Genomic DNA, 144,179 nt, shown 5'->3' on the forward strand with positions numbered 1-144,179 from the left:
TTCCAGATGTACACCAGCAAAATGTTTCTTCCTTAGGTCTTACTGCGTTTAAGTGTATGTGACTATTTCACTGGCAGTATTTAATTCACTTGCTTGATTTAAAGGTAATTTCGTTGTTTTCCCCTGTTTACGTTCTTTACGATGGGCTTATTCACACTTTGTAAATGGTAGTATTAAATAAAAAAATTTGAATTAAAACTGCTTTCGAACAGTTGCGAGCGATTAAAATAGAAAGACAATAAAAAGAAACTCAACTGCCTCCGAAGGACCAATAACCTTTATCGAAAAAATTCTCACTACTCCAACAACAATGTGTCCTTTGTAACAGTAGCAGCAGCACACTCGGTCTTGCCGTATTGCGCATGCAAGCCGAAAACAAACGGTCTTTTATGCGGACGTGGCTCGGTCTATCGACCTGGCCCTCATTATCGACCAATTGTATCAGCGTCACGCGTGACCAAAGTCGTTTCCCTGAACTTTGTGCGTGCCGAATGTTCTGGAACTTGATCCTACCGTGAAACAGAATAGCGGAAAATTTTTGTTGGCAGTTTATTTAAGACCGTGGGCCACACCGTATGCTGCACATCATCTGTGTTACTGTAATTTATATTTCCTTTGCTATAAGAAAAAGAATAGCAACGTACTTGCTTTATGGAAATTAACTTCCCCCTCCGGCTTTTTGCTAAACGTCTGCTTTCCATTGGCTTACGACTTGTATATGCTGTTAGCAATTTTTATGTGTTTGTCGGTTTACCGGTGTGTCGTTGACCCCTTGTGTCTAAACGAAACAGGTGATAGTTCGAAGTGAGTATTTCAGCATAGGAAATTAATGTAAGTTTGTGACTTAAGATGAAGTTTCGGCGTGTTCACAGACGTGTGTGTGTGTGTGTGTGTGTGTGTGTGTGTGTGTGTGTGTGTTTGGGTGAATGTAGAGAGAGGAAAGGGATGGATCGTTGTGGCGTATAACTCGGCGAGACTAAGTAGTGTATGTTTATGGTGCGCTATGCTTTGAAAGGGAAGAGATGGAGCTACACGTATACTCAGACCAACGAAGAATTAAAACATATGCGTAGACATCTAATGTTCCCTTTTCAGTAGGGATAGAAAAGAATAAGATCGTGTTAATGGATTCTTTCGTCGCTGATAGGTGGAACAGCTTCATATTTGTAAAAGAAAAGCATAAAAACATGGATGTTCTGTTTATTTAGTTAACCGATTTTCGGCTCACAAGGCCATAATCAGAGTATAACTCACTATCATCACGAAAGAGGATACAGCAGTGGTGAACAAGTTGAAAAAAATGTTACACAAGGAGAGTAAGGTGCCACAATAGAATAAATGTCATCCAGGGCAGTGAAACTGTAACATAATTTAAGATATTTAAGCTAACCAGCAAATAATGTGAAGGGAACGTAACAGAAAACTTTGAGAATGAACATTAGGAAAAAAGTGAGTTACGTAAGGCGTAACATCCACCGATTCGAGATTTAAAAACGAGGCTTTCGGCGAACTATGCTATCAGTGGGCGATGTAATATTTTTCTGTGATTAGTTCTCTCAACTACTGTGTCAGCTGAGATACTGAAGCAAGTACTATTTTAATGGAACGAGATATGTCTGTAACGGCGTTCGAAAGCTCTTGAAAAGACAAGTACGGTGATATAATGTTTGTTAATCTTGACAGTGAGCCGCTTCGCAAAAATACAAGATAAATGTGCTGAAATTGGCGCCGGAATCGGCCATTGCGGTGTAAACACCGCCAAATGATGCTCTTGTTCCAGGCTTCGTCGCTGTATTGAACATCTCAACTGTTTCCTGGTTCCAAAAAAGTTGTTAATTTAAAAACGAATATGTACAAATATTTGAAATAATTATCCCGGGCCCCGTGTTATATACCAGAAGTTAGCATGTAGTTCCATTTACAACAATCTTAATGGACCCTGCATATATGTCGTATAAAACTAGGCCAAGAGGAATCATTATTTCTCAACCATGTTTTTCGTCGCTACGCCATATTCCCATATTACTTTATCAAAATTAGTGAGACGCTATTTTCAGGATTTCGCTCACACCTAATGACGAAAAATAAACATTTTAAAGTTACTGTTTCCGTTACAAAATTTTGTTTTATAAAAACGATGTAGAAGGTGCCATCTGTTGACAATCTGTTTAAGTAACATGCTTGCCAGCTCTTGCAGTTGTAAGTCAAGCGTAGTCTGTCCCGCGATTTCGGTCTTACACGTCGATGTAAAGAATTTAGAAGGTATCATCTATTGGCAATTTAATTTTACTATAATATATAACAGTGACTGGAATTTTTTACGTTCAAAGATGCGCAAAATAATGTTTATCATCTTTTAAGGGACATGAATAAAAATCACAATTATGGAGGCAAAATAATTCAGTATGGTGAACATTTCCGTCAAGTACTGCCCATCTTTAGGCATTCCAACAGAAGAGCCATTGTCGAAACTATACTTAAACGATCGTACTTGAGGTCTGACGTTAAAATTCATAAGTTGAGTCAAAATATCACATACAATAGTGATCCTTTCTTCAGTGAATGGTTACTTAAATTGGGTGACGGTGATTTATGAATCAAATAGACTACTTCAGTGAAGAGATAAAAATTCGTAAATAGTGTCATTGTAATTACGATAGTTTTATTACCACCATCTTCAAACCCAGAAAAATCAATGAACAACATTTTTCGCAATTCTATTGAATGCCTATTCTATGTCTGAAGAATGTTGATTGTAGAACAATTAATGCATATGCCATTTCCAATATCTTACCTGAAGAACCGAAAGTTTACCTCATTTCTGATGCTGTCCAATTTAAAGTAAACAGCGTTCAGTTGTCAAGCGGGCCCGGGTTCGAGATTTTGTCCGCTTGGGGAGTGAGTGTGTTTGCGTGGTAGAATAATGGTGGTGTACGTATTATACGTGGAGAACTTGCGCAGCAATCGCCGACATAGTGTAGCTGAGGCAGAATAAGGGGAACCAGCCCGCATTCGCCGAGGCAGATGGAAAACCACCTAAAAACCATCCACAGACTGGCCGGCTCACCGTACCTCGACACAAGTCCGCCGGGCGGATTCGTGCTGGGGACCAGAAGTTCCTTCCCGCTCCGAAAAGCCGTGCGTTAGACCGCTTTTTTTTAATCTCATTTTGTTCCCTTTTGTTCGTTGCATCTGCTCGGGGCGGACGTCGTAAGACATTCGTTTAAGTTCGTTGTTGATCGATTAACTCAGTTTTTTATTACAAAGGGCAGCTAATCCTCTGACCGAACACGCTGAGCTACCGTGCCGGCAATCCGCTCGGCTAACCCTGCGGACAGAATTAACAGTACTAACCATCCACCAAAATTATGTGCCCGCTGCGTACAATCATTTGCCAAAAAAAAATCGTTTCCGTATCTTGAAGCCGCTCACGAAATAAAAAAGGGTGTTACGTCTTACACGAACTATCGTAGGTATCAGAAAATGCCTGCGAAACATGGGAGGAGGGAGGCGGACGGAGGGAAGAACGTTTACCTTAGTTATGTGTTATTGCTGCCTTGCTTTGCCGAATGTCACAGGGTGGAGATTGTCTTCGGTCGGCATGAATTGTCTGACCTCTGATCGCAGACAGTTTCCTGGCGCCGCTGTCGCGTAACCTGTAATCATCCGTAATACAGAATGGCGCTTAATGATCTGGGTCGATAATCGGATACCTACAGAGCCGCCGATGCGACAGTCGTAATAGCTAGACGCTTAGGTAATACCTCGCGAGGCGGCGAAGACAACATGTCGCTGTGCCGTGGCGAATCGCCTCCCACTGCCCACGATATGCTCAGAAGTTCTCGGCACGCGCGCGCTGTGTGTGGCATTGACAGGGCGTTACTCGGCGCTTCGTGGTGCTCACAACAGCTGCTCAACCTGTCAAAAATAGGCGTCGCGTCGCCAGCAGGAGTACGATGCTCCCGCGTTGCATGGGTAACACGTTATTCTCTGACTGTCGGACGTAGCCGCACTTTGTCATCCACCTGGTTCAAAAACAGAACTTCGTTGCTATCTGCTATTAATGTCGGATTATTCCGTGGCGCCGCCCGGCTAGAAGCGCCATGTCACGTTTTGTGTCCCGCCTGGTAAACGGCGCGTGGGTCTGCTCCTGTAAACTGAAGGGTAGGCCGAATGTATGAGCGAGTAGGAGCAGGTGAGGTAAAAATTTCGGTACTGCAGTGTGAATTTAAATCACCTTTACTATAGGAAGAATTAGGATTACATTAGGCTCACTTAACTTTGGCTGAGAAACTTTGGCTGAGATGAGCACGTAGGTGCGAAGCTGTACACGTATCAACGCTAACAGCTACTAGTAGTTGGACAAACTATCATTGAAGTAACTGAAGTAACAAAGTCTGTAATGGTTAGCCCCCTATGAAGTAGAAACAATGTTGCTAGGTCGTCTCCTCGGAATCAAATGGGCTCGGTCTGCAGTGGCGCTGTTGGTGTCGGTGTCGTAGTGCCAACCTAGAAGAGCGCACCTACGTTGTGCCATCGTAACTATTGATACCATATCACGGATTTCGCGGTCCCTCTCGCCGGCGGTTCGAGTTCTACCTCGGGCATATGTGTGTGTGTGTGTGTGTGTGTGTGTTGTGGTTCTTAGCATAAGTTAGTTTGAGTAGTGTGTAAGTCTAGGGACCGACGACTTCAGCAGTTTGGTCCCTTAGGAATTCACACACATTTTTTATTCTGTTGCTTACTGATACAGTCGTTTCATACAAAACAGGAAATCCAAAACTACGAATGTTCTGAACCACCAGACCACTATTACACTGAGGGACAAAAGTCATTGGAGAGAGATATGTACATATACAGACGGCGTACACAAGATATAAAAGGGCAGTGCATTGACGGAGCTGACATTTGTTCTCAGGTGATTATGTGAAAAGGTTTTCGATATGATTATGGAGGCACGAGGGGAATTAACGGACTTTGAACGCTGGATGGAAGTTGTGGCTAGACGCATGGGATATTCCACTTCGGAAATCGTTAGGGAATTCAATATTTCGAGATCCATGCTGAGAGTACCAAATTTCAGGCATTACTTCTCAACACGGACAACGCAGTGAGCGACGGGCTGCACTTAACTACCGAAAGTGGGTGCTTTTGTATAGAGCTGTCAGTGCTAACAGAAAAGCAACACTGCGTGTATTAACCGTAGAAATCAACGTTGAACGTAGGACGAACTTGTCCGTTAGGACAGTGCGACGAAATCTAATGGGGTGTGGCACCAGATGGTCGAAGCTAGTACCTTTGCTAACAGAGCATCACCTCTGCACCCGTCCTGGCTCGTGACCATACCGGCTGAACGATAGACGACTGGAAAACCGTGAACTGGTCAGATAAGTCCTGATTTGAGTCTGTACGATCTGATGGTTGGGTTCGAGTGTAGCGCAGACCCAACGAAACTATGGACCCAGGTTTTTTTTGTTTTGGTTTTAGGGCGCAAAACTGCTATGGTCATTAGCGCCCAGCCCGTGACTTAGGAAACAGTAAAAAAACCGAAATTGAAAACCTGCAGCAATGGGAACAAAGCCATAAAATTGGAGAAACTAAAGGTAGAAGGAAGGCTTAAAAATCCACTATAGAAAGGGGTCGGTTGTCCCCAAAAATAGCTTCAAATGACTGACGTCATTTCACTGGCACTAATGAACTGGAGAACGCGGTCGGCTGAGCGCGTGTCATCTGCTAAAATCGACGATAGATCAGGCGATAGCTGTAGACGGGAGCGTAACGGAGTAAAATAGGGGCACTCAATTAAAAGGTGTCTTACCGTCCACAGCTGAGAGCAGTGGGGACAGAGTGGGGGAGGATCGCCGCTTAAAAGATGTCTATGGCTAAAAAGACAGTGCCCTATCCGGAGTCTAGTTAAAATTACCTCCTCCCGACGACGCGTTCGGGAGGAAGAGGTCCAAGCACAAGGAAGAGCTTTCACTTCCCGCAATTTATTATGGGGAAGTGTTGACCAATGCGCGTGCCATAAATGAACAACACGACGACATAAAACGCTCCGTAGATCGGCGAAAGGAATCGATGGAATAGCTGGCCGAGGAAGAGAGACTGCAGCCTTGGCTGCAATATCGGCCGCCTCATTTCCGCAGATACCAACGTGTCCCGGGAGCCAGAGGAACGCCACCGATACGCCCCCCAGGTGGAGCAAGTGCAGACAGTCCTGAATCCGGTGGACCAGAGGGTGCACAGGGTAAAGAGCTTGGAGACTGAGGAGAGAGCTGAGAGAATCTGAGCAGATTACGTACTGTATCCGCTGATGGCGGCGGATGTAGTGGACAGCCTGGAGAACAGCGTAAAGCTCTGCAGTATAAACCGAACACTGGTCGGGAAGCCGAAAGTGATTTGGGGTGTCGCCAACAATATAGGCACTCCCTACACCTAACGATGTTTTCGAGCCGTCGGTGTAAATAAATGTGGCATCCGTCATTTCTGCACATAGAGCAGCAAATGCCCGACGGTAAACAAGTGTAGGGGTACCATCCTTGGGAAATCGACAAAGGTCACGGAGCAGGCAGGTCCGGGGACGGAGCCAAGGCGGTGCTGTACCCCAAGTTGTCAAGAAGGTTTTAGGAAAGCGGAAGGAAAGAGAATGGAGCAGTTGACGGAAGCGGACTCCTGGGGGTAGTAGGGAGGAGGAGCGGCCTGCATACCCTACATCAAAGGAGGCGTCGAAAAAAAAGGTCATGGGCTGGATTAGCAGGCATGGAAGACAGATGGCTAGCGTAACCACTCAGAAGGACTGCTCGCCGATTGGACAGCGGAGGTTCAGCAGTCTCGGCATAAAGGCTTTCCACAGGGCTAGTGTAAAAAGCTCCAGACACTAAACGTAATCCACGGTGGTGGATAGAGTCGAGACGCCGAAGAATAGACGGCCGAGCAGAGGAGTAGACTATGCTTCCATAATCCAATTTTGAGCGCACTAAGGAGTGATAGAGGCGGAGAAGGACCACTCGGTCCGCTCCCCAGGAGGTACCATTCAGGACACGGAGGGTGTTAAGGGATCGCAGACAGCGAGCCGAAAGATAGGAAATGTGGGAGGACCAGCACAGTTTTCTGTCAAACATAAGACCCAAGAATTTAGCGTCGTCTGAAAACGGAAGGTTGACAGGACCTAGATGTAGGGAGGGCGGAAGAAACTCCTTACGTCGCCAAAAATTTACACAAACGGTCTTACTGGGAGAGAAACGGAAGCCGGCTGCGATGCTCCAAGAGTGGAGGCGATCGAGACATCCTTGAAGACGTCGTTCAAGAAGGCTGGTCCGTTGAGAGCTGTAGTAGACCGCAAAATCGTCCACAAAGAGGGAGCCCGAGACATCAGGAAGGAGACAATCCATAATTGGATTGATGGCAATGGCAAACAGTACAAGCACGGAGCCCTGGGGTACCCCGTTTTCTTGGGAGAAACTACGGGAGAGAGTAGTGTTCACCCGCACCCTAAATGTGCGCTCTGCCATAAATTCGCGAAGAAAAAGGGGTAGCCGACCTCGAAAGCCCCAAGAGAACAGTTTGCGGAGGATGCCTGTCCTCCAACAGGTATGCTCTCTCCAGATCAAAAAATATTGCTACTGTTTGGCGTTTCCGGAGAAAATTGTTCATGATATAACTGGAGAGAACAACAAGATGGTCAACGGCAGAACGATGCTTTCGGAATCCGCATTGGGCAGGTGTTAAAAGATTGCGGGATTCTAGCCACCACGCTAGACGGCAATTCACCATACGCTCCAAAACCTTACAGACACTACTCGTGAGAGAAATGGGGCGATAGCTAGAGGGGAGATGTTTGTCCTTTCCAGGTTTCGGAACGGGAACGACGATAGCTGCCCGCCATCGTCTGGGAAAAGTATTGTCAGTCCAAATTCGATTATAAAGGCGAAGGAGGTAATGCAAACTATGGGTTGATAAATGCAGCAACATTTGGACGTGGATACCATCCGGTCCTGGGGCGGAGGAGCGACAAGAAGAGAGTGCATGTTGGAGTTCCCGCATGGAGAAAACAGTATTATAGCTTTCGCGATTTTGAGAGGAGAAAGCAAGAGGTCGCACTTCCGCTGCACGTTTCTTCGGGAGAAACGCTATCGGGTAATTGGAAGAGCTCGAAATCTCAGCAAAGTGCTGACCCAACGAGTTAGAAATTGTGACGGGGTCCACGAATGTATTATGCGCGACAGTGAGCCCAGAGACCGGGGAGAAACTAGGCGCGCCTAAGAACCGTCGAAGCCGACTCCAAACTTCCGAGGAGGGAGTGAAGGTGTTAAATGAGCTAATAAAGAATTTCCAGCTTGCCTTCTTGCTATCGCGGATGACGCGACGGCATCGCGCACGGAACTCCTTATAGCGGATACAGTTAGCCAAAGTAGGATGGTGGCGGAAAACGCGGAGAGCACGTCGCCGCTCACGTATTGCATCACGGCATGCCTCGTTCCACCAAGGAACTGGGGGGCGCCGGGCCAATTCGGAGGTGCGTGGTATGGAATGTTCCGCAGCCGTAGGAATAACGTCGGTAATATGTGTGACCTCATCGTCGACGCTGGGAAAGTGACGGTCAGCGAATGTCCAATCAGCTTGGGCAAACTTCCACCGTCGCGGGCGCATGTATGGCAGATGAGGCTGCAGTCTAAGGACACATGAAAAGTGGTCACTCGAGTGTGTATCATCAAGGGCGAACCATTCAAAGCGCCGAGCTAGCGGAATAGTACCGACCGGAAGGTCCAAATGAGATAAATTTGTCGTGGAGGCAGACAAAAATGTGGGGACCCCAGTGTTGAGGCAAACTAGATCCGCTTGGTGGAAGACGTCTAGCAATAGTGAGCCACGTGGATAAGGATGTGGAGATCCCCAAAGCGGGTGGTGGGCATTGAAGTCCCCAACCAGCAAATAGGGGGGTGGAAGCTGACCAAGAAGATGAAGGAGATCAGCTCGTGCCATTGGTGTGGACGATGGAGTGTAGACAGTGCAAAGAGAGAACGTATATCCGGAAAGGGAAAGACGGACGGCGACAGCTTGGAAGGAAGTGTTTAAGTGGATTGGGTGATAGTGGAGAGTATCATGGAGAAGAATCATGAGTCCTCCATGGGCTGGAGTGCCTTCAACAGAGGGGAGGTCATATCGGATGGACTGAAAATGATGGAGAACAAAGCGGTCATGGGGACGCAGCTTTGTTTCCTGAAGACAGAAGATGACCGGCGAGTAGGATCGTAAGAGGACCGACAATTCATCCCGATTGGCTCGAATGCCGCGGATATTCCAGTGGATAATGGACATGGGGTGAACAGAAAATGGAGGAATGTGACCAAAGTTGCTGTCAACTTAAAGACTGCTCGGAGCTAGCGACCGACAGCATGGAATGGCATTCAGCCGAAGGCAGAAGATCCTGATCCATAGGTTGGTCAGGAGCAGCTCCTGCCACCAGCGATCGGCCTGTTGACCGGCCACCAGCAGTGCGCCTCTGCGACACAGAAGACGGCCGAGGACGATTTCCGCCAGGTGGTGCTGTAGCTGGGACACGCCTTGGCGGAGAAGGAGAGGAACTGGGTTTCTTTGTAGCCTTCTTAGAAGTATGATGTTTAGATGAAGGAGGAACCGATGGTTGGGAAGTTGCGGTACGTAAAAACTCTTCACGAGTATGCTCTTTTTTGGAAGGCTTGCTGTCTGACTTTTGGGCTCGAGATTTAGCAGTACCCGATGAAGGGTGAGCCATAGAGTGGGCAGGCGAAAGTGGTGAGGTTGAACCGTGGCACTAAAGGTGAGATCGCAAGTCTGCGTGGCCGCCTCCTTTGTTGGCCGAGGAGAAGCAAGGACAGTGCTGTATTTTCCTGTCTGAGGCACGGTGGGCTGGCGACTGGCGAATAATTTTCGAGCAGCAAAGGTCGACACCTTTTCCTTCACTCTTATTTCCTGGATGAGCTTTTCGTCCTTAAAAACGGGGCAATCTCGAGAGGAAGCAGCGTGGTCACCCATACAGTTGATGCAGCGAGGGGATGGAGGTGGACAAGCACCCTCATGGGCATCCTTGCCACACGTAACACATTTGGCCGGATTGGAACAGGACTGGCTGGTGTGATTGAACCGCTGACACCGATAACAACGCGTGGGGTTTGGGACGTAAGGGCGAACGGAAATGATCTCATAGCCTGCTTTGATTTTCGATGGAAGTTGAACTTTGTCAAATGTCAAGAAGACAGTGCGGGTTGGAATGATGTTCGTGTCAACCCTTTTCATAACTCTATGAACAGTCGTTACGCCCTGGTCAGACAGGTAGTGCTGAATTTCTTCGTCAGACAATCCATCGAGGGAGCGTGTATAAACGACTCCACACGAGGAATTTAAAGTACGGTGCACTTCAACCCGGACAGGGAAGGTGTGGAGCAGTGAAGTACGCAGCAATTTTTGTGCCTGGAGGGCACTGACTGTTTCTAACAACAAGGTGCCATTCCGTAATCTGGAACAAGACTTTACAAGACCAGCAATTGCATCGACACCTTTCTGAATAATGAAAGGGTTGACCGTGGAGAAGTCGTGACCTTCGTCAGACCGAGAAACAACAAGGAACTGTGGCAATGATGGAAGAACTGTCTGTGGCTGAGACTCAGTATTCTTACGCTTGTGAGCAGACATAGTGGAAGGTGAGGAAACCATTGCGGAAGAATCCCCCATGATTACCGGCGTCTCCGATGGCGTGCTCCTCCCTTGTGGGGGCCCTCTCGGAGGGCACTCCTGCCTTAGGTGATTGTTCACACCTCAGGTCACACCTTCCGACAAACGGACGGAGGGACCAATCGGCACTTTCGGAAGGTATCAGCTCGGGTAATCACCCCTCCCTGGGCCTGGCCATTACCAGGGGGTACGTACGTGTCCTACCTGTCTACCCGGGGCGGGGAATTACGCGTTACCCCGTCACCAGCTACGCACAAAAATGCGTGGGTCGGCCTTCAGACACGCACAGGGAGGAAGAAAGAGAAAGGAAAGGAAAGAAGAGAGGTCTCAAACGCCGCAGCGGAGAAAAGGGTAAAGAGAAGAGGTAAGGAAAAGAGAAGGACAAAGGAAGGAAGAAGACATACAAGCAAAGAAGGCGAAGAATGCGTTACATTTTCGAGCGTCCGTCTCCGGACGTAGGCACAAACCATACTCCCAGATGGGGAGAAAGGGAAGGAAAGAGCCAGAGGTGGGGGGAGGAGGGGCGAAGATGGGGGATGGGGAAGGATGCGGAAAGGGAAGGTATGCAGCCCGGAAGGGAAGGAAGGCCACATTAACTCGGGGTCCCGTGCTCGCTACGCACGTATCCACAAAAGAGTTGTGGACCCCCTGGGGGGTGGACCCAGGTTGTCAACGATGCACTGTGCAAGCTGGTGGTCGTTCTATAATGTGTGCTGTGTTCGGCTACTTTGGGACCAATTACAGTCCTTCATGTTACCAAACAATGGAATTTTATGGGTGGTAATGCGCCATGTCACCGGGCGACATTGCTTCACAGTTGGTTTGAAGAACAATCTGCACAATTCGAGAGAATGATTTGGTCACTCTTCGAACATTTATGGAACGTAATGGAGAGGTGAGTTTGTGCACAAAATTCATCATCTGCAACACTTTCGCAATTATGGACGGTTATAGATGCAGCAAGGCTCCGTATATCTGCAAGGGACCTCCAGCGACTTGTTGAGTACATGCCACTTCAGAGTTGCTTCGCTACGTCTGGCAAAAGGAGGTCCGAGACAGTGTTAGGAGGTAACCAATGCCTTTTATCGCCTCAGTGTAGATTACTGGTTCACAACATGAAGGGGAAGTGTTAGATCGTTTCGCTGATATAGTGGATCTGCTGGAAGCAGAAATGCTGTCAGTTTTATGCAGAAGCTTCGCGACTGTAGTAGTAAGATCCATGTCAATGGGACTTTAATCCCTAAACTTCCGCCTCGGAAAAATGAGAAGTAACAACCATATACACTGATCGGCCAGAATATTATGACCACTGACCTAGTATCGATATAAACCCGTCCAGTCGATAGCAGCGTCACCTGGCGAGGAATGACTTAATCAGGTACATGCATGGTGCATATAGTGTCAGTGAGCCTCCTGTCCATATGTGGAATGGGGAAGGCGCGCGTTCTATCTGAGGTTTTTACTGAGTGTAGATTTTGACGACCCGGAAGCTCGGTGCGAGCATTTTGGAAGCTACACGACTTGTCAGGTGTTCTAGAAGTGCTGTGGTGAATGTCTTCAACACGTGTCGAAACGTAGGTACAACTACATCCAGACGACGTGGGATTGGGTGGCCAGCCCCTCATTACAGATGAGGAACGTCGTAGGCTGGGCAAACTGCTGAAACAGGACAGGCGGCGAACTGCGGCGAACTGTGGCGGAACTAACATCAGACTTTGATGCTGGATAGGGTACAAGTGTGTCTCAACACACAGTGCACCATACACTCCTAACGATGGACATCTGCAGCCGATGATCCATGCATGTGCCAACTGCGACTTAAACGGGCACTTGACCACCGGCATTGGACGGTGGCGCAGTGGCAGAACGTATGGTCTGATGAATCCCGATACATTCTTCGTCATATCGATAGGAGGGCGCGAATCTGTCGTAATCCAACGTAACAGCTGTTTGATCCCTGTATGGCGAGAAGGAGACAAACTGGCGGCGGCTCCAGCACGCTCTGGAGAACAGTCACGTTGGGATCCATTGGTCAAGTGGACCTCGTGGAAGACACCATGACAGCCAAGAAGTACGGTACACACTTTGCAGACCACGTACATCCCTTCATGACGACCATGTTTCCCGATGACAGTGGCATTATTCAACAAGATAATACGCCACGTCACAAGGGCAGAAGTGTGATGGAGTGGTTTGAGGCACACAATGACGAGTTTCTGTTGACGTGCTGGCCCCTCAGTTCGCTGGATCTGAACCCGATCGAATATGTCTGGGGTGTGATTGAACGTGGCGTCAGCTCTAGTAGTCCCCGTCCCTAGAATTGAAGGGAATCAGGTGTCTTATGTGCAGATGTGGTGCAGCGACGTACGCCACGACCTGTGCAATGACGCGTTGCCGCTGTTGATCGTGCCAAAGGTGGACATATCAGCTATTAGATAGGTGGTCATAACGTCCTGCGCCGATCTGTGTATCAAATTCAGCTGGAAATAGATGTTCAGTTTTGCTGCTTTGGTAGTAAAGTAACTGAAGTGGTCGAAGTAGAGAGGAGATAAAACGTAGATTGGCTATAGCAAGAGGAGTATTAATGTAAAAGAGGTTTGTTAATATCTTGTATAAATTTAAGTGTTAAGAAGACTATTCCAAAGGTATTCGTCTGATGTGCTACACTCCACGGAAGTGAAATTGTAGAGAGAGGAATACGTCAAGGATATTCAAAACAATTTAGGTTAGCAACAGTTATTCGCACGTGAAGAGGCTTGCACAGGATACGCTACCGGGGAGAGATGCATCAGTTCAGTGTTCGGATTCAAGATCATAACAATAAGAACAAGTTGGACAGAGAGAAATACGATTATCCTCATCAGTATTTGCTTGTTAGTTTTTAGGCATGAAATGCCCTCCTCAAAATAATCTGCGTAACGTTAACAGTAACTGATTTCCAGTCATCTAATTGAGTGTTTAAGGTATTATAATCCCGCACTGCTATTTTGTGCGTTAATGATTATTTTTAAATTATTTTTTCTCAAGATTTTAGTGATCTATATCGATAGGGTACTAACTCAGTTGACACTAAAAAGTGTGAGGTGCTCCACGTGAGTACTTAGAGTAGTTCTTTGAATTTCGGCTACGCGATAAATTACACAAATCTGAAGGCTGTCGGTTCAACAAAATAGTTACGGATTACAGTTCCGAACAGGTTAAATCGGAACCATCGTACAGAAACTTTTGGGGAAGACAAACCGAAGACTGCGTTTAGTTGGCAAGTCACTTAGAGATGCAACAAAGCTAATAAAGAGACTGGCTACCCTTTTCCGTCCTCTTCTGGAATGTTGCTGCATGATACAGCATCCTTGCAAAATAGGGCTGATGGAGTACATACTTGTAGAAAGGTTCAAAGAAAATCATTTCGTTTCGAGTTATTGCGAAGTAGGGGAGGGGGTGCCACGGATGTGATTAGTGAGTGGCTAACAGTAATTAAAACTAAGAATTTTTTGTTGCAGCGAAATTCTCTTACGAAATTTCAGCAATTTTCCTCCTCCGCATCTATTTTATCCCAGACATTGGAAGGATTGACATTCGTCGTAAAGCAAGAGAAAACACGAAATTGATTCGCATTTGTGACTCTGGATTGACGTCAGCTGTTTGTGATACATGAAAATATGTACCCGACCGGGAGTCGAACCCGAATTTCCCGCTTATCGCGAGCGATTGCCTTCACTGATTCGGCTATCAGAACAGGCCTCCAGGCACGATCCAAACTTCCATATGTCATCGAGTCCACAACCTTTACGCTTGCACATTTCGTGATTCCCGCACACGGAGATGCAGATATTTTGATCGCCATTTTAGCCTGTCGAAGCATGGATGTATCATGATGTCTGTGTTTATACAGTTTGTGTATCTACACATTACAATGTCCTTCAGACGTGCATGCATGTACACTTGGTATTCGAGAGTGGGAGGAAAGTGGTTCTGTGTACCTTCTGACACATAATAAATGTGTCAATTGCATGGTAATCATGTAGATTTAGAAAATATGTATAGGTAAATCCTCGTTATATTGTTGAACTAGCTATCCTGGCCTTGGCAGAACTAACTTAATTCAGCTATAAGATTTGTTCGTGAGGATTTCTTAACGGATCGAAACCATGATCCAATCGTATATGGGTCCTCTGTTGTGAAGACTGTGCAGGTTAGATCACTGCATACAGATGCTGACGAAATGACTGTAGTTGTCAGCTCATGCCATAAATTTTCCAATCTCATTGTGAAAATATAGTGACGGAAGTGGAAAGTGTTATACCACGAAGCACTAATCCGATATTTGTGAAACTGTGGAGATGTTCAATACTCAGCGGTGTTAAATGACGCACTTTCGTTTCCTTTCTGGACTGATGTTCATCAGCATCAACATGATCTACGGCTTCCATGGACTCGAATGCACTGTTTTTTATGGCACGGAAGCAAAAGGCCTCCACATATCATCCTAAGTAACTTCTTGCTATGTCAAACACATACCGTGTCATTCACAAGGACTGCTGACTGGAGGCTGGCGTGAATGTATGTATCTTCTCCATCTCATCCCAAACATACTGTCTGGGTTAAAATGCAGCTGACCAGAAAGACCAGTCAAAGATTTGTACATCCCTTACGGCATATAAAATTAATCGTTGGTAAAGCAGATGCCAGACAGATTCATTAGAAGAATCCTAAAGAAATGCAGTCCGAAAACAAAGGAAGTAGGTTACAGTACACTTATTCGCCCACTGCTTGAATACTGCTCACCGATGTGGGATCCGTGCCAGATAGGTCGATAGAAGAGAGAGAGAAGATCCAACGGAGAGCAGCGCGCTTCGTTACTGGATCATTTAGTAATCGCGAAAGCCTTACGGAGATGACAGATAAACTCCAGTGGAAGACTCTGCAGGAGAGACGCTCAGTAGCTCGGTACGGGCTTTTGTTGAAGTTTCGAGAACATACGTTCACCGAGAAGTCGAGCAGTATATTGCTCCCTCCTACGTATATCTCGCGAAGAGACCATGAGTATGAAATCAGAAAAATTAGAGCCCACACAGAGGCATTCCGACAATCTTTCTTTCCACGAACAATACGAGACTGGAATAGAAGGGAGAACCGATAGAGGTACTCAAGGTACCCTCTGCCACCCACCGTCAGGTGGCTTGCGAAGTATGGATGTAGATGTACATTTGTGACATTGTCTTGCATTACCTTCTTCAGTACGCCATTTAGTACCTTGATCGTGAAGGGCATGACAACCCGATGCACCATTCTTGACACATACTGGCTCAGTCGTCGTTTTCTGTGTCATTTAATCAGGTCGTCTTCGGACGCGCTGACGTCTGTGTCAGGCGGAAGCGATACTCATCGCTGAATACTGTAAAATATTACTTAACATCCCAACCGAGTCTGCCTCTACATCATGGAAGTAGAGTTTTCTAGGGTATGGTGTCAGCGATAAACGATCTGTGACACCTTCAGACTTTGGTCCAGCTTCGGTAGATTGTTCCCGGTGCTTCGTGGTGGCGCTGTCTGTAACTCCTGGCCGGATTTTAGCTGTTGCCATTCATCTATTCGTCAGAGCAAATCGAAGAACCCTGTCATCTTCTGATAGTGTACACCTTCTGGAAGGACACGTGGCTAGTCTTTTGCAAAACTGTCGTCAAGGGGCCATCTCGTCACCGCTCATTCTTTGATCATTGCACTACCCTCAATTTTTTTGTGCGGCAGGGCAGTAAGGTGCCCTTACGTACCTCATGCCGATAATTCGACCTTTCTCAAAGTCTGAAATATGACGAAACGCAGATTTGCACGTTCTCTGAGCATACTGTGCTGCGATTTCCGTTCGAAAAGTTCCATTAACGTTAGATACACTCAACAGTTATCGTGCACTCACATCAGTATTCACCTGTACAATTTTTTATGTACTGAAAATAAGCTCGCGTAAGGATGAATTTCAATCCAGATCTCAGGCAGGCATGGAAACACTACACGCCATCAGTGTGCCATCGCATGCATATTTACATTCTTTCTCTTAGAAGCTGCACTGCAAATTGTTTGTTATACGAAGTCCGATTCTCCTTGCTGTACACTGCAATGTATGTCATCGCACTGGGCTGCACTTTACAAAGAGTTTGTTCAAATCTTATCTTAACCGCAAACTAAACATTATCATTTGCACCCCCGCTGAAGCTTTCGTGATTTATCTCAGCACAGAACAATTAGTATTATGAGGCACAATGCAATCTAGCATTTCATATTTATTTTGATGAGACTTAAGGCATAAGAAATCGCGCTCGACGTGTGATGAAAATTAATTTTCGAATTCTGTCTGAAAAACGGTGCTCCAAATTTATCAACATTTACATGTTGAATCCCTTTGTGTATTAAAACGCATTTCATTTGACTTGACTAAAACACAGCACGTCATTGCATGACTGACTGCCGGTACGTAACGATGACAGTGTCTTGGCATCAATTTCGATATTGTGCTCTTTCCCACGGCCGCTTAAAGTTTCGCTTGACCGGGACTTCAATTGTGTTTGTATTCTCAATCTTTCACCTCTGTGATGGATCACTCGGCCAGCCAGTCGAATACAAACCCAGAAACGGTACGCTAATAAAGCTGAACACTGTCTCCAACAAAACCCAAGCCGGCGGTCAGAATGCTACGCCACTAAATGTATGCTATTTTTAGCACATTTTTCGACATCCCATTATCAAACGCTATAAAACATGGAAACCAATCAGTAAATTGCATTACTGCACGTACAGACAACCGTATAAAATACTTATATTATCTGTGGTGTAAAATATATTAAAGCTTCTATGCCATTATGCATAAAAAAAATGGTTCTGAGCACTATGGGACTTCTGAGGTCATCAGTCCCCTAGAACTTAGAACTACTGAAACGTAACTAACCTAAGGAAACGCTTGAGTGCTGCAAGATCTCTTTAGTCCCTATCAAATGACTACCCTGTTCTGCTAGAGGAGATACCATTCCAAAACGGCTGCAGATGTTTGTGCATGATGGAGCACCAGCCCATTTACTCCGAAATGTCTGAGAACACATCACACAGGCATTTAATCGATTGGTTGGGGGTGCCTAGTACGTTGATGCGGCTCGTTGCCTCAACTTAATCGCTTGAATTTTCGGTTGTGGCGACACTTTAAATGTTTGGCGTATGCAAGCCCCAATAATGATGAATAAGCACTACAGGAATGCGTCATCAGTGCCTTCCAGCGCACCTGTGACCAACCGGCAGAATTTCACAGACTGTGATACCCTAAGACGTCGAACCGGAGTTACTGTGTACGGACAACGTATTTAGCGCCTCCTTTAACGATGTCTCACAAGCGCAGGTCGCATGTATAAGAGGGTAATCAAAAAGTTTCCGTATGTATAAGGGGGCAATCAAAAATTTTCCGTTTGACGGCATATGCCACACAGCGCAACTACGATGCGGGTATATCAGCACCGACTTGTAGGCAAGGGATCTGTGTGAAATTCGTGTCTTTCCCATGGGCGGGCGGTAAATACGAAAACGTGAACTATGGAGATGTTATTACCAAATGCGCGTGAAGGAGGACAACGCGCTGTTACTCTTTTCTTCGCTGCCAAAGGACATAGGTCGGAGGGAATGAAGAATGTCTGTGGGGCAGCGTATCAGTCGAAAAACAACTTTGTGGAATGGCGAGCCAAATTCCGTATCGCTGCTTCGTGATAAAACACCTCCCGCTATCACAGATGGAAGGCAAAAGTTACGGCAACTCAGTCCAGCAACTGCACTCTAGTACTGATTTCTCCCAGTATGCTTATCACGCCCTCGATCCCTTAAAAAAGGCTCTGAAGGGTCGACAGTCCCTGTCGGAAGACGACGTGCATAACGATGTTACGGGCTTCATGATCAAAAGGCAGAAGAACACAGTGTTTCGTCAAATAGATATCTTCAAGCTGGTACACCGGTGGGATGATTACCTCAGTGTTCACGGCGATTTTGTCCGATTAGCATAACGGTTCTGGATCGGACAGCCTTCCAACGGAAAGTTTTTATTGCTCCTTTTAATAGCAATCAGATTACATTAGAAAATCTGCTGTTTCATAGAGAAAATGTGTTCTCTTGTGTTTACTCATTTGTATGCGGCATGCTGTAGATCATTCGTAATAACAAATGAGTTTACAGTAGAAGAGATGTGTTTGACAGTACCTTAATATGCACCTACTTCACTGCGTTAGTTTTTTTTCTGTGTCTAACAGTCTCCCCGCAAACTTATCATAAATTAATATTTAATTTTTTCTGCACGCTCGCAAAGGCACCTCTAACGAGGAGAACACGTCAAGTGCCATAACCTCATTTCCCAGAAACTTCGTTCTGTGGAAGAGGGGTCAAAATAAGTGAACACTTGCCTCTGCTTATCCGTCGATACTCGACTGTTTCTGAAAAAACGACAGTTTTCAAGGTATTTTTCAGGTATTTTATGTGCCTTTTCCCGCGTGTTATCCTCAGCCGCAATACCGCCACAATGATTAACATCGTGGCTTCTTTATTTTGCGTCCTGTGTTCGAAACCCAATTATTACTGTAATTTTTGCTTTCTCATTCATATTCGTACGTCTATGGAAGATTACTGCTCACATGTTCTCCAGTGTATATTGGTATAGCATGGTCCTTACTCGTCTACTAACTGTGTCAGATTAAGAAGTTCAAAGAAAGTAATGACAAAATTATTTGAAATGGTTTTCTGTGAAATTCCTGTAGTGTATCTTTATCGTAATCAACTGAAGGCGCCAGTTTCTAGAAAAAGTGGTCCGTTATGAATAGTTTGCGGTAAAATTTTTGCCCATGTGCAAAATCTTCAGCACTGTTAGCGACTTTTCTGTCCTGAGTGATATTAATATGAGGAAATGTAATGTTGATGCATTAATTTGTTCTGAAAGCGGTGCTGATATTCAAGATAAATAAAGCGGGTTTAAAGCTGTGAGCCATCTGGGGAAGTTATCCTTGCATTACTGACCAACTGTTTCACCAGGTATCCAGTCTAGTTTACCAACTTCCCAACCAGACTAACATTAATTATAATCTTTTAATAGTCATGTTACGATGACCGGTGAATATATATATATATATATATATATATATATATATATATATATATATATATATATATATATATATATATATATATATATATATATATATATATATATATATATATATATATATATAAAGAGAATTTAAATAAAAAGAAATGGATCAGTTTATATTTAGACATTTATTTTAACATTGATAATTGTACCGTTAAAATTTCAGCATATTAAACCTGATTCATAACTAAACTGGTGCCTTATTTAGGACTGTGAAAATGTGAGTTTGTAATCTTACGGAACACATCAAATATGGAGCCAAGATTGGGAGACTGCATACAGCACTGCATTCATAAAATAACACACAAAGAACATTGAAACATGTGCAAGAGGAAATTAACCACAACCAACCGATTCAATTTTCACCCAAAGAAGTTACGGTCGTAGCGCAATCCTTTCCATCATGAAATTACCACACACAGGTATACTAAATTCATACTAACTCTCTGTGAAATCTTCCCGAAAGGAATATCTGAAGGCTACTTTGATGCTTACACCACATTCTTCACGTGGTCAACTTGGTTTACACAAAGAGTGTAACTCCACAATAATTTTGATAATTAAAATAAATTACATCGAAACGCAATTTACAAAAGAAAAACCTCGAACTGGTTGCTATCGCTTTAACATTAACCTGATGGGTCAAACAATTGTATAAGCACATGGTACTGGTCTCACGAAGTACACCCACGTGGGTTGAACATAAAAGTTGCTATATTGAAAAATATTGTCAAGACGAGACGTTATAATCTCACGCACATTTGCATTTAAGATTGATGATCTTAGAGTTACGGTTTATCAACACGTGGTTCCACTTTACTCACAAAGTAGTGACAAAGCAACTACTGGAAGGTATTCTGAACTTCACACTCGAATTACACTGAGTTGCAATTTAAGATAACATAAGATATTTTAGATCTAAATCTGAAATAAAGGTGATTAAATTTTCAGTTAGGCTGAACTTAAGAAATCCATTGTCCTACGGAGTTAGCAGAGATGCGCTTAGCCACAGATCTTACCACTTCAGACACTCGCTGCGGACAGACTGGCATGGGCCCCTACCGAGGGTGCTTCACAGATACAAACGGAAGTGACCAGAGAGGCAGCTTCCTATACCAACATGACAAGGGACAGACAGGACCAAACCAAGAATAGAAACCTCTTTGCTTTTAGAAAGCGTAGCTACCTGTTCCGATGGTGGTCCTACTGTTCTCTAGCAAACAGGCTTGTCTGCTACCATCAAGCATGCAACTAGAAATACATTGTTGATTCATCCTTTCACACAGAAGGGAAGGGGGATGACAGTCTTATCATATACAGTATATAAAAGAAAGCGGATGTATGTTCCATATTAGACTGTGTGACATGAATTACATATAAACTGTGTTTTAAAGTGTAGTAGTGTGACAGACCGTTCTTGTTTATGTGTAAAAGTAACACGTTTCACTGCTCATTCTCCTCCCAGATAGTCAGAAACACCACAGTAAATTTAGAAGAGGAATTTATGCCGTAAATGACAACAGATTTAAGAAATTAACATGAAAGGAATCCAACACAGACCTTTCAATGTGACACTGTCATACCTGCCTACGTGCAATGATCGGGGTGTTTGGAAAATCTGTTTCGAATGTCTCTACGATTGATATCATCCAAGCAAATGTGCCAAATCTTCCTGTAGGTTAAACATATTAATGAAATATAAGAATTAATGTAAGAGTTGAGATGAGAATGAAATATCAGAATATGAGTATTTAAAAAGATTGTAACCCCTCAACATACCATACACACACATATATTACGTAATAAATGTATGACACTTATTAGGAAATCCAGCTGTCACTTTACAATTAATGCGGCGCCCTTGTATCACGTAATTTGGTAAGAATCATTCGTGTAGTAACATTCTACAGACATGAGTAGATAAATAAAAAAAAGTAAAAGCAAGCAGTAATTGGCTTTCGCACACTGGACGGAAAATTAAGAGGCTGCGATGGTAACTACTGTCACCATTTCGTCTGATGCTACCGCCTGGTAAAAGCACATAAGGTATCTCGGAAATACCTCGAAGATATTGACCATCGGTTTTTTTTTCAGAAACAGTAGAATGTCTATGGGTAAGGGAAGAGAAATGTTCTCTTATTTTGACTCCTCCTCCACTCAGCGAAGTTCCTGGCAAATCGAGTGATGGCACTCGCCGTGTTCTCCCCGCAAGTGGACTGTGCCGCTCAGCATAGGCTAACTGCTTTGCGTCCATACTTCAGCATCTCGCCTGCTGCCCCGGGAGAAAATAAGTATTAATGGCTTGCTCTCGCCGCATGTACTAGGAGGTACTAACCAGCCTAAATACATACGACTTGAAATAGCAATAATTATTAGTCTGCAAACGAAATAAATACTGACGTAATGTTGTTCAGTACACTGTCTTCGGCCACCAATACAAATACCTGCACTTATACTCCCAACGCCCTTGATCTGCAAGGCTTTTCGTTCACGCTGTAATATATGAACACGCTTAGGTGGGCTGCGGACGTGTGGCTGTCCGCAACTCGGCAGGAGGGAGCTGGTGTCGCCGCAGGCGGCGAGTGATTCAGAGCGCCGCGCGCCGCGGGCACGTCGCGCTCGAAGAACGGCCGCCTACACACAATGGGAGGCCCACGGCCGACTGGTCGCGCGCCGCCAAATGAAATCTGCGGCGGCCGGCCCCGCCCCCACTGCCTGACAGCCGCCTCCGACGCTGACGCCCCCACACCGCCACCGCAGAGCGCGCTCCTCTGCCGCCTCCCGCTCCCGCCCCCGCAGACGCCACTAGTAATTGAAACCGTGTTTTCCCAGCGCGCCCTCCCCACCGTTAATGCACCGGCCGGCCTTCTATCTCCGTTCTATTTCCCCTTTTTTATGTTGTTTTGCTATAGAGCGGCCGTTCAGAGAGACTGCTTGCTGCATTATCCCCTTTTGAGATAAGCGAACTCCCTGACCTGTGGGTGTTTATCTCATCTGACTTTGTCGTTACCTCGTTTGCATTTCTGCTGGAGATGCTAACAATGTCAAACTTGCAATTCTGCCTGTAATTAATCACTGAGAAGAGAGGCATCCCAAGACGTGAAAGGAAGATGTTTAGAACGCAGTGTGTATCATCATCTCCCCGAATGATGCGTCGGATTGAGTACGAAGTGAACAGTCTTCCGCGTTGCAGGAACCCACTTCTCCGAGCATAAAAGTTGGGAGTTTTTTGCTGCAGTGATAAGTTTCCACCCTGCTTGTACAATTACACTGATGAACTAATACATTGTGACGAACTGCACAATAGCGTTTGGTCCACCTTTGCGACCCTATACAGCAGCGACTCTGTGTGGTAGGTTAACGTACGTACGTCGCACCAAATGTCTATGCACAGATAATGCAGTTCCCTGCCTGCTGCACGGAGATGACGCCGAATAGCATCCCAATGTTTTCCATCGTGTTCAGATAATGCAGAGCTTTTAGCCAAGACATCAACATCAGTTCGCTGTCATGTTCCTCAAACCAACGTAACATGATTTTGGTCTCTTCAGTCGGACGGTTATCATGCTGGAAAATGGTTTCATCGTCAGGGAAGATAAGTATGAATTGATATGGGTGATCCAGAAAAATATTAACATAGCTTGCAGTTATGATGCCTTGGATTACTAGCACAGGTCCCAACGGAAGTGAATGTCCCCACAGCATAATACTGCCCCCGCAAGCTACGTCCTCAACACGGTGCAAGTTTCGAGCAGTCATTCTACATCTACATCTACATACATAGTCCGCAATCCACCATACGGTGCGTGCCGGAGGCTACCTCGTACCACAACTAGCATCTTCTCTCCTGGTTCCACTCCCAGACAGAACGAGGGAAAAATGACTGCCTATATGCCTCTGTACGAGCCCTAATCTCTCTTATCTTTTTGGTCTTTCCGCGAAATATAGGTTGGCGGCAGTAAAATTGTACTGCAGTCAGCCTCAAATGCTGGTTCTCTAAATTTACTCAGTAGCGATTGACGAAAAGAACGTCTTCTTTCCTCCGTAGACTCCCATCCGAGTTCCTGAAGCATTTCCGTAACACTCGCGTGATGATCAAACCTACCAGTAACAAATATGGCAGCCCGCCTCTGAATTGCTTCTATGTCCTCCCCCAAACCGACCTGATAGGGATCCCAAACGCTCGAGCAGTACTCAAGAATAGGTCGTATTAGTGTTTTATAAGCGGTCTCCTTGCAGATGAACCACATCTTCCTAAAATCCTACAAATGAGCCGGAGCGACTACCCGCCTTCCCCACAACTGCCATTACATGCTTGTCCCACTTCATATCGCTCTGCAATGTTACGCCCAGATATTCAGTCGACGTGACTATGTCAAGCGCTACACTACTAACGGAGTGTTCAAACATTACGGGATTCTTTTTCCTATTCATCTGCATTAATTTACATTTATCTATATTTAGAGTTAGCTGCCATTCTTTACACCAATCATAAATCCTGTCCAAGTCATCTTGTATCCTCCTACAGTCACTCAACGACGACACCTTCCCGTACACCACGGCATCATCAGCAAACAGCCGCACATTGCTATCCACCCTATCCAAAAGATCATTTATGTAGATAGAAAACAACAGCGGGCCTACCACACTTCCCTGGGGCACTCCAGATGATACCCTCACCACCGATGAACACTCACCATCGAGGACAACGTACTGGGTTCTATTACATAAGAAGTCTTCGAGCCAATAACATATTTGGGAACCAATCCCATATGCTCGTACCTTCGTTAGGAGTCTGCAGTGGGGCACCGAGTCAAACGCTTTCCGGAAGTCAAGGAATAGGGCATCCGTCTGATACCCTTCATCCATGGTTCGCAAGATATATGAAAAAAAAGGGCGAGTTGCTACCCTGACGCGACCATCGAGGTGATAAGAAAAGTGATTCATCTGACCAGGCTAAAGGTTTCAATCGATCCGTGCTGCAGTCTCGATGATCCCGTGCCCACTACAAATGAAATGAAATGTCATGTGGCGAGAGCCTCCCTGCAGGCAGAGTCTTTTGAAGTGATGCCACTGCGGCGACCGCGTGGACGTGGATGAAGTGAGGATGATGACGACGCAAACACCCAACGCCTGAGCGGAGAAAATCTCCAACCCAGCCGGGGATCTAAGCTTTCGAGTGTTCAGAGGAGTTGTCAATTCCATTTTAAACACATAGACACAATATTTCAACCACCGACTCTGTCGTATTTTTCACGTGATGCGAGCTGAGTTGTTACGGATACATGGTGTCTTCACTGGGGCCCGATTGTTAACTGCTATGACATGTCTAGCATGGATCAGACCATTAGAACAGTCACGGTGAAGAATATCAGCGACAAATCCGACTAAGACAACCAAGCCTGCGACCACTGTATCGAGCGTAGTCATGAAATGAAATACGACGAGACTGATATTATGATACGCACACTGTAAGAAAAAAAGGCCCACTAAGAAGAAATTATACGAATGGGACGGAAATCAGATGTGATGTACATGTACAGACAAACAAATGATTACAGTTTCAGAAAAAATGGATGATTTATTCAAGAGAAAGATTTTCACAAATTGAGCAGGTTATCAATGCGTTGCTTCATCCCTGGACCTTATGTAAGAAGTTATTCGCCTTGGCAGTGATAAAGTTGTTGGATGTCCTCTAGAGGGATATCATGCCAAATTCTGACCAATTGGCGCGTTAGATCCCAAAAACCCGAACTGGTTCGAGACCTGTGCCCATAAATCTCTGAACTTCTCAGTTGGGGGAGGTCTGGCGAGCTTGCTGGCCAAGGTAGGGTTTGGCAGGCACGAAGGCAAGCAGTAGAAACTCCCGCCATGTGCGGGCGTGCATTATCTTGCTGAAACGTAAGTACAAGATGGCTTGCCATGAAGGGCAGCAGAATACCATAGTGAGGGGCAGCAGAATACCATAGTGAGGGGCAGAATATCTTAGATGTACGTGATGGTCTGAGGTGCCATTTCACTTCTTAGAAGGACCCCTTTGGTTGTCATCCGCAGCACACTTACAGACCAGAGGTACGTGGACGATATTCTACGCTCCGTTTTGTTGCTGTTCATGGGGTTTCTCAATCTATGAAGCTTTTTCTGTTGAATAAATCATCCACTTTTTCTGAAATTGTAATGATTTGTTTGTCTCTACATGCACGTGACATCTATCGATTTCAGACCCGTTAGGATAATTCCTTCGCGGTGCTTTTTGTCTTAGAGTGTATGCCAAGATTTCGGAACAGCATGTATAAGGACTTTATCGAAATAATAATTCCATAAAACATAATAAACTGACATGGAGGTTTCAGTTTACATCGGGATTGGAATCCGGCACTCAATTTGTCAAGATCTCGCCAGAGTTGCAAGATGCGCGGAGAATGTTCGTTTCACAAAATATTTGTGCGGGCTCTGGAAAACAAATGAGCTCAAGAATGCGTAGTGGGCGCCGTGACTCGAGCTCTGCTATAAATGCGGTTGGGACGGCAACGTTCTTGGCCAGGCACGTTGGAGACCCAGCAGTGAGCACACAATGTAACGGCAAAACTCGCAGCACCTGAAGACGACGGATGGGACACGGTCGAAATATTGTGTGCAACTGTATGAAAAGGAATCAACAACTCCTCTGAAAACACGAAAGGACACCTTTACTCAATCACACGTGAAAACGCAAGAGATTTCATGATTCATAAATAATATTTACGCAAAATACTTATTAAGTCGCGACACACGTGATTTTTCATTGAGTGTAGAAACGCTGACTCCAGTAAGTGGAACCAGTTTGCATATTAAAATTCATAGTTCCGTACTTTCTTTTGCTACGAGTTTAGTCAGTAACTGAAGTCAAAGATTTTTGTCTGTAGAAACGACCCTCGCTAATCGCCTGTGAATGAATTAGCCAGTCGCGAGTGGATGGAAGACGTATGCGCGAAGCTCACGGGTGAAGAACAATGGCTGCATTTGCGCGAGTTCGTTCGGCAAGCACGGCAGTACTGCCTGCCTAAGCCCGGAGGAAGTAAGAAGTCGCGCGCTTTCGCCTAGTCCACGAATGAAACGTTTTTTGCGGTTAGCGACCAGCTTGTTTTAGTCAGACGAAACAACTCCAGAAAATCTTTATATCATACCATCATTTTACATAACAGCTTTATGATCTTGTGTTTCTCGTAAACTACAGAAAAATAGCTATAAATCCCTGAGCATTCGTTTCCAAAAAAATTGTTCGTATTGTTTTGATTCCATTCAGCTCATGGTGTGATTTTGCGTGTTCACCGTAAAGTCCTCTAAGAGTGGTTTAGTAAGTTCGTTTATAGTATTTCCATTGCGTGCAGGAAATGACGAGCTTTATATGGCTGTGCTCTAGTGGCATAGACAACTACATCCATATACAAAAAGTTGATTTCCACAGAGGAAGTTATACTACGGCGTGTGACATTTCTTTGAGATTCAAATAACTGTCGGTCGAATATTACCGACAAACTCTTCACTGGTGTATGTTCTTCCAGCCGCTTTACTCTTCCCATAGTTATGTTACTTTTTGATTTATGAAATTGTGCATTTATCATCTTGCAAGATGGTGTTATTTGAACGTATGCTTGTTGGAGATTACGGTGAAATGTACCAACAGCCTTATATACGGGAAACCATTGATACAGATTTTTTCTTGCATGGGTGCTGCGATGTTATCTCACTAGCAAACCCTCAGCACACTGACGACATGAGTACTACAGTTCTCCTCACTGATACAAAAATACGTTTATTTCTGTCAGGTGACGTAAAAAATGTTATTACGCTGAATGATGTCATCCTCTTCAACAACGCTATACATTGCTGTTCCGTTAGTGACAGTTATTCGTCGCCAAGAAAGACAGTTATGTTTTACAGAGATTAGGTTTGTTGCTATTATTGCTGGAACTGTGAGGACGGTGTAATCACTTGAAAAAGTCTTATTCTGTCGACATTCCGTGTCTTTGTTAATCTCTGTTGACATTCTTACAGAGATGAGATCAGACCTAGACATCGTGTTCTTTCAGATAAAACGTCCTGTTCTTGATCATACAGTGCAGGATTTCGCAGCCGGTATTAACTTCATTTAAAACTTCCGGGTTGACAGGCTATGGTCGATGAATAAAACTTTCTCACAACGTTTCATCTCCGGCTGCGGAAGACCACCTTAGGGGCGAAGGAGTTCGCCACTTCGCTTCTGACGATGTCTCCCGCAGCCGGAGATTAAACGTTGTGGGGAAGTTTCACGTATCGACCACGGCCTGTCAGCGTGGAAGACTTAAGGGAAGTCCTCCTCTCGATGAAATATGCTATACATGGAATTCCGATGATGTATCTTCTTCACCTATATTAATTATGTTTTCAGTCGATGTTTCTGGTGAGGAAATATTGCCTCCATTTTTTTTTCAAGTGTGTAGATGAAGTCCGGGAACATTTTCAATTATTTATTGCATAAGAACCGAACATTGTACAGACATCATACATATGTGATTTTGAATAGAAATCTTGAAAGTTTTCTTTTTTTCCTCATGTATACCGCCACAGCGTAGTTAGGTAATTTGCCGATAGTCAGCGCTAGTCGCAAACATGGGGAGTTCAGTCGCGGAGCGAGCTTTCTGTGTGCTGGAGTTCGACAAAAACAAATGTGCTCCAGCTGTTCAACGGATGTTTAGAACCACGTACGGCAAGAAGCCACGAACAAGGAAGGCCATTTACCAGTGGCACAACAAATTCGTTACGACGGGTTGCTTCTGCCCAGCAAAGAGAAGCGGACGTACCGGTGTGAGTGAAGTGAATGTACGTTCGTGAGTCCAAAGAAATCGGTGCGTCGTGCATCCCGTGAACTGGAAATGGCTCCAATGGCAGCGTGGAAAGTCCTGCGACAGAAGCTGTCTATGAAACCATTAAAATTGGAGCTAGTGCTGAAGCTCAGTGACAACGACAAAGACAAGCGTTTTGAGTTTTGTTTGCAGTGGCAACAACTGAATGAGGATGGGAATGGCACTGTTGATCGGTTAAATTTAGCGACGAAGCCACTTTTCACACTAATGGAAAAACGAACATGCACAATTGTCGAATCTGGGGACAAAGCATACACACGAATGCGTTGAATTTGAGCATGATTCCCCAAAGGTAATTGTTTTTTGTGCCTTGTCACGTCGAAAACTATACTGGCCATTCTTCTTCGCCGAGAACACTGTCACTGGATGTTTCCACTTGGACATGTTGCAGCAATGGCTGATGCCTCAAATGCAATCGGACTCTCCGTTCATCTTTCAGCAGTATAGGGCTCCACCCCGTTTTCATCGTGAAGTTCGTGAGTACCTGAACAAGGAGCTGCGCATCGATGGATTGGCCATGCTACAGAAGGGGACAGCTGTTTCATGAAATGGCCTCCCTGATCACCAGATCTCACTCCGTGTGACCTTTTATCTGTGGGGACACATTAAATATCTGGTGTACGTAGCGCCTCTAGCACGTGATTTAACAGAGCTCCGGGAGAGAATACGGGATGCGACTGCCACAGTCGACGATGCCATGCTGGGAGGGGTATGGCAAGAATTCGATTACCATAGTAAAGTCTGCCAGGTCACCCATGGTGTGAAAAAACTTTCAGAGTTTCTCTTCAAAATCACATATGTATGACATCTGTACAATATTTAGTTCTTGTGCAATAAATAATTGAAAGTGTTCACCGATTTTATGTAGACCCTGTATATTGCTATAAATAATCAGAACATAGAATACAAAACTGTCACGCAGTACGATGCATAAAGTAAGGTGATTGTTATTTGTCAAATGTTAAAAAAAGAATAAAGCTGGCTGTAATACAGGTTGTTAACTATAAATACTCTCAGAACCATTGAAGATGTTTGAACAGGAATGTGCAAGTGTTTTGCTGGGACAACAAGTTTCAGACATTCTTTGTTTTCCGAAATTCTGAAGTAACAGCCCTATTTTAAACTACGTCGTGTAGCCTATACGAGATTTTTTACGACCCTTAAAAAGGAAAGCATTGTGATATTGCCGTTGTCAAGTTTTGAAGTGATCCTTTGGGAAAAAGAACTAGCAAATGTGCTAAATGTGAGGGCCAGATACAGGGTGTGGGCAAAACATGGAAACACCACAAACACAACACATGACCGTGGCTAATGCGGTGTGGGAAAAATCATTGGTATTCGAAACAGCTTCCAGTCATCTCGGAATGGATAAATAAAAAATCTGAATTATATTAATACCTTCAGCTGATGACGGGAGTTGATATATATCAATGGGGACAGATGAAAATGTATGCCCCGACCGGGACTTGAACCCGGGATCTCCTGCTTACATGGTAGACGCTCTATCCATCTTTTTATCTCATTTTGTTCACTTTCGTTCGTTGCATCTGCTCGGGAAGGACGGCGTAAGACACCCGTTTAAGTTCGTTGTTGATCAACTACCTCAGTTTTTTTATTACAGAGGGCAGCTAACCCGCTGACCGAACAAGCTGAGCTACCGTGTTGGCTAGTACATCTGAGCCGCCGAGGGCACAGAGGACAGTGCGACTGCAGGGACTATCTCGCGCACGCCTCCCGCGAGACCCACATTCTCACCTTTTATGTCCACATATTACATTCGTAGTGTCCCACCCCAACAAACTCATTACTCGTGGAAGACATTCATACCAAGTCCCGTAAGAGTTCGTGGAATGTGTGTGCATCCGCACAGAAGGAGGTCATGGCCGGTATTGTCAGAAATATATGCACTACTGGCCATTAAAATTGCTACACCAAGAAGAAATGCAGATGATAAACGGGTATTCATTGGACAAATATATTATACTAGAACTGACATGTGATTACATTTTCATGCAATTTGGGTGCATAGATCCTGAGAAATCAGTAACCAGAACAACCACCTCTGGCCGTAATAACGGCCTTGATACGCCTGGGCATTGAGTCAAACAGAGCTTGGATGGCGTGTACAGGTACATCTGCCCATGCAGCTTCAACACGATACCACAGTTAATCAAGAGTAGTGACTGGCGTATTGTGACAAGCCAGTTGCTCGGGCACCAGTGAACAGACGTTTTCAATTGGTGAGAGATCTGGAGGATGTGCTGGATGTGATGACGAATACACGCTTCTAAAGTGCGTTCACCGCGATGTCGCCAAACACGGATGCAACCATCACGATGCTGTAAACAAAACCTGGATTCATCCGAAAAAATGACGTTTTGTCATTCGTGCACCCAGGTTCGTCGTTGAGTACACCATCGCAGGCGCTCCTGTCTGTGAAGCAGCGTCAAGGGTAACCACAGCCATGGTCTCCGAGCTGATAGTCCATGCTGCTGCAAACGTCGAAGAACTGTTCGTGCAGATGGTTGTTGTCTTGCAAACGTCCCCATCTGTTGACTCAGGGATCGCGCGTGGCTGCACGATCCGTTACAGCCGTGCGGATAAGATGCCTGTCATCTCGACTGCTAGTGATACGAGGCCGTTGGGATACAGCACGGCGTTCCGTATTACGCTCCTGAGCCCACCGATTCCATATTCTGCTAACAGTCATTGGATCTCGACCAACGCGAGCAGCGATGTCGCGATACGACAAAACCGCAATCGCGATAGGCTACAATCCAACCTTTATCAAAGTCGGAAACGTGATGGCACGCGTTTCTCCTCCTTACACGAGGCATCACAACAACGCTGGTGAACTGCTGTTTGTGTATGAGGAATCGGTTGGAAACTTTCCTCATGTCAGCACGTTGTAGGTGTCGCCACCGGTGCCTTCCTTTGTGTGAATGCCCTGAAAAGCTAATCATTTACATATCACAGCATCTTCTTCCTGTCGGTAAAATTTCGCGTCTGTAGCGTGTCATATTCGTGGTGTAGCAATTTTTATGGCCAGTAGTGTACTTACATAGATAAATACAGGTCGTGTATGGTTTTCGAGAGAATCTCCCACATTATTCCTGCAAAGTAGTGGCAATTTCAGGTAACTATGATGGAGGTGGGTAGCGATCACGCACCCTTCTCTCCAAAGTAGACCAGCAAGACTCAGTATTGAGATACGGTGGCTATGATGGCATGGGGAGAAGTGACGATTCATCCTCGTGCTCAGATAACGAATTCTGGACGATGCGTCTGCGTGAACGGCGTTGGCTTGGAACACATCACCACTGGGGAACCGACATTGTACCAAGTGATGGACCTGATCAGCCAAAAGGTCACATAATCTTTGGTAGTAATACCACCGTGCAGAGCAACCATGGGGTCCATGGAATACCACGATATTGTTTCCCATATCACCACCGAACCCCTGCCTTGTTTCACTCTTGGAACGTAAACTTGGCCAGAAGTAGGGAACAGTGTGCAGTAAGACTTATCTGACCAAATGACTTTCTCCCATTGCACCTTTTATGTCTTCGGCACCATGTTTTCCTGTTACGGGAATTTGAATCACTGATGAAAGATAGAGCTTTTGGAGCTCCGTTCGTGTTGTGTTGGTGCTGACGTGATTGTCGATTGCAATTTTCAGTTCTGCAGCTGACTCCCTCTTATTTTAGGTTCCAGTGCTCTTGAGTGACCGTCAGTCACGACCACTCAACACCTACTTTCGTCCGCGTTGTGACTTAGCGGATGATGTTTTTCCGCTTTCCATGCCTGCAGTATAAATCTTCGATCGGTGTCTTTTGAAACACCAAACCCCTCAGCTACTTTGGTTATGGAAGGACCCACAATCTGAGCACTAACAATTTTCCCACCTTCAAATTCGCTATCTCCTATATAAGACATTCACAACTACCCAGAATATCGTTCTGACCGTGACTGATACTTGCAACATATTGAGGTCATTGCCAGGTGCCGTCCGTCGTCAATTACAACAGTGCCACCTGCTGGCTTGGATGGCATGTGCATTTACGCTTAAGCATGCATTTCTCGCGGTGTTTCTATATTTTGGTGCAAGCCCTGTAATCTACAACCGCATTTTACCTACTTTGTCACGCAGACATCAGGTAACCTTACGTATACTGCGCAGTGACAACGGTTTTGTCCTTCGTATTTTACACGGTCTTTGCTCCTTTTGCAGGCCCTGTCACTGCAGACTGAAACAAGAGCCATATCTCTACACACTTCTATTCATGGGATCTCTAACAAATACAAGATTTGAATTACGAAGCCATAGTTTTATCCATATCCTGGCGGTTACACAGAGGTGGCCATAAGAAAAAAAAAGAAGAAGAATTTGCGCAATGTCACTTAACGAATATATCGTGTAAATATCTTCAGCTTTTGGGTTGGTGCGTAAGTTTGATGAACACAACAGATAAACATAAACGAGACTTTAGTCATCAGAATATATTCTTCTTCACTATTTACAATAGTCTGCCAATGCTGAGGTAATGTTTCGATTCAGCGACCGTAGAAATTACGTGCCTTTGTGGCAAAAAGCTCGTCGACGTTTGTTCGAGCTGATTTCCATCCACAAAGAAGGTTCCTCGAAAGTTGTTCGATAGAGTGGAAAACTTGAAAATCTGAGGGCACAATATCAGGTGAATATGGCAGGTGCGGAATGACTTCCCAATCCAACTTGGGTATAGCGTTTTTTGCCAATCTAGCAGACTGCGAGCGGGCGTTATCGTGGAGTAGGATCACTACATATGCAAGCTAGCCTGTGGTGACGGCAGTTCTCTGTCTACCAAACGACTAAAAAGTCGTAATCACCACACGCAAGAGGTATGATAATGAGCGAAACAAAATGAAAGAGGAAGTGCCTGATGGGTATTACCACGGCAGTGGCCTGCCCGGAAGGAACCGTCTTTCACACTCAGCCTTTCTGGTCGTTGTTCCTAGATTATGTCTGCAAGACATCTCAGCTGTTGACAATAAATCTCAGCAATGCGTAGCACACCACACTTTCGCTGTTCCACCTAATGCATAACATCTTTTATGGACGCACTTAGGCCTTTGTACGGAGAGTTACTGATTTGTTTGGGCTTAACTGTTCCTTTCTTTCCGTCTGTTATCAAAAATAAATCATTTCTTGTCACCAGTAGGGATACAGAATAGGAATAGTTGATGATGTTCTCGAGCCAGTTGAAGACAAGCAAGGACAGATGAACATATGACCACCTGGTGATTTTGGCTTAGGACCTGTGGTACCCACACATCCAATTTTTGAACCTTTTCCATTGCAGGCAAATGTCGCACGATGGTGGAATGATCACAGTTCATCACATTTGGAGTTCTCGAGCACACTGACGTGGATCATCGTGGATTAATGCGTTTAAACGATCTTAATCAAACCTCGAAGGTCTTCGTGAATGTGGAGAGTTACGATCCTCCGTAAGTCGAGTAACGATTTTCGTGCCATGCTCACTTGTCAGTGGCATTATCTCCAAACACGACGCGATTGGATTTAGCTGCCTCCGCTGCTGTCACACCTCATTCAACTCAAACAGAAGAATGTATGAGAAATGTTGTTCCTATTTCTCCACTTGGTATTCCATTTTCCAGCGTCTACAGCTCCGCTCACTATCTCCAAATAGCAACAATGACCTACAAATAAAAAATGACAATAGATAAATAAACCACATAGGAACTGGAATACCAACATGCAAAACAAATGCTACGAACTTATGTACCAACTAATATTTGGAAAGTATTTGGCATTAACAGTTTATGTGAATCGTGTGTCTGTTAACGACAATATTACGACAGACTGATCACCGGAGACATTGGTCATGTGTACGTGAGTTGTGCTTTTATATAAAATATGTGTGTGTTTTCTACACTCCTGGAAATGGAAAAAAGAACACATTGACACCGGTGTGTCAGACCCACCATACTTGCTCCGGACACTGCGAGAGGGCTGTACAAGCAATGATCACACGCACGGCACAGTGGACACACCAGGAACCGCGGTGTTGGCCGTCGAATGGCGCTAGCTGCGCAGCATTTGTGCACCGCCGCCGTCAGTGTCAGCCAGTTTGCCGTGGCATACGGAGCTCCATCGCAGTCTTTAACACTGGTAGCATGCCGCGACAGCGTGGACGTGAACCGTATGTGCAGTTGACGGACCTTGAGCGAGGGCGTATAGTGGGCATGCGGGAGGCCGGGTGGACGTATTGCCGAATTGCTCAACACGTGGGGCGTGAGGTCTCCACAGTACATCGATGTTGTCGCCAGTGGTCGGCGGAAGGTGCACGTGTCCGTCGACCTGGGACCGGACCGCAGCGACGCACGGATGCACGCCAAGACCGTAGGATCCTACGCAGTGCCGTAGGGGACCGCACCGCCACTTCCCAGCAAATTAGGGACACTGTTGCTCCTGGGGTATCGGCGAGGACCATTCGCAACCGTCTCCATGAAGCTGGGCTACGGTCCCGCACACCGTTAGGCCGTCTTCCGTTCACGCCCCAACATCGTGCAGCCCGCCTCCAGTGGTGTCGCGACAGGCGTGAATGGAGGGAAGAATGGAGACGTGTCGTCTTCAGCGATGAGAGTCGCTTCTGCCTTGGTGCCAATGATGGTCGTATGCGTGTTTGGCGCCGTGCAGGTGAGCGCCACAATCAGGACTGCATACTACCGAGGCACACAGGGCCAACACCCGGCATCATGGTGTGGGGAGCGATCTCCTACACTGGCCGTACACCACTGGTGATCGTCGAGGGGACACTGAATAGTGCACGGTACATCCAAACCGTCATCGAACCCATCGTTCAACCATTCCTAGACCGGCAAGGGAACTTGCTGTTCCAACAGGACAATGCACGTCCGCATGTATCCCGTGCCACCCAACGTGCTCTAGAAGGTGTAAGTCAACTACCCTGGCCAGCAAGATCTCCGGATCTGTCCCCCATTGAGCATGTTTGGGACTGGATGAAGCGTCGTCTCACGCGGTCTGCACGTCCAGCACGAACGCTGGTCCAACTGAGGCGCCAGGTGGAAATGGCATGGCAAGCCGTTCCACAGGACTACATCCAGCATCTCTACGATCGTCTCCATGGGAGAATAGCAGCCTGCATTGCTGCGAAAGGTGGATATACACATTGTGCATGCTCTGTTGCCTGTGTCTATGTGCCTGTGGTTCTGTCAGTGTGATCATGTGATGTATCTGACCCCAGGAATGTGTCAATAAAATTTCCCCTTCCTGGGACAATGAATTCACGGTGTTCTTATTTCAATTTCCAGGAGTGTATTTTAGAAGAAGCCCTTTTGGCCGAAAGCTCAGAAATTTAGTAGCCTTTTTGTTGTGTGTCAGACTCCGTATCTCCTCTATGATGAGATGTGTATTTTGTTAGTTTCTGCTCGTTCTAGAAAGAATTTTCTTAAATTGTCTACCTGTCCATAATGTAGGTTTTTTATATCGATAAATCCCCTTCCTCCTTCCTTTCTGCTTAATGTGAATCTTTCTGTTGCTGAATGTATGTGATGTATTCTATATTTGTGGCATTGTGATCGTGTAAGTGTATTGAGTGCTTCTAGGTCTGTGTTGCTCCATTTCACTACCCCAAATGAGTAGGTCAATATTGGTATAGCATAAGTATTTATAGCTTTTGTCTTGTTTCTTGCTGTCAATTCTGTTTTCAGTATTTTTGTTAGCCTTTGTCTATATTTTTCTTTTAGTTCTCCTTTAATATTTGTATTATCTATTCCTATTTTTTGTCTGTATCCTAGATATTTATAGGCATCTGTTTTTTCCATCGCTTCTATGCAGTCGCTGTGGTTATCCAATATGTAATCTTCTTGTTTAGTGTCTTTTCCCTTGACAATGCTATTTTTCTTACATTTGTCTGTTCCAAAAGCCATATTTATATCATTGTTGAATACTTCTGTTATCTTCAGTAATTGGCTGAGTTGTTGATTTGTTGCTGCCAGTAGTTTTAGATCATCCATGTATAGCAAATCTGTGATTTTGTGTGGGTATGTTCCAGTAATATTATATCCATAATTTGTATTATTTTGCATGTTGGATAGTTGGTTCAGAGCAAGACAAACCAGAAAGGACTTAATGTGTCTCCTTGGTATATTCCACGCTTAATCTGTATTGGCTGTGATGTGATATTATTTGAATTTGTTTGTATATTAAGTGTGGTTTTCCAATTTTTCATTACTATGTTTAGGAACTGTATCAATTTAGGATCTACTTTGTATATTTCCAATATCTGTAGCAACCATGAGTGGGGTACACTATCAAAAGCTTTTTGGTAATCAATGTATGCGTAGTGCAGCGACCTTTGCTTAGTTTTAGCTTGATATGTCACCTCTGCATCTATTATCAGTTGCTCTTTACATCCTCATGCTCCTTTGCAACAGTCTTTTTGTTCTTCATTTATAATTTTGTTCTGTGTTGTATGTGTCGTTAATTTTTGTGTAATGACTGAAGTTAATATTTTGTATATTGTTGGTAGGGATGTTATGGGGCGATATTTAGCTGGGTTTGCTGTGTCTGCTTGATCTTCAGGTTTCAGATAAGTTATTCCATGTGTAAGTGTATCAGGGAATGTGTATGGGTCTGCAATATAACTGTTAAATAATTTAGTTAGATATGGATGTGTTGAGGTGAACTTCTTTAGCCAGAAATTTGCTATTTTATCTTTTTCAGGGGCTTTCCAATTGTGAGTAGAATTAATTGCTTGGGTGACTTCATGTTGCAAAATTATCACTTCAGGCATTTGTGGTATCATCTTATATGTGTGTTTCTGATTGTATCCACCGTGCATGCCTGTTATGTTGTACTTGGTTTCACCATATGTTGCTCCAGAAGTGTTCCATGTCTGTTATGCTTGGTGGATTGTCTATTTTAATGTGTGTGTTATCTATTGTCTGGTAAAATTTCTTTTGGTTTGTGTTGAATGTTTGGTTTTGTTTCCTTCTATTTTCGCTTTTTTTGTATCTTCTAAGTCGTTATGTCCAATGCTTGTAATTTCTGCTTCTTCTCATATAATTGCTCTATCGCTTCTTGTTGAGAGATTTTACCTAACCATTTCGTTTTTTTTTCTGACATTTCATTTCTTACAAATTGTGTTAGCTGTCCGATGTCTTTTCTCAGTTTTTCTATTCTGATCTGTAGCCTGTGTTGCCATACTGGTTTTGTGGCTTTCTTCTGTGTGTTGGTTGGTTCTGATCTCTGCCTAGTGTGTATATTTAGTGTAGTGAGTGCTCCTATATAAACCAGTAGTTTTTAAGTCTTCCATAGTTGTTTTCATTTATTTTGTTGTGTATGATTGTGTTGATAGTTTTTATTGTTGTTTCGACTTGTGGGTTATTTGGTGGTCTATGCAAGAATGGTCTAATGTCTGTATTTGTGTCTTTGTATTCTATGTATGTCAGCTGAAATTTTTCTTCTATATCTAACATGTGTGTCACTTCGTGTTCTATTTGTGCTTGTTCTGGTGGCTGTCTTAAGATTTTGTTTTCCTCTGATTGTTTAATTGATGCGTGTTGTCCTTTGTTTGTTTGCTCTGGGATGTTTGAGTCCATTACTGTATTTTCTTCTTCTTCTGATTGCACATTATTTTGTTCCAGTATTTGTTGTACTTGTTGTTTGATGTTTTCTAATTCTGACTGGGGTATCCTGTTATTTTTGATTATTACACGGATCTGATCAGCTATCAGCTAGTCGTTGTTCTGTTAAAAATTTTAATTCCGGGTATCTGGTAATAAATGTTGTGTATACTTGTGATCTGTATCCAGTTGTGTTGGTTCCTAGGTTTGTTGCTTGGTAATAACAGAACATGAGGTGTCGATTAACTTCATCTGACCATCTCATCCTCTGTCTTTGTTTTCCTTCTAGGGTGGTTGCAGGAAGCATATCCTGCAAAACACCTCTATTTGGATTTCAATCATTTTCCAGTTGGCTAGCAGTGTCGTTACCAATGTGGGCGGGCATAGAGTTCAAGCGTCGTCCCCGACCATGACGGCGCTTGTCCGAGGCTTCTTTAGTTCTGTCCTGAACCAACTAATCACACTAAAAGGGGGGTTAGCCCTATTAGTGGTTTGTTCTTTTCGTCGCCTTTTACGACTGGCAGAACATACCGGAGGCCTATTCTTTTCCTTATATTAGTAATATTATTATTAGCCCGTCCGGTTGGCCGTGCGGTCTAACGCACAGCTTTCCGGGCGGGAAGGAGCGCTGGTCTCCGTCACGAATCTGCCCAGAGGATTTGCGTCGAGGTCCTGTCAGCTGGCCAGTCTTTGGATGGTTTTTAGGCGGTTTTCCATCTGCCTCGGCAAATGCGGGCTGGTTCCCCTTATTCCGCTTCAGCTACACTATGTCGGCGATTGCTGCGCAAACAAGTTCTCCACGTACGCGTACACCACCATTACCCTACCGCGCAAACATAGGGGTTAGTCATCTGGTGCGAGACGTTTCCTGGGGGGGGGGGCGGGGGGGGGGGCGTCCACCGGGGGCCGCACCGCACAATAACCCTGGGTTCGGAGCCTCTCCGTCGTTTCTGGATCCCTGGTTAACATATCATGATATTATTTGGAACATTTTTGTAGGAAAAACTATATTTATAATATTTTAACTTATTTCAATACCAACAGTTGTGATCGGATTTTAGCTATATATTTTTATTTTCGGACCACCGGTTTCAGTATTCTAAGACATCTTCAGGTCCCTCATTTTATGAAGAAGAATAAAACATAACGCTACAGTTACAATCGAAACGGACACTAAAATAATATAGTGTAGTAAAAAGGGGCAACAGGTATACCCTTGATGGCCGTAGGAACCGTTGAAGTGGAGCAGGTCCATCTGTGCAGGTATGGAGCACACTGCAACATACGGCTTTTCTTTCCTTTATTGTATTTCGATCCCCCCCCTCTTCACCAGTTGAGGGGGGGGGCGGCTGGTAGCAGCGTAATACGCCACTCTGCAGCCTACAGATAAAATTAAAAACAATGAGGTGACAACAATAAAGAGGTGATAAATCGGTGACTCTGCAAAACTGGCACATGCCGAAAATCTGTGGAGAGAACATAAAAACAAAGGGGTCGACGATGCTGATTAAAACCACTTAGGAAACAGACAGGCACAACTAAAAACATGGTTACAGTCTGGTTTCTGTTCGCAGCACTTTAAAAAGAGGGACGCCCAACACTGAACCCTCACGGAAAACACTGCACTGTAGAGTATGAAGGCATATGGGTATGGGGGGGAGGGGGAGGTGAGAACCCGGACACATTAGGGGGGGGGGGGAGAAATAAGACTCGGCAGCAGGTAGTTAAATAGCGGAAGCTATGCCCATTGTCTCTGGCATAACGTCATTGGTAGCCAATGGCCGTGTGGTTCAATCACATTTTGCGGAGGACATGTATTAAAAGTACAATTATTAGGAGTTTGGTCGTTGAGAAATCAACAAAGAATATTTTTATGTCACAAAGTGGAACATACTTTATAGAAAGCGGTGGAATAGAAAAACAGTAACTACCCATTGACAAGGCTCACTTAAACCCGGGCTGCCCTCTGCAGGGCCTTGTGATAAAAATCGGTAGGGCGGCACCTTGGTGATGATGATGACGTTTGGTTTGTGGGGCGCTCAACTGCGTGGTTATCAGCGCCCGTACAATTACCCAACCTTTGCTCAGTCCAATTTCGCCACTTTCCTGGATGATGATGAAATCATGAGGACAACACAAACACCCAGTCATCTCGAGGCAGGTGAAAATCCCTGACCCCGCCGGGAATTGAACCCGGGACCCCGTGCTCGGGAAGCGAGAACGCTACCGCGAGACCACGAGCGGCACCTTGGTAACCAAGGAGATGATATTCCACCTTTGACTAAAGATGTTATAAATACCGATTTTGTTGTTGTGGTCTTCAGTCCTGAGACTGGTTTGATGCAGCTCTCCATGCTAATCTATCCTGTGCAAGCTTCTTCATCTCCCAGTACCTACTGCAACCCACATCCTTCTGAATCTGTTTAGTGTATTCATCTCTTGGTCCCCCTCTACGATTTTTACCATCCACGTTTACTACTTTAAGTGTCTCATTTCCTAATCTAATTCCCTCAGCATCACCCGACTTAATTCGACTACATTCCATTATCCTCGTTTTACTTTTATTGATGTTCATCTTATATCCTCTTTTCAAGACACTGTCCCTTCCGTTCAACTGCTCTTCCAAGTCCTTCGCTGTCGCTGACAGAATTACAATGTCATCGGCGAACCTCAAAGTTTTTATTTCTTCTCCCTGGATTTTAATACCTACTCCAAATTTTTCTTTTGTTTCCATTACTGCTTGCTCAATATACAGACTAAGTAACATGTAACGTCCCCTTAGAAAAATTTATACACGACTGTGCTTAACCTGACACACAATATTATTTAGCGCAACGCAATCTGACTATCAAAGATCCCTGCAAAAGAATGGCCCTGACTAACATTAACCTGTACCTTTCACAAATAGCTTACCTCACAAAAATCTTCGTTACTGGAACTACTGCAATACAGCGAGCGCCACTACTGCCAGCTAAATAAAAGATTCAAACTACGGAAGGCACTAACTACTGATAGGCATAGTTAGCAAATGAAAGATTTTTGTAGAGAACAAACAATTTATTTACCTTAATAGTGTTGAAAAAGCGTAATATACATAGCAGTTCATAATATCCATTCTGTACTCAAAAATCCGCCATCTCATTTCCCACATCCACCACTGCTGGCGGCTCACCTCCAACTGCGCAACGCTACGCGCTGTTCACATCCAGCTGCCGCTGCCCAACACTACAATGGCAGACAACAATGCAAACTAGCCACAGACTGCACACAGCACAGCCAGTGATTTTCATACCGAGCGCTACGTGGTATTACCAATATAAAAATATAACAGCCTACTTACAAACATCGGGGAGAGGCTACAACCCTGTCTCACTCCCTTCGCAACAACTGCTTCCCTTTCATGCACCTCGACTCTTATAACTGCCATCTGGTTTCTGTACAAATTGTAAATAGCCTTTTGCTCCCTGTATTTTACCCCTGCCACCTTTAGAATTTGAAAGAGTATTCCAGTCACCATTGTCAAAAGCTTTCTCTAAGTCTACAAATGCTAGAAACGTAGGTTTGCCTTTCCTTAATCTTTCTTCTAAGATAAGTCGCAAGGTCAGTGTTGCCTCACGTGTTCCAACATTTCTACGGAATCCAAACTGATCTTCCCCGAGGTCGGCTTCTATCAGTTTTTCCATTCGTCTGTAAAGAATGCGGGTTAGTATTTTGCAGCTGTGACTTATTAAACTGACAGTTCGGTAATTTTCATATCTGTCGACACCTGCTTTCTTTGGGATTGGAATTATTATATTCTTCTTGAAGTCTGAGGTTATTTCGCCTGTCTCATACATCTTGCTCACCATATGGTAGAGTTTTGTCAGGACTGGCTCTCCCAAGGCCGTCAGTAGTTCTAATGGAATGTTGTCTACTCCCGGGGTCTTGTTTCGACTCAGGTCTTTCAGTGCTCTGTCAAACTCTTCACGCAGTATTTTATCTCCATTTCATCTTCATCTACATCCTCTTCCATTTCCATAATATTGCCCTCAAGTACATCGCCCTTGTATAGACCCTCTATATATTCCTTCCACCTTTCTGCTTTCCCCTCTTTGCTTAGAACTGGGTTTCCATCTGAGCTCTTGATATTCATACAAGTGGTTCTCTTTTCTCCAAAGGTCTCTTTAATTTCCCGTAGGCTGTATTTATCTTACCCCTAGTGAGATAAGCCTCTACATCCTTACATACCGATAGGCAATGGAATTAAAAATTTAGTTTACATAGGGGGCACCTGTTTAACTCTTGTGCTACTTATCTTACTATTTTAAATGTTTTACTCTCGTGACAACACGTATGTTATGAACATCAAATATTTACCAAATATTACTGTATTTTGTAATTCCCCTATTACAGCATCTTCAATTGTAGTAATTGGCATACAATTTATGTAATATACAGTATTCCATCATACATTCTTTGATATCAGAAGTAGCAACCTAGATATATACCTCACAGTTATGCAGCACTGCTTTCACTATACCACTTCTTCGCTGTTATAAATTGTATTGATGATCTGAAGTCTTTCACATTATTGATGTATGCGTGTATTTTAAATGTATATATAGTTACAGGTGTCTTTTGTTATGTATACTGTAAGATTGTTTTATTGTATTTGTCAATAGTGACACTGCCGTTAAAATGATAAATATTACCTCTGAGCTAACGTGAAGCTGTAACAAACTGCGCGCTTGCAAATATTTATCAAATGGTTTCACAGGATAGCTTTCACCGTACCATTTTACCACTGTAATTAATTTTATCGCTCTGAGTGACTAAAATTTATTTAGATCCGGTATGTATATATGAGTTTCGATTCCCCTCCCAGAGGACGGCAGGCTTGCACCAGCTTAATATGCTGCTTTTCAGCCTACAGACGAGTTAAAAACATAAGAAGATACACAATAAAACAGGCGATAAGAAGGTGACTTTTTGAGCTATGTTGTTGTTGTCGTCTTCAGTCCTGAGACTGGTTTGATGCAGCTCTCTCATACAGTAAAGCTGCATGCCCTCGGGTAAAATTACGGCTGTAGTTTCCCCTTGCTTTCAACCGTTCGCAGTACCAGCACAGCAAGGCCGTTTTGGTTAGTGTTACAAGGCCAGATCAGTGAATCATCCAGACTGTTGCCCCTGCAACTACTGAAAAGGCTGCTGCCCCTCAAAATGGCGGAAAGCTGTGGAAGTTAAAAATATAAAAACAAGGGGTTGGCGATGCTATTTAAGACACAGCAAGCACACACAATTAAAAAACACGGCGACAGTCTGGTTTCTGTTTGTAAGAGGTAAAAATCACACCCAGCGACAATATGGTGTCTGTCCGCAACACTGAAAAAAGATGCACAACACGTAACATGCCCTTCACACTGCACTGAAGAGTGGTCACGAAGAAGAGACACATGAGCCTAAGGCAGGTGGGGGTGGGGGGAGGGGGGGTGGAGAAGGACCCAGACAGATGAGTGGGAAAAAAGGACGGAAGGAGAGGAAAGACCAAAAAGAGAGGATACTGATGGAGAAAGAGGACTCATAAGGGGGGAGGGGTGCAGGGCAGACGCGAGAGGGGGTGGGGAAGGCAGAGGAGGCCAAAGTGACATGATGAGGTGGTGAGAAGGGGGGCAAAGGGATGGTAGGCAGGGAAGAAACAGGATGGAAAGTGGAGGGAAAGTGAGCCTGGGAAAAGGATAGATCAGGAGGGGGTGTGACGATCAGAGCTGATAGGAGGCATAAAAGGAGGGGGAGAGGGCATCATCCAGGAGTGGGAGTTGACAGAAATGTGGTATAAAGTGCATACTTTACATATGAATATATCTTACAGTGGTACAAAGTGGCTGTGTCTTGTAATGCATGCTTTAGGTCTGTATTTTCCGTGTACGCAGTGACTGTCACTTAAACGAAGAATAATTATATCTGAGCAAACGTAACGATGGAACAAGTAGCTAATTTACGTAAAATATGCATTACATAAGTGTATTACAATAACTGCAGACGGTTATGTACATATGTTGGCAGATGACGGTACTTCCCGTTTCCACATCGTTTCCATGTTTAGTAGCTGGCATTCTCTTGCCAATGGGAGTTCATAACTTCTTTGACTAATGGCGGAACTTTTATCGTCTCTGGTTACCAAGCTGCCGCCCTACCGATCATCTTCACTAATTTTGCGTTTACCACAAGGCCCTGCAGAGGGCAGCCCGAGTTTAAATGAGCCCTGTCATCGGGTAGTTACTGTTTTTCTATTCCACCGCTTTTTATAAGGTATGTCCCTCTTTATGACATCAAAATATTCTCCATTGTTTTCTAAAGGACCACACTCATAGTAACTGTACTTCTAATAGATGTCCTTTGCACAATGTAACTAAATCACACGGCCATTGGCTACCAATGACGTTATCCAGAGACAATGGGCGTGGCTTCCGCCATCTAACTACCGAATGCCGAGCCGTATGTTGCAGTGTGCTCCATACCTGCACAGATGGACCTGCTCCACTTCAACGGTTCCTACGGCCCCTTTTTATTACACTATTTTATTTTAGTGTCCGTTTCAATTGTAACTGTAACGTTATGTTTTATTCCTCTTTATAGAATGTGAGACCTGAAGATGTGTTAGAATATTGAAATTGGTCTTCCGAAAGCAAAAATAAACAACTTGAATGTGGTCATGACTGTGTGTATTGAAATAAATTATTATAATATTATTATTATCGTCGTTAGCATGACTTTTGATCACACTCTTTCCTTCTTGTTGTTACAGGTAAGTGACGTAGCAAGCGAGCAGCCAGCAGTTCCTGTGACGCACATCTTTCCTGGAGTCTTTCTGCAAGCCACACCCACTGTACGGTAGGCTGTTTCTCTAAGAGTTGTAGCAGTATACAAGCTGAGGCGCTACCAGCTCTGACAAGGGGACAGTGCGTGTCTCAGTAGTATGAGCACACAGGAGTGAAAGTGCACGAAGGATAAAGTGCCAGGAGGGGGGGGGGGGGGGGGGGGAGGGAGAGGCTGCCAAATGACAAGTCGCTTGTATGGGGAAACTGTCTCGGAACCAACCCCCCCCCCCCCCTCCTCTATACTAATGATCTCAACGGATTTGCCTATTAATTTTGAGCGACCTCTGTCCCCTATCAACCTTTCGTGAGGAATAACAATAAGTCAGACTCAAGGTCAGAATGAGGATAGGAGATGGGAAGAGTTCGGTGAAAGTGAATCGACTTAGATAGGCCGGGGGGGGGGGAGGGGGGGGGAGGGGAGCAGATAGACAGAGAGGGCGGAGGAGAAGCTGGACATAGAGGGTGGAGGGAGAGAGTTCAGGATGTATGTCTAACTCTCATAAATAATTAGCAATTACGAAGCATTGCCTGTTTCGCTAATGTTCGTAGAAAACTATACCGACTGAAAATTCACTATTTCATAATTAATTATTTTCATCTTATATTTTTAGAATAATTTCAGAAATTTAACGTAAGAAATCTGTAAATTTAAATTACGCAGTTTTGCTAAATGTTTGCAGTTAACGTCTCTGACAACGATATAAACTTCTTTGCTTCAAACGTCATATTGGTGTCATTTTCGTAGTTCTTTGTTTACACTTGGCGTGTTGTGTAGTGGATACAAGTCGTATTTTGTGATGTGGTCGAATCGCACATCGTAGATAACACTGATCTCATGGAAGCGAGTTATTGTTACTTTTGTTATTACGAAATCTGAAGCGCTAAAATACAAATATTCCGAGTGCAGATATTTACTTCATTTCGTAAACAGAGAGTCTCCTGACTTTCAGAATCCTGGAAGCAGTGGATGTTGTACAATGCATATCTGCAGAATTATCGTACCTCTATAAGAAGACAGCGAAGCGAACTTCGAGACAATCAGCTAAGCAAATATGTTTTAGTAACGTGAATATACTCTTCGATGTAACTGCATCCAGAATAATGACAAAAGTCCGTGCCGTGGACAAGTTATTGTGTAGTTAGTACTGAATCGGTATGATACAAATTCTGCATTTGCTTTGTTAGTTCATTTTACGTAATTTAGAATCAACAGAAAAATCATATTCTAAGTCGTATCTTCGCTAATTAGGTTCAAATGGCTCTGAGCACTATGGGACTTAACATATGAGGTCATCAGTCTCCTAGAACTTAGAACTACTTAAACCTAACCAACCTAAGGACATCACACTCATCCATGCCCGAGGCAGGATTCGAACCTGCGACCGTAGCTGTCGCGCGGTTCCAGACTGAAGCGCCTAGAACCACTCGGCCACATATGCCGGCCTATCTTCGGTTATTATTTTCGCATTAAGTTTTCACACAGATACTTGCAGAGTAAATTCCGGGGATTTCAGTAAGTAATTAATACGGCTTACATAGTAAGAACGATTGAGAAAAATGCCAGGTTGTTCCGCTACTGACAGCAAAAATTGTATTCCTTTCTTAAAGTAGAAAATTTGATTTGCATGTTTTGAGATATTTCTGTAGTACGCAGCGGCTTCTGGAAATGAGTTACCCATGTCGTCCCACGCTCTTACCATTGCGCAACATTGTCAGATGAGAGTACATGTTCCGGGTGGTATGGATAACATGTGGTTGAGATGATGGGAGTGAAAGGCCGCGACAGCCGTAAGCGTACTCCAAAGTTGAAGTACGCGTGATAGAATGATTCTCACGGGCAAAACATTGCACACAGATATAGCGTGAAATTCTGGTGGTATAGGGACCAGATGCAACGCCGCGTTCAGCCGTATTGAAACGGTAACAAAGCCACGCAGACGTGGGTAAAGCTGATCCGGCATACAGTTCAGATCTTACACCATTCGTGTCATCTTTAGGCAAGCTGAAGGAACATCAGGGAAGAAAGATTAGAAAACGACGTGGACGTTAAAACTACAGTTGTAGACTGGTTTCGTAACCAAGGAGTGGATTCCTATATTTTATGAACTGAACGATTTGTAGAACGCTCCGACCGTTGTTTACAGAGACTTGGAGACTATGTCGAAAAATAGTGTTGTGTACCTGTGCCACTTTCAAGTGTAGTGCAACTTTCAATGATAGTTACTTTGTCTGCCTACTAATGTGTAAATCACTTTTTGATGTTCCCTCGAAATACATCGAATTTACAGAGCGCACTTTTTTAAATTTGAAATCTTATGTTTTAATTGCTGTTTATTGACAGTCACACGGCAAATTTTTCGTTAAAGAAAATGAAGAGCGACGAACATAAATCAGACAATGGGTGTTTTGCTAGTGTGTGTACTATAGATACTCAAATGCCTGTTATGCATTATTAGTGATGTGTCAGTTTGGGAAGGATAGATGTTCCGTTTTCGAATACTATTGTGATATTCTTCTTCCGATTCCTTATTTTTTACTTTTCTAAATGTCAGTGTAAAAATGACTTGAGAGTTCCATAGTAGAAGATATGGTTATTATGTTCACGATGACTCACTGAAAATATATACGCTGCCGAAAAAGAGTTAGTACACCTGGAAAGGCGAATTCGATTTTGAACCGATTTTTAACGCAATTAATGTGTAATTTCTTCACATTGTCAGTCTTCGAAACAGTTGCTGAAAATTATGAACAAAAATCTAAATGACAAGAGTGATCTTTGCGATGCTGACGTAATCGGCTCTCGGCGCTACCAACAGAAACTACAACGTTTAGCTTCATGATGCAGTTTTGACACTAGAACTGCTAGGTCACTGGTGTTGGCAGAAATGAAAAAATAGCGAAGTCGACATGAAGTGTCCCAGACAAATCTGATATGTGACGAATCGGAAAGACGGACCCAGTTAACACCTTTTATTGTGCCGCTTACATGCAGTTACCATCGTTAGCAAAGGAGATGTCGCCAAGCGTGAACGAGCATCGCTTTCCTTTCAATTCTTGCTCTGAGGGGGATAGGCAGGCTCCTAGCCTGTTGATGTACAGAATACTTAACAATAAATCAGTACTTAAATATACAGCTCCCACCCCCGTTCTTCTTGTTCTTTTTTCTTCCATCTATTGTTCACAGTAAATAACGCCCAGTCCAAGTAAGTAGTAGGCAAAGTCTTAAGATTTGAGAGTAGCGAAGATTACAATAAACTTTCAAGTTTACTTACCTTGTCATGTTGAGATGGCTCCAATTCTTCTTGTCTAGGGGTCCGATTCCTGAAGCTGAAAATGTAACATTAGGTCTTCAGATTTGGTTTGAACTAAATAAATTGGAAGATTGGTGTTGCAGATTTGTTTTACGTAAATATATTTTCCACTGATTTTCTCACATTTTAGTATATTATACAGTATTTGATTTTTCACATTAATAAAGCCGAAATTACTTTGTTCTCACCTATTCTACAAAAATAGGTCTATCACATCAGAGGCAAGTTTAGGACTTCCACACGCTGCGGAAATAACATGATTCCAAAGGGATTACAATTTTTCTTAACAAATGAGTTCCTACTAGTTTTCATTACATTATTAATTTCTATTATTTCATAAATGAATCCAGAAATAAACATAGTAAACGGTACAGGAGTGCATAATTAATAACAGAAATTTTAAGTTTTGCAAAAACAGACAATGTCTGATGGGATAACCGCAACCAATGTTATTTATAACCCGTCTTGATTGCGAAAATGTTTAGTCACATGACCGGTTTCGGTTCAACTAGAACCATCTTCAGATCTGCAATTTCGGTTACAGGAGTAACCCGTCTATACACAGCAACCTTCACATGTTGCGTCATATGTGAATGTTGCTGTGTATTGACGGGTTACTCCTGTAACCGAAATTGCCGATCTGAAGATGGTTCTAGTTGAACCGAAACCGGTCATGTGACTAAACATTTTTGCAATCAAGACGGGTTATAAATAACATTAGAAATTTTAAGTGTGCATATAATTCGTAATTTCAATTTTAACTGTGCAATAGAACTAGCACTTATAGATAATAACATCGATACCAAAATATTTTATGAAGTAATTCCTTTTCATGAATTTTAGCTTGAAATGTAACATACTGCTCATAAAATTGTATGGAAGTTTTCGGAAAAGCAACTAAGATAATACTGACGTGCCCAAGATTCGAAAAGTAGTACTGGTATCGACAATTACTGTTTAGTAAAACTAATGCTAGGGAAGATGTCCCTTAACAAGCTCTAAAGCTGGCAGTATATTTACTAAGTGCAGCCGATATTTTTATAGGCCGGTATGTCGATATTTCTTCTGTCGATATACATGGATATATCGATACTTTTCTCGATAATTCCAGAACCGATAATTATATTTTTTGAATATCCTTACATCGGATTCCCGATATTTTTTTAAAAATATTGACAGTCCTAGCTGATACTGTATAAGCTTGCAAGCGAACGGCACCATCTCTCAGCAGCTTTTCGAATTATTTCGAAACTTCTGTATAAAATTCTTACAGATTCTAGAAGAAACATACCTTTTGTTGCATTCGTCTATCAGTCTTACTTCTCGAGATAATTAAGTTTGAAATCACCCTTTCGCTGGATCCCTATATCCTCTGTATATCTAAACTTTAAAACCCTGTCCGAACAGGCATCGGAAGGGCGACCGTTGTTTCATCTGCAGCAGTTGGGCGCCACTGGGTGGGGATATGGAGGATATCTAGACAACTATCCATCCATATACTATCCAAGTAACTTCGGTGATCTCACGGGAACCGCTGTAAATACTGTGACAAAACCGTTGGTTAGCCGTATATCTAGGATTATTTAGATACAGTTCACCTATTTTAACTCCGGTTACTTCTTCATCTAACTCAAAAATTCTAAAACAGAACACTGACTTATTTTACTGAGGTGTCCCGACGGCACCGGTACTGCGCAAAATTCCCGCCTAGCTCGGCGAGCCACGAGCTCGTCTCGGTACGGAGAGCCGCGCTGTCGCTGGTAGCGTAATAATTGCACGCTAGCGCCGCATTAGTGCGGCGTGGCGCAGCGCTAGCCGGCCACAGCCTAGCGTGGCGCGGCCGCCGTTGCCGCTTTCGTTAATAGGCGTTTCCTGCCACCGGGCTATATTTGTCAACCGGCTTGCGCAACGCCGCCCTCAATACGTCGGTCACCAGCCTCACCAATTGCCCTGCCGACCAGTCGGCACTAACGCTACCACTTCCTGGCCGATTTCTTATGCACAAAGTACGATTTGCTACAGGTTTTACCAGTTCTGGTTCCACGTATGTATCACTTGTCGTCCGACTGCTTAGCTGGGTGGTAACGTGCTAGCCTCCCATGCAAGCCGGCCCGGGTTCGATTCCCGGCCGTGTTGGAGATTTTGTCCATTTCAAAAAATGGTTCAAATGGCTCTGAGCACTATGGGACTTAACATCTATGGTCATCAGTCCCCTAGAACTTAGAACTACTTAAACCTAACTAACCTAAGGACATCACACACATCCATGCCCGAGGCAGGATTCGAACCTGTGACCGTAGCAGTCGCGCGGCTCCGGACTGAGCGCCTAGAACCGCTAGACCACCGCGGCCGGATTTTGTCCATTTCATTTTTATCAGTTGTCGAACGATTCGCATTTGGAATTAATGGCGAACGTACGCCCTTGTGTCATCATGTGAAATGCCCGTTATACAACAAATAAAACAGCGCCAGTCGTTATTTTCTGCAACCTATCTAATACCTAAACCTCCAGATGTCGGACACTCAGATCGATGCCAAACGTTGTGTGTCGATAGATAACAAGCAAACACCGTGTGCTGTCGTCTAGTAGAAGTTGCGTAAACGGTAATTAAAAGTAACGTCAGAACTAAGGAGTATACGCAAACCATGTCTGAATGTGAAGTTCTGTGGTAGGTGAGCTGAAACAGCCTCAGGTTGTCGTGCTCGACTTCCCGAGTTCGCCACCCACCGATGGTGACTTCTTTTTTTAGCAGATTGCGCGTGAAATTGTTATATGGGAGAACATTTTTCTTCCATGTAAAAGGACATTTCAGAGTTTGTGGCAACGTTCTTTCGGCAGTCGGCTTTCGCTTCGTTAGCTGAAAGTAGCAAACCTGTAGCGTACAATTGGGTAGATAACACAACACCTTCCTATACAAATGTACTCAGTAGGTTTGCTACTTTGAGCTAACGAAGCGAAAGCAGATTGACAAAAGAACATTGCTTCAAACTCTGAAACATCTTTTACAAGGCAGACAAATGTTCTCCCATACAACAATTTCACGCGTAATATGTTGAAAAAATCGCCATCAGTGGGTTTCGAACTCGTGACCTTCAGTACGATGAAATTATGCTATACCAACTCAACTACCAGAGACCTTCACATTCGGAGTTCAGGGATACAGTTTGCGTGTACTCCATAGTTCTGGTGTTACTTTTAATTACCGTTTACGCATCTTCTACTGGACCACAGCACAAACGAGATCGGAGTTTGGTTGTTACTCTATCGACACACAACGTTTGATACAGATCTGAGCGTCTAACATCTGGAGATTTGAGTGTAAGGAATTTGATTGAATGAATCACAGTATTCTCCGGGATAAATTGAAATTTTATTTTATTTATGATGTAGCCAACCAATTTATAGCCACCCGATGGACTATGTCACATCTGACCAAAAGATTGCCTAAAATTGTAATCTGTAATTCAATCAGTACGAGGTGTGATTGGAAAGATTGTAAGAATGGGCTTGTAATTGTACAATGGTGGTACTTACATGCTACTGTGATGCATCTCCTTCAAAATAGTCCCGACTGAAGACACCAACTCTGACGGAGTTTCCACTTTTGGAAACATTCCTGGAATGTTCTTTCCTGAAGTGTATTAAGGACGCTCTCCGTATTTGCCTGGATGTCTTCAATCGAATCAAATCGCTTCCCTTTCAGTGAAAATTTAAGTTTAGGAAACAGAAGTCCGCAGGGACCAAACCAGGGGAATATGGCGGTTGTGGAAATACAGGAATTTTGAATTTGGTCAAAAATTCAACGATGGAGGCGGCACGATGAGCTGGAGCATTGTCATGGTGTAGCACCCAACTCCTGTCTTTCCACAATGCAGGCCTTTTCTTCCGCACCTTTTCGCGCAAACGTTGAAGGACACATTTGTAGTATTCCTGGTTACTTGTCAGTTCTCTTGATGCACAATACCGGTAGAATCGAAAAAAAAGTCACCAACATTGTCTTCATCTTTGACCGTCTTTGCCGTGCTTTTTTCGGTCGCGGTGAAGCTGGAGTCTTCCACTGCGAAGACTGCGCTTTTGTTTCAGGACCATATCCATATACCCACTATTCGTCACTTGTGATTACCCTATTTAACAAATCTGGGTCATTTTTAGTCCGATTAATCAGTTCATGGCACACTTCAAGTCGGTATTGTCTCTCGTCACTTGACAACACTTTTGGAATGAATTTTGCGGACACTCGATGCATGTTTAGAGCTTCAGTTAAAACTGTCTAAACTGGATAGAAACTTAAATCAAGTTCAGCCATCTCCGTAATTGTAGGTCTACGATCAAAGCGCACTAAGTCGCGAACTTTCACAACATTTTCATTCGGATTTGAGATGGAAGGACGGCTAGACCGTGGTGCATCTTCAAATGATTCGCGGCCATTTTTAAATCTGTTGAACCAGACAAAAACATTTGACTGGCTCCTACAATTATCTCCAAAAGCTTTTTTTAATGGTTCATATGTCTCAGAAGCTGATTTCTCGGTTTTAAAACAAAATTTCATACAAACTCGTTGCTCCGTTTTTACGTCCACTTTCACGCAGGCAGAACCCGGCAACAAACCCTAACAGACCCGCACTCAACCAGCTGCCACAACGAACTGAATAAAGGAAATGCAGTTTCCTGTCAGAGGGCATTCAAGTATAAGGCAATGACTCACTCCCCACCCTCCGTGTACCAGCCCGCCAAGCCAGTAAGCAGTAGTGGATCCATTCCAAACACTTTCCAATCACACCTCGTATTATCCAGCGACTTTCTGACTGAGGAGAAATAACATATGACATTCCCCAAGGCTCAACCTTGGTTCCACGATCGTTTGTTATATATGTAAATGATCTTCTGTCTAATATACAACGAGCAGAACTAGTTCTTTTTGCAGATACTAGTGTTGTAATCAATCCAAGCATGCATACAGCAGCAGAAAAAATGGTTAACAACTTGAAAGTGTTGTTTACTCATTTTCTGCGAATCGCCTCATTCTCAGTATTAAATAGACAACATATTCAGTCCTGAACCTGTAGTGAAACAACACCAACGGTAAGTGTAATACATTGTGAGGAAATAATAAATAGGATGGAAACTTTAAAATTCTTAATTTTCCATATTGAGGAGAATTTAAACTGAAAAACCATTTTGGAACTCTTAAAACAACTTAGTTCAGCCACATTTGCACTTGGAATAATTGCATATCTTGGAGATAGACGAATCAGTAAGCTCACATACACTGACAGATAAAATCCTAACACCAAGAAATAATTTTCCGGAGTACATTTCTCTAGAAAACGTATTTACGAGGTGCGGCTAGAAAAAAACCGGACTGATGCTGGAAAAAACATTTATTTACAATTATTTACAATTTCATGTTATCTCCTTCAATGTACTCTCCTCCTCGGTCTCTACACAGCTCCATACGAATTTTCCAGTGTTCATAGCAATGCTGCAGATCATTTTCGAGTCCATACATTACTTCCGTCGCGTTTTCTTTTACTGTTTCAACAGTCTCAAATCTAGTTCCTTTCAAAGCTGACTTGACTTTAGGGAAAAGAAAAAAGTCACAGGGGGCCAAATCAGGTGAGTAGGGTGGATGATCTAAGATGGGAATGTTGTGTTTTGCCAAAAACGTCTTCACTGACAACGCACTGTGAGCTGGAGCATTGTCTTGGTGAAGGATCCATGACTTTTTTCTCCACAAATCGTTCCGTTTTCTCCATACTCGCTCACGTAGGGTTGCCAGGACGCTAATGTAGTAATGCTGATTCACTGTTTGTCCCTCTGGTACCCAATCAATGTGCACAATCCCTTTGATGTCAAAAAAAAAACAATCATCATTGCCTTGAATTTCGATGTTGACATTCGTGCTTTTTTTTGTCGTGGAGAACCAGGAGTTTTCCAATGCATCGATTGGCGTTTAGTTTCGGGATCGTAAGTAAAAAACCACGATTCATCGCAAGTAATAACATTTTGTAAGAAGGTGGGATCACTTTCAATGTTTTCCAGGATGTCAGAACAAATCATTCTTCGGCGTTCCTTCTGTTCAATTGTGAGACACTTTGGAACCATTTTTGAACACACTTTGTTCATGTTGAAACTTTCATGAAGAATCTGCCTAACACTTTCCTTGTCAACTTCTGTTAACTCAGACACTGCTCTGATTGTTAAACGGCGATCTTGTCGAACAAGTTTACCGATTTTTTCAATGTTTGCATCAGTTTTTGCTGACAATGGTCTGCCAGTGCGAGTGTCATCACTGGTGTCTTCGCGGCCATCTTTAAATCGTTTAAACCACTCAAACACTTGTGTTCGCGATAAACAATCATCGCCGTACACTTCTTGTAACATTACAAACGTTTCACTTGCAGATTTTCCTAGTTTGAAACAAAATTTGATGTTAACACACTGTTCTTTCTGTACACTGAACATTTTCCGACGCACAGACAAAACGTCAACTACTTAAAACAGACGCCACGGGCAGACTGAGTGCAGAAGGCAGATGAAACTCGAGCAGTAGGCGGAGCGAGAGTCACGTGACAGGCCACGCGACTTTCAGACTTATTGCATTCGTTTTATTGTTTCACCAGTACTAGTCCAGTTTTTTTCTAGCCACACCTCGTAAGTGGTTGAAATTGCAAGATCACAGGTTATGTAAGCGCGAGATACGCTATTGCAAATGTGAAATGCTGGTACATTAACAACCGGTGTAACGGCCAGAATGTTGAATGCAACCATGCAAACGTGCATGCATTGTTCTGCACAGGTGCCGGATGTCAATATGGGGGTCGAGTTCCAAACTGTTGCATTCGGTCGGTCCATACAGGGACAGTCAATGCTGTTTGGGATCACGCTGGTGTTGTCTTCTGATGACTGGAGGCAGATCTGGCGATCGTGCAGGTCAAGGCAACATGTCGACACTCTGTAGAACATGTTGGGGTACAACAGCGGCCTGTGGGCGAGCGCTATCCCTTTGGAAAACACTCCTTGTGATTCTGTTCGTGGACGGCAGCAAGACAATAACTCCAGGTCTAGGCCGACTGTGTGTGGTTGCAGCTCCTCAACTGGTCTCCTAAACAAGACACGGCTATCACTGGCGTCGAGGCAGAACCAGTTTTCATCAGAAAACACGACAGACCTCCATTCCGCCCTCCAGTGAGCTCTCGCTTGACACCACTGAAATCGAAAATGGGGGTGGTTTGGGGTCAGCGGAATGCACGCTACTGGGCGTTTGGTTCGACCTGTTCTTAAACCACCCGATTTGTAACAGTTCGTTGTGTCACTGTGGTGACAACTGCTGGTCAGATTGCTGCTGCAGATGCTGTACGATGCGCCACAGCCATACGCCGAACATGGACGGTCTTCCTCCACGGTAGTGCTACTTGGCCGTCCGCAGCCCGGTCTTCTTGCGTCCATACATTCTCGTCACCACTGCTGGCGGCAGTCGCGTACAGTGGTTGCATTCCTGCAAGTCTTCATAGTTCAAAAACGTGGTGTGAGAATAATATGTGGTGCTCATCCACTATGATCTTGCAGACATCTGTTTAAGGAGTTGTGCATTCTGACTACTGCTTCACAGTGTATTTATTCCATCATGAAGGTTCTCTTTAGCTTAAAAAGCGGTGTGCAATACTGCAAGTAGAAATTTAGATCACTTAGCCAGTGATTTAAAATGTCTGACAGACAGCAAAGTAAAATTTCTCATTAACAACTCCTTTTCTTCAGTAGAAAGATTTCTATTACTGTGATGTGTAAAAGGTGGCAGTTAGAAATTACTAACTTACATTTGAATAGTAGGAAAAGGAAGAAAAAGGTAATAAATGTTGAGCATGTAGCTATATTTGCAATTTGCAGTATGAATATTAAATGTCTCGTTCAGCATCGTTACGATTTATCCTGTAGGTGAAGTCTTGAGCCCGAAATTCGCTCAGAATTATTGAGATTCTTGGAAGAGGGGCAAAACTATTCCACACGGTAAGCAAGATACGAGACAGGCGAAATTCCCTCAAGTTTTAGGAAGAATCTATTAATTTGAATTCTAAAAAGGTAAGTGGAGACGGGTGAAAATATTACCGAAGTCTTGCTTACGAAATACTGACACGCATTGTATACAGAAGAAGAGAACTCTGGTCGAAGCTGACCTACATCAATATCTGCGTGACTGGCCAGGCCACTCAAGGTCATTTGTACCGCACTCCGCACCTATCGTGATCACTTCCCCCAATGCCATTATCCATCCGTTATGCAGTTACACAACAAAAGTAAGGGAGTGAGTCTATGCGTTTACGTTTAAATTGTGCGTAATGTCGAATCTGAGTGTACACAATGTCCTTAGACTGTCGCATAATGGCAATGGGTATAATTTTTTCAAAGCTCTGGAAAACTGTCAAGAAAAAGACTGATTTTTTCAGAGATACGCAAAAAACAAGCGCAGAATCATGTCAGGTATTTGTAAGAACAGTGCAACGCATCCGTGAGGAAGCCAATAAATGCGTAATTGAAAATGATTGTGCTTTAGGACCAAGCTTTCCCTCTCCAAGAAAATACATTACACGCCAAAAACCTTTAACAGGGTTATATGATTTCCAGAGAGACTTAACGCGTCGCACAGTTCAGGAATTTTGTGGTAGTTGTGAACACCGAAACTTGAAAAACTTAAAGCTGTTTTAAAAGCTAAAATAGGCTATGCAGAAGGTATTTTCGTCCTATTATTTACATTGACGAAATTTGGGTCAGTCAAAACCAGTAAGTTTTATATGGAAGGATTCTGAAAGAAACGGCGGTATGAATGACCCATTTGGTACACGATCACGTCTGGTAATCTGTCATGCCGGATAGGCCAAATAGTTTCTTACAGGGAGCAGAACTGGTGTTTCAGTCTATAAGTGGTGTTGATCATCATCGAGAGACGAATGATATAGTGTATAGGGAATGGTTTACCGATCTCCTTCGATGTCTGGAAGAAGGATATACGATAGTCATTGACAATGCAAGCTATCATTCCATGCTTAATAAAACCATTAGGCAAGACAGCAGCAATTACAGGAGATATGAACCTGACAATCTATCTGCAGAAATGGGACTTAAAGGACTACGGCTTCCTCCATAACTCTGCCAGTACAGTCCCATAGAACTGATATGGGCTCAAATAAAGCGAGAGGTAGCAGACAAAAATTTTACATTTCAAAATTACTGGAGGAGACCGTTAAAAACGTGTCAATAGAAGATTGGCAGAAATGCGTTGCCAATGTGAAGCGACTGTAGGAAGAAGACTTCTCGTAGGAAGGGCTTTGAGATCGATCCATTCAGAACATTGTAATAAATCTGCTTGAAGAGAGTGACGATAGTTCCAATGACGACGATAACGACGACGTCAGTGAAGATGATATTTTCTGTTTGATGGATTAAAATTAAACTTTTCCTTACCTTTCCCTTTACTAACAATTATTTTAGTGTAAAAATAGTCATGTATAAATGTATTGCAGCGAGCGAAACAAAATTCATTAAAGTGTAATAAATTAATTCTGAAAACCAACAACGCTTATTATTGTTGGTACCTTATTTAAGTGGCAATAGCTGTTGCTGTGAAGTGTGCTTGCAAGGAAGTAGGGGGGAGTGCATAGAGTGGGAGAAAGCGACGCGACCTTGAGCTGTCTGGTCAGAGTGAAGAAGTATCACATTTAACTGCCTCACAGAGGGTTCACCGAAATAATTTCATACTATTTTTCTACCGTTCAACTCCCTGACAGCACTCAGATAAAGCACTTTTATCTTTGCGTGCGAGCTCCGCTTATTTTATTACAGTGATCATTTCTCTTTATGCAGGTGGGTGTCAAATATTTTCGCATTCGGAGGAGAACATTGGAGACTGAAATTTCGGGGAAAGAACTCGCCCCAGCGAAAAACGCCTTTGTTTTAATGCTGCCATCCCAGCTCGCTTATCATATCTGTGACATCCTCTCCCCTATTTTGCGATAATACAAAACGAGCTGTCCTCCTTTGGACTTTTTCGATGTCCACCGTGAATCCTATCTGATGCGGATCCCACCGCGCAGATGATAAACGGGTATTCATTGGACAAATATATTATACTAGAACTGACATGTGATTACATTTTCACGCAATTCGGGTGCATAGATCCTGAGAAATCAGTACCCAGAACAACCACCTCTGGTCGTAATAACGGCCTTTATAAGCCTTGGCATTGAGTCAAACAGAGCTTTGATGGCGTGTACAGGTGCAGCTGCCCATGCAGCTTCAACACGATACCAAAGTTCATCAAGAGCCAGTTGCTCGGCCACCATTGACCAGACGTTTTCAATTGGTGACAAATCTGGAGAATGTGCTGGCAAGGCCAGCAGTCTAACATTTTCTGTATCCAGAAAGGCCCGTACGGGACCTGCAACATGCGGTAGTGCATTATCCCGCTGAAATGTAGGGTTTCGCAGGGATCGAATGAAGGGTAGAGGCACGGGTCGTAACACATCTGAAATATAACGTCCACTGTTCAAAGTGCCGTCAATGCGAACTTGAGGTGACCGAGACGTGTAACCAATGGCACCCCATACCATCACGCCGGGTGATACGCCAGCATGGCGATGACGAATATACGCTTCCAATGTGCGTTCACCGCGATGTCGCCAAACACGGATGCGACCATCATGATGCTGTAAACAGAACCTGGATTCATCCGAAAAAATGACGTTTTGCTATTCGTGCACCCAGGTTCGTCGTTGAGTACACCATTACAGGCACTCCTGTGTGATGCAGCGTCAAGGGTAATCGCAGCCATTGTCTCCGAGCTGATAGTCCATGCTCTTGCAAACGTCGTCAACTTTTCGTGCAGATGGTTTTTGTCTTGCAAACGTCCCCATCTGTTGACTCAGGGATCGAGACGTGGCTGCACGATCCGTTACAGCCATGGGGATAAGATGCCTGTCATCTCGACTGCTAGTGATACGAGGCCTTTGGGATCTAGCACAGCGTTCCGTATTACCCTCCTGAACCCACCGGTTCCATATTCTGCTAACAGTCATTGGATCTCGACCAACGCGAGCAGTAATGTCGCGATACGATAAACAGTAATCGCGATAGGCTACAATCCGACCTTTATCAAAGTCGTAAACGTGATGGTACGCATTTCTCCTCCTTACACGAGGCATCACAACAACGTTTCACCAGGCAACGCCGGTCAACTGCTGTTTGTGTATGAGAAATCGGTTGGAAACTTTGCTCATGTCAGCACGTTGTAAGTCTCGCCACCGGCGCCAACCTCGTGTGAATCCTCTGAGAAGCTAAATATTTGCATATCACAGCATCTTCTTCCTGTCGGTTAAATTTCGCGTCTGTAGCACGTCATCTTCGTGGTGTAGCAATTTTAATGGCCAGGAGTGTAGTTGAATTGACAACATTTAGATTTGTGTGATTTATTATGCAACCAAAATTTAAAGGATGCCTTTCAGTATTCATGTGGATGACTTAATATTTTCCATTACTTCGAGTCAATTGCCACCTTTTGCACAATAGAGATATCATGTCTAAATAGTTTTAAAATTTGTTTTGATCATCTGATGACTTTACAAGACGGTAAGTGACAGCATCATCGGCAAAGAATCTAAGAGAGCTGCTCAGATTGTCTCCTAAATTGTTTATTTACATCAGAAACTGCAGATAGCCTGTAACACTTCCGTGGGGAACCCCAGATATTACTTGTGTTTTACTCAATGACTTTCCGTCAGTTACTACGAACTGTGACCTTTCTGATAGGAAATCACGAATCCAGTCGCAGAACTGAGATGATACTCCGTTGGTACGCAATTTGATAAGAATTAGCTTGTGAGGAATGCTGACAAACGCGTTTTGTAAATAATGAAATATGGAATCAGTTTGATATCTTCTGTCAATTGCAATTATTACTTAGTGAGAATTATGAGCCAGTTATATTTCAGGAGAACGATATTTTCTGAATCCGGGCAGAATGAGTGTCAACGGTTCTCTTCCCTAGAGAGAATTCATAACGTTCTAAAATCCTACTGCCGATCGAAGTCAGTGGTATAGGTTTACAATTCAGCGGATTACTACTACTTCCCTTTCTTGAGTGTTTATGTGACTTGTGCTACTTTTCAGGTACAGGTCTTTCGTCGAGTGTGAGATTGTGTATGACCATCAAATCAGCATACTCTGAAAGGAATCTAATTGGATACAATCTGGACCGGAGGCTTTGCCTTTATTAAATGACTTGCTGCTTCTTTGCTACACTGAGTTTATCTACTTCTAAGGTACTCATGTTGGCAGCATTCTTCATTCGAATTCTGTAATACTTACTTCGTCTTCTTTGGTGAAAGAATTTCAGGATACTGTATTTAGTGACTCCGGTTCACTGTCACTATCATCGGTACGATTACCTTCACTATCGCTCAGTGTAGGTATTGACCACGCAGATCATCAGTTTGGGTTCCAGAGAAACTTAGAAACGGGCGAGGCAGTACCGTCTCCTCGACTTTTCTTAAAAGATAAGACGAAACAAATCCATTTTTCTGTTTATAGTATTTGTGGGTTTAGAGAAAGCTTTTGGTGATGTTGGGTGGAATACAAGCGTTGAAATTCTAAATGTACAGTATCAAGTATAAAATACCCGGAGCGAAACCAGATTGCTATTATACTAATAAAAAAAAAAGATGGAAGAGGAGCAGTTGTGTGGGAAGGAATAAGTTGTTGGCTGTCTGCTATATTGTTCAGTCCGTGCTTTGAGCAAGCTATGAAGGAAAGCGAAGACAAATTTGGTAAGGGAGAAAAATAAAAACTTTGAATTTCTATAATGTAATTCTATCAAAGACGGCAAAAGACTTGGAAGATAGGTTGAACAGAATGGACATTGCCTCTGGTTATAAGATGAAGGTCAACAAAAATAAAACGACAGCAATGGAATGTAGTTGCATCAAACTAGGTAATGCTGAATTTGAGTAGGAAATGAGACATTAAAATTGAAATCAGGGGATGAGTTTTGCTGTTTGGCCAGCAGCATAACCGACAATGGACGATATGCAGAGTAGCAACAGCAAGAAAAGAATTCCTATGAAAGAGAAACTCCATAGCGTCGAATATAAATTGAAGTGTTTGGATGTCTTTTTTGAAGATATTTGCCTGGAATGTGGGTATGTAAAACGTGGACGATAAAAAGTTCAGACAATAAGCGAATAGAGGCTTTTGAAATATGGTGATATTGAAGAATGCTTAAGATTAGCTGGACAGGTCGAATAGCTAATGGTGAGGTACTGAATTGGGGAGCAAATAAATTTATGGCACCGTCTGACTGAAAAGAGGGATCGCTTGTGATATGGAAGACCCTGTCGTATCAAGGAATCGTCAGTTTGGTAATGGAGGGAAGTCAGGAGTAAAAAGTTGTAGAGGGAAACCAAAGCTGGAATGCAGTAGGCAGGTTCCAATGGATGTAGGTTGAAGTAGTTATGTAGAGAAAAAAAAAGACCCGCGTCAAATAAGTGATGGGACTGACGACGACAAGTTCGATTCACACCGGGCGTGACAGAGCTGAACCGGTCGGAAGGCGACATCACCTTCAAACGGTTTTGAGTTCACATTGGACCGATCGTCAGCGCGTAATTTCACTTAGACTAGTACCTGATGATCAAATTGAGGTTATGATGCACCATCCAAGATGACAAATGTAGAAATACAGTACCAGAATTGAGGAAGTAGCAGCGACAAGCTTTGTAATTGGACAAAGGAAAATAAATATCTAAAGAAAATATATACATACAGTTATATCAAACAATATGAATGAAAACACTCGCAACGTTGGTGTAATATTCTACTACTTTAATGTATTTTAGAATATAGACCAGCGTTGTGCGTGGTTTCCTTCGTAATGTATAAAATATCCTACCAAGAATCGATGGAACAGTCAGTCAATGCACATCAAACAATATTTCGAAGTTAATACATAGTTCCTTTTTACCTTATCCACGTAACACACACTTGTCCCATACCTGTACTGTTACAGTTTGTGCCCAAGCAATCTGGGCTCTGTGAAAGTAAAAGATGCTTCCTATGTGGCTGCCGATGAACGTATCACTCATTGCACAGAATAATAGATAATATACTATTTAGATGCAGGTTTACTGCATTCCCTGCAATAACTCAACGGTCGCGGCGAATCAATTTTCAATACTACCGTCCCCCAAAATCTAGTTGTCCGTTAGTACTATAAAATAAGATTACGAGATTCGGAATAAAGTAAAGGGTGTGGTGCAAGCGGAAGCTACGCACGCAACATGGATTCCCAAGTCAGACTGTGCAATCGCATGTTTCACGCTACCAATCCGTTTTCATAGTTGGTCTATCGGATATGGAATTATTTTCATGAAAACAGGTAATGTTCACGGTACACGAAATTTTGCCGACCTAGCGGACAAAAGGAGACTGTATCTACCAGCGCCTTTTCTTGCCATCAGAAAATTAAGCTGCACGAGCTCCGTTAGGGAAGTTAACGACACAGCTCAGTGCAAGAAATTAAAAGTATAAGAAATGTGACAATCTGCGGGGGAACAACAGAGTTAGGCGGGACACGAGGAAGCTCTCGCCCGACAGTGAAAGGCTCTTATTGTAGCTTTAAAATTAACTCACTTTTCGACAAAATATTTAAAAAAAAATGGTTGAAATGGCTCTGAGCACTATGGGACTTAACATCTATGGTCATCAGTCCCCTAGAACTTAGAACTACTTACACCTAACTAACCTCAAGACATCACACAACACCCAGTCATCACGAGGCAGAGAAAATCCCTGACCCCGCCGGGAATCGAACCCGGGAACCCGGGCGTGGGAAGCGAGAACGCTACCGCACGACCACGAGCTGCGGACAAAATATTTTCAGAATTAAAAATATTTGTCCAGTATTTTTACAGTGTCATTCTGGAAGTTGAGCAAAATTTTAATAGCCTTTTCATTAGATTCGATATGTTCACATTCTTTTAGACGCGGAAATAGGTGAGTGAGATGGTGCCATGTACGCCACTTTTACTGAGCTGTGTTGTTAACTTTCCTAATGGCGCTCGTGCAGCTTAATTTTCTGATGGCAAGAAATAACGCCGGTAGATATAGTCGCTTTTTGTCCGCTAAATCGACCAAATTTCGTATACCGTGAACATTACCTGCTTTCATTATATAATTCCATATGAAAAAAAATTTACTTCACATCCTTCAGTTGTCCTATCGACTAAGTATCTCAGTATGTAGCTCTATTATTCTGCAGAAGCCTTATTTTGGTTTCCTTTTTCGATTTAATGTTCTATTGTATGTTTCATCTAGTCAGTCCAGAAGAATTGCGTAGTATGCGCCAGTTATTATTTAACTCTTTGCGGTGATCAGTAATAAGAATCATCGTTGCATAAGACAGTGGCCATAACCTCCCATGTAGATTAAATCAACATTAGCTACTTTAGAATAAAACTGCCTGCTCCCATCCACTGCTTTCGTTGCTGTTTCGTTGCGAGCTTGAATCCAGAGATCCATCTCTCAGAGTAAAACGTCAGCACAAAAAGCTTGATTCTTTACAAAACTGTTATAACATTAATTAGAAATTCAGTTTCGTTTTTTATTTTCGTCAATTTTCAACAAAATGTGGCCTTCATCTTGCATAAAGCTTTCTCAGTGTCAGAAATTCATGAACATCTTACTTTTTATGTGCTCACCTCCGTAAGCTGGATAGTCAGCACGCTTGGCTCCCGAGTGGAGGACCTTGCTTCACTTCCCGATGGTGCTAGGAATTTTTTCATTGGTGGAAAGGCTGGGAGGGCTTAAATTAGGCCCCGTGATGCCAATTGAGGAGCAATTTGACCGAGTGGTAGCGGCTTCAGGCCATGAAAACTGACAACGACGGTGACAGTGGTGAGATGACCACACACTCCTCCATACCGCATCCAATGACGATAGTGGGAGACGATGATACGGCGGTCGGCCAGTACCGATAGGCCTGGCAACACCTGTGGAGGTAATTTTACTTTTGCTATGCGAAAGCATTTCATACACTTTGGGCCTCTGTTTGCCTAATACTGTGCATTTTCTCAAAGTGTTTATCTGCAGTTATACATTTAAGCGCCAAAGAAACTGGTATAGGCATGCCTATTCAAATATACAAATATGTAAACAGCCAGAATACGGCGCTGTGGTAGGCAACGCTTTTATAAAACAACTAGTCTCTGGCGCGGTTATTACATCCGTTACTGCTGCTACAATGACACGTTATCAAGATTTAAGTGAGTTTCAACATAGTGTTATAGTAGGCGCACGAGCGATGGGACACAGCACCTCCGAGGTAGCGATGAAATGGGAGTTTTCCCGTACGACCATTTTACGAGTGTACCGTCAATATCAGGAATCCGGTAAAACATCAAATCTCCGACATCGCTGTGGCCGGAAGAAGATCCTAGAAGAACAGGACAACGACTATTGAAGAGAATCGTTCAACGTGACAGAAGTGCAACCCTTCCGGAAATTGCTGCAGATTTCAATGCTGGGCCCCCAAAATGTGTCAGCTTGCGAACCATTCGACGAAACATCATCGATATGGGCTTTCGGAGCTGAAGGCTCAGTCGGTTAGCCTTTGTGACTGGACGACACAAAACCTTACACTTTGCCTGGTCCTGTCAACGCCGACATTGGACTGTTGATGACTGGAAACATGTTGCCTGGTCGGAAGACTCTCGTTTCAAATTGTATACACCTGATGGACGTGTACGGGTGCGGAGACAACGTCATGAAACCGTGGATCCTGCCAGTCAGCAGGGGACCGTTCAAGCTGGTGGAGGCTCTGTAATGGTGTGGTACGTGTGCAGTTGTAGTGATATGGGACCCTTGATACGTCTAGATACAACACTGACAGGTGACACGTACGTAAGCATCCTGTCTGATCACCTGCATCCATTCATGTCCATTGTGAATTTCGATGCACTTGGTCAATTTCAGCAGGGCAATGCGACACTCCACACGTCCAGAATTGCTACACAGTCAGTTCAGGAACCATATTCTGAGTTTAAACACTTCCGTTGGCCACAAAACTCCCCAGACATTAACATTATTGATCATATCTGGGATGCCTTGCAACGTGTTGGTCACAAGAGAGCTCCACCCCCTCACACTCTTACTGATTTATGGACAGCCCTGAGGGTTTATGGTGTCAGTTTCCTCCAGCACTACTTCAGACATTAGTCGAGTCTATGTCATGTCGTGCTGCGGTATTTGTGCGTGCTCACGGGGCCCTACACGATATTAGGCAGATGTACCTGTTTGGCTCTTCAGTGTAGCTTTGAAAGAAACTTCACATGAATCGTCTTCGATATAAGAATGGCCATGTTTCAATTTCGTAATTATTGAACCTGATCTACAGGGGTCCTTAGAATCTTCATCTTTGGATGAATTTCAGTTACGTCCAAGACAAAGAATTGTATGAAGCTTCAGTTTCACATTTGAATGAAACATTCACCATACGATGCGACACAACATGACAACTTCTTTAAAAAGCTGTATGCGAGAAAGCTATTAAGCCAGTACCAGCCATGGCATGCCAGACATCAGGTGAGCTAGGTGTGCGGGCCGCGAGCGGACCAAAGCTCGGCTTAGTTCGGCTTTGCTCGTTCCTTTCCGGAAGTACTTGGTACAGAACGACATTCCATTTAATATTACAGTGTGGTATTTTTAGGTCGGCACAACTCTCTTCAGTTTGGCGGAGTCGTGGTGTCGGCGCTCTTTACCCTTCCCTCTTTGTACGAACTGTGAAGGTCGTTCGCAGGTACTCCAAACGAGGTAGTCTAGCCATCTATCGTCACAAGCCTTTTAAAAATGAATGGGAAGGGCGGAAGAGAGGCAAGAGAATTATCAGTATCTATTATGCAGTTGCATAAGCGACGGGTACTGCAAATTGGCAAAGAAACTATATTACACTACCACACAAAGAATTTAAAGCTTCAGTTGAGAATGTAAAAGCTAAGGATTACAACGATCGACAGACGGAAATCATTGTTCAATACTTCAAGAAGCATTTTCTGCTAAATTTGCAGGAATTCAGCACGTAAAGGTATTGATGGTATGAATGGTAAAACTTTTGAAGTCGCACACATTATTCCACTGTCGGTTCAACAGTTTTCTATGTATAATTCTCAGTGCGGTAGGGTCCGCAGCTGCGATTAATTTTTTGAATCATTTTTTGAAGTATTCGGCTGCCATTCTCTTTATTTCCTGTACGTTTGAACAATTTCAGCCTTAGGTCATTTTCAAGTATTTTATGGATAACTTTTAGCAACAGATGTCATACGTCGTTGCTCCTGTGCTTTGCAAGAACTGCTCGAAAGTGACGTGCTCCTAAAGTAGCGTGAACACCTCGAACTAATTTATGAGCATATCATGTCATAGGAGCAACGACATATGACAATCTGTTACTAAAAAAATGCTTAAAATACTTGAAAATGACCTAAGGCTGAAATTTTACAGTCGTACAGGAAATAAAGAGACTGTCAGCTGAAAACTTCAAGAAATCATTCAAAAAGAGTTATCGATGTAATTGATCAAAGCATGTGGAGACACACATTACTGCAAAGTACGTTGGTTAAGTCGGAGGGGGGGGGGAGGCGGCATGCCTGGAATGATTTTTCGATTTAAAACTCGCTATTGTTGAATTTATGAAGGATGGCGAAGTGCAGGAACTAAAATCAGAACATCCGGAGTGGATTGCAGATTAAGGGAATTTGACTGCGCACTGCCCACAGTAAGACACTGCACAATGAGAAAAAACTGATTTCCTGGGCTTGCATTTAAAAAGAAAATCGCGTTACAGTAGGGGCACAGTCTGACAAACTCAGTCCATGTTCCCTAAGCTCACTGCCATTAAAGACAATTCGTGGTTTGAAGAACTCATTGCGACCTTGAAAGAATTACAGGGATAGTCTCCTAAATCTTTTGGTAACACTGTCAGTCTTACGTCTGTTTTCAAGACCATTTGCCGTTTCAGTTGAAAGCGCCCCGGTTCATCTCCAGGTGTAACTGACTGAACTGCAGGATAATTCCAGTTTTAATGACAAATTCTGTTCAGGATGTCGAGGTTGCCTCCTGTAGATAGTTTCCCCATCTCCACAATGAGGCTGCAAAAGTGCTATAGTATTTAGATTGACATATTTGTGTGAAAGATATTTTTTCGATTATGAAACTAAAGACGTCAGGAAAACATGGCAACCTTAATGCGAAAAATCTGTGAAATTGTGTGCATCTGTCCGTATGTCGACAGTTTGTACCAGACAAAAATTATATCTTCAGCATGCCAGCAATAATCAAATAATACTGAAAATTGGTTTAGTTTGTGATCTTTATTGTTGAGAAGTGTGAAATATAAAACAAAGTTGTATGCATTGCGACTGCACTGCCATTTAAATGCGACATGTTCGCAATTTTCCCCTCTTCTCCCTCCTCGTGCTGTGGTGGGGAAAATGTGCAGTGATGCTGACCGCTATGGCACTCGTGCCCGAGTATGGCCATAGCCGAAATCTTGGCCACTCCTGCCTTAAGTAGATCAGCGTGATACTCTTACAGCGTTTTAGTGCAACGTGTACCAAGTATTTAAATACGGATTTCCCGTCATTTCTCCCAACAGTTTTGGCTTGCTTTTATACTAAACGAAGTGGTTATTGAAACTTGCAGATTATACCCGTTTTTCTGCACAACAACTCTAATCAGGATCTCTGTCAAACACTAACCAACTCAGTTATCGAAGCATGTCTCACGACCCGGCTCAAAGCATCAGTGTCGCACAATTTTTCTCCTATCCTTTTAGCGTGCTCTAAAGCTACCGTGCACATATTTTTGCACTAGTACTTTGAGAAATGAGGTGGCAGGGAACAACTTAGTTACCAGAATTATCCTCCTCGTAATGAAACTTTCTCACAGATTAGAACTGTGTCTGACTTGGGTTAAAATCCGACGTTTGCCTTTCTACATTCAAATGCTCGTATCAGAAGACTTTCTTCGAAATCTGGAACAGCTCTTAGAGTCAGACAGTGATATGTGCCGGGATGGCACAGTGGCTTTCCAATCATAGTCTGGTATACAGCCCTAATTGACCAGGTCCTTCCATCACACGATTCATTCGATGTCGATGATCGTCACTTTCCTAGCGTTGACGATGAGGTCACTCATATTACAGAAGTTATTCTTACAGTTGCGGAACGTTCAATACGTCGCACTACTAACGTGAGTGCCCCATCTGACCAACCAAGGTGGTGCATTGACAGACACTTCGACTCTTATTTGGGAGGACATTGGCTTACATCTCTGTCCATTCATACAGATTTTGGTTTTCCGTTGTCTCCAAAAACCGCTTAGGTAAAATATCAAGAAGGTTCGTTTCAAAGGGCATGACCAGTCTGCTTCCCCAGCGTTCCCCAGTCGGAGCTTATCCTCTGTCGTTATTGACCTCGTCGTCCACGGGACGCTAAACGTTTATTTTCCTTAATATATAAGATAGAAATTTGCTTCTGAGTTTTCGTTACCATATATTTTGTGATGATTCTCCTTCCAGTATACTCGTATAGACTTCGAATTTACTCTTTTGTTTTCACAACGATACCACACGGCAATTAGATTTTTGTGATTTCTTTTTTATATTTATGGTATGTGAATCGGAAAACTAACGTCAATTTCCCACAACATTTCGACGCAACTCTCAAAAATTCTTGAGACACCTACTTTGAAATATTGTGTCAGTGTATGTAATTCCCTAAACTGAAGCCGATATTTGAAAGGACGGTGTCACTGTAGTGCAATGCTTCCTGCCACGTGGGTGGCCCCGTTTCGATTCCTGGCTGATACAAATTTTAAACAAAGGTATATATTCTACGAGCGTTTCCGCGAAGCGAAGATACGTAAGGATGAAAAACAAAAATATACCCATTTTTCTGATAATCACTGGTTGGTGTCTCGCTCCGGTGATTATTTTTTTCCCTTTTTTCGTGCAGTTTGAGTACCCATCTCATTTAAATACAAAATTCATCAAATATACGACAATTATCGCGTAACTGTCATTTTATGAAAAATGCACAATTTCATGTTTCTAACTAGCTGTTACCCGCTGCATCGCTCACGTATCAGTAGTTTTGTTATGATGAGTGATAATAAGTAAGATGTCCGTGTATGTATAAAAGATGTGTACAGTGCAGGTATGTAAGTACATAATCAGTGTGTTTCTATTATTTTGTATGTCTAATCTGAAAGCATGCGTTATATATTCTAACTATATTTGAAAATGCCTCTATTCATTACATTCGTGCAGAACCATAGTTTTTAGGGGTTTCTCTGGCTCACCTATTACAGGATATGAGATTTAGCTACCATAGTAACATATATTAACCGTTTATCCCCTCCATTTTAATGCGTTACGGCGCCTACGTTATTGATTTTTATCGCTATGATGACTAATTTATGCTTAACATAGTTGATAGATCATAATCAAAAGCAGTTGGGCATGCAAACGTACGGCTCTCAAATGGTTCAAATGGCTCTGAGCACTATGGGACTCAACTTCTGTGGTCATCAGTCCCCTAGAACTTAGAAGTACTTAAACCTGACTAACCTAAGGACATCACACACATCCATGCCCGAGGCAGGATTCGAACCTGCGACCGGAGCCGTCACGCGGTTCCAGACTGAAACGCCTAGAACCGCACGGCCACACCGGCGTACGGCTCTCTGTTAGTCATACATACTTTAAATGACGTCCTCTTTGTGAGTTTTCAATCATCGTGGAAGCTGTATGAGACGCGTGGCGCTCAGCGTCTAAAATGCTACGGGCTTTTGACTGTTCTATTACACTACGTGATCAAAGTATCCAGACACCTGGCTGAAAACGACTTACAAGTTCGTAGCGCCCTCAGTCGGTAATGCTGGAATTCAATATGGTGTTGGCCCACCCATAGCCTTGATGACAGTTTCCACTCTCGTAGGCCTACGCTCAATGAGGTGCTGGAAGGTTTCTTGGGGAATGGCTGCCCATTCTTCACGGAGTGCTGCACTGAGGAGGGATATCGATATCGGTCAGTGAGGCCTGGCACGAAGTCGGCGTTGCAAAACATCCCGAAGGTATTCTATAGGATTCAGGTCAGGACTCTTGGCAGAGCAGTCCATTACAGGGATGATATTATCGTGTAACTACTCCCCCAGAGGCCATGCACTATGAACAGGTGCTCGATCATGTTGAAAGATGCAATCACCATGCCCGAATTGCTCTTCAACAGTGGGAAGCAAAAAAGTGCTTAAAACATTAATGTAGGCCTGTGCGGTGATAATGACACGTAAAACAAGGGGTGCAAGCCCCCTCCATGAAAAGCACGACCACTCCATGGCACCACCGCCTCCGAATTTTACTATTGGCACTATAAACGCTGACAGATGATGTTCACCGGGCATTCACCATACCCACACGCTGCCATCGGATCGCCACATTGTGTACCGTGATTCATCTCTCCACACAATGTTTTTCCACTGTTCAATGTTTACGCTCCTCACACCAAGCGAGGCGTCGTTTGGCGTTTACCGGAGTGATGTGTGGCTTATGAGCAGCCGCTCGACCATGAAATTCAAGTTTGTCACCTCCCGCCTAAATGTCATAGTACTTGCAGTGGATCCTGATGCAGTTTGGAATTCATGTGTGATGGTGTGGATAGATACCTGCCTATTACACACTACGACGCTATTCAACTTTCGGCGGTCTGTCAGTCAACAGACGAGGTCGGCCTGTACGCTTCTGTGCTGTACGTATCCCTTCACGTTTCCACTGCACTGTCACATCAGAAACAGCGGACCTAGGGATGTTTAGGAGTGTAGAAATCTCGCGTATAGACGTATGACAAGTGACAACCAGTCACCTGACCACGTTCAAAGTCGGGTTAAACGGAGTGCCCCCTTCCTGCACTCTCACGATGGCTAATGACTATGAGGTCGCTGATACGGAGTGCCTGGCAGTAGGTGGCAGTACAATGTTCCTAATATGAAAAAGTATGTTATTGGGGGTGTCCAGATACTTTTGATCACCCATAGTCTATCTTTGTAGCTCTTAAGACCGCTTGACGTTCTGCATCCAAGTTCCGGCAAACATGAGATTACTCTTAGGTTTGCTGGATTCGATTAAGTTTTGCAGCGTGAGCTGCATTAGAACTATGCGTTAAAACAGACTTACGTATAAAATTGAACGATGGGAGCAAAACTCAAAAAAGTGGGGAAACCAAAAACAGAAGGAAAGCTTAAAAAACCACTATAGAAGGGGGGTTGTTTGTCCCCAAAAAGAGCTTCAAATTACTGACGTCATCTCACTGGCACTAATTAACTTGAGAACGCGATCAGCTGATCGCGTGTCATCTGCTAAAATGTAAGATACATCAGGCGACTGTTGTGTACGGGCGCGTAACGGAGTAAAATAGGGGCACTCAAGTAAAAGGTGTCTCACCGTCCACAGTTGAGAGCAGTGGGGACAGAGTGGGGGAGGATCGCCGCTTAAAAGATGTCGATGGCTAAAAAGACAGTGCCCTATCCAGAGTCTAGTTAAAATTACCTCCTCCCGACGACGAGTTCGGGAGGAAGAGGTCCAAGCACAGGGAAGAGCTTTCACGTCCCGGAATTTATTATTGGGAAGTGTCGGCCAATGTGCGTGCCATAAAAGAGCAACACGACGACATAAAACACTCCGTAGATCGGCGAAGGGAATCATGCTAATAGCTGGCCGAAGACGAGAGCCTGCAGCCTTGGCCGCTATATCGGCCGCCTCATTTCCACAGATACCAACATGTCCTGGGATCCAGAGGAACGCCACAAAGACTCCCCTCAAGTGGAGCAAGTGGAGGCAGTCCTGAATCCGCTGGACCAGATGCTGGACAGGGTAGAGAGGGTAGACAGCTTGGAGACTGAGGAGAGAGCTGAGAGTGTCTGAGCAGATAACATACTGTATCCGCTGATGTCGACGGATGTATTGGACAGCCTGGAGAACAGCGTAAAGCTCCGCAGTATAAACCGAACACTGGTCGGGAAGCCGAAATCGATTTGGGGTGTCGCCAACTATATGGGCACTCCCTACACCAAACGATGTTTTTGAGCCATCAGTGTAAATAAATGTGGCTTCCTTCATGTGTGCACATAGAGCAGCAAATGCCCGACGATAAACAAGTGAAGGGGTACCATCCTTGGGAAACTGACAAAGGTCACGGAGCAGGCAGGTCCGGGGACGGAGCCAAGGCGGTGCTGTACCCGAAGTTGTCAAGAAAGGAAAGTGGAAGGAAAGAGAATGGAGCAGTTGACGGAAGCGGACTCCTGGTTGTAGTAAGGAGGAAGGGCGGCCAGCATACCCTAAATCCAAGGAGGTGTCGAAAGAAATATCACGGGCCAGATTTGCAGGCATGGAAGACAGATGGCTAGCGTAACGACTCAGGACAACTCGCCGATTGGACAGCGGAGGTTCAGCAGTCTCAGCATACAGGCTTTCCACAGGGCTGGTGTAAAAAGCTCCAGACACTAAACGTAATCCACGGTGGTGGATAGGGTCGAGACGCCGAATAATAGACGGCCGAGCAGAGGAGTAAACTAGGCTTCCATAGTCCAATTTCGAGCGCACTAAGGCGCGATAGGGGCGGAGAAGGACCACTCGGACCGCTCCCCAGGAGGTGCCATTCAGGACACGGAGGGTGTTGAGGGATCGCAGACAGCGAGCCGAAAGATAGGAAACGTGGGAGGACCAGCACAGTTTTCTGTCAAACATAAGACCGAAGAATTTAGCGACGTCCGCGAATGGAAGGTTGACAGGGCCTAGTTGTAAGGAAGGCGGAAGAAACTCCGTACGACGCCAAAAATTAACACAAACGGTCTTACTGGGAGAAAAGCGGAAGCCGGTTCCGGTGCTCCAAGAGTGGAGGCAATCGAGACATCCTTGAAGACGTCGTTTAAGAAGGCTGGTCCGTTGAGAGCTGCAGTAGATCGCAAAATCGTCCACAAAGAGGGAGCCCGAGACATCAGGAAGGAGACAATCCATAATTGGATTTATGGCAATGGCAAACAATACAACACTTAGCACGGAGCCCTGGGGTACCCCGTTTTCTTGGGAGAAGGTATGGGAGAGAGTACTGTTCACCCGCACTTTAAATATGCGCTCTGCCATAAATTCACGAAGAAAAAGGGGCAGCCGACCTCGAAAGCCCCAAGAGAACAGAGTGCGAAGGATGACTGTCCTCCAACAGGTATCGTATGCTCTCTCCAGATCAAAAAATATTGCTACTGTTTGGCGTTTCCGGAGAAAATTGTTCATGATATAAGTGGAGAGAACAACAAGAGGGTCAACTGCAGAACGATGCTTTCGGAATCCGCATTGGGCAGGTGTTAAAAGACTGCGGGATTCCAGTCACCAAGCTAAACGGTAATTCACCATACGCTCCAAAACCTTACATACACTACTCGTGAGAGAAATGGGGCGATAGCTAGTGGGGAGATGTTTGTACTTTTCAGGTTTCGGAACAGGAACTACGATAGCTTCCCGCCAACGTCTGGGAAAAGTACTGTCGGTCCAAATTCGATTATAAAGGCGAAGGAGGTAACGCAGACTATGGGTTGATAAATGCAGCAACATTTGTATTTGGATACCATCCGGTCCTGGGGCGGAAGAGCGAGAAGAGTGCATGTTGTAGTTCCCGCATGGAGAAAACAGTATTGTAGCTTTCGCGATTTTGAGAGGAGAAGGCAAGAGGTTGCACTTCCGCTGCACGTTTCTTTGGGAGAAACGCTGGCAGGTAATTTGAAGAGCTCGAAATCTCAGCAAAGTGTTGACCCAATGAGTTAGAAATTGCGACGGGGTCCACTAATTTATCATGCGCGACAGTGAGCCCAGAGACCGGGGAGAAACTAGGCGCGCCTGAGAACCGTCGAAGCCGACTCCAAACTTCCGAGGAGGGAGTGAAGGTGTTAAATGAGCTAATAAAGAATTTCCAGCTTGCCTTCTTGCTATCGCGGATGACACGACGGCATCGCGCACGGAACTGCTTATAGCGGATACAGTTGGCCAAAGTAGGATGGTGGCGGAAAACGCGAAGAGCACGTCGCCGCTCACGTATTGCATCACGGCATGCCTCGTTCCACCAAGGAACTGGGGGACACCGGAGCAATTCGGAGGTGCGACGTATTGAACGTTCCGCAGTTTTAAGAATAACTTCTGTAATATGAGTGACCTCATCGTCAACGCTAGGAAAGTGACGATCATCGAATGTCGCTAGAGACAAAAAAAGTGTCCAATAGGCTTGGGCAAACTTCCAGCGTCTTGGGCGCGTAGATGGCAGTTGTGGCTGCAATCGAAGGACACATGGAAAGTGGTCACTCTAGTGTGTATCAGCAAGAGCGAACCATTCGAAGCGCTGAGCTAGCGCAACAGTACCGACCGCAAGGTCCAAATGAGAGAAATTTGTCGTGGAGGCAGACAAAAACTTAGGGTCCCCAGTGTTGAGGCAAACAAGATCCGCTTGGTGTAAGACGTCTATCAATAGTGAGCCGCACAGACAAGGATGTGGAGATCCCCAAAGTGGGTGGTGGGCATTGAAGTCCCCAACCAGCTAAGAGGGGGGCGGGAGCTGACCAAGAAGATGAAGGAGATCAGCTCGTGCCATTGGTGTGGACGATGGAGTGTAGACAGTACAAAGAGAGAAGGTGTATCCAGAAAAGGAAAGACGGACAGCGACAGCTTCGAAGGAAGTGTTTAAGGGGATTGTGTGATAATGGAGAGTATCATGGAGAAGAATCATGAGTCCTCCATGTGCTGGAGTGCCTTCAACAGAGGGGAGATCAAATCGGACTGACTGAAAATGGGGGAAAACAAAGCGATCGTGTGGATGCAGCTTTGTTTCCTGAAGACAGAAGATGACCGGCGAGTAGGATCGTAATAGGATCGGCAATTCATCCCGATTGGCTCGAATGCCGCGGATATTCCAACGGATAATGGACACAGGGTGGACAGAAAATGGAAGAATGTGACCAAGGTTGTCCTCAACTCAACGACTGCTCAGAGCTTGCGACCGACAGCGTGGAACGGTATTCAGCCGAAGGGAGAAGATCCTGATCCATAGGTTGTTCGAGAGCAGCTGCTGCCACCAGTGATCGGCCAGTTGATCGGCCGCCAGCAGTGCGCCTCGGCGACATAGAAGACGGCCGAGGGCGGTTACCGCCAGGCGGTGCTGTAGAGGAGACACGCCGTGGTGGAGAAGGACAGGAACTGGGTTTCTTGTTAGCCTTTTTGGAAACAGAACGTTGAGATGAAGGAGGAACCGATGGTTGAGAAGTTGGGGTACGTAAAAAACCTTCACGAGTAGGCTCTTTTTTGTAAGTCCGGGTGTCTGATTTTGGGGCTCGAGATTTAACAGAACCCAATGAAGGGTGAGCCATAGAGTGAGCAGGTGAGAGTGGGGAGATTGAACGGGCGATCTTTGCGCTGGCCGATCTGACGACTGTGGCACTAAAGGTGAGATCTAAAGTCTGTGTGGCTGCCTCCTTTGAGACAAGGACAGTGCTGTATTTACCTGTTTGAGGGACAGTGGGCTTTCAACTGGCGAATAACTTTCGAGCAGCAAAGGTCGACACCTTTTCCTTCACTCTGATTTCCTGAATGAGCCATTCGTCTTTCAGAATGGGGCAAACTCTAGAGGAAGCAGCGTGGTCACCCATACAGTTGATGCAACGAGGGGATGGAGGTGGACAAGCACCCTCATGGGCATCCTTGCCACACAACGCATTTGGCTGGATAGGAACAGGACTGACTGGTGTGATTGAACCGCTGACACCGATAGAAACGCGTAGGGTCTGGGATGTAAGGGCGAAAGGAAATTATCTCATAGCCCGCTTTTATGTTCGATGGGAATTGAACTCTGTCAAATGTCAAGAAGACAGTACGAGTTGGAACGATGTACGTGTCAACCCTTTTCATGACTATGAACAGCCGTGACGCCCTGGTCAGACACGTAGTTTTGAATTTCCTCGTCGGACAATCCGTCGTGGGAGCGTGTATAAGCGACCCCACGTGATGAATTTAAAGTGCGGTGAGCATCCACCCGGACAGGGAAGGTGTGTAGCAGTGAAGTACGCAGCAATTTTTGTGCCTGGAGGGCAATGACTGTTTCTAACAACAAGGTGCCATTTTGTAATCTGGAACAAGACTTTACAGGAAGTGCAATTGCATCGACACCTTTCTGAATAATGAAAGGGTTGACCGTGGAGAAGTCGTGACCTTTGTCAGACTGAGGCACAACAAGGAACTGTGGCAACGATGGAACAACTGTCTGTGGCTGAGACTCATTGAACTTACGCTTGTGAGCAGACATAGTAGATGATGAGGAAACCATTGCGGAAGTATCCCCCATGATTACCGGCGTCTCCGATGGCGCGCTCCTTCCTTGTGGAGGCCCTCTGAGGGCAATCCCACCTTAGGTGATTGTTCACACCTCAGGTCAAACCTCCCGAGAAATGGACAGAAGGACCAATCGGCACTTGCGGAAGGTATCAGCTCGGGTAATCACCCCTCCCTGGGCCTGGCCGTTACTAGGGTGTTTGTACGTGTCCTGCCTGTCTACCCGGGGCGGGGAATTACGCGTTACCCCGTCACCGGCTACGCATGGGAATGCGTGGGTTGGCCTTCAGACATGCACAGGGAGGAAAAAAGAGAAAGGGAAAAAAACAAAGAAAGGGGAAGGAAAGAGGAGAGGTCTCAAACGCTGCAGCGGAGAGAAGGGTAAAGAGAAAAGGACAAAGGAAGGGCAAAGGAAGGGCAAAGGAAGGGCAAAGGAAGGGCAAAGGAAGGGCAAAGGAAGGGCAAAGGAAGGGCAAAGGAAGGGCAAAGGAAGGGCAAAGGAAGGGCAAAGGAAGGGCAAAGGAAGGGCAAAGGAAGGGCAAAGGAAGGGCAAAGGAAGGGCAAAGGAAGGGCAAAGGAAGGGCAAAGGAAGGGCAAAGGAAGGGCAAAGGAAGGGCAAAGGAAGGGCAAAGGAAGGGCAAAGGAAGGGCAAAGGAAGGGCAAAGGAAGGGCAAAGGAAGGGCAAAGGAAGGGCAAAGGAAGGGCAAAGGAAGGGCAAAGGAAGGGCAAAGGAAGGGCAAAGGAAGGGCAAAGGAAGGGCAAAGGAAGGGCAAAGGAAGGGCAAAGGAAGGGCAAAGGAAGGGCAAAGGAAGGGCAAAGGAAGGGCAAAGGAAGGGCAAAGGAAGGGCAAAGGAAGGGCAAAGGAAGGGCAAAGGAAGGGCAAAGGAAGGGCAAAGGAAGGGCAAAGGAAGGGCAAAGGAAGGGCAAAGGAAGGGCAAAGGAAGGGCAAAGGAAGGGCAAAGGAAGGGCAAAGGAAGGGCAAAGGAAGGGCAAAGGAAGGGCAAAGGAAGGGCAAAGGAAGGGCAAAGGAAGGGCAAAGGAAGGGCAAAGGAAGGGCAAAGGAAGGACAAAGGAAGGACAAAGGAAGGACAAAGGAAGGACAAAGGAAGGACAAAGGAAGGACAAAGGAAGGACAAAGGAAGGACAAAGGAAGGACAAGGAAGGACAAAGGAAGGACAAAGGAAGGACAAGGAAGGACAAAGGAAGGACAAATACTTGCCAGCCGAGAAAGCAAAGAAGAGAGACTGTTTTACATTTTCGAGTGTGTGTCCGGACGTAGACACAAAACATACTCCCAGAGGGGGAGAAAGGGTGGAAAGAGGTGGTGGTGAGGGGGGGAGGCGAAGATGGGGCATGGGGAAGGACGCGGAAAAGGAAGGTATGCAGCCTGGAAAGGAAGGCGGGCCACATAGTAAGCTGTCGTGGAAAGCCCACGTTCAGGATCTTGTTCAAAGACTTAATACTGCCATTTTCACTATTCGAACGGTATCTAAATTGAATGATATTTCGACACATAAGTTAGTCTACTTTGCTTATTTTCGTTCACTTATGTCGTATGGTATTATGTTTTGGGGTAACTCTTCCCATTCTAGAAGGATATTTTTGGTTTAGAAACGGGCGGTTCGGGCAATAAGTGGTGTGAGTTCACGAACCTCTTGTCGACCTCTTTTCACGAGTCTGGGTATCTTGACATTGGCCTCTCAATATGTATATTCCTTATTGTCGTTTCTTGTTACCAATATTAGTTTATTTTCAAGAATAAGCAGCTTTCACTTGGTTAATACTCGGCAGAAATCAAACCTCCATTTGGATCGGACTTCCTTAACTCTTGTGCAAAAAGGTGTGCAGTATACTGCTGCATCCATTTTTAATAAGCTGCCACTCGAATTCAAAAATCTTAGCAGTAATCCACGCGCTTTCAAATCGAACCTAAAGAGTTTCCTCATGGGTCACTCCTCCTATTCTGTCGAGGAGTTCCTTGAAAAATTAAGGTGATTCTCATTGTATTGCTGATAGCGTTTGCTTAAACTTATGGACTGACTTTCTTTCAGGTTCATGAACATTTATTTTTATCTGTTATTACTTTTTATGTAGTAAGTTCATGTACTGACACGTTCCATGACCTTGGAGATTTGCTCCTCAATTTGGTCCTACGGAACTTGACATTTAAATAAAGAAAATAAATAAATTAGCTTGGGGTCCCGTGCTCGCTACGCACATATCCACAAAAGAGTTGTGGACACACTGGGGGGAAGCCAGTTGGTGTAGGAATTGTATATCATTCACAATAACGTTGGATTTGCACTGTCACGGAATAATCCATAGACAGTAAGTGTAGGCGACCATCGCGCCATCGTCATATGCATACCACTCACGTATGCTATGTTTAAAAATGTTGATAATACTCAAGAAGATAGAACTTTCTGAAGTAGCCTGTGGTCCTCCTCAGTGTTGAAGGTGTATCATCGGAACTGGGTCAGCGGTAGAATCGCGAAAACGTAAAAGAGTGAGTTAATTTTGCAATTAATAATACTGGTATTAGTGCGGACGTATGGATGAATTGCATGTTGATGACGTTGAATGTAGAAAGTATCAACCAATGAAAGCATTTTCACAAACATGATCAAGTTCAAAAGTGAAGGAGTAAATAACTTTTTCAAAGAGTAAATATTTTCCTTATTTTCGCAGTATTCTTCAGATCATATCTTGTATTACACACTTGTTAAAGGAGCCTAACTTCATCAGGGTTCAAGCTACCTCATGCCAAATTTCATGGATATCGTTTCAGTGGTTTAGACGTGGAAACGTAATATACATAGTTACTTTCGCACTATGGAAGTATGAATTGGCATGGATTAAACACGTTGAGCATTGTACAAGCATTACATTTTACCTGTTGCCCACGGCTGTGTTTGTGGGTCAGTAATAGAAATGAAATGGAATGGAATGGAATGTGCATCTGGCTTTACTGACCGGGATACCCCGATCGGGATGCTCGGCAGCTTGCTCCAAGTCTATTAGACACCATTGCGATGACTTGCATATCGATATTGATAAAATGATGAGGATAACGTGAGTAGAAAAAAACCGGGAACCCATGATCGTGAAAGAGCAGCGCTAACCGTATGACAACGAATTTTTAACGCAAATTTGAACGCATCAGTGAAGTTATAAGCGACACATGACGCTCAGCGGCTAAACTGTAACAGATTTGTGATTGATATTAGTAAGGAAGTATCGATTGAACGCTTAGAGATTGTATAAACATTATATTCATGTCGTTGAATCGTATTATGTAGAACACATGAAATAATAAAAGCATTTTCGCTGATACTATGAAGTTGAAAAGTCAGTGAGTAAATAGCTTTTTCAAAACGTAATTATTGTTTCACATTTCGACATATTCTTCAGATCAATAAATATGTAGTGCTACATACTTTCTGAAGTAGCTTATGTTCTTCCTCAGCGTTCAAGCTGTATCTACATTAAATTTTAACAAAATCGATTCAGTGGTTTAGTCGTGAAAACGTAACTGTTAGAGTTACTATCACGTTTACAATATTTGTTGTGCATTATATATTGTACAAAAATCAAATGGTTCAAATGGCTCTGAGCACTATGGGACTTAACTGCTGAGGTCATCAGTCCCCTAGAACTTAGTACTACTTAACCCTAACTAACCTAAGGACATCACACACATCCATGCCCGAGGCAGGACTCGAACCTGCGACCGTAGCGATCGCGCGGTTCCAGACTGAAGGGCATAGGACAGCTCGGCCACAGCGGCCGGCCACAAAAATCAAATTTTCATTGCAAATATAAATTCGTAATCACCAATCTTTTATAAAAGATTGGTAATAAAGTTTGTTTGAATTAAAGAAGCATTAGGAATTAAATTTTTCATCTCTATGATTTCTACGCTTCACAACAATCCTCGTAGAATGTGCACCTTTCTTTATAATTTAGAAAGGCCTGCCATCAAACTCAGACCGCCCACGTGGGAAGTTAGCATTCTACCACAGAGCCACATGATCTGTCGAGAAACCTTCCTTAACGCAGTACATAAAAGACGCTTGATAAACAAAGTCCATTTTCTCGCTAATTTTTCAGACTTGCATGGAACTGCTTTGGAGGGTTTCAACGCATCTTTCACGTAGTGTGCGTGTTGTCTGACATGATCACCATACTCGCCTTTCGCAGCCCAGTAAGTCAGTCACAGCCGAGCACTGGAATTCCACTGGACATTCCGCGGATTATTGTCACAAATCTAGACCTCAACGAGATCTTTTTGCCGTTTAATTATTAAGGACTCGATGGAAATACGTATGGCGGATGATCTTATTAATATTGATGGTGGCTTTCAACGGTACACAGTGTGAGACCCCGGTGATTTCTTTGATATCTCCAGAAAGGAAACAATATATGGCTAGACAAGCGTCTGTCGATAGTTAATTTTATCGGACTGACACCTGAATCTTAATTCCGTCAGCCAGGAATCCTACAGAGGGCGCGCATGCAGATTATCTTGACTCATGTGTCTGTGCGCCATAGATGGGGCAGTATTCGAAAAGAGGGTGAAACTCCGACAGATGTGTCTCATATAGCGGCTACCTTTGAGCATGCGCACACAATTTTTGGTACAAAGCTAGCGTGTAAACTAGTAATCTCCAGTACAAAACACCTAAAATTAGCTGAATGGTTGTCAGCTGAAACATCGTGACAAGAAGTCAACGTCATCCAGCTGCAATCTCAAAACATCATGGAAGACGCTTTTTGGAGGGAAATGTCAAATTTCACGAAATACTTCAAGCACAAGCAAACAGTCTACCCTATATGCTACATCTGTACTAGACGTTTCACGCACTGGTCCATTTGTCACGTCAGTTACTACAGTGGTGTTTGAAACAGAAGAAATAGTAGCTGCATCATCTGGGCCAGTTTCTCCTCCAAGTTCTGAATCATCTGCGCGCTCTTCATTAGCCTCTTCCTAACAGTTCATTACACAATCAGCCATGAAACTATGCCACGTCCAAGCCTTTCTTATAGGTGTAAAACAAATATTCATCAATATCACTGTGACCCTTTTAAGTGTAACTACTACGCAAAGTGAGGAAATAATGTGCCTATCATATTCAAGTGTGTGCATAAACTGTTTTCGTCATGTTGCACATTTGCAGTCATCACCCTATATGTTCACTGTCAGCGGAAATAACTTATATTATCTCTGCGGCTAACACTCTGGAGATAAACTGTGAAACAATATCATCTGAAATGTTCATTCTTTATTAGAAGAAGGATTTCACATTACAATAAGTTAAACTGGATGTGACTAGGAATGACTATTTGCGTGCGCGCGTCTCAAATGGTTACAAACGACTTCTGTACTGATTTGTATAATTATAATGTAGGGAATGTACTGTGAATTGAAGTTACCGTTGCTTATGTCGGAAGACATCAGTAGAGTGAATCCACACTTGACAAACGTTTGCTGAATACGAAACCAGCTCTGAACACGAGTGTCTCAAAGGGCGTTGGTAAATGTTGATACTATTACTGACTTTTTCGCTGATATCTCAGGCTTATCAATTTAGGAACACAAAAAATTACATTCACACTTATTGGACGAAGTATTATGAATATACGTATTAATACCATTGCAATCCATGGTTTGTAGTAAGTAAAGTGATAAACAGCATTTAAAACCATTAGTATGTATATTTACCAACGTCACTTCAGGGGTTAAACCAGGTAAAGTATATTGCGTCTAACTGTACTTTTGGTGTGGCATAGCGCCTAAGCCATTTATATCTCGACCTATCGCTACCAGATTAACTTCATACAACATACCGGATGGTTATAAATCATAATTAAAGTGCAGCTACTCACAGAAGTCCAGTTTTGGCTGTGATTATCGTATGGCAGCGAAATTTGGTGGATATCCTAATGCGTTAACGCGAAAGCATTTACACTGGAAAAGTTAGTTCCGATTTTGGCCACCAGGTGCAAGTCTGGCGCTGTGAATTCAATAAATACGTGTAGAAATGTTCCCATATGTAACGGATTAGGAAGAGACGTGGGCAGAAAAGATTACATAAGTGAGGAAGGCACAATGTTGATATTATTAATCGCCGCTTACACAGTTTGTTCAATATGAGCACCGGAGAGGTCAATGAGATGCTGTACTGCGCCAAAGTTGCACCTGCTAGCCAAAACTGGAACCAATTTCTTTTTCCAATGTAAATCGATGCCGCATTAACGCATTAGCATATCTACCAAGTAGTTCTACCATACGATCATTACAGCACACATCACACTTCTTTGAGTAGCTGCAATGTAATTAAAACCAGTCGATATTTATAATCACTCGAAAATATAATGGAGAAATGGGGGGGGGGGGCGGGGGCAGGGGCTATGGATGTCCCTTGTGGTGATAGTGTAGCTTCACCTCTTGGTGCCTGCGCTTTTCTAGCGAACCGGCTTATAAACTGGCAAGGAAAAACAGCTAGCCACGGCCGGGCCCATAAATGACGAGCAACTATATGTAGAAATATTGTACAATTTAGAGTGTAGACAGTACCATCTGACAACACCCGCTAACTGTTCAAGTATTTGTTTAATCGGAAAAGCCTCAAACAGCACAGGGAAATTACTGTTAAACGTCTCGCATTTACAAGCGTTAAGGCTGTATGTAGGGACGACTTCTCACAATGTGAGTGTAGAATGTTATGGTAACACGAATCGGCAAGATTTTGACATCACATTCGTGTCAGACGTCCGTACATCACCGTGTTCATGGTCATGCCACAGCAGATGTGGATACTAAGATCTGCCACGCGCTATGTCCTTTTCGAAGTGAGTAAACCGTATGGCGACAACGGATTCCACCGTCTCCCTTCCTTTCTTGCATTTCTCCTGATTCATAACGACCAAACACAACAATGCACTCTAGAAATTTTCGTTATATTCGTCCAAACGATTATTCCTTGGCGGAAACATGATTCACAGTGCGAAGGAAAGTATCGACAATGTGCTCCAAACAGTCTTTACAAAGTGCTGCACCGCCACCAAACGTATTCCCCTGCGTCTTGCACTTCGCGCTCTTCCATGTAAGAGAGACTGAACGGGAACTGGAAAAACAGAACTGACAGTCAATCGACCATTCAGAATTTCTTTCTAAGAGATGTTGGCAAAACGTTCGAAAGACAGATTACTTACCCTTGAAAGAAACAGAATGGAAAAAGATATCTATCGATTGGGCTAGCACACAATTATGGAGTACCTTAAAAAACTCAAAGAGCAATGTACATTTATCATCTACGTCAGGTCGCATTGAAAGCAAAAAAGTCTTTTATATATGCTGCACCAGGAAATACAGCACCGAACTTCCGGTTTCCGCCTAAACGTATAATATTCGCGTTGCGCTCGAAGTAGTAACAACTATACAGTACTGTTTGATGTCTTTGTCCACTATGCATCGTTCTTCATTCATAAATCATCAGCCTTATCTCTTCCTCGTCATATTAAACAGCTAGCACGATGATGGTAACATAGGAAACATATGGGTGGAGCTTAGCTTAAACGGCCTCTGGACCGTCCGAATATTGATTTCCTCGGTTCTGCGAGACGTTTCCTCCAACAAAATCGCTGACGATTCGTTCCTTCAGTCTCGTCGAATCCGACATTAAGCTTCATCTTCGATGTTGTTTTCGTCTTCAGTCAAAAGACTGATTCGATGCAGCTCTCCCTGTTAATCTATCCTAGGCAAGATGTTTCATCTCTACAGGTCCGCTGCAACCTACATCCATTTGTACCTCATTGCTGTTATCAAACCACTATCACCAACACTTCATCAAGTTGACGATTCCTTGATGTCATAGGATGTGTCCTGTCAACCGATACCTTGTCTTTGTCAGGTTGGGCGGTACATTCTTCTCTCCTCAGTTCTATTCGTACCATCTCATTAATTATTCGCTCTATCCACCTAAGACAGAAGACCGAGTAGCTAACCAGAAGCTCAACATCAGATTTTGCCAAAACGGTAAGAGATATACTTCTACCCTAAATATCTCGGCAGTATGCTAGACGGTTCACTTACTTAGAAGAGACACCTGAAAGATATGTACCAGAAAGTCAAGACTCTTAAGAATATCATAAGGAATCCGAAGCATCCACTGTGCGCACTGCGGCTTTGACCATGCTATATCCAGTGGCTGAATATTGCGCCGTTGTGCGACAGCGGATTGCCCTTACTAGGAACTGATGTCTTCCAGAACGGCTGCAACAGAATGATCTCTGGTACACTGAAATCCACAGCCGTTCCGTGGGTACCTGCTATCGGCAATATTCCACCACCAGAACTAAGACGGATGGATGGCACAGTAAGGAAACGGAAGATATAAATCAACCACAGTACCTCCAAATCCACCTGGTTCTAAATAATCCTGCGGCAAACCGTCTTAAATGCTGTCAGACTAAAGAAGATTACGAAAAAATAGAACGCAGCACCAATACACAAACATGGTACAGCGGACCAAACAATTGCTCTAGAAGAAATTGTTCTGTAGACACACATCGACCAGCCTCAAATAAGTGATGACAGGCCATGCAAACTGCAACGCTATGCTATGTAAGTTTGAACTATGCGACAGCCCAGCTTGCGACTGCGGGGTCAGCGACCAAACCGTCGATCACATTGCCGAGGACTGCCCTTTAAAAACACACAGATCGTTAGAGATTTATCAATGGGACTACTACTGCATTCGATTCATTGTAGTACTTGGTTGTGGAGGTCTGATGGACGCTCCAAACATGCCATATTTTAGTTTATTTTATATAATATTACTCACTGACAATTATACAAGGTCTTGTACAACTTCTGTTACATGTTTCTGTGGTTGTGCAGGGGACTTCGCAGATAAAGTTTTGATAAGGAACCATTTGGATATACAAGAAGTTTGACGATCGGATCAGTTTCAGATCTCTCGCTTGACGGTATGCACACACACTTCTGAAGAGGGCACCGCCGGAAGTCCCTGTTATGACTTCACATACCATTTCCGTTCGAGTGAAAGAACGGCTGCGAGAAACTGGTACCTTTCCAAAGCGGAGGCTTGACGGTGCCACGCGAACGCGCCTTACTCTCAGCTTAGAAGAAGACTTCGAAGAGAACCTGACGAGGAGCCGAAACATTCCTATATTATTGACTCCTGTACAGCACACAAATTTAAACTCATTGTCTCCGCTGTGTGCGTGTAGTGAAACGGGAGATTTGAAAGCAATCTGATCTAACACCGGCCGCTATGACCGAGCGGTTCTGGGCGCTTCATTCCGGAACCGCGCGACTGCTACTGTCGCAGCTTCGAACCCAGCCTCGGGCATGGATGTGTGTGATGTCCTTAGGTTGGTTAGGTTCTAGGGTACTGATGACCTCAGATGTTAAGTCCCATAGTGCTCAGAGCCATTTGAACAATTTGAATTTTGATCCAACTTCCAGAATGAGATTTTCAGTCTGCAGCGGAGTGAGCGCTGATATGAAACTTCCTGGCAGATTAAAACTGTGTGCCGGACCGAGACTCGAACTCGGGACCTTTGCCTTTCGTGGGCAAGTGCCCTACCAGTTTGTTTGGAAGGTAGGAGACGAGGTACTGGTGGAAGTAAAGCTGTGAGGACGGGGGTGAGTCGTGCTTGGGTAGCTCAGTTGGTAGAGCACTTGCCCGCGAAAGGCAAAGGTCTCGAGTTCGAGTCTCGGTCCGGCACACAGTTTTAATCTGCCAGGAAGTTTTGATCCAACTTATTTTACATCCAAACTGGTCATTTTCGAACATGGGTACCTCATTAACATGTTGGCTATTAGGTACCATCTGCAATAACCCTAGAAGCCTATAATAGGAACTATGAAACAATTTGTATATAAGATTACTGTTATTTTATATTGTCATACGATAAATAAATAAATAAGCTAGTCGATGTACTCAACTAATTTTCAGAATTTCAAGAGATTCTGTTTTCTCCTTATCTGAACTGTAAACATCTACAGAAAAACTTCATAGCAATTAAATTTATATTCGATATTAACATATTTCTATTCTAAGAAACGCTTTTATTGCTATTGACAGTCTGCGTTTTGTATCCCACCTACTTCGGTCATTGTCACTTTTCTGCCCAAATAGCAAACCCCATCAACTAGGTTTAGTGTCTCATTTCGTATCTTCATTCCCTCAGCATCGCCTGCTTTAAGTCGACTGTAATTTATTGCTCTTGTTTTACTTTATTGATGTTTAAGTTATAGCATATTTTGAATATACTCTTTCCATTCCGTTCAACCGCTCTTCCAAATCGTTTGTCGTCTCTGACTTACAATGTCGTCGACGCACCTCAAGGTCTTTATTTCTTCGCCCTGAACTCTTAATTTCCTTTCCCAATTTCTCTTTGGCTTCCTTTACAGCTTGTCCAGTACGCAGATTGCATAACATCGCCGATAGGCTACAGCCCTGTCTCACTCCCTTTTCAATCACTGCTTCTCTTTCGTCCCTAGAGTCTTATAATTGCAGCCTGGTTTCTGTATAAGTTGTAGGTAACTTTTCCTTCTCCCTACCCTCCCCCTCACCCCGCACCTCTGTATTTTATCCCTGCAACCTTCAAAATTTGAAGAGTATATTCCACATAACATTGTCAAATCTTTCTCTAAAGCTGCAGATGCTATGAACGGAAGTTTTGCCTTTCTTTATCTTCTAAGATAAATGGTAGGATCAGTATTTACTCGCATGTTACAGTCCTCCGAAACTCAGTGATCTTCCACGAGGTCGGCTGCTACTACACCGAAGAGCCGAAGAAACTGGTACTGGCGTGCGTATTCAGATACAGAGATATGTAAACAGACAGAATACGGCACTGCGATCGGCAACCCTTATATCAGACAATAAGTATTTGGCACAATTGTTAGATCAGTTACTGCTGCTACAATGGCAGCTTATCAAGACTTAAGCGAGTTTGGAGGGTTATAATCGGCGCACGAGCGGTGGGACATAGCATCTCTGAGGTAACGGTGAAGTGCTGATTTTCCCGTACGAACATTGCACGAGTGTACCGTGAATATCAGGAATCCGGTAAAACATCAAATCTGCGACAACGCTGCGGCCGGAAAAAGATCCTGCAAGGACAGGACCAACAACTACTGATGAGAATGGTTCAACGTGACAGAAGTGCAACCCTTCCGCAAATTGCTGCGGATTTTAATGCTGGGCGCCATAGAGTGTCAGCGTGCGAACCATTCAACGAAACATCATCGATGTGGGCTTTCGGAGCCGAAGGCCGACTCGTTTACCATTGATGGCTGCACGGCACAAAGCTTTATGCTTATCCTGGGCCCGTCAACACCGACATTGATTGTTGGTGACTGGAAACATGTTGCCTGGTCGGACGAGTCTCGCTTCTAATTGTATCGAGCGGATGGACGTGTACGGGTATGGAGACAACCTCATGAATCCATGGACCGGCCGGCCGGTGTGGTTCTAGGCGCTTCAGTCTGGAACCGCGCGACCGCTACGGTCACAGGTTCGAATCCCGCCCCGGGCATGGATGTGTATGATGTCCTTAGGTTAGTTAGGTTTAAGTAGTTCTAAGTTTAGGGGACTGATGACATTAGATTTCAAGTTCCATGGTGCTCAGAGCCATTTGAACCATTTGATTGTGAATCCATGGACGCTGTATATCAGCAGGGACTGTTCAACCTGGTGGAGGCTCTGTAATGGTTTGGGGCGTGTGCATTGGAGTGATACGGGACACCTGGTACGTCTAGATACAACGCTGACAGGTGACACGTACATCAGCATTTTGTGTGATCACGTGCATCCATTCATGTCTATTGTGCATTCCGATGGACTTGGGCAATTGCAGCAGGACAATGCGACACTCTACACGTCCAGAAATGCTACAGAGTGGCTCTAGGAACACTCTTCTGCGTTTCAACACTTCCGCTGGGCACCAAACTCCACTGACATGAACATTGTCATATCTGGGATGCCTTGCAATGTGCTGTTCAGAAGAGATCTCTACCCTCTTGTTCTGTAACTGATTGATGGAGAGCCCTGCGGGATTCATGGCGTCGTCTCCCTCCGGCACTACGTCAACCATTAACAGAGTCCATGCAGCGTCGTGTTGTGGCACTTCTGCGTGCTCGTGGGGGCCTTACACGATATTAGGTAGGTGTACTAGTTTCTTTGGCTCTTCAGTGTAGTTTTTCAATTCTTCGGTAAATATATTTCAAGCAAGACTAATTAAACCAATGGTTCAGTAATATTCACACCTAACTGCATCTGCCTTTTTCGGAACAGGACATGTTACATTCTTCGTGAAGTCTAAGCTGGCTGTTCCAATTTTTTCATTAATTCTTGGGCCCGCGGAACTTGGTTCGAGTTACGTCTTTCAGTGTTCTACCGAATTCCTTTCGCAGTTCCATAACTCCTGTCTCATCTTCATCGAATTCTTTTCGCTTTATGTAAGACCCTCATCTTCTATGTCTACCTTATAACAGACTCTTTATATACATAGATTTAAGCCTTGATTTGGCCCTTTCGTTAAACTCTTGCATAATTTCAGTTCTTCATTCGTTGTGTTAGAAATATTTCCTTGATAATTTATGTGGTTTCCGAGCATATTAACCTGATCTGAAGCATTGCCTCCTTGAATCAGAGGATGCATAAAAAATCCAATGATAAAGCTGAACTATAGCGCCAGGAGCTGACTGTTCACACGTGAGATCTTTAAGCTGTTTGGAAAAAAATACGATTTATAAAATAATGAAACTGTTAAAGGAATTGTAGAATCAAGGCTGAATTAATTTGATTTTAGTTAATATGAGCTAGAATCTGCCGAGACGGAAACAAGATTATTCGCTGTCTGTACGAAACTGCAGTGAGGATGGAACGGCTTAAGGTCTGCACAGTCTGATCATTAGCATTAAAATTTATTAGTGAATATACAACTAACTATTTACGTCTCTAATCGGAGCTGAGGACGGATAAACAATTACGTAGAGCACTCTACTGGCTCTGGCGTACTAAATTATGTTTGAAGGTGAGCGAGCTCTACCAGCTGGGAAAAGACAGAATACAGAAGGCTGTTGCTCCACTGTCGATTCCGTAGGTGTGCTGCATATTGTACTAAAGGATTTCGCATTAGATTTCCATTCTGATCTTCAGAAAAGGGATAGAAGTGTGAATAAGAATCTGAAATATACATTGTATGAGGGGACGTGGGAAATTGGAGAATGTTGAGTTGCAAGGAAAGCTACAGTACAGCTACAGTACTCCGTAATGCATATGTATTACCTACAACCAACTCTCTCATAATATGTGGTAAAAGCTGTCTCCGAAGAAAAAAGTTGGGTCAAATGGCTTAGCTTCTGAGGTCATCAGTCGCCTAGAGCTTATAACTAATTAAACCTAACTAACCTAAGGACATCAGACACATCCATGCCCGAGGCAGGATTCGAACCTGCGACCGTAGCGGTCACGCGGTTCCAGACTGAAGCGCCTAGAACCGCACGGCCACACCGGCCGGTCTCCGAAGAAAAATGCACACCTTCTAGATACCACATTTATTTGCCTCCTCTAAACGAATATGGAAATCTTGGAACAAAGCAGTCCAAATTCTCTTTAATGTTTTATGATCCTGAGAAGAGTCAGTCTCGGCTTATTTATGCTGCAGTGTGTAACAACTCGGCCCGCCATATCTGTGCACAATGTTCACGCGCGACCACACGACATGCGTGACGTGTTATCGTTTACCAGCCAGTGGCGTTAGCTTGCGTGCACGAAACGAGTTGAATCACATACCACTGGTCTGCTGTGTGCGGCACGAAAGCACGGTTCCTGGAACGGGAACGGAATAAGTCTCAGGTATCACTGAATGTGGTATACAATAATCGATCTGACAAATGTGCACTTCATTATCGCTAATGACAGGACAGCTGTAGAACGTACTTATCTCGTGCTGATACCGTCTCAGTACGACGCTGGTACACTTTCTGCCACCTTCGTAACATTCGCTCCTCTAGTGTGATATTCCTTTCATTAGCGGTATGCACTCTTAGATAATTTCTCCATTGCTTCTACTTAGAGCTGCGCTCTACCGAAACTACGGTTCGGTACTTTTGGTACAGTGTATAAATGACGCAGTAAGTAAACTGTAGGATTACCGGTAGTTTTAGTAGCATTGGCAGGGAAAGAAACGTAGATGAACGAGGGAGAGAGGAACTCTGAGCAGACAACTTGTTTGTTTCTTTTTTGAAACACACGTCGTTCAGTTTAGTCCATTGCGTATTTTAGCTTCTTACAAAATATTGATTACATTTTATGAGTAATAAAAATTAGCTGATCGCATAACTTCTGCGCTTGTATGTAACTTAAGCAATAACTTTTGATGCAAGTACAGTTCATATGCACAAACATTAAAAATCCATGTAACAACTTATTTTTTTCTCAGCAGAACGTTCTTCATCATAAGCGGCAAGAGTTTCCTATTGTTGACAAATACAATAGTGGTTTGTGAATAACAGAAACACGTTTCATAAAAGCTCGACGAGGTACTGAAGCTTTGATATGTTTTTATTTTGCGTTTCTTTTTGATTTTACCTTTTTTGAGGAAATGGCGTTTTCTATCGCTATATGATAAATCTACTTTTTTTTACTACAACATCTCTGTTTCACATTACAGAGCAAAAAATATAGAATAAAACGTGAATTAAATATTGCCAAGATCTGTTTTGCTATAAATGCCGTGCATTTGTAAGCATACGCAGAGAGATAACTGTGTAAAAGAAAAATGTTTCGTTTCTAGCGACACGTAGTACAACACTGATCGCATACGCAAACAAAGCGACCGAAATGAGGTAACGCCCAGTAGGTATGCAACACTTCTAACGTGCAGGTAATACAGATACAGTCTTAACTGACCAATGTTCCTAGGAAAACTAGCGGAGTCTACGCTTACTTATGATAGCCTACAGTAGCCTATAATTGTTTTACAACTCTACTCTTCCTACATTGTAAACTGTAATACTGAGTCATCAAAAAGTCAGTATAAATTTGAAAACTGAATAAATCACGGAATAATGTAGATAGAGAGGTACAAATTGACACAGATGCTTCGAATGACATGGGGTTTTATTTGAACAAAAAAAAAAAATACAAAAATACAAAAGTTAAAAATGTCCGAAGATGGGGCTTCATCTGATCAGAACAGCAATAATTAGCATAACAAAGTAAGAAAGCAAAGATGATGATCTTTACAGGAAATGCTCAATATGTCCACCATCATTCCTCAACAATAGCTGTAGTCGAGGAATAATGTTGTGAACAGCACAGAACGGACGACTAGGGGGGACGCAATTACACCGACGCCACCACAGACGCCGACGCCAGCGTCTCAGAGACTGCTGACGCGCGGGGGCGGACCGCGGAGAGAACGCCTCGCGAGGGAGGGGATTTAAGGCGCCCGATCACCCTCAGGAGCTCAGTTCGTCAGCGCTCCTGACGACGGCGACATGTCTGATCGACGAAATGTTGTGCCCGTTGGACACAATGGACCGGTAGTACACCCGTGGACTGATCGAGCAAGAAATACATCGGGAGAAACTGAAGAATCACAGTATTAGTTTCGTTTACATCTAACACCTAGTCAACAATGAGGCCATTAGACAATTAGTACGTTCTCATTTTTGAGAGACGTAGAAGGAATAGTTCTTATGAAGTCGAGAGCATCAACAAGCAGTATATTTGCACAAGGAGATATCGTGACATTCTGTATAAAATCCATATCGTAGTAGTAGCCGGACAGCGATTTGGTTTATTCAAACATTTTATCGTCCCATTCTGTATGGTGTTAATCATCAAGCCCTTGCATTACATTAGGTATCTGAAGCAAAACTCTGGCTTACACTAACGAACTGAGGGGCTGTGTGGCATCGCTTCTTCAATGTATAGGCTAAAAAGCAGGCGCGAAATACATCATCCCTGTCCTACATCCTTTTTAACTTAAGCACTTCGTTCTTGATCTTACATTCTTATCTTTCCCTCTTGGTTCTCGTACATATTGTATATTATCCATCTTTCCCTACAGCTTACTCCTATTTTTCTCATAATTTCTAACATGTTGCACCATTTTACATAGTCGAACGCTCTTTATAGCTCGACGAACTCCATGAACACGTCTTGACTTTTCTGAAGTCTTGTTTCCCATGTCATTCCCACCATATTGTTGACGAAATATATAGTAATCCTTCACATCTGCGTCTGCCATGCAAGAGCAAGTAATTTGTGTCATCCGCGCCATTGGTCGGCCATTGGCAGCAGCCAGGCTAGGGAATTTCTGATCCAAGCCTAGGCTGCCCTTAACATCACAACACAATCGGCTGTAGTAGTAGTAGTAGTAGTAGTAGTAGTAGTAGTAGTAGTAGCAGCAGCAGCTTTATTCATCCGTAGATCTCTTTTACAAGGATATAGGACATGTCAAAGTATTTACAAATAGACAAATTTAAAATAAGCTAATTCGTACACACATATTTACAGACTTCTAGTTAGAGACTATCATGAGATTTACTCCTGGTCTACAAAACTTTTTTTTTTACAAATAACTTATTCAATAATGTAATTCCACATTGTTCTCTCATCCATTTGCTAGCCTGAAAAACTGAGGCATCATCCCTCCATAATGAGAGATGTTGAGGTCAGGAAGAGGAAGAGGTGTTAGTATTGTGCTATGCATTGCTTGGGGGGGGGGTGGAGGTATTTCTAGAAAGGAAAAAAGAAGGAAAAAAGAAGGAAAAAAGAAGGAAAAAAGAAGGAAAAAAGGAAAAAAGAAGGAAAAAAGAAAGAAAAAAGGAAAAAAGAAAGAAAAAAGGAAAAAAAGAAGGAAAAAAAGAAGGAAAAAAGGAAAAAAAGAAGGAAAAAAGGAAAAAAAGAAGGAAAAAAGGAAAAAAAGAAGGAAAAAAGGAAAAAAAGAAGGAAAAAAGGAAAAAAAGAAGGAAAAAAGGAAAAAAAGAAGGAAAAAAGGAAAAAAGGAAAAAAAGGAAAAAAGGAAAAAAGAAGGAAAAAAGGAAAAAAGAAGGAAAAAAGGAAAAAAGAAGGAAAAAAAGGAAAAAAGAAGGAAAAAAAGGAAAAAAGAAGGAAAAAAAGGAAAAAAGAAGGAAAAAAAGGAAAAAAGAAGGGAAAAAAGGAAAAAAGAAGGGAAAAAAGGAAAAAAGAAGGGAAAAAAGGAAAAAAGAAGGGAAAAAAGGAAAAAAGAAGGGAAAAAAGGAAAAAAGAAGGGAAAAAAGGAAAAAAGAAGGGAAAAAAGGAAAAAAGAAGGGAAAAAAGGAAAAAAGAAGGGAAAAAAGGAAAAAAGAAGGGAAAAAAGGAAAAAAGAAGGGAAAAAAGGAAAAAAAGAAGGAAAAAAGGAAAAAAAGAAGGAAAAAAGGAAAAAAAGAAGGAAAAAAGGAAAAAAAGAAGGAAAAAAGGAAAAAAGGAAGGAAAAAAGGAAAAAAGGAAGGAAAAAAGAAGGAAAAAAACAAAGTGAAGGTGTGTGGAATGTTAGATATTTTATAATCGTTATTTATTTGTATGACATTGTTTTATCAAACCGCTACTCTGTTTTAGCTAAGTAATCCTTGAATGAATGAAAGTATTGCATAACAGGTATTTTTTAGCTGCCTTTTTAAATAAGTGTATTTTGCAATTTCTTTAGTATCTTTTGATAGTTTATTGTATAGCTTTATTCCTTGGTAGAAAATGCTGTTTTGAGTTTTATGTTCATTTTTTCTTGGTAACTGTAAGTATGAAACATATATACAGAGTGAATCACCCGTAACTTGCACCGTAAATGTTGCGGAAATGGAAAGTGCTATTGATCTACGGTTTTCGGAGAATGAATTGATAGGGATTCGTATTGTTAGCGAATCAACAGATTGTATACATACTTACAAATTTTACTTTTTATGCAAACATACGCTTTTTAAACGGAACAATGTACACTCCTGGAAATGGAAAAAAGAACACATTGACACCGGTGTGTCAGACCCACCATACTTGCTCCGGACACTGCGAGAGGGCTGTACAAGCAATGATCACACGCACGGCACAGCGGACACACCAGGAACCGCGGTGTTGGCCGTCGAATGGCGCTAGCTGCGCAGCATTTGTGCACCGCCGCCGTCAGTGTCAGCCAGTGTCAGCCAGTTTGCCGTGGCATACGGAGCTCCATCGCAGTCTTTAACACTGGTAGCATGCCGCGACAGCGTGGACGTGAACCGTATGTGCAGTTGACGGACTTTGAGCGAGGGCGTATAGTGGGCATGCGGGAGGCCGGGTGGACGTACCGCCGAATTGCTCAACACGTGGGGCGTGAGGTCTCCACAGTACATCGATGTTGTCGCCAGTGGTCGGCGGAAGGTGCACGTGCCCGTCGACCTGGGACCGGACCGCAGCGACGCACGGATGCACGCCAAGACCGTAGGATCCTACGCAGTGCCGTAGGGGACCGCACCGCCACTTCCCAGCAAATTAGGGACACTGTTGCTCCTGGGGTATCGGCGAGAACCATTCGCAACCGTCTCCATGAAGCTGGGCTACGATCCCGCACACCGTTAGGCCGTCTTCCGCTCACGCCCCAACATCGTGCAGTCCGCCTCCAGTGGTGTCGCTTTTTTTTTTTTTTTTTTGGTTGGGTTTAAGGGCGCTCAACTGCTGAGGTCATTAGCGCCCAGTCACTGTTGTTTGAGCACATGGAATCTGGTAAAACTCAAGGGGATGGAGGGGACACCAGAAGGACCCGACAAAGATGCAGACAAAATAAGTAAAAAGATTAAATGTCCTTGGACAAGCCAGTTAAAGTTATAAAATGCAGAATACGAGCAGCTGCTCGAGCGTCATCAGCTAAAACATCCGGTAAAGTAGATGGCAGGGACAGGACAACACGAAATTGACTAAAACGGGGACACGACAGTAAAACATGGCGCACTGTTAATGCCTGACCACAAGGGCACTGCGGGGCTGGGTCACCGGAGAGCAGGTAGCGGTGGCTAAACCGGCAATGCCCAATCCGCAACCTGGTCAGAAGGACCTCCTCGCGCCGAGATGGTCGGGAGGATGTTGTCCAAGCAGTTGGTAGCGGTTTTACTGCCCGGAGCTTGTTTCCTTGGAGGGATGACCAAGCATCCCACCACAACGACACAAGCCTCCTACAGACATCCCCACGAACGTCGGATGACGGGACACAATGGGAGGCTGGCCGAGGCAGGAGGACTGCAGCCCTGGCTGCAGCATCCGCAGCCTCATTCCCAGGCACTCCCACATGTCCGGGAACCCACAGAAAGCTGATAGAACCACCATTATCAGCCAAAGAATGGAGGGACTGCTGTATCCGTTGTATCAAGGGATGGACCGGATAGGGAGCTCCAAGGCTCTGAAGAGCACTGAGTGAGTCAGAGCACAGTACATATGATGAATGGTGGTGGCGGCGGGCATACTGAACGGCCTGATGGAGAGCAAAAAGCTCGGCCGTAAAGCTGGAACACTGGTCGAGGAGCCTGTATTTAAATGTGGCGGCCCCGACGACAAAGGCACAGCCGACACCATCGTCAGTTTTGGAGCCATCGGTGTAAATAAAGGTGTGACCGGCAAGTCGAGCACGAAGTTCGGCAAACCGTGAGCAATACATTGCAGCCGGAGTACCATCCTTCGGGAGTGAGCTGAGGTCGAGATAAATATGAACCGGAGCCTGGAGCCAAGGTGGTGTCGGGCTCTCACCCTCTCTAAAGGTGGTAGGGAGGGCAAAATCCAATTGTCGAAGCAGGCGACGGAAGCGGACTCCGGGGGGCAGCAGGGCAGACACATACAACCCGTACTGACGGTCGAGAGAATCGGCGAAGAAGGACTTGTAAGTGGGGTGGTCGGGCATAGACGACAGCCGGCAGGCATACCGACACAGCAGTACGTCGCGCCGGTAGGTCAACGGTAACTCGGCAGCTTCAGCATAAAGACTCTCGACAGGACTAGTGTAGAAGGCTCCGGTCGCAAGACGTAACCCCCGATGGTGGATGGAGTTGAGCCGGCGTAAGAGGGACGGCCGAGCGGACGAGTAGACGAAGCTCCCATAATCCAGCTTCGATCGGACTATGGACCGATACAAGCGAAGCAGGACAGTGCGATCCGCTCCCCAAGATGAACCGCTAAGAACTCTGAGGACATTAAGGGAACGTGTACAACGGGCCGCCAAATAAGAGACGTGTGGAGACCAACACAGTTTCCTGTCCAACGTGAGCCCTAGAAACTTAGTTGTGTCCACGAATCGGAGAACAATGGGACCGAGATGTAAGGATGGCGGAAGGAACGCTTTATATCGCCAAAAGTTGATACAAACCGTCTTTTCTTCAGAGAACCGGAAGCCATTTGCCACGCTCCATGAGTAGAGGCTGTCTAGACAACGCTGAAGGCAGCGCTCCAGGAGGCATGTTCTCTGGGCACTGCAGTAGATCGCGAAGTCATCGACAAAGAGAGAGCCTGAGACATTAGGTGGAATGCAATCCATAATGGGATTGATCGCTATGGCAAAAAGGGCTACGCTCAAGACGGAGCCCTGAGGCACTCCGTTCTCCTGGAGGAAGACGTCGGACAATACGGAGCCCACACGTACCCTAAACTTTCGTTCCGTTAAAAAAGAATCAATAAAAAGGGGCAGGCGACCGCGTAGGCCCCACCTGTGCATAGTGCGGAGGATACCTCCTCTCCAACAGGTGTCATAAGCCTTCTCCAAGTCGAAGAACACGGCTACCGTTTGGCGCCTTCGCAAAAAGTTGTTCATGATGAATGTCGACAAGGTCACGAGGTGGTCAACAGCGGAGCGGCGGCGACGAAAGCCACATTGGACATTAGTAAGGAGCCGTCGAGATTCAAGAATCCAGACTAACCGAGCATTAACCATGCGCTCCATCACCTTACAGACACAGCTTGTAAGAGAAATGGGGCGGTAACTAGAAGGAAGGTGTCTATCCTTCCCGGGTTTGGGTATAGGAACAACAACGGCGTCACGCCAACGCATGGGGACTTGACCTTCGGTCCAGACGCGATTGTAGGTACGGAGAAGGAAGCTTTTGCCCGCCGGAGAAAGGTGTGCCAGCATCTGAACGTGAATGGCATCCGGCCCCGGAGCAGAGGACCGGGACAGTGCAAGCGCACGTTCGAGTTCCCGCATAGTAAAGGGGGCATTATAGGTTTCCAGATTCAGCGAGTGGAAGGAAGGTCGCCGAGCCTCTTCTGCCTCTTTCCTGGGAAGGAAGGCAGGATGGTAATGGGCGGAGCTTGAAACCTCCTCGAAAAAGCGGCCAAAGGCGTTGGCGACAGCCACCGGATCAACAAGGACCGCATTACCTGAGGTCAGGCCAGGTACCGAGGAGTGGGCCTTAATGCCCGACAGCCGGCGCAGGCTACCCCAAACGACGGAAGAAGGAGTAAAACTGTTAAAGGAGCCGGTGAAAGAGGCCCAACAAGCTTTTTTGCTGTCTTTGATGACTCTACGGCATTGCGCTCGGAGTCGTTTGTATTCAATACAATTCGCCAACGTAGGATGGCGGCGAAAGGTGCGTAAAGCACGTCGTCGAGCACGGATAGCGTCCCTACAAGCCTCGTTCCACCAGGGGACGGAAACGCGACGTGAAGAAGTAGTACGAGGAATGGAACGTTCGGCAGCATGGATGATAACAGCCAAGAGGTATTCGACCTGACTGTCACAACTGGGAAAATCGTGGTCCGGAAAGGTTGCCAGGGATGAGTAAAGTCCCCAGTCAGCTTTCAGTATGTTCCAACTCGAAGGACGTGGGGATGGGGTGTGGTGCAGGAGACGAACGACACAGGGGAAGTGGTCGCTCGAATAGGTGTCAGAAAGGACATACCACTCGAACCGACGGGCAAGAGTGGTAGAACATATTGAGAGGTCCAAGTGGGAGAAGGTATGAGTGGAGTCCGAGAGGAAAGTCGGGGCGCCGGTATTGAGGCAGACAAGATTGAGATGGTTGAAGACATCTGCCAAGAGTGAGCCTCTTGGACAGGATGCAGGAGAGCCCCAAAGGGGATGATGGGCATTGAAGTCGCCAAACAATAAAAACGGCGGGGGAAGCTGAACGATCAGGTGCATCATGTCAGCCCGACTAACGGCAGACGACGGTGGAGTGTAGAGGGTACAAACTGAAAAAGTAAAAGCAGAAAGAGTAATGCGGACAGCTATTGCTTGGAGTGGGGTGGTCAATGGGATGGGATGGTAATAGACGTCGTCCCGAATGAGCAACATGACCCCACCATGAGCTGGGACACCGTCCACAGGGGTGAGGTCGTACCGCTCCGAGGTATAGTGGTTAAGGGCAATACGGTCAGTCGGGCGCAACTTGGTTTCCTGGAGTCCAAGGACTAGCGGACAGTGCAGGCGGAGGAGCAGTTGTAATTCCTCCCGATGAGATCGAATACCTCTTATGTTCCAATGAAACAATGCCATCGCTAGTCAAAAAGTCAGGGGAACGAGACGGGGGAAGAGCTGGTCACCTCGACGGCCGCGGAGGGCCAGGTTGCGAGGGAACAACGCTACAACCGACGGGAGGCGGATCCGGTTCCATCGACTGGTCGCCAGCTGCGGCCGCTGTCCCTGGTTGTGTAGGAGGGGCAGCATCATTTGCCGACGAAAGGCCAGCTGAGCGCCTGGCAGCAGAGCGTCCCGGCGAAACTGAGGACGGCCGGGAGCGGCGACTCACGGATGGAGCGTCAGTCGAAACGCGCCGGGGGGGAGAGGGGGATAAAGATTTCTTCTTGGAGGCCTTCTTGGAAGGCCGAGGAGGCACAGGGACGGTGGGCTGGACCCGAAGAAGGTCCTCACGCGCGGGGTCCGTTTTGGAACGCCGGACCTCGGAAGCCGGGGTCCGGAACGTTTCCCCAATGGACGCCTGAGAAGAGGATCGCTTCTCAGGTGGCGTGTGGGGGGAAGGAGGAGGAAGGATGGCCCCTGGGGCAGAGGGGGTGGGGGCCACGGGGGAGGAGGATTTGGAAGGGAGGGATTTGGGAGGCGGAGGCAGAGCCCCCTGATGGGCGGAGGAGGCGGAGGGGGGATAGGAGAGGGGTGAGGATACCGCGGAAGGAGTGGACACAACTGAGGCAAATGAAGTGGTCAATGGCACGGGATGGAGGCGGTCGTACTTCTTCCTGGCCTCAGAATAAGACAGCCGATCCAAAGTTTTGATTTCTTGTATTTTCTTCTCCTTCTGATATGCGGGGCAGTCTGAGGATCTAGGCGAGTGGACGCCAGGACAATTAACGCACCGAGGTGGTGGGGTGCATGTATGTTCCTCACGAAGAGGACGGCCACAATCGCCACAGAGGGGCTCGGCCTCACACCGTGACGACATGTGCCCAAAGCGCAAACACCGAAAACAGCGCATAGGAGGCGGAACGTAGGGTCGCACGTCACACCGGTAGCACATTACCTTTACCTTCTCTGGGAGAACGTCCCCCTCGAAGGCGAGGATAAAGGCCCCAGTGTCGATGCGACGGTCTTTGGGGCCGCGCTGGACTCGCCGGACGAAATGCACGCCTCGGCGCTCCAGGTTGGCCCTGAGCTCCTCATCAGATTGTAGCAGGAGGTCACGATGAAAAATAACCCCCTGCGTCCTATTGAGTGCCAGATGTGGGACAATGGAGACTGGGATGTCCCCTAGGCGGTCGCACGCCTGGAGCGCCGCCGACTGTGTGGCGGACGTGGTCTTGATAAGTACGGACCCTGAACGCATCTTGCTGAGAGCCTCGATTTCCCCGAAGATGTCCTCAATGTGCTGAACAAAGAACATGGGCTTGGAGGTGGCGAATGTCCCCCCATCGGTCCGAGAACAGACTAAATAGCGGGGGAAGTACTTCGCTCCAAGCCGGCGGGCCTGTCCCTCCTCCCATGGAGTGGCCAATGGGGAAGGGGCAGGAGAACCAGAACCAGAAACGGTACTTTTTCTTTTAAAAGACTCGGCCGCAGAGCGACCCGATACGTGGTGACGTTTCATCTGCGAAACGTCCGCCCCGATACCACCCACTCCGACCAGGGGCTCTCCCCACGGGCGCCACCCAGCCGCAGCAAGGGCCACCTGGCAGGATGACCATTGCCGGGAGTCCTGATGCCCCAAGGAGACGGGCATCTACTCCTTGGCCGACGTGGGGAGGGTGCAGCTCAGGTATCGGCAGTACGATCCCTGTGTTGTCAGGGGGCTACAACCTAGAGGGTACATGACGACCCCACCACAACGGGCTGGCTACCGTGCTGGATTTCTGGTGCCATGGAAAGTCCATCATGATCGCTGGTGCAGATGGAGACGCACTATGGGCGTAACTGGGACAACCCAAAAGGCGTTTAGGCCCAATTTGAGCAATAGTGGGTATGGTTACAACGCCGGTGCAATGCTGAGTGCCAAGGTCTGAGTGCACTTAGGACCAGTGGTACACCACGTAAGGTGTCCTTCCCCAAAAGGCTCGTACTTCTGTAGAAATTTAGAAAAATGGAGGTCAAACCCCAAGGGGGACCATCACATGGAAGGCCGAAACGGTTGAACTCCTTTTAGTCGCCTCGTACGACAGGCAGGAATACCTCGGGCCTATTCTTACCCCGGACCCGCAGGGGGCCAGTGGTGTCGCGACAGGCGTGAATGGAGGGACGAATGGAGATGTGTCGTCTTCAGCGATGAGAGTCGCTTCTGCCTTGGTGCCAATGATGGTCGTATGCGTGTTTGGCGCCGTGCAGGTGAGCGCCACAATCAGGACTGCATACGACCGAGGCACACAGGGCCAACACCCGGCATCATGGTGTGGGGAGCGATCTCCTACACTGGCCGTACACCACTGGTGATCGTCGAGGGGACACTGAATAGTGCACGGTACATCCAAACCGTCATCGAACCCATCGTTCTACCATTCCTAGACCGGCAAGGGAACTTGATGTTCCAACAGGACAATGCACGTCCGCATGTATCCCGTGCCACCCAACGTGCTCTAGAAGGTGTAAGTCAACTACCCTGGCCAGCAAGATCTCCGGATCTGTCCCCCATTGAGCATGTTTGGGACTGGATGAAGCATCGTCTCACGCGGTCTGCACGTCCAGCACGAACGCTGGTCCAACTGAGGCGCCAGGTGGAAATGGCATGGCAAGCCGTTCCACAGGACTACATCCAGCATCTCTACGATCGTCTCCATGGGAGAATAGCAGCCTGCATTGCTGCGAAAGGTGGATATACACTGTACTAGTGCCGACATTGTGCATGCTCTGTTGCCTGTGTCTATGTGCCTGTGGTTCTGTCAGTGTGATCATGTGATGTATCTGACCCCAGGAATGTGTCAATAAAGTTTCCCCTTCCTGGGACAATGAATTCACGGTGTTCTTATTTCAATTTCCAGGAGTGTATATTGACATTAACAGACTAAAAGTACGGTAAATTAGAATTTCAGAGGTGTTTATTGCGGAATTGTAGTGCGAGTAATTTACGAGATACCGTATTTTGAAAAGTTCCCACACCGACACTTGTACAATACCTGTGGTAACGCATACACTAATTACGTGGACTGTGATCAGTAGTGAGACAATTGACTATCACAGGGTGTGCTCAGAATGACTACCGGCACGGGAATATACGCTCCCAGTCTGGAAAGGAACGTCTGTACCTCACGTGCTCGCATTTTAGCGGAGATGTCTGAGCAGACTGCATTAATAAGTCGTTGCATATCATCGGATTTACTTGGTATGCCCTTGTGGACAGCGTCTTTCAAGCTTTCTACATAGAAAAACGTCTGCAGGAGTCAAATCATGGGAACGGGCCAATCAAGGTATATGTCCCCTGTGTCCAATACAACGATTTGGAAATAGTTTGTGAAGTCACGCTGTAGTACTTCGTGCACTATGGGCTGGACAACCATCATGTGGCTACCACAGGTCTGTTAGGAGGCTGCGGCACTTTCCACTCGTTTACACTTCATGGACGCTGACGTTCCACCTGACGAAGGCAAGAAGGATTGTCAACAGACAAATAGTGCTTGTTGCACCGGTTTACCTGGCCGTTATTGGTAAACTGGGTTCATCGCTAAACAAGACAAGTGACACATCTGCACTATCCTTTCTGAATGTCTCCGTACAGCTAGAACACGCTTCTCATAATAGTTCCATGCAGGTCTTTAGGGAGAGATATGTGATAGGCATGGAACCTATGTCAATGGAGAATGCGTAGGTCACTTGCGTGACTCGTGCCACTTCCTCGTGCGACAGCGTGGAAGCTAACGAGCGGATCAACAGCAACAGCAGGAAGAACATTAATTTGCCCCTCGTCTGTTGTCATTTATTTTCTTCTGTTACGTCGCCTAGGTGTTACACTACCACTTTCAGGTAACTAGTTTAAGAGAGTGATAAATAAGTGCCGAGATAGTTGATGTCTATTGGGATACATTCCGTACAAGAACGAATTGTATTCTTCCAACAATCTCCATACACTATGAGCATGTCAACATTGGTAAATCCCTTCGTCCACTCACGACCTACTGCTGCAACTGTCACACACTATCTGACTAGCAAGTCGCACTGCACTCAAGGAGCACACAAGCACACTTTATTTATTTATTCGTATGGTGATTTTATACAATATACAGTTGACATAAGGCAAATGATTTTATACAATATACACATGATATAAGACAAGATTAAACCTTAAAGTCCGTGTTTTTCAACCAGTTAATTAAGCTGGGTGTGAGAGTGAACAAGTCATCGGGAATTTCAGGGTATGAATGAAGTGGACAGCGTTGGACTAAATGCTCAATCGTCTGCTCTTCTTGATTACATTCACACACTGATGAACTGATCCAGCCCCATTTGTACCTGAAGTAGCTATAACAACTATGTTCAGTCCTTAACCAGTTGAGGCGGCACCAAAGTTTCCTCGGTAGGTCAAAACCTTTTGGCTTCTTTGTGGGATCAAGGTGATGGGCTCTTGTTCCCAATGTTTTTGTTGACCATTCATGCTTCCAGCTTTCATTTAGATCAAAACCATCCGCGATGAGTTGTCCTGCAGGAACACTTGCTGGTCTTCTTGATCGCAATCGTTGCTGTGGCGGATGACAGAATTCCTGGTGCAGTGGTAGAGAAGGTGATGCAGAGATTTTCTTGGACTCCGTCAGTAGAGTTTGTTTCCGCCTTAAGTGAGGTGGAGGGATGTGACTCAGTACAGGTAACCAGTGGCATGGGGCTGATTTGATGGAACCAGTAATGCAGTGCATTGTGTCGTTAAGTTTTGTGTCTACCTTCTTCACATGTACACTTTCCAACCAGACAGGTGCGCAGTACTCGGCAGCAGAGTACACAAGACCGATGCCAGTTCAACGCAGACAGTCAGCAGAGGTTCCCCAGGTGGTACCCAGCTTATGTAGTATGTTGTTCCTTGCAGCAGCTTTATGAGACAGCTTGGTGATGAAGCACACTAAGCAAACATAACGACATCGTACCTCGTAATTAAGCAGGTTCAGTGGCACAAACAAGTGTCGGTGTAGAAACTTTTCAAAGTACGATATCTCGTAAATGACACGTACTAGAATCCTGCAACAGATACCACTGACATTACAGTTTACCCTACTTTTATTCTTAATGTCGATAGGCACTGTTCCACTTAAAAAAGTGTATATTTGCAGAAAAATAATCTTTCTAAGTATTATTACAATCTGTTGTTTGGTTAACATTACGAGCCACTGAAAACCAATCCGTTCTGGGGAAACCGTATATCAATTGCACTTTCGATTTCCGCAAAATCTGCGGACCAAGTTTTAGGTGATTCAATCTATGTAGCGGGTGGGGGCTCACATACGTGATACGAGCTGCTGTCGCTGGGAGTGTACCATGATTTCCATCTACACTCATACCTTGTGCAGTCATTCCTTCATTGTTGACTTCGCCGTCTACAAGGTTGTCGTCTCCTCTCTGATAGTGCCTTACTAGCTATGTTGCTACTATCCAAACCACTACGTTATAGGAGGATTAGTAGTTGTACTATTTTTTAAAATTATGTGTAAACGTTAACTGTTATGAAAAAATGATGTAGGTTTCGCGTAACCATTGAGCGATCTCTAGGAACTCCCAGTGTCCTGCGGAAAGCAGTTTAAGAAACGCTACACTAGGTCTACGAGAGTACCAACACCTAGATCGTTGCGAAGTCAAAAGTTCACCAATTGGGTAAGAGAACTGTTCCCATCTTGTTTCCCAGGGAGTGGGGAGGGGGGGGCATACGAATATTCCGTTTCCTAAAGCCGATAACTACATTGGAGTGAAGAGAGAATGCGCATAATTCATGAGAAACGACCGAGTACGTAAAATGCAAAATAAAATCCTTCGTACGAAGCAGCAGCGAGCACATTAATGCCTTTGCATAACAACGATTATTAAAGCAGAGATTACAACCTATTCCTTCTGAGATTATAAATGTATAGTCATCTCGTTTAAAAAGATGCTTACAAATCGATAGATACTAGCTGAGATGTAAATTTTCCTTTTTGCAAGAAGAAGCATTACTGTTTAACTAGCCTTACCAGCCATCCCCCATTACAATGGGTACTCGTGAAGTTTTATTAGGTTGAAAACAGATGCTGCGGATATGAAACTTGGTGCTACACTGTCCAGTCACATTGACGGGACCACCGCCTATGTTTGACATCAATGTGGAATAATCACTCACACACGGCAAGTGGCAGAGCTAGCGGTGGAGGATATACAAAGTGTGTCGAGGGGACGCGGAAAACAGAGAATTCTTAATGCTGAACCGCAGCGATTTATCTGACGTCCAAAAAGGAGCCGAATGTGGAAGCGTTTACGAAAGCATACCGTACATGTGAAAATGGCGCTACCCAGAACCGGCGCCGTTGCAGCTGTGGTGCACCAGGGACCTTAGATGTGAAGGGAATGCGACTGGTGCGGAGATGTGTAGGGCGAGCAGCCGTGCAAGTCTTCAACAGCTGACTGCCCATATGAATCAAGGGGCTACCTACAGTGTCTCCCCAGCGGACGTTGCTGCGTATGGACCTCCGTAGCGGACGTCTACATCTACATGGCTGATTGATTTTAACAGGAGAGCTAAAACAGCTTAGGTCTAACCCGCCACTGCCCGCACCGAAACTAGGTTTATTGTGCGGTATCGCTACCTGTATACCTAGTAAAGCCAACCAGTGCCCTTAAATAGTGCAAGGAGCCCCTCTACCAGTTTTTTGCTAGACAATTTCTTCAGGTCTAGTTGTCCCGAAGATTCTGTATCTTTTACTCTCCAATGCCATGCATTCAAAGATTAGGTGTGATTCAGTTTCTTCACCCTCATCACAGATCCTAAATTTAGGGTCCTCTTCCATTATACCCATTGTGTGTAGGTCTTATCTACATGGTTACTCCGCAATTCACAATTAAGTGCCTGGCAGAGGGTTCATCGAACCATTTTCATACTACTTCTCTACCATTCCATTTCCGAATGGCGCGTGGGAAAAAAGGAACAACTAAATCTTTCCGCTCGAGCTCTGATTTCTCTTATTTTATTATGATGATCATTTCTCCCTTCGTAGGTGGGTGTCAACAAAATATTTACGCATTCGGAAGAGAAACTTGGTGATTGAAATTTCGTAAATAGATCTCGCCTCAAAGAATACCACCTTTGTTTCAGTGACTGCCACCCCATCTCGCGTATCTTATCAATGACACTCTCACCCCAATAGCGCGGTAACACGAAACGGGCTGCCCTTCTTTGCGCTTTTTCGATGTCCTCCGTCAATCCTACCTAGTAAGTATCCCACACCGCGCAGCAATATTCCAGCAGAGGACGGACAAGTGTAATGCAGACTGTCTCTTTAGTGGGTTTGTCGCATCTTCTAAGTGTTCTGCCAACAAAGCGCATTCTTTGTTTCGGATTCCCCACAACATTATCTATGTGGTCTTTCCAATTTAATATTTCCTAAGTATTTAGCCGAATTGACAGCCCTTCGATTTGTGCGATTTAGCGTACACCTAAAATTTATCGGATTTCTTTTCGTACCCGTGTGGATGACCTCGCACTTTTCTTTGTTTAGTGCCAATTGCCACTTTTCGCATCATACAGAAATTCTCTCTAGATCGTTTTGTAATTGGAATTGATCGTCTGATGATTTTACTAGACGGTAAATCACAGCGTCATCTGATGCTCAGATTATCACCTAGATCGTTTACGTAAATCAGGAACAGCAGAGGGGCTGACACTACCTAGCGAAACGTCAGATATCACTTCTGTTCTACTCGATGATTTACCGTCTATCACTACGAACTGTGACCTCTCTGAGAGGAAATGTATTTCATGCACTCTAACTGACCGCTGTTCGTCGGCTGACGAAGGCTGGAATTTGCACGCCAGTACCGCAACTGCACGCCCATTGAGTTGCGAAAGTTGGCTTTTTCAGTTGAATCACGTTTTAAGCTCCATCGGTCAGATGGCTGTTGGTATGCACGGCGTGTGAAGTCTGAAAGCAAACATCCTGCAATAGTCGTCGTAAAAGTCTAGGCCGGAGGAGGGAGCATAATGGTGTGCTGGGGAATGTTTTCGTGTTGTTCTCTGGGTGATGCTGTCATCCTGTAAGGCACACTGGATCAGCACAAGTATTCATCTATCCTTGGGGACCATGTCTGCCCCTACATGTAGTTTCTTTTTCCTCGACACCATGGCATCTACGAGCAGGACAATGAATCGTGTTACACAACCCGCAATGTGCGTGCGTGATTTGATGCTTACCATATTGCCCTGGGCACCAAACCCCCGTGTTTAAACTCTGCTGAGAATTTGTGGGACTACTTCCATCTGGCTGTTTGCGCCTTAGCTCCGCAAGTGAGAAACGTACTGCACTGAAATCGACATGGCATCACACCCGTGTGCCACGCATGGTAGCCGCGGGGTCTCGGGCGCCTTGCCACGGTTCGCGCGGCTCCCCCGTCGGAGGTTCGAGTCCTCTTTCAGGCGTGCGTGCGTGCGTTTGTTTGTTGTCCTTAGCCGAAGTTAGTTTAAGTTAGATTAACTAATGTGTAAACCTAGGGGCCGATGACCTCAGCAGTTTGGTCCCATAGGTACTTACCACCAAATTTTACACCCCTATCGGGACCTTCCAGTACCTCACCGATTCTCTTCGTGCACGCCGGCCGGTGTGGCCGAGCGGTTCTGGGCGCTTCAGTCTGGAACCGCGTGATCACTACGGTCACAGGTTAGAATCCTGCCTCGGGCATGGATGTGTGTGATGTCCTTAGATTACTTACGTTTAAGTAGTTCTAAGTTCTAGGAGACTGATTACCTCCGATGTTAAGTCCCATAGTGCTCAGAGCCATTTGAACCATCTCTCCGTGCACCTCAGGGTTGCAAAAGTTATTCAGGCGTTTGACGAGTGGTCGCTTTAGCGTGACGGGACACATTTTACCCGACTTCGGAGGACTTTTCAGAGACTGCTTGTAGAGGTTTGCAGTTTGGCTGTTCATGGTATGTTTCACCTCGGAAATGACCTCGACGTGATTCTGGAAAAGCCTGCCACGGAATGGTTTCTTCATCCGATGAAAGACGAAGAAATCACTGGGTGCTGTATTTGGAGAATACTGGAAATGAGGCAAAATTAGATAGGCCAGAGAAGCAGCATGTTTAACTGTGTCCTTATAGAATAAGCGGGGGCGTCGTCGTGGAGGGAAAAACAGTGTCCTCTTGGACAACATTCCGTGAAGATTCTTCTCAGTTTCCGTAACGCCGTCAGGTGGTTTTGGTACTATGCCACTTACGAGCATTACACGTTAACGCCACATAATGGAAGTTTCCACCCCGTTCTTCACCATTTTCGGCGGTGGTAAACGCACATGTTTGTACTGCTTGCTTTGCTCCTTTGTCTCGGTACCATAGTGACACACCCAACACTCGTCTACAATGATTAGTCGCCAAGGAAGTGGTCATGACTGGCTGAACACAGCTGCGTCCTTTGCACTGCTCCTTCGGCTATGAGAGTTCTTTGTGTGGGTGTTAGCTGTGAGCAGCTGCGAAACCCAACGGGCTGGGATCTTCATTATGTTCAAAATCTGATGCAAGATGTTGAATGGGTGTTTCTCTTCTGTTCCACATTCGCCTCGAATGTGAGACGGTGATCTACGAGCAGAAGGCCCTCCAGTTGCAGTTACCGGTTCTACACAGACAGATGTTCAACCACTTTTTAGGGTTTCGCACTACAGTTCGTAGAAACGGAACTCTTATAGGACCACTGTTGTCCGTCTGTCTGTCCGACACTTAAGAAACTCGATTTTCGAGGAATGGTTTGGCGTATTAAGTTGAAATGCGTGCCAGACACATGTCTATTCTGTCTCGACGGTTTAAAAAAATGAAGTTTCTAAGTCAATGCGTTCAAGAGATACGGGGATTTATGTCGTATTTTGATACAAATTCACTCATCAAAGGTATACGATGATGACTGGTTTGTGGGGCGCTCAACTGCGTGGTTATTAGCGCCAGTACAAATTCGCTATAGCCGGCCGCGGTGGTCTAGCGGTTCTGGCGCTGCAGTCCGGAACCGCGGGACTGCTACGGTCGCAGGTTCGAATCCTGCCTCGGGCATGGGTGTGTGTGATGTCCTTAGGTTAGTTAGGTTTAAGTAGTTCTAAGTTCTAGGGGACTTATGACCTAAGATGTTGAGTCCCATAGTACTCAGAGCCATTTGAACCAAATTCGCTATATTTACTCAGTCCAATCTCACCAATTATGAGTGGTGATGAAGTAATGACGACACAAACACCCTGTCCCCGGGTGGAGAAAATTGCCAACCCGCCCGAGAATCGAACCCGAGATCCCATGATCCAGAGGCAGCAACGCTAGCCACTAGACCACGATCTACGGGCTAAGCTATAGGGTATTTCCGGCTGATCTAGAATCATCAAATTTCGAAAGAAGCAACTAAAACAAAAAATCCGAAAATTGTTAACTTTTAATTCTATCATCCGAAAAAGTTTTGGCATATATTATCCGACTTAAAACATTCTCTGAGGTCTCTGAATTCCCGGGACCTTTATCTTTCCAGTATCAATGTTGATAACAGGCAAAAATAGTGACATTCTCGATTCCCGGGAAGGATGAACTGTTTACATACATAATTAAGTTTGTGCGGGACCCTCAGATAGTGAGTCCTATTGGCATCTGTTTTTTTTCAGACTTGGTCACAATGCGCCACCTGGCTTGTGTGTCATAGGATAGTGCGTTGTTGCTGTAAAATTCCACCAAGACAACAAGAACTTTTTTAGCGTTGCTCCTCTTCAAAAGCAGAAAACTAACTACCACACGATATCCGATTTTATCCGAGCACTGTATCATTTTGTTTTCGGCCCTCTAGCGGCTGGCCAAGGTACTGTGATACTGAGATTTCGATGTGTACCGCAACTACATACATGTACCTACAAACAAAGTTTTTAATTAAGTAACTTTATTTTCCCGCGTTGATAACTGAAACCTTACGACTGCCCCTCGCAGTGTTATTAAAATACCTACAGCAAATGCGTTCACAGCTACTGCGGCCGCCGCCTGTGCTGTAAGCGCAGAGGTGTTGACGCGGTGCGGCGCGGCGCAGCCCGTGAGCGATCGCGGCTGCCAGATGTGCATCGCCGCCTCCGCCACCCCCCCTACCGGCGGCTGACGACCTCCGAAGGCCGGCGCCCGCAAATAGCACGCCGTCGCTTCTGCTGGGCGCGCCTGATGAACACAGCAATAAAACTCAAACGGAGATATCCGCTTACGTATAAACACTGCACGCTGCTCCGCTGCCGCCCCAGCGCCCCCCGGGCCAATCGCGCAACCAGATGGCTAACCGCTCAACCACCTGCCCGACCAGCGTGTGGTTGGCGGGATGGCGTGCGCGTGTCCTTCACCGCTGGCGCGTTTACGTCATCGCGACTCGCCGGCCACCGTTGCTCTTGTCGCAGAGAGAGCCAGTGGGACCGTGTGACGTAACAAAAGCCTTCCACGTCGCATGCACGTAATGGAGGAGTGTGCTGGCTTTTCACCTGCCGACACCGCCTCTAAGACCTACACGATGACAGCGACAGGGGAAAGTAGTTGTAGCTGTATCAGTACTATGTAAAGCGCCTTGGTGAACCACATTACTCGCGCTTACAATACAGCCATCCATTCCGTATTTCTTTACTTTCTCTCTCCCTCTTACTCACACACCCAAACTGTACAGGATCCTTGTCGTACTAGCAGTACGGTGATGAAATTTTCTGTATGAAGGTATTGCTTTCTTCTAACATTCTGCATGGTGTATGTTCTAAGTCGTGTCTCCCTACCACTTTCACGCAACGACGCTCTGAGGGTGTTTTTTTAGGGAATTGACTAGTTTGAACCTGGGACCTGTTGCTGGTAAGGAGGCGCCAGACCACACATGACATGTAGAGTTCAGAAGAATTCAGTGAGACTAGCGATGATATAATGAAATGCTTAATGATTTCAGCGTCTGCTCCACTGCACTCCCTGTAAACGAATCTTAATACTAGCTAAATCTAGTGGGAGGGGTTCAAGGCTTTCCTATTTTTAGTTAGCTGGTAAATTAACGTCGAGAAAGTAGTTAAGTTTACCATTGGAATTTTTGTTCTACTCACAAAACTTTGTTTATAAATTGCGCTATTGATAAAAGGAAAAATTTTAATACAGGATGATAGAAACCAACTGTGTTCAACAAAAATGTGAACGAATATTCCCTGAATGGGTTTCCTAGTTCTATAATGGATCGAAGGATGACCTATGCCATATCACATGTATAATCTAGGTTTAAATTAAGTTTCATAAAGGAGAAATATATAAAACTGGTCTACAGTGACCCTCAATTATCTTTAATTACTTATTTAACTTGTCGTAAATTACAGTGGCTGATGCGGCTTCTCAATAATTATATAACAGAAAAATCATCGCGTTTCAGATTTTAACTTCTAATAGCAAATGTGAATACCACGAAGTTTAATTGACGATCGACACTAGTATTACGTAAAAAGGGGGTGTAACAGATGAGACTTCTGCAGTTCTGAGTGAAGCCTTATGCGCTCTTAAGTGGCATCGCGTGCGTTCATTACCTTGTCATTGGTTAGACAGCGTCAGGGTCGGCGGGCGGCGCAGCTCCGCATACCTCGCCGTCTCGGAAGCAACTCTAACTTCTCCTTACTACAATTTACCGAAGTTGGTTTAAGAAAAGCTATCTGGCTGTGTTTTCAACTGACCAATCAGGGTCTCAATGTTAACCTTAAGCTCCGCCTACAAAAATTCTGCCTATCCAATGAAAAAACGTTATACTTTTCGTGGTGGGGCAATGTTTTTAATGTTTGCTGCGTAACAGCGACGCGTATAGTCTCACGCTAAAACTTGCAGCTGGTGTTGCCTGTATTGTATTGTTCTGTATTGTTCTTCTGGAGGGCTATCTTTAACATGGGCTGGGGGTGGTCTTGGTGGTCGGCTGGCGACGTGGGTGTCCGTCCCTTATCAAAGGGCCTTCTAGCTTAACACGGTTCTACTCTCGGCTTCTGTTCTCGTTTCTCCCCTCGGAACTGCGTCTGTTTCACGGTTGGAAGGTATGACATGCATTTAGGCGTTCTTGTGTTGGTCTGTGGTATTCCATTTGCTCACTCGTTGATCGTATTACTTTGGTTAATTTAATGTCAGGATGTATTCGGAGCTATGTGACATATTGTAGGATTTGCTATCATGTCAGTGTTTTCATGGAAGGTGTTTATTTGCCTGACACCGTACGTTCTTGTTGATGAGTTAGCTATAGTATTTGTGGACAGTCTGGTCTTGTAGTTGGCGGAAAATTGCAACGCAAGTAGACACAGCCTGCTTTATCGTCACTTTTCACTTACGGTATAGCGTAAAAAAACAGATGCTTTAAAATGCGTGCGATTCGTACTAAAACTCACGATGCATGGCGCTACCCAACAAGCTGTACCGATGATTATCCAAGCCTACACTAAAAATGGAGCACTTTATTTTCAATTGGATTAATAAGGTTCTGAACTGAATTAGCTCCCTCGCATATCTCGCAGTACGCAAATTAATGATCGTATGAAATGTAATAATGTTTGTCTCCGATAGCTTGATTGGCGGAGAAATCAGAGATTCCAAATGTCATTCCCTTCGAAAACCATTCCAACAATTGACTACCAGTTAGCGCAATGTTCGATACATTAAAATTTCAGAAAGCAAATATCACGTATTATTTTAATGCTGTTCACTGTCCATGTTCTTTGTCAATAATTTTAGTCTATCTCCAAAAATAAGTCTACTTCTTTAGCTTATTTATCAGACTTAGGGGAAAATGGTGATCTTTGGAATCAATGCCGACCATACGGCGATTTCACTTTTTGGAATAAATCGAGTAAAAGAAAATTTTAATAATACTGATATGTTGTTTCGACTACAATTCACAATTACACATCACATCGAAGCGACTATTTTAACTGACAAGGTTCTTACAGAACAGATCTGAACACGTCGAGAGCGTACAATGATCGTTCCGGTCTTATATACATAAAACAAGGTACAGTGTCGATCTTTAGTTTCTTACAGTACCTTTACTCTTAGTCACTATTCTCTTATCAGATACTTTTTACTGAAATAATATTCAAATATCTTTTGTAACGTTTTGCTGGACAAAGGAATGAATTAAAACTATATGTTAGTTACCCACCGAAATGAGCGAGTGCTGCTTACCACACACACACACACACACACACACACACACACACACACACACTTGCGATCGCGCCCCTTCACACACGCGACTCTCCTGGTCAATTTCTGGATACAAATCCATGACCTTTAAGATAAGCACCACGTTATACAGTACAGTAAGAAACGTTTCCTTATTCATGTTAATTTCCCATCTCAGAGAGTGAGACATCGCTGATAAAACCCAAACAAGGATTTGCACTGAGCAATTTAAACACGATGGTACCTTCATTCCTAAATAGGATGAATATCAACTTCTCTCCCTCAGTAAAGAGTAGAGGGGTAATAATAGATTAAAATCTAAATTTGATTAGGCACATAACTGAAATGTTCAAGAAGGCATCAGCATCTCTCCATGCCCTACAAAAATATGAGGAGCTCTTCTCTCTTGACATGAAAAAGAAACTTGTGCATCAAATTATTGATTTCAGTGATGTATCCCGGTACATCTTTCTCAGGAAAAGTTACGGTGCCTGCAACTAGTTATGAATGTCTGTGTTCGTTATATCTGTGATGTTCGACTCATTGATCATATTTTACCATCATATGCACAGTTATCCTGGCTGCGTGCAGACAAGAGCAATTATCTCCGTACCTGTCTCTTCTCTACCGTTTTATCTACGTCCACTATCCCCTATATCCCTCCTCGACCTTAGCGCTCTTGTCTGAGCATAACACAAACGCCGGTTCCTATCAGAACAAAATCCAGACTGTCCGCCTCAGCCACTTTTTCGAAGTCCTCAGTTGCAGGAATCCAACTCTGGAATAACGTCCCGCATTATATTACAGAACTTACATCGCCAGCTTTATAACACAGTTAATGACTTCACTACCATTGTCCCAGTACATCTTTCCTTCCAACCAGATTCTCACTCCCTAGTATTCTTAGCTGGTGCAGTGTTCTCAAATTTCCTGTTCCCAGAACTCGCTATAACAGGGAACATCCGTTTTGTGCAACCAAAAATTCTTTTTATATTGTCACTATCATTATTGTTTTAGTCGTCGTCGTCATCGTCGTCATTTTCGTCATCGTCGTCATTTTCGTCATCGTCGTCATTTTCGTCATCGTCGTCATTTTCGTCATCGTCGTCATTTTCGTCATCGTCGTCATTTTCGTCATCGTCGTCATTTTCGTCATCGTCGTCATTTTCGTCATCGTCGTCATTTTCGTCATCGTCGTCATTTTCGTCATCGTCGTCATTTTCGTCATCGTCGTCATTTTCGTCATCGTCGTCATTTTCGTCATCGTCGTCATTTTCGTCATCGTCGTCATTTTCGTCATCGTCGTCATTTTCGTCATCGTCGTCATTTTCGTCATCGTCGTCATTTTCGTCATCGTCGTCATTTTCGTCATCGTCGTCATTTTCGTCATCGTCGTCATCGTTAGCAGCAGTGCTATTCATGGCCAGTTTTATTTATTCACATTGTCCCTAAAGACATTGACATCGTTTTAATACTATTTGTCATATTAAAATTGTATTGGTACTGTTTGTGTGAAACTCAGGTCCGATGAAAGAGAGGACGTGATGGCCCTAATCAGATTAGGTTAAATAAATGACCAAAATAAAATATAGGATGAACCGGAGCTTCGACAAAAATTCAGAGGTTGTTCGGATATATTTTCCGAAGATTTTGGTGCAAGGGACGCTAATCTCCAGCGACTCATTACCAAATAATGATTTAATTATAGTTTACTCTGTTCATTATCCCATTTAACATTCTTGTCGTTATAATTCCTTCACAACAGCGAAATACTTATAATATGCATACATCAAAACTCACCACACAAAACACAGAGCAGTGAATCGGCCCTCAGACGATGCAACAGTACTGCGATTTTGTTGTCGCTGCGGGATAAAGCTTCACATAGCGTCATGGTGACGCTCTTCCGTCGCATTCAGTGAAACCGTGCGCAGGGAACATACAGACCAACCCTTCATCAGTATCAGCCCATACTGCTGAGCATCACTTTACGTACAGGTAACACTGCCAGGAAAACAAATGCCACGCCCAACCGAGCAGTACCCAATAAGGGCTTGCGGGAGAAGAGGAGTGGACACTACTGTCGTCAACAGCAAGTGCCGTAAATGAATGGAACAAGTTTGTTTCCACACAAGACGCATAGCGCATACCGTCGATATTTGCATACTTGTACATGTATTTTCAAAACACATAGAAATGTGAAGGATGCCCGATACGTAAGAAATCAAACGAAATGTAATTATTCTGTGACGAGCCACCAGGGACTACAATTCCCATACACCAGAATACTCGGAATATATCCGTACACAACTTCCGAAAATCCTTCGATGGTGATCAGGTTCTACTTGTACACTAAAGGTCCATGTCTGGAAATATGTATGTTCTCGACAAACAGCCAAAACAGTTTAAATCATAAAATGTGGTTGCTCTTTTATGAGAGATTTGTCTTTGTACCTGAATAAAACGCTTTATAAAAAGTAGCCTGTAAAAATTACGCTCTCGTACGAGTCGTTACATAGAAAGCTATAAAAAAAAAAAAAAATCTGAATGCAGGCATTGCAAAATCAATGTACTCAAGTTTGCAATAAACCATAGATCAAACGAAGTAGGGATATGAGAAATGGCAGCGTAAAACCATTAGTGACGTTAACAGTATTTAATAACAGGGAAACATGGGCACCAGTATTTACCAACAACGAATGAACAAAGAATAACAAAAATACAAACTAAAAAAATTGAAAATTATGTTTCCACGTATTTAGAGAATATATGAATTCTAAACATTTGTCACAGGTGATTCACATTTAAGTACTGCTCTCTATTTGAGTGAATATTTCGAATACTGTCTACCAGAACGTCTCGAAAATCATTACCAAACAAACTAATTCCTAACTTAAACTCGCGCACTGGGCAAAATTCTGACTATACTGAATTACACAAAAATGTATCAAGATTTGCTCAAAATTGCCTACAAACAGAAGCTAACTGTTTCTATTAACACGCAATGCCGCCCTGAATGTAACATGACTTCTGAAATAAATGCGCAATTCATCTGGCCCTAAACTGTATTTTCACTTAACTCGAGTCTTGCCAAACATTTTTGCTGATTTCTCGAAAGCAGAGCACAGAAAACAGCAACAGATCAACGTTAAAAAACTACCACTGAAAATTCCGTACCACAAAGTGCAATGTGTGCATGTACATAATAAACTGAATGAAGAGTGCGAATTTTAACTGGTAAGAAATGATTTCTGACAAAATTCAAATGAACTCTGTCTCCAAAAGTAATGCATATATATAAATCAGCTAATGTTCACAATAGTGTTTACATAACATGACTTTAAGAAGTAACTAAGCTTGGGGAATCTCATATTTCTATCAGAGCAATCGGCACTTATCGAGTTTAAGGGGACACCCATGAAATCTTTGATTTTTTACCTATTATCGTCAATTTCACAGAATCTCTCACGTTTCAGCAAACCATGACCGAACACCCATTCAATAGCTGAATCACTATCACGGCAAAAGTCTAACAAATTTACCATACGAAATTCGGTCAAATCAGGTAAAATTCTAGTCATTACGAGTTATTAGAACAAACGCACAGAACTAACACTTAACTACACTGTTATTTGACTTTAGTGTAAACTGAATGAGGCGATTTTATCCGAGTGCTTTGATGTGCTACGATTTAGCTTGAATGATCTTTGAAAATAACATATTCGTGGTCCGGTCAAAAAATGAGAAAAAAATTATCATTGAAAAAATTTTTCTCTCGATTTATTAAAAAGTTTTTATCGGGGATGAAAATAAATAACATCTTCGAGATCAACATAGATTAACTGACCAGAAAGTGAGAAAACATATTTTCGAAAATTTTGTCCCCCTAAACTCGGTAAGTGCCGAGCAATCTATATAACAATCCTATTATCTGCCCGTCGTAACCTTCATATATATAACATAAAACAATGCTACACAATGGCGTGCTTATCTCAATCTCTGTACGTCGCAGAAAAAACTCACAGATAATCTCCTTAGCTCCTCGCTCCATAACTGGGTTAAAAATATTTGTACTCCAATATCACAAATATAAAGAAAATTTTCTGACCATTCTTCAAAATAGTCTTATAGTCAACACTGCTCAATTTAGAACGCATGTAACTTTGCAGCTCTCTCAGGCAGAGGCAGCGTAGCAACACAAAGATATTGTAGGAATAATCAAAGATAACTTAGCTACATGATGTATTGCTCTGTGTGAACTATGCATATCGATATTTACATAAGACATAGAATTTGCAGTGACCAAAATAATATGTATATCTCACATTCTTACTACGTTTCTTGGTGTTAGAATGGCAACCATAATTCATACACTTTACAGTATTTATACTTTTTTATTTTATTGTAGATCGCACTTGAAAAAGACCTATTTAGCCGAAATAGGCCACTCACGTATATCCGTTGAATACAACTTTGCAGATAACGTAATAAACAGTCGACGTGGCTTTAACGTTTAAAGTCGTGATTGATAATAGCGACTACGGATCCAATGGCAAAAACATGGAAGGCGGGCAGAACAATGTATCTGCTGTAGCTATCAACTCGTTCACAAGAGTCAAAACGTTAGCAGTGCAGGAACAATCAGTACATCGTGTGGAGGATGGCATCACCGTATGATCAAGGCATTCTGTTGTTATAACGTGAAGTTGTTGTTTGCTCATAACAAGGTGGCTAAATATGAAGGAGACAGCAATATTCTGAAATTTTATTGTATTTGTTTTTTCATTCTTCTTTGTTACAAAATCTAAGTGTAAGATTCATAGTAGTGGAAGAAGTCTTTAATTTTCATAATAGCTTAACACTGTTTTGTTTTACTCATAGCCGGCCGAGGTGGCCGAGCGGTTCTAGGCGCTACAGTCTGGAACCGCGCGACTGCTACGGTCGCAGGTTCGAATCCTGCCTGGGGCATGGATGTGTGTGATGTCCTTACCTTAGTTAGGATTAAGTAGTTCTAAATTCTAGGGGATTGATGACTTTAGAACTTAAGTCCCATAGTGCTCAGAGCCATTTGAACCATTTTTTACTCATAACTACGCGAGAAAAGAAATAAAAAGAACGCATCTTGTTTGTAGTGAGTGTTGAATAGTAGAAAGCTTCATGTACATAACAATTCGGTGCAGGTATCGGGTTTCTGACCAAAGCTGTGAGCTAGCTTCAAAAATGTTCAAATGTGTGATATTTTAGGGACTTAACTGCTAAAGTCATCAGTCCCTAAGCTTACACACTACTTAACCTAAATTATTCTAAGGACAAACACACACATCCATGCTCGAGGGAGGACTAGAACCTCCGCCAGGACCAGCCGCACAGTCCATGACTGCAACACCCTAGAAGGCTCGGCTAATCGCGCGCGGCTGTGAGCTAGGTTCTCCTCATGCAAGCACATCTGATTATCGGCATCTCATTTTGCCAAGCCTTATTGGAACATTTGGAACCTCTCCAGTAAATTCACAGTTTGTGATTACACACATTTTCCCGATATATAAAGAACGCACTACGAATGAACTATCAGAATGGGAAGGAAAGCGATAAATGTGATGTACATGTACAGACAGACAAACGAATGATTGCAATTTCAGAAAAAATGTATGACTTTTTCAAGAGAAAGAGCGTCACAAACTGAGCAAGTCAATAATGCGTTCGTCCAAAATGGTTCAAATGGCTCTGAGCACTAGGGGACTTAACTTCTGAGGTCATCAGTCCCGTAAAGTTACCTAACCTAAGGACACCACACTCAGCCATGCCCGAGACAGGATTCGAACCTGCGAGCGTAGCAATCGCGCGGTTCCAGACTGTAGCGCCTAGAACCACTCGGCCATTCATGCCGGCGCGTTCCTCCAAAAAATGGTTGAAATGGCTCTGAGCACTAGGGGACTTAACAGCTATGGTCATCAGTCCCCTAGAACTCAGAACTACTTAAACCTAACTAACTTAAGGACATCACACAACACCCATTCATCACGAGGCAGAGAAAATCCCTGACCCCGCAGGGAATCGAACCCGGGAACCCGGGCGCGGGAAGCGAGAACGCTACCGCACGACCACGAGCTGCGGACAGTTCGTCCACCTCAGGCCCTTATAGAAGCAGTTATTCGCCTTGGCATTTATTGACAGAGTTGTTGGATGTCGTACTGGGACATATCGTGCCAAATTCTGTCCAATTGGCGCTTCAGATCGTCGAAGTCCCGATCTGGTTGGAGGGCGCCGGAGAGGAGAGATCTGGTGATCTTGTTGGCCAAGGTAGGGTTTGACAAGCACGAAGACAAGCCGTACAAACTCTTGCTATGTGCGGGCGGGCACTATCTTGTTGAAATGAAAGCCCAGAATGGCTTGCCGTGAAGGCCAACAAAGCGGAGCGTAGAATATCGTCGACGTACCGCTGTACTGTAAGTGTTGCAGATGACAACTAGAGGGGTCATGCTACGAAACGAAATGGCATTACAGACCATTAGTCCTGGCTGTCGGACCGTATGGCGGGCGACAATCGTGTTGGTACCCCACCGCTGTCTGGAGCTTCTCCAGATATATCTTCAGCTTGGAATCTCATTGACTGGAGTAGAGTTGTCTTCAGTGATGGATCATTCTTCGAACTGAGCCTTGACGACCATCGAAGACGTGTTTTATGCATTACGACTTATTGCATTAGGAAATTATTGCCCAGTATGGACGTTCATACCTTGTCAAAAATGGCTCTGAGCACTATGCGGCTTACCACCGAGCGAGGTGGCGCAGTGGTTAGACACTGGACTCGCATTCGGGAGGACGACGGTTCAATCCCGCGTCCGGCCATCCTGATTTAGGTTTTCCGTGATTTCCCTAAATCACTCCAGGCAAATGGCGGGATGTTTCCTCTGAAAGGGCACGACCGACTTCCTTCCCCATCCTTTCCTAATCTGATGAGACCGATGACCACGCTGTCTGGTCTCCTTCCCCAAACAACCAGCCTAGAACCACTCGGCCATTCATGCCGGCGCGTTCGTCCAAAAAATGTTTGAAATGGCTCTGAGCACTATGGGACTTAACAGCTATGGTCATCAGTCCCCTAGAACTCAGAACTAATTAAACCTAACTAACCTAAGGACATCACACACATCCATGCCCGAGGCAGGATTCGAACCTGCGACCGTAGCGGTCGCCCGGTTCCAGACTGTAGCGCCTAGAAGCGCAAGGCCACTCCGGCCGGCCATACCTTGTCCTTTACATATGAAGAAGATTGGAGAGGACCACTCCTTCAGTTCCCGTTGTTATATCAATGAGTTTTTCCACTCTACGGGTAACAGAAGTAGTCATTGTTGGAGAGAGCCGCAGGCAGGTGCGGCGGACAGCCGTCGTTCCGGCTGCAGGTGCCTGGCCGCGCGCCGGGCATCGATCGGCGGACCGCGGCTGCCGCCTAGCGCAGTGCCGCATGGTGCAGCGCCGCCCGCACGCACAGCCGCCGCGCTGAGCCGGCACCGGCCGCCTCTGGCCGCGCCTCCAGAGGGGGCGGCGCTCCGGTCATCAAAGGGACGATCAGCGCTCTCCGATTACTCACGGGGCCCGCCTCTCATACCATAATTTCATTGTGTGCCACTTTCCACCTCACATACAAAACTCGTACAGACCTATAGCTTAAGTAACACTTCAACACGAGCTCCTTTGATATCTCGGATGCGCAAGCTGTATAGTGACATTAGCTGCAAGGTGCGTCGAGTGTTGTTGTTGTGGTGTTCAGTTCACAGACTGGTTTCGTGCAACACTCAACGCTAGTCTACCCTAGAGAGCCTGTATAGAGAGAGAGTGGCCAACCGGACGATACGGCGGCCATTTTTCTCCCAAACTGCGGGCGGGACGTTTGAATGGCCAGTAGTGGAGTACACACTCACCGAATCAAAATCACAAGACAATATGGCGAAATCATTCGTTAAATGCCTTTGTTTATAAGAATAATGTGTTATAATAATTTTCACACAGCCAATTTACAGGTCTGTTTTCAAATTTAACTATGTATATGGCAAGTTGTTTTATCTGTAGTAAAAAGCAAAAACGACTTACTTCGCGTAGATAAAAGTACTTGGCTGGTTTCCACAAGGCTCCTGTTTGATTTATGTCAGCCCTGTTGACTGCGACTGCCCACTGCTTTCGTCTTTCTTCATGGTGTGGAAATGCTAACATGCGAAATCCACCTTCGCCTCTATTGGAACAACCAAATTCAGCACAACGTGACATCGTTTACGAACGTCTGCAGAACGAATTACAGATGTCAAAAACAATACTGTACAATTACTAACGTGTTTACTTCAAACATGTAGGCCTACCGACTTCATCACAAAACGCTTCATTATTTGAACTCGTATTTAAGATCGCAAACGCTAATTACGTAGTAAAAACGATATACAACTAAATCGAACATGCATGCACAACGCATAACAAGTCTCTCAATAATTCAAATACCTTTTAATCGTTTCCAAAAGTCCTCTGAACTTCAATTCAACTCAAAAGCACGGCGAACATAGGAAGCGCGAGAGACGTTTGGCGCCATTTTTCTGCCAAAGCTAGTCAACCAATCACGGGGAACTTCACCTATGGCCACTCTCTCCATATACAGGCTCTCTAGTGTACCCTGTGCATGACTCTTCATCCCTGCGTAACTACTGCAATCTACAACTACTTGAATCTGCTTACTACTCTCAAACCTTGGTTTCCCTATACATTTTTTACTTCTCAAATTTCCCTTCATTACCTGACTGACGATTCCTTGTTGCCTTAGGAAGTGTCCTATGAAAAGTTCCCTGTTTTTAGTCAAGCTGAAACACCAATTTCTTTCTTTTCTCATTTTTTTCTTTTTAGGGATCTGTACCTCAGTCGCTAAAAACGGAACTCTTGTAGCATCACTTTATTTTCCGTCTGCCTGTCTTTCTGTCTTACCGTGCAAAACTCTTTCCCTCGGGAACGTGTTGACGTATTAAGTTGAATTTTTTGTCACATATTTAGGTCTACACTACCTTGCCGATCTAAAAAGTGAAGCTTCTAAGTCTTTCCAGTTAAAAGATACGGCCATTTATAATTTTGATACTCGCTAACTCGCTCGTCAAAATCTTCAGGGAACTTCCTGTTGACCTAGAATCATGAAATTTGTCGAGATACAATGTTTCATGAGATAACTAACGAAAACAAATCTTAGAGTGAATCTGTAATATATATCGGATAAAAAAAATTCCTCTGCTATCAGTTTTTTCCGCCTGTTAAGATCCCTTTTTCTCAGTAACAGGTAGACGTATCAAATTGAAATTTGTCACATGCTAAGGTCCATGACCTCTTGCCGGTGTAATAAACGTTAGCTTCTTTAAGTCAAGGTAATCAAAAAAGATACGGCCATATATGGTCATATTTGGATGCAAACCCACTTATTAAAACCAATAGGGTAATTCCCCTTGACGTAGAAGCATGAAATTTGACAAGAAGAAACGTTTCGCAGCACCAGTAAAGGACAATAATGACTGTGTGGGCGATGTGGTCTATTCCACACCTTATTTTAGATCTATATGAAGATGCTGTGCTCACTATATTTATATGTTTTGACGATGCCATTATGGCCTTATCACTTTAGGACATGGTGTAGAAAAGACCTGAGGATGGTCATTACGGACTGAAAACGTCATCATCAAAAGAATTGATATTGTGATCAAAGACTGTAATAAAAATCATTCGACAGACTGTTCATATACGCGACTATGTCGCAGCTGGTGATCTACTATAAATTTCATAAAAACATTTATACATAGCTAGCTGATCCGGCCACTCGGTTCTGTGTGTCTGGTTAAATGGAAAAGAAAGAAAAGAGAGAGCACGTGCTGATTTCCTTGTGCCCCCTGTTACCGTCCACTTCCTCCTCCCCCTCTCTTTGTCCATGTCCTCCTTCTCCCGCCTCTCTCTGTGCATCTTCTCCTCTTCTCTCTCTCTCTCTCCATTTACTCCATGCCACTCTGTCCACCTCCTCCTTTCCGCTCTCTATGTCGGTTTCCTCCCACCCCTCTGTCAATCTCACCTCCCCCCCCCCCCTCTCTCGCTTTGAGCATTGATTATCGTTATTGCAAATTAAGATTCTGTAGTCTGATTGTTTAATAGAGTATCGAGTAAAATTTGAAGTAATTCGGTGAAGAACCCTACGAGATTTTTGCGACCAACATTTCACTTGCATATATTCGTCCAAACGTTTATTAGAGTAACGTGTAAAACTTTTAAGTAAACCGGTCAACCACTTTTGTGATTTTTGGTAACAACGTTTCCCATTTTTATATCACACATTGTTTATTATTTTATATGTATTAAAATAATTATACAAAACAAGTCAGTATTCGAATGCAACGTAGTGTTAAAATCTCAATTCAATCGATCCACTAATTTTCGAGTTTTGCGAGCACAAACATACGCAGGCAGAATTTTTGTATACAGGTTGCTCTAAAGTTATTCTTACAAACTTCTGGGACATGTAGAGTGGTCTGAGTAGATAATATTTTGAACTGGAATCCATGTCTGGAAAGGTACTGCTTCTGTGCTGCAGCCGCTGAAAACGTGTTTGCTAGGTAGGTATCTAACAGGGCATTTAGGGGCGACGGAGGGGGGCGGGGGGTGCTTACGTCGGATCGACTGAAGTCATCTGGCGTCCATCCTACCTCTCTGACCTCCTTCTTAAGCAACATGGATGAATACACGTTTGCAGAATACACCGACGTAATACTTCTAGAAAGCCAAGCTCACGGTAGTGGAAGAGTTGCTTGTCACGTGTATCAAGGTCATCATGCACAGGGTCCGATTTCGTCGCATGTCCTTTTCGCCATAATTACGCAATGGCTTCGAGAAAGGGGTACCTTCACCGTCAGCAGGCGTGAGTGCGGTGCTCCAAGGAGATGCCGCACACCCGACTGCGAAGCGGCCCTACTGCATCACGTTGAAGAGTGCCTACCAGTGACTACACAAGCAACTGATCCTGCAGTGAAATTGCAAAACAACTTATTTACTGGGTCCCTAACGAACTATTTGTAAAAGTGATCACGTTACCAACATGTTTTCAAATGGTTGTAGCACGGAAACGGTACGTTTCTGGACATGGGTTCCAGTTCAAAATGTTGTCTACCCAGCCCCTCTACAATCCCAGGAAGTTTGTAAGAAGATTTTTAGAGCACCCTGTATAAATATCACATTCAGTAAAGAAAGTAATGAGTAACGAAATTTTTTACGGCTGTGCGTCTCACCAATATAGAGTAAATAATTTACAAAATTCAGTCGTCACTTTTACAGCCTTTCTTTGGAGTGGTACCGTATCTGGTAAGCAAAGACTACCACGTTACTGATAAATCTCGAGTCCGCGTTGTCTCGGCTGACCATTGTATGCGAGCATGGCGGCATCGGGGGAATACGACACAATGTTTTGGAGACACAAAACTATGTTATCCGTCTCGTAATCTACATCAACATCTACATGGATACTCTGCAAATCACACTTAAGTGTCTGGCAGAGGGTTCAAGAACCACATTCACAATAATTCTCTATTATTCCAATCTCGAACAGCGTGTGGAAGAAATCAATATCGCCGGCCGGGGTGGCCGAGCGGATCTAGGCGCTACAGTTTGGAACCGCGCGACCCCTACGGTCGCAGGTTCGAATCCTGCCTCGGGCATGGATGTGTGTGATGTCCTTTGGTTAGTTAGGTTTAAGTAGTTCTAAGTTCTAGGGGACTGGTGACCTCAGAAGTTAAGTCCCATAGTGCTCAGAGCCATTTGAAACCAACACCTATATCTTTCCGTGCGAGTTCTGATTTCCCTTATTTTTTAATATAATTGTTTCTAACTGTGCAGGTCGGCCTCAACAAAACATTTCCGCATTCAGAGGAGAAAGTTGATGGTTAAAATTTCGTGAGGAGATTCCACCGCAACATAAAACTCCATTGTTTCAATTATGTCCACCCCAAATCAGGTACCATTTCAGTGATTCTCTCTCCCCTATTACGCGGTAATACAAATCGTGATGCACTTCTTCGAACGTTCTCGATGTACTCCGTTAGTCCTATCTGATAAGGATCCCAGACCGTGCTGCAATACTCCAAAAGAGGAGGGACATGCGAAGCGTAGGCAATCTCTTTAGTAGATCTGTTACATTTTCTAATTGTTCTGCCAATAACACAGTCTTACCCACAGCATTTTCTACGTGTTTCTTCCAATTTAAGTTGTTCGTGATTGTAATTCGTATGTATTTAGTTGAATTTAGGGCTTTTAGATTTGACTGATTTATCGTGTAACCGGAGTTTAACGGATTTCTTTAGCGTTCATGTGGACGAAATCACACTCTGCATTATTGAGGATCAATTGCTAATTTTCGCAGCATAGAGATGCCTTTTCTAAATCGTTTTGAATTTTTTTTGATCTTCTGATTACTTTACTAGACGGCAAACGACAGCATAATCCGCAAACAACCTAAAATAGGTATTCATATTGTCTCCTAAATCGTTTAAATAGATAAGGAACAGCAGAGGGCCTGTAACACTACCTCGGGGAACGCCAGAAATCACTCCTGTTTTACTCTATGACTTTCTGTCAATTACTACGAAGTGTGACTTCTCTGACAACAAATCACAAATCCAGTCACATAACTGAGATGATGTTCCATTAGCACGCAATTTCACTACAAGCCGATTGTGCGGTACAGTGTCAAAAGTCTTCTGGAAATCTAGTAATGCGGAATCAATTTGAAATTCCTTTTCAATAGCACTCGACACCTCGTGTGTGTAAAGAGCTTTTCACAAAGACGGTGTTTTCTAAATCCTTGTTGGCTGTGCGTGAATGGTTCAAATGGCTCTAAGCACAATGGGACTTAACATCTGAGATCTTGAGACCCCTAGACTTAGAAGTACGTAAAACTAACTAACCTAAGGACATCACACACATCCATGCCCGGTGCAGATTCGGACCTACGGCCGTAGCAGCCGCGTGGTTCCGGACGAATAGACCGTTCTCTTCGAGGTAATTCATAATGCTCGGACATATTGCGTATTCCAAAATCCTGCTGGGTATCGACGTTAGTGATATGGGTCTATAGTTTAGTGGAGTTCTGCTGTTGTCTTTCTTGAATACTGGTGCGACCTGTGCAACTTCCCAGTCTTTGGGTACGGATATTTCGTCGAGCGAGTGGTTGTAATAAGATTGTTAGGTATGGAGCTATTCAGCGTACTCTGAAAGGAACCTAATTGCTGTACGGTCTGGACCGCAACAGTTGCCACTATTAAGGGATTTACGTTGCTTCACTACGCCGAGGATACCTACTTCTTAGTTACTCATGTTGGCAGCTGTTTTTAATTCGAATTCTGGAATACTTACTTCGTCTTCTTTTGTGAAGGAAATTCGGAAGGCTCAGTTCAGTAATTCCACTTTTGCAGTACTTTCGTCGGTAGTATCTCCATTACTGTCACGCACAGAAGGCATTGATTGTATATTGCCGCTAGCGTACTTCACGTGCTACCAGAATCTCTTTGGATTTTCTGCTAGGTTTCGAGATGAAGTTTCGTTGTGGAAATTACTACAAGCATCTCGCATTGAAGTCCGTATTACATTTCGAGCTTCTGTAAAAGATCGCCAATGTTGGGGATTTTGCGTCTGTTTAAATTTGGCATGTTTTTTTGTTGTTTCTGCAACAGTGTTCTGAACCATTTTGTGTACCATGGGGAATCAGCTCCGTCGTTTGCTAATTTATTTGATATAGATCTCTCACTTGTTATCGATACTATTTCTTTGAATTTAAGCCACATTTGGTCTACACTTACATTGTTAATTTCGAAGAGGTGGACATTGTCTCTCAGGAAGGCTTAAAGTGAATTTTCATCTGCTTTTTCTAATAAGTATATTTTCGTTCATTTTTGGAGGAATTGGAGGTTACAATATTAAGTTTCGCTACGACAGCCTTGTGTTCACTAATTCCTGTATTCGTATTGATGGTCGTTGTTAGCTCCGGATTATTTATTGCTAAGAGCTGAAGTTTGTTTTGACAACCGTTTAGTATTCGCTTGAGCTCATGAACTAACTGCTAGAAATAATTTTCAGAGAATGCGTTTAGCACAATTTTGGATGCTATTTTATGCATGCCTCCGGATTTAAACATGTATTTTTGCCAACATATCAAGGTTAAATTAAAGTCACCACAAACAGTAATTATATGAGTCTAATTTGTGTTTGAAATCAAACTTAAGTTATCTTTGAACCTTTTAGCAACAGTACCAACTGAGTTGGGAGGTCGGTGAAAGGTTCCAATTATTATTTTATTCCGGTTGCCAAAAATGACCCATGACCATACAAATTCACAGGAAGTATGTACTTCAATTTCGCTACAAGATAAACTACTTCTAATAGCAACAAACACGCTGCCGCCAGCTGTCTTTAACCTATCGTTTCGGAACATCGTTAGGTTCTTTGCAAAAATTTCGGCTGAACTTATCTCCGGCTTTTGCCAGCTTTCAGTGCCTATAACGATTTGAGCATCAGTGCTTTCTATCAGCGCTCGGAGCTCTGGTACTTTCCCAACACTGCTACGACAATTTACAACTGTTATACCAACGGTTCCTGCATCTACGAACTTTCAATGGTCGACCTGCATTCTTTGACACTGAAACCCTTTTTCTGTTTTCCCGAGTCCCTCAACCTAAAAAACCGCCCAGTCCACGTCACACAGCCCCTGCTACCCATGTAGCCGCCTCCTTCGCGTAATGGTGTGGGACGTCATAGGATATGACCTTAGGTAATTGCTAGTAGCGATTCAGGGAACTTTGATGGTAAAGCAATATATCGCTGACACCCTGCGTCCTAATGCTCGACCGCACAGTGTCCGTGTCTCTATGAACATGTGTGATGCTGGGATATCTCCTTGGCCAAGAAAATCTCAGAATAGAGAAAGTATGGAACCAGGTCAGATATCTCCATAATGTGCCAATAGCCAGGATACTGATGGCCAATTACATATGTTGTACTGTTATTAGATGTGATTGTGCCTAAGAGAAACAAACTGCATTTAGAGGTGGATATGATCCCCAAGGATAGATACATGCTTTTACTGACCCATTGTGCTCTCCAGAATGACGAGATCATCCGAGAGAATGCCACGAAAATACTCTCCAGACCATAACGCTCTCTGCTTCACCCTGGACCCATACAACGATTGTTGCAAGGTGTTTTCTATCAGGCGTTTCGCACCGTAAACGCGAACGGCTATCTGTCTGATGGAGCATAAAACGTGATTCATCTCTAAGAGCCACCAGTCGCCATTCAGTGGACGTCCAGTTTCGTTGGTTGCTGATAAAAAGCAGTCACCATGGGTGCATGAACCAGGTGCCTGCTGCCGAGACACATACACTCCTGGAAATGGAAAAAAGAACACATTGACACCGGTGTGTCAGACCCACCATACTTGCTCCGGACACTGCGAGAGGGCTGTACAAGCAATGATCACACGCACGGCACAGCGGACACACCAGGAACCGCGGTGTTGGCCGTCGAATGGCGCTAGCTGCACAGCATTTGTGCACCGCCGCCGTCAGTGTCAGCCAGTTTGCCGTGGCATACGGAGCTCCATCGCAGTCTTTAACACTGGTAGCATGCCGCGACAGCGTGGACGTGAACCGTATGTGCAGTTGACGGACTTTGAGCGAGGGCGTATAGTGGGCATGCGGGAGGCCGGGTGGACGTACCGCCGAATTGCTCAACACGTGGGGCGTGAGGTCTCCACAGTACATCGATGTTGTCGCCAGTGGTCGGCGGAAGGTGCACGTGCCCGTCGACCTGGGACCGGACCGCAGCGACGCACGGATGCACGCCAAGACCGTAGGATCCTACGCAGTGCCGTAGGGGACCGCACCGCCACTTCCCAGCAAATTAGGGACACTGTTGCTCCTGGGGTATCGGCGAGGACCATTCGCAACCGTCTCCATGAAGCTGGGCTACGGTCCCGCACACCGTTAGGCCGTCTTCCGCTCACGCCCCAACATCGTGCAGCCCGCCTCCAGTGGTGTCGCGACAGGCGTGAATGGAGGGACGAATGGAGACGTGTCGTCTTCAGCGATGAGAGTCGCTTCTGCCTTGGTGCCAATGATGGTCGTATGCGTGTTTGGCGCCGTGCAGGTGAGCGCCACAATCAGGACTGCATACGACCGAGGCACACAGGGCCAACACCCGGCATCATGGTATGGGGAGCGATCTCCTACACTGGCCGTACGCCACTGGTGATCGTCGAGGGGACACTGAATAGCGCACGGTACATCCAAACCGTCATCGAACCCATCGTTCTACCATTCCTAGACCGGCAAGGGAACTTGCTGTTCCAACAGGACAATGCACGTCCGCATGTATCCCGTGCCACCCAACGTGCTCTAGAAGGTGTAAGTCAACTACCCTGGCCAGCAAGATCTCCGGATCTGTCCCCCATTGAGCATGTTTGGGACTGGATGAAGCGTCGTCTCACGCGGTCTGCACGTCCAGCACGAACGCTGGTCCAACTGAGGCGCCAGGTGGAAATGGCATGGCAAGCCGTTCCACAGGACTACATCCAGTATCTCTACGATCGTCTCCATGGGAGAATACACTGTACTAGTGCCGACATTGTGCATGCTCTGTTGCTTGTGTCTATGTGCCTGTGGTTCTGTCAGTGTGATCATGTGATGTATCTGACCCCAGGAATGTGTCAATAAAGTTTCCCCTTCCTGGGACAATGAATTCACGGTGTTCTTATTTCAATTTCCAGGAGTGTATGTAGAAACGTTCGCTGAACTGTCGTTGTGTGAAACACTGGTGATAATCTCTTGGTTCATTTGGGCTGTCAAATGCTCAGCAGTTGCACATCAATTCACCTGTACACACCACCACAGCCATTGTTCACCCCTGTCATCTACGTCCCGTGGTGCACCACATTTTCCTCCGTGCCATTTTGTCCTGCACGATATGCTTTAACCACGGTGCACGCGATGAGTTTACAAACTTAGCCACTTCGGAAATGCTTCCACCCTTGCCCCGAAAGGCAGTGATCATGGCCTTAAGGACATCAAATAAATCGCATTACGACCACGACTGCACCGTTTCCCGCATCCCCCTGACATGCTCTAATAAGCCGCCTACTGTTAGTACTGCCAACAGTCATCCGTGAGTGGTTATTGTACGCAGGCCTTGAACATAAGCATCGGTCACATTAATGTGACTGGACCATGTAAAACAGAGATGTGTCTCTGATTTCTTCACCGCTCAACGAATTGCACGAATTAAAATCACCAATGTTTGCAAAAGGCGAATAGAGGCAATGCAGTGCACGAGAGTAATTTGAGGCGGTGGGTGGTGCGTTTCAGCATTGGGCAACAGGACGCGCACGACCAAGCACGCCGAGTCGATTCTGCTCAGCTGCCTTCCTTCATAAGGAGCAGTCTTGATCAACTCATCCGAGCTGATCGGCGGATTACGACGAAGGAATTGTGTGCATAACTGAATATCAGCCGTAGTTCGTCGGACAAGGTGTCACACAACTTTGGTTATCGTAAAGAGTGCATGAGATATGTCCCATGGTTGGTTACGCAGGACCAAAATTATGATGGATTTAAAATTTGTAGGAATGGGCGGGAGTGGTGCGAGACAGAACGCCACAATTTTCTAATCATCATCATCATCATCGGAGATGAGATTTAGTGGCATCACTACTCGATGGATTTCAAAAGAAAATGCATAGAGAAGCTACATACGAATTCTCCAACATAAAGAAGTTCAACAGACAACCATCTGCAGGCAAACTGCTGTGCGCAGTTTCCTGAGGGGGTACTTTTTGACGTTTTTGAGGCTGAAACAACTGTTGGTTGAGAACTTTACAAGAGGACACTGACCAGGGTGAAATCAATTATTTCCATGGTCGTACCAAAGAAGAAGGCAAACTTCGACCTGCAACATGATGTTTACTCTCTAGCTTGAGTTTAGCGTTCTGTCACATCCACCGCACAGTCTCCCATTACTTCGGGCCTGTGAAATATGGACGACGCAGACAACATTTTGCAGACTCAGATGTTGTCATCAGAGCTGTACGAAAGAGTTAACCCCAGCTGATTTTCGGTTTTACGAGTGTGGCATGTAGTCTCTTGTTCATCACTGGCAAAAGTGCATAATAAATGGTGACAACTGTGTGAAAACGGCAGTATTTACAAGAAACCTTGCTTTTGTGAGCTATTTTATTGAGCTCTCCGTATCTGTCGTAGTAGCCACGAAAATAAATGGGGAGCATTTTTCCAAAAGCCAATTAGATATGAAAGGTATGACGATACTGGCCTAAGAGTAAATAATTGGTGCCACAATGTGAGTAGTAAAAAAGACAAAAGAATACGCACGAAATAGTGTTGTTGTTCTGGTCTTCAGTCGAGAGACTGGTTTGATGCAGCTCTCCATGCTACTCTATCCTGTGCAAGCGTCTTCATCTCCCAGTACCTACTGCAACCTACATCCTTCTGAATCTATTTAGTGTATTCATCTCTTGGTCTCCCTCTACGATTTCTACCCTCCACACTGCCCTCCAATACTAAATTGGTGAACCCTTGATGCCTCAGAATATGCCCTGCCAACCGATCCCTTCTTCTAGTCAAATTGTGCCACAATTTTTTCTTCTCTCCAATCCTATTCTATACCTCCTCATTAGTTATGTGATCTACCCATCTAATCTTCAGCATTCTTCTGTAGCACCACATTTCGAAAGCTTCTACTCTCTTCTTGTCCAAACTATTTATCGTCCATGTTTAACTTCCATACATGGCTACACTCCACAAATACTTTCAGAAACGACTTCGTGACTCTTAAATCTATTTCTCTTCTTCAGAAACGATTTCCTTGCCATTGCCAGTATACATTTTATATCCTCTCTACTTCGACCATCATCAGTTATTTTTCTACCCAAATAGCAAAACTCATTTACTACTTTAAGCGTCTCATTTCCTAATGTAATTCCCGCAGCATCACCCGATTTAATTCGACTACATTCCATTATCCTCGTTTCGCTATTCTTGATGTTCATCTTATATCCTTCTTTAAAGACACTGTCCATTCCGTTCAGCTACTCTTCCAGGTCCTTTGCTGTCCCTGACAGAATTACAATTTCATCAGCAAACCTCAAAGCTATTTTTTCTTCTCCATGGATTTTAATTCCAACTCCGAATTTTTCTTTTGTTTCCTTTACTCCTTGCTCATTTTACAGATTGAATAACATCGTGGATAGGCTACACCCCTGTCTCACTCCCTTCCCAACCACTGCTTCCCTTTCATGCCCCTCGACTCTTATAATTGCCATCTGGTTCCTGTACAAATTGTAAATAGCCATTCGCTCCCTGTATTTTACCCCTGCCACCTTCAGAATTTGAAAGAGAGTATTCCAGTCAACATTCTCGAAAGCTTTATCTATGTCTACAAATGCTAGAAACGTAGGTTTGCCTTTCCTTAATCTATTTTCTAAGATAAGTCGTAGGGTCAGTATTTCCTCACGTGTTCCAACATTTCTACGGAATCCAAAGTGATCTTCCCCGAGGTCGGCTTCTACCAGTTTTTCCATTCGTCTGTAAAGAATTCGTGTTAGCATTTTGCAACCGTGGCTTATTAAACTGACAGTTCGGTAATTTTCACATCTGTCAACACCTGCTTTCATCTTCATCTTCATCTACATTCTCTTCCATTTCTATAATATTGTCCTCAAGAACATCGCCCTTGAATAGGCCCTCTGTATACTCCTTCACCCTTCTGCTTTCCCTTCTTTGCTTAGAACTGGGTTTCCAACTGAGCTCGTGATATTCATGCAAGTGGTTCTCCTTTCTCCAAAGGTGTCTTTAATTTTCCTGTAGGCGGTATCTATCTTTCCCCTAGTGAGATAAGCCTCTACATCCTTACATTTGTGCTCTAGCCATCCCTGCTTAGCTATTTTGCACTTCCCGTCGATCTCATTTTTGAGACGTTTGTATTCCTTTTTGTCTCCTTCATTCACTGCATTTTTATATATTCTCCTTTCCTCCTTTCATCAATTAAATTCAATATCTCTTCTGTCATCCAAGGATTTCTATTAGCCCTCGTCTTTTTACCTACTTGATCCTCTGCTACCTTCACTATTTCGTCTCTCAAAGCTACCCATTCTTCTTCTAATGTATTTCTTTCCCCTATTCCTGTCAATCGTTTCCTAATGCTCTCCCTGAAGATCTCTACAACCTCTGGTTCTTTCAGTTTATCGAGGTCCCATCTCCTCAAATTCCCACCATTTTTCAGTTTCTTCAGTTTTAATCTGCAGTTCATAACCTCTAGATTGTGGTCAGAGTCCACACCTACCCCTAGAAATATCTTACAGTTTAAAACCTGGTTCCTGAATATCTGTCTTACCACTATTAATCTATCTGATACCTGCTAGTATCCCCAGGCTTCTTCCATGTATACAACCTTCTTCTATGATTCTTTAACCAAGTGTTAGCTATGATTAAGTTCTGCTCTGTGCAAAATTCTACCAGGCGGCTTCCTCTTTCATTTCTTCCCCCCAATCCATATTCACCTACTACGTTTCTTTCTCTCCCTTTTCCTATTATCGAATTCCAGTCACCCATGACTATTAAATTTTCGTCTCCCTTCACTATCTGAATATTTTTTTTATATCATCATATATTTCATCAATCTCTTCGTCATCTGCAGAGCTAGTTGGCATATAAACTTGTACTACTGTAGTAGCCGTGGGCTTCGTATCTATCTTGGCCACAATAATGCGTTCACTATGCTGTTTTTAGTAGCTTACCCGCATTCCTATTTTCCTATTCATTTTTAAAGCTACTCCTTCATTACCCCTATTTGATTTTGTATTTATAACCCTGTATTCACCTGACCAGAAGTCTTGCTCCTCCTGCCACCGAACTAATTCCCACTATATCTAACTTTAACCTATCAATTTCCCTTTTTAAATTTTCTAACCTACCTGACCGATTAAGTGATCTGACATTCCACGCTCCGATCCGTAGAACGCCAGTTTTCTTTCTCCTGATAACGACGTCCTCCTGAGTAGTCCCCGCCCGGAGATCCGAATGGGGGACTATTTTACCTCCGGAATATTTTACCCAAGAGGACGCCATCATCACTTAATCATATGGTAAATCTGCATGTCCTCGGGAAAAATTACGGCTGCAGTTTCCCGTTGCTTTCAGCCGTTTGCAGTACCAGGACAACAACGCTGTTTTGGTTATTGTTACAAGGCCAGATCAGTCAATCATCCAGACTGTTGCCCCTGCAACTACTGGAAAGGCTGCTGCCCTCTTCAGGAACCACACGTTTGTCTGGCCTCTCAGCAGATACCCCTCCGTTGTGGTTGCACCTACGGTACGGCTATCTGTATCGCTGAGGGACGCAAGCCTCCCCACCAACGGCAAGGTCCATGGTTCACGGGGGGGGGGGGGGGGGGGGGACGACGACGACGACGACGACGAAAGAGTGTAATAACATTTTCATGTTCGAAACCAAGTGGGCAACGTTCCAGCGCGTACACATGTTCAGTTCTGAAACGATGGGCCTTCGGTGGGAGCAAGTTGCAGATTATACTACTGACAGTCCATCTGTCGTCGTAATTCTTCCACTTTTTTGCCATATATTCATTCCCTTTAACACATTCATTGCCAGCCACGTACACCTCGTCTTTTCTTAGAATGCCGCCCATATTTGTGGTTTTCCAATATTTATTAAGAAGACTAATGAATAATGAAGGCTGGTCGAATCCGTCAATATCGTGATGTTTTTAATAGCTGGAGAGATCGTAAGGTGTAGAATGACGAGATAGGCAGGCTACAGAAATTTTGGTGTCCTTTCAATTGACGTGACTGGCAGTCAAATCGTTAAGTTTAGGGATTTAGTCGGAACACTGAAACTGGGAATAATTAAGTGTCATTTGTATAGTGTGACCTTTACCGCGTGGTCAGTCTCTTTCATTCTTTCTTTTCTTTTTCATCAGTCTTCTGTGTGGTGTCCGTCTCTTCTGTCAATCTCTGAAATGGCAGTAGCATCCTCAACGTCCTCTGTTATTTTTCCTGTATGTGCCATTTTCTGTCTTTCCCTACAGTTTCTATCCAAGACAGCTTCCTGTAATACCACGGAAGTTATTCCGTGATGTCATTACTTCTGCCCTGTTCCTTCTTCTAGTTAGTATTTTCTGCTTATTTGTGTCTTCGCCGATTTCATGGAGTACCTCATCTTTTACCTCACCTGCCACTTAAGTTTCAGCACTGTTCTATAAAGCGGCATCTTAGACGCTTTGATTATCTTTTTTCTCGTCTATACAGTCCATGATTCACTTCAAAATAATATCAAGCGCCAGAAATTCTCAATTTCTTTTTTCAAGTTAAGACACATGTTTAATAATAGTATACTTCTTTTGGTGAGCACTGCTTTCTTTTGCTGTGCTGGTCTGCTTCCTGTCGATATGCACGCGACGGCATGCTTACGAATATGTTTCAAAACGCTGCGATAAAAACGTGCAATGAGGCAGTTGTGACCCCAATTTTCAGTCAGTCTTTTAATGAAGTGGAGTATATTCGCCATTTTTTATGCTCCAGTTGGAGTATTTATCTCCTAGTTTTTACTTTGATTGCTTTGATATTTGTCATTACATGTTTTTATTAGATCCTTTTCTTAGATCGCCTTCTTGTCTGTCTGTTTAGTGCAAATTTTGCGACTGATTTAAAACTCATTTCCCGATGAGCTAAAGACTTAATTTTAAACAGAAGACATTGGTGAGCAGGGAAGAGGGCGACTATGAGATGGATAGTGAAAGGAGGAAGGATGAGATGGACAGAGGCGGGGTGAGGAGGAAATGGACAGAGGCGGGAGGAGCGGATGGACACAGAGAGAGGGCTATGAGGAGATAGGCCAGAGGTAGAGGGCAGGAGCAGAAGGACAGAGAGAAGGGGGGGGGAGGAGGAAGGAGAAATGGAAAGGGAAAGGGGGAGGAGGCGATTTATAAAAAGAGGGGTAGGAGATGGACAGACAGTGTCAACGAGCAGATGGATGGAGAGTGAGAGGCGACAGATGGGCAGGAAGATGAATGAGAGCAACGAGAGAGGAGGGAGGAGGCGATGGACGGAGAGAGTGGAGGGGCAGACGTGTGCAATATACAGGGTGAGTCAGTAACTATTGCCACCTAGAATAACTCCAAAAGTATGATGATAGCTGAAAAGTTTGTGGGACAAATGTTGCATGGGACAACAGGAGCCATAATATGACGTTGCTAGGTGGTATCGCGTCATATATATGAAAGTCAACTTTGTTTTTTTTTTTTTAAATGGGATTCTATAATTTGGTACTTATTTTCTTACAGCGGCTATCGAGACGAATCCAATGATGTGTAACAGTAATGTCTTTGAAGGTCAACGAAGATAAAAAAGGTGGCATGGACGTCCATTTACAGAAGGTGTTCGAAGTGATTACCATTGGTATCATTGCAGTGTTACAATCTCCTTATCATGGATTGAGTGGTATTCCTTATTACTTCGGCATCTATCGAAGTACATGCTCTGACAATTCTCTCTCGTATATCGTGCAGATAGTGAATAGTCGCCGAATACGGCGTATCCATCTAACGTGCCATTGACATGTAGACACCATGCGACGGCTTCGCTATACAACACCAATAGAAACAGTAAGACTAGTATCGTCGAATCAAGCGAAGAACATGTCGATATGCTTCTCATTTACGGAGAATGCCAACGAAATCCAGTGACAGGTAGAGACTTATGCGCTAAAAGATATCCACAACGCACTCACCCTACATGTCGTACATTTAAATATGTGTATGACAAATTGAGAACAACTGGATCTTTAACGCATCGGAAACATATCCGGCAAAGGAGAGTTACTAACGAGGAAACGGAAATTGGTACTCTTGTGTTAGTTGGCGTCAAATCGCAAGGGAATATGGCATGAGCCAGAGTAGTGTTATTCGTGTTCTGCATCGCCGTAAACATCATCCTTACCATATCAGTTCTCGCCAAGAATTAACTGGTACGGATTGTATGCATCGCATTGAATTCTGCCGATGGGCTCAACTTCAGATTCAGGGGGACGACATGTTTATTAATTTGATTTTATTTACTGACGAGGCTACATTCACGAACCTTGGGAATGTTAATTTGCATAACATGCATTATTGGGCAACTGAAAATCCATGTCGGCTGCGGCAAGTTGCACACCATAAACCGTGGTCGGTGAATGTATGGTGTGGAATTTTGGAGGACAAAATCATACGCCCCCAATTTCATCGAAGGAAATCTTAATGGTAGGAAGCACACCACATTCCTGCAAGAAACATTAAGCCTTCTATTGGAAGAAATACCTTTAGGAACAAGGAACAGAATGTGGTATCAATACTATGGGTGTCCCGCACATTTTTCGCTGATGGCTAGAAATGAGTTGCAGACACAATTCCCAAATATTTGGATTGGACGCGAAGGAGATGTGTCGTGGCCGGTTCGTTCGCCAGACTTGCCACCTCTGGATTTTTCCTTGTGGGGATTCGTAAAAGACATTGTTTATAACGACGTTCCAGATATACCTGAAGATATGCGAGAGAGAATTGTCAGAGCTTGTGCTTCGTTAAGTGCCGATGTGATAAGGAATACCATCAACCCATGATAAGAAGATTGCAGCACTGCATTGATACCAATGGTCATCCCTTCTAACACCTTCCGTAGATGGATGTTTATGCTACCTTTGTGACCTTCGTTGACGTACAAAGACCTTACTGTTACACATCATTGGATTCGTCTCGATAGCCGCTATCAGAAAATAAGTACTAAACTATAGCATCCCATTTAAAAAAAACAAAGTTGACCTTCATATCTCTGAAGCGACCCCAGCTAGCAACAAAAAACCACCGTCGAATTATGGCCCCCACTGTCCCATGCAACTTTTGTCCCACAAACTTTTCAGCTCCTATCATACTTTCAGAGTTATTGTTGGTGGCAATAGTTAGTGACTCACCCTGCATATGACACATGTGTGCAAAGGCGAACCCTTGGGTAGGAGTTAGTATTGAAATAAAAATCTCACGAAAAATCACAAAATAGTTTTGCTTACTTTATTACTTTTATGAAAATAACAATCACACAAACTGATATACATTGACGGAAAAAAATCGCAACACCAAGGAGGAGTTGTGCGACATAAATGAGAGTTGGTACGCGCGTTTCTGCATCTGAAAGATGAAACCTATTCAGATTTGGCGCTAGTTGCATAAGATGGCGCAGGTTTGCTTTGAATACACGTTGTAACGGTCGTGAGCGTTAGTTTGGGGTCATGAGCGTTAGGGTCTTTGAGAGTGGACGTGGTGAGTTCATGTTAGTCAAGAATGCCCTTAAGACGACAAGGATGCAATTATTAGTACTTAACTAAGTTTGAACGAGGTCACGTATTAGGGCTATGAGGAGCTGGATGTTCCTTCCGTGATATTGTAGATAGACTTGACAGGAATGCAACCACTGTGCGTGATTGGTAGTAGCGGTGGTTGTGTGAATGTACGGTCGCAAGATCTAGATCCAATGTACGGTCGCAAGATCTAGATCCACATCTACATCCACATGGATACTCTGCAAATGACATTTAAGTGCCTGGCAGAGGCTTCATCGAACCACCTTCACAGTTCCGTATTATTCCTAACTCGCATACCGTGCGGAAAAAACGAACAACTATATCTTTCCGTGCGAGCTCTGATTTCCCTTGTTTTATTATAGTGATCGTTTCTCCCTGTGTAGGTCGGCGTCAACGAAATATTTTCGCATTCGGAGGAGAAAGTTGGTGTTCGAAATTTCGTGAGATGATTCTGGCGCAACGAAAAACGCCTTTGTTTTAATGATATCTACCCCAAATCTTGTATCATTTCAGTGACACTCTCTCCCCTATGTCGTGATAATAGAAATGACAGGGTTCCGGATGGCAACGTGGCACAATCGAGAGCAAAGATTGGCCGCCCGCGATCGCCGTGCTGTTCTAGACGCTGCAGTCCGGAACCGCGGGGCTGCTACGGTCGCAGGTACGAAGCCTGCCTCGGGCATGGATGTGTGTGATGTCCTTAGGTTAGTTAGGTTTAATAAGTTTTAATTTCTAGGGGACTGATGACCTAAGATGTTAAGTCCCATAGTGCTCAGAGTCAGGGAGGGCAAGATCATCGTGTTCGGTGTATGGCTCTAGTGCATCGTACTGTATCAGCAGCAGCAATTTGAGCAGCAGTTGGCATCACAATGACACAACGAACTATTACAAGTCGGTTACTTCAAAGAAAGCTCGGAGCCAGATGCCCTGTAGCGTGCTTCCCACTGACCCCAAACCACCGCCATTTGTGGCTTCAGTGGCGTCAAGCAAGAGCTCATTTGAGGCCAGGGTCTGTTGCGTTTTCTGATGAAAGCTAGTTGTGGCTTGGTGCCAGTGATAGCCATGTGTTGGTTAGGAGGTGTCCATTTGAGGACGTGCAACCAACCTGTCTGTGCGTAGCCGCACTGGACTGACTCCTGGAATGAAGGTCTGCATCGTGACTTCGTACGATAGTAGGAGCACTCCTGTGGTTGTCCCACGAACCCCGACTGCAAAACTGTACGTCAGTCTTCCGATTCGACCAGTCGTGCTGCCATTCATGAATAGCATTCCAGGGGGTGTTGTCCAACCGGATAACGCTTGTCCATATACCGCTATTGTAACCCAACTTGCTGTACAGTGTTGACAAGTTGCCTTGGACTGCTGGATCAGCAGATCTGTCTCCATTCGAGCACACGTGTGACACAATCGGACGAAGAGTCGAGCGACATCCACAACCTGCGTTAATTGTCCCTGTACTGACCGACCAAGTGCAACAGACATGGAACTCCGTCCCACAAACTGATATCCGGCACCAGTAGAACGTAGTGCATGCACGTCTGCATGCTTGCATTGAATATTCTCAAGAATACACCGGTTATTAATGTACCAGCATTTCACATTTATAATGGCTTGACTCACACTTACATTAACCTGTGATCTCGCAAATGTTAATCATTTAAATACGTTACCTATGCGAATGTATTCCCGAAATTTAGTTACTCTTCAATAACTATTTTTGGGTGTTGCGGTTTTTTTCGTCAGTTTATTAATAGTAGGTAGTTGTAATAGTATTTTATTCCAGATATGATCAGGTGAAAAGAGACTAAAATAAATGTGAAATTTAATACATTTTTCTCTTATAATCTCATTAAAACGTTTCAAGTCGATTGAAAATTTCAAGATTAAAAAGCAGGAAATAACTCATAAGTTAAAAATAAATTTTCATATAAGACGCTTTTAAAAGTAATTTTCCAAGCCCGAGAGAGATTCATAACACCCAAACAAAGTTCTGAAAATTTGTGAGTGTGAATTTTTATAACGAAAAACGTAAGGCACTTGCAATACATAATTAACGCAGAAATAGTTCACCTTGTAACTATTAACTATCCTTTGCATGTGCACCATATTTTCATTATAAATTTTGTAAATATTTTCATAGCTATAAAAAAACTGGCAATGATAAATTTTGGGAAATATTGTATGGAATTAGTGATCTGTACAGGGCCAGGGAAAATATTTTGCACTTTTTAGTCTAATTTGAAAATGTAATATATACAAAACATTTATTTTTATTTGTATAATTATTTTATTTCCAAAGTAGGATTATTTCTTCTAACAGTATGTGGTCCCGAATTATGGCGTTAAATTTGTCGCTAACCTCACTTCCTGTACTTATCTTAGTTTCAATTTTCGACAGGCCTACTCTCTATACGTATTTATGAACATTAAATAGTTCATTCCAGTGATCAGGTTCTGCACTTCTTCAGTCCATCCACTCAGCTTCTTGTCGTTGAACTGGTTCATGTAACTGTAGATAACTGTCAAACAGCTGTAACAGCGTCAGCTGTGCCGAAGAGAGTCGTGGATGCGTCACAGTGCGCTTAAAACCAGGACGGAGGCAAGCCGATGAGTAAGTCGCGGAGTGCAGCGCTAATGGCGGCGCCTTTGAAGAGAAGCTGCAGACGTGCCTCCTTCGCCGCCGCCGGGATTACTGCGCGGCTGCGTTCCTCTGTGTGCGGGAAACATTACTGCTGCTCCTAGAGGCCGGGATTGCCTGACACTCAGCGAAGCCACTTTCCACGTTGTGATCCACTTGTCTCTGCCGCTGTTCGATTCCTTTCTTTTCTGCACTTGTCTTCACCTTTTTGTAATTTAGATGATACATATTATGCGTCAGTTTTCTATGTTGCCCTCTTTCTTGGCTTATTCTTCCCACTGGGAGCGGCGTGGGATTTTTGATCTCGCATTAGTATTACCAAAGTTCCTCAATGGGCCATGGTTGTGACTGAACATGTAACCTCCCCCTTACTTATCGACCTTAATGACAGTGAAAAATTAAACCGAGTGTACCTAATGGAAATTTGGGAAAAGCAATCGTCACCGAAGTTAATCTGTCGGTAAAGAGGGCGGAAGCGTTACATCTTGATGAAAGGAAAAATGCAAATGAAACTGGTGGAAATTAATTTTGAAAAAGGGTAAAGAAAGTAAATGTGCGGTCGTTACGTTACAATTAACTGGCGTTAATTAGATATTTGAGATTTGGGGAAAATTACGGTCGCCAGTCCTATGGACAACTACTATAATAACTGAAAAAGAAAGGTTAATGCACCTTTCATTAGCACTAAAATCGTGGCAATTGAAGGTTGACACGTGTTGTGTGAAAACTGAATGTTTGTCAGAAGTAATAAATTTCGCTACACTTTCACTTAATTTAGCAATAGAATTAATAAAACCGGAAAATTGAAAGTTAATTTAATGACTAAAATTAATAGTGAACTTTGTTTTTGAAGCAAAACGAAATAAAATAAAATAAGGTTACTCTTGGGATACCTTAACAATCATCTCAAAAGCAACTTGAATCTACGCAATTTAAAAATAAGAGATTTAACTTTGAACTTGAAATAAATGATTCTGAACAATTAACAACAGTAAAATTTAGTACGTACCAAACTGAGCTGCAGTCACAAGTAAGCTAAAATATGGTAACAAAACTCGCACTCTTAATTTGTGCTTGTGTAACCTAAATATAGTTCTGTATGGTTATTGTAGCCAGCTATGAATACTTTAACTGAACTTTGAAATTAAAGCCATGAAATGGAATGATATTACTTTAATGCTGGCATTTGAATTTCAACGACACTCGGATTCATTTCGGAAAAGGAAGGGACCCTGCTTGGTAATGAAATTGGGACAATGAGCAACAAAGATTCATGCTAAGTTCCTGTATTCTAGTTATGCAAATGGAACAGTTTGAAAAGCTGAGGCCTGACATACAGTTCTAAAACTTTCCTTGCTTTCAGTCTTCCTTGTTGGTTGATTGAAGGTTTAAAGTCGTCGATCGAGGAGGTGGCGACAATCACTTATTGTCGGCCGTCGCTGTTGCAGAAGCTGGATTTTGGCGCGCCTTCTTCTCGACACGGTCACCAGGCGAAACGTCCGGGACAGCATGCCAGAAACTATCACAGCAAGTCGAGCGCAATACATGCTGCCCAACTCCGAAAGCGCGGCAAGCCGTGGGAGCGTCACACAACACACCTGCTCCACCGCCCTACTCCAGCCAGACTCTCCTCTGCCCACGCTCCACGCGGCAGAGTTAACACTACCCAAGATCCTAAACACTTTGGTTCTCCACACGACCTATCGACGTAATCGTTCGATAGCATAGTTTTCCCTGGGCAAGACTCAGCGTAAAAATACAAATAATATTTACAAAACAAACAAATTATACATCGACATAAATGCATATATACAGGGTGTTACAAAAAGGTACCGCCAAACTTTCAGGAAACATTCCTCACACACAAAGAAACAAAATGTTATGTGGACATGTGTCCGAAAACGCTTACTTTCCATGTTAGAGCTCATTTTATTACTTCTCTTCAAATCACATTAATCATGGAATGGAAACACACAGCAACAGAACGTACCAGCGTGACTTCAAACACTTTGTTACAGGAAATGTTCAAAATGTCCTCCGTTAGCGAGGATACATGCATCCACCCTCTGTCGCATGGAATCCCTGATACGCTGATGCAGCCCTGGAGAATGGCATATTGTATCACAGCCGTCCACAAAACGAGCACGAAGAGTCTCTACATTTGGTACCGGGGTTGCGTAGACAAGAGCTTTCAAATGCCCCCATAAATGAAAGTCAAGAGGGTTGAGGTCAGGAGAGCGTGGAGGCCATGGAATTGGTCCG

The 144,179-nt window shown here is 44.3% G+C and overlaps 1 protein-coding gene across 1 annotated transcript; it reads left to right on the forward strand.

Moving 5' to 3' along the window:
- Positions 1 to 22,516: 22,516 nt before the first annotated feature.
- On the forward strand, positions 22,517 to 94,570 carry LOC126176281 (uncharacterized; the record flags this gene model as incomplete). Its single annotated transcript, XM_049923431.1, has 2 exons — positions 22,517 to 22,681; positions 94,091 to 94,570. Coding segments are annotated over exons 1-2 (645 nt in total), but the record flags the coding sequence as incomplete, so codon positions are not given.
- Between the last annotated feature and the right edge of the window lie 49,609 nt (positions 94,571 to 144,179).

Source organism: Schistocerca cancellata, chromosome 3 (assembly GCF_023864275.1).
Source record: "Schistocerca cancellata isolate TAMUIC-IGC-003103 chromosome 3, iqSchCanc2.1, whole genome shotgun sequence".
Classification (NCBI taxonomy): domain Eukaryota; kingdom Metazoa; phylum Arthropoda; class Insecta; order Orthoptera; family Acrididae; genus Schistocerca; species Schistocerca cancellata.